Source organism: Oryzias latipes, chromosome 7 (assembly GCF_002234675.1).
Source record: "Oryzias latipes chromosome 7, ASM223467v1".
In the NCBI taxonomy this organism is placed as follows: domain Eukaryota; kingdom Metazoa; phylum Chordata; class Actinopteri; order Beloniformes; family Adrianichthyidae; genus Oryzias; species Oryzias latipes.
The window spans coordinates 28328861-28449881 of NC_019865.2; the positions used below are offsets into that span (position 1 = coordinate 28328861).

Here is a 121021-nt window from a genome sequence, read left to right on the forward strand (position 1 = left end):
CATCTTCCCACTAGGGGCAGTGTCTCCGCTTCATTTCAAAATGGCTGCTTCCTAGAAATCTCAAAAACACTTTTTACTTATTTTTTAAACTTTATATTGAGAATAAATCATCAATTGTTATTACATTTTAATTTTCGACTTGCTTTGTTGAAAGAATGCAAAATGTCTTGATAATGAATTTTAATAATACCGTTACACCATGTTAAAAATGTGAGGATAAATATTTTTACATCTTAATCCTTGTTCTATCTTAGGTGATCCCACCCTTACATTGACGTGTTCTCTCTACCATGACAAAGGTGGATAAAGGTGGAAAGATTTCATGTAATCATGGACACCAGTGAAGATCACAAATCCTTGAAGAAAAAAGGTTCAGAGCACTGTCTAGTGGGTCTAGATCAGTGTTTTTCAACCAGTGTGCCGCGGCACACTAGTGTGCCGTGGGAGATGGTCAAGTGTGCCGTGGAAAATTGCCCTCATTAACTGAAAAATTTAACATTTCCCATCTCCAGGATTTCAGCTCTGTGTTCATCCAAACAGGCCCTGATAAAACACTGAGGAGTTAGGAATATAAAAGATCGTAAAATACTTTTTCTTTGCGTTTATTTTATTTTATTAAAGACATTTTGATAAGAATGACGTACCGCGATTCAGCTGCAACTCCGGCTGTATTTTGGAAAAGTCCCGCCCCTTTAACTGTCTCCACCAATCATTCTTGGGGAGCTTAATCACATGTCATCAGTCTGACCAATCAGAAGTGGTTAAAGTATTCACTTCCTTGTCCCGATTTAGCTCGTAAAGTCGCTCAGTTCTAACAAAAATACCAGCTAAAGCTCGTCTTTATCGGTGTAGCTTTCCACAGAATCCGGTATCAGACCGTGGAACAAGTGAACAAAACAATAAAGCTCAGAGACGCGATCTCCGCCGGCCGTTTAATGCACTACATCTCCCATGATGCATTGGGTTGTGAGAGTGACAGCGCTCAAGGAGATCTGTTGTTAAACGTCTTGAAATCAACGAACACACATCAAACTGTTTTTACATCTTCTAACTTAACTTTTATTGCATCTTTTAGAAAAAAACAGCTGCAGTTTCAAGCTTTTTCTGCAACAATTATCTAAAAAATGCATGTGAGATTGTGGAGGGGCTGTAGATCAATACAGACTATGAGTTTCTCCGTTTTTTGTTTTTTTTTTAATTTTTGGATCCTGGTGTGCCGCGGGATTTTTTTTTAAGGTCAAAGTGTGCCGTGGCTCAGAAAAGGTTGAAAAACACTGGTCTAGATGACCCAACTCCCAATATTAAAGTGCCTAGGATGGCACAAGGGTTAAAGTAACATTGTAAGTAAAAACCTATTAAATCACTCAACCATCTATTTCCTAAAAAAAAATGTTTGCAAAAGATTTTTTTTTGTGGATTTCATCAATGGGTTTAGAAAGACCCATTTAATTCCCCCAAAATGTAATTTTCTGTCAAATCTTTGATTTTGCTAGCTTAGGGTTAATTTATAAAAAATACAATGTGACAAATCCATATCTTACCTTCAAGTAAATGTACCTTCTCATCCTCAGAACAGCTACTCGTAACCAACTGAACTTAAAAATGGACGAAAATATCTCTCCATAAGCGAAGTGTCTGCTCTTACATATACAGAAGGGTACATATTCAAGTAGGGCAAATCTGGACTAGAGTCTGAAGTTTGGGAAGTCACTGAGAAAAAATCTATGTTGTAGAACAAGCCCCCACCTCCCATTCCTGGATTTTACATAAACCAACCAAGTACAAATTGTAGTTACACCAAAGACCACCTGAGGCTGGTGTCAGTGAAAAGTCATTTCCCATTCACTCCGATGCTAATGTCAATTTGACACCAAAAATACATGTATTTACTATTGTAATCTAAGTGACCTAAAAAATAATGATTTCATCATTCAGGTTCATCAAACTGATTTTAATCTGGATACTGTCAGAGTTGAATTTTGGGTTCATATCAGGAAGAATCTCAATAATTTCCTCTCCTGGGTCCATCATTTTAGACCTCATGGCCACCCTGCATCCTGAGCTTCCTGTCACAGCTCTGCAGTCTCTGTGCACAGCTCCTCACAAAACGCCACCAACAAACAGCAGGAAACCATCGTCTTTATGTACTTTTGTTGTTGACTTAGGTTGTAACTCAGTAAAAGTGTGTCAAATGTTTTCAGAGAAAAAGCTTTTTTTTCTGAATGTATCAGCTTGAACCCTCAGAGGAAGCTCGGTCCTGTCATGTTCCATTCTGGTCAAGAAGACAGGAAATGATAATTATTGATAATGACTTGCTCAAAATCGTCCCATGATTCAATGCTGCCATCTACTGGAGGTTGGTTGTACAACAGTCTTTTAAAAGATCATGTTTAAAACCCTTGTGCTATCCTAGGCACTTTAACGTTGGGAGTGGGGTCATCTAGACCCACTAGACAGTGAGCTGAACCATTTTTCTTCAATGATTTGTGATCTTCACTGGTGTCCATGGATTACATGAAATCTTTCCACCTTTATCCACCTTTGTCATGGTAGGGAGAACACGTCAATGGTCATCCTGACCCCATAGGATAGCACAAGGGTTAAGACTTGATTATGATTGTCATATAAATAGAAAAGTCGGAAAAACCCCCAAAATACTTATAATTTGGTGTCTAATTCCAACCAAATGTAAAATTGCAGCAGTTTGGAAATTACCTGCTGCAAAAAAAAAAAAAACACAGGCTGCCGCATGAATAAACCACTGTCACCTCTTCAAAAGAAGATGTGTTCAGCTTAGATACGAGCTGCAGATGACCCGTTCTAAGTGGATCACAGGGTCGCTTAGTTCCTAGAAAAACCACAAAGTAAAGGTGTTGATCTGCAAAATACAAGTAGAGCAAAAAAAAGTTTGAAAATTGCTCTTTTTTTATTTGTTGGAACATCTTGTTTTCAGTGTTCTGTAGAGGCTGACGAGTCCAGTGCAGGCTGTGGCAAGGCTCAGACTGATCCCCACCTGTGAGTTCAATCACAGCAGAAGCATTTGTCATGAGGGCTGCAGAATGATTGCAAGCTAACAGCAAATTAAATGATAGTACATGAATAAAGAACATACTGCATATAGAAGAACGGCCTGAGTAACCGTTTGAAGTTCCTTCTGCTGGTTTTCATCCTGCTTCCACCGGGCCAGAGCGCTTTCATAATCCAAGTTGACGACCCCGACAGGTAAAACCCGGATGCCCCAGTAGATCCTCTTCACTCTGCGGAAGTTGGTATCCTGCACGTCACAGCGATACGTTCCTGAAAATGACCCACTTAGTTAGTTCTCCATCTCGGCTTTTAGTATCTGTTTGTTGCTACAGTGTAAAGGACAAACACCTTTACACACCTGTGAGGCAAAACTATCCACACACAAAGATGTCTTTTATATTTTCAGATAAAACCTTTTTGAATTACTTCTTTTACATTTTTTCTTTAACCTGTCCTGCCCAAGAGCTGAGCGAACGGATGAGAGTCGAAAGTGTCTTGGGTTGGACATATTTTACTTTTACAACATGGTGTTATGAATCTTCTGACACACAGGGTGTATATTTGAATAAACCCCTTTTTGTAATTTAGTCTAAACCTTATTTATATTGATTATATTTTTAACCGTTTTTTGTTGGACCGGACGGAAAAGCAAAGGAGGAAAGAGGACAGAGGGATCTTGGGGGGGGTTATTATTATAGAAAGGGGGGGGGGGGGGTACACAAAGCAACAAGCTGGAAGTTTATAATCATTACTGTCAGATTTCGATTTATCATAAATCTAAAAGGGGCGGGGTCTGTCCACACACTCTCAAATGTTACTAACATACCTGTTGGCTCCAAAAATCTTCACATATAAACATGTCAACATGTACACAATACAACTACAGTTCACACAGTTATGCATTCAGACTTTTTCTAATCCGTTTTGTTTATTTTCTGATACTAAAGGAGGTTTTATTTTGAAAAAACTAACAGATTCTGTTCACCACATCTGTCTGTTTTGACGCATCACGTGACTTTCAGCAGCTGCTCTGACCGCTAAGTTCGTAGCTCAACGCTAAAAAGCGAATGAACCAAACAATAAATTGTATTTGGAAAGTTTCTTTGGGGAGAAAAGAGTCAGTGACGAAAACAAAGAAGAGCCTTTGACTTCAAAGAAAAAACAAGCTGCTGTTTACAGACGAAAGCAGGAATCTTCCTCCAAATACGGATTCATTGAAGCTTTTGTTTTCACATACCACAAGCTGCTCTGCCTAAAATGCAGTGGCTGACTTTGAATGCTTCACACACGCAGTTAATGAAGTTGCCGAAACGGTGGATTCACGTTTATTTTTATGTTTAGAAAATACCAGTTATACAACGGTTGTGCCATTTTGGGTTGCTTTATTTGTCCATCACACCAGTCAGACGAAGTTAGCATCCGATTTTTAGCATCTACTTTAAATCAAAAGGGAAAATCTTTATCACAAAGTTTGAGTTTAAACCAACCACAAGCATTTTACAGAGAATGAAGATCCAATCAAATAAAGTTGCTGATTGGTGTAAACTTGTAAAAAGGACATGTATGAATTTTCAAACAGCAAGGGTGGAGTAGGCGGCCATTGAGCACAGAAAATGTTCCTCAGTATTAAACTAAATAAATAATACACAGCGAATCAGGATTTATGTAAACACAAAATAGGATAAATCTTTTTGCTCTGAAAGATGATCTGAGACTGGGCTGAGTTCTCAGTATTGTAGTGGTTTATATGAAAAAACTTGGTTTTATTTAATTTTTTACAATTCAGAAACAACTTCTACAAGCCAACACCTTAGGTCCATTGAATCTTTGTCATCATTATAACAAAATTAAAAATCGACTAATTCTTTAACTAAATTTCTTGTAGTGCCATTTTAATGCTTTTCAGAAACCGAACGCTTTCAAATATTAAACGCAAACATCTGCCCCATTTGAACTGTTAAAGTGTTGCCTGACATTAGACCTGTCCGTGGGCTGAAAAAGGTTGGAAACCACTACTCTGGATGGTCCAGAGAACAACTGAAAAAATGTCATGTGGTCAGATGAGACCCAAATGCAACTGCATCCAAAGAACACCATATACCCACTGTGAAGCATGAGGGTGGGAACATCATGGTTTGGACCTGTTTTTTCTGCAGATGACAGAACGACTGACCTGTATTAAAAGAAATTTGAGCAAAAACTTTCCTCCATCAGTGAAGCCAAACTTGGCTGGAAGTTCCAGTGTGATAATCATCCTAAACGCGTCCAAATGTAGGACTAGTTACATAAAAAATCATAGAAAGAACTAGTTAAAATATCAGCTACAGTGTCTGCCAACCTGGTGATGAACTTTGACCTCTGTCATTGCCAGCCAGGGTCACTTTACACAGTATTGACATAAACTTTTCCTATTAATCTTATCCTTATTTTCTGCTCCATCATCCAAGTTAATTAATTAAAAACAATTTGATTTCCTGGATTCTTTTTTTACATTTTGTCTCTCACCTTTGAAATGTTTTTAAGGTGAGCATTGCATATCATCCATTTTTTGAGGTGAGACAACTTGGAGACCCTGACTGACAAATACATTTTTGTCCCACAGTGTGTTCTTTTATAACACGGCAGTGCAGAATAATCATCTGCTTTAAACCAGCTCTCAGTCAGTAAACCTCCAAGCCTGTCCTGCAGGAGTGTGTACCTGTGTACCTGCGTTCTCTTCTTTAACAGGGTCCAGAACCATTCGGTCCAGAAGAGGAGCTGTCCAGCGCTCAAAGAGAGAGTCGTCTGAGGTGATAATTCCTCGAGCGTAGCGCCATGACACCCTGAAACAGCAACCAAGATGATGAGCTGAACTTAGCCTCTTATCTGTCAGGCAGCAAGCTCCCTGGACTTACACTGAAGAATAGCTCCACCTACAGGTGTATAGGAGGATTGCTGTTTCCTCAGCTGTGATGTCAGCTCATCGTTACTTCTGTGCTAAACATTCTAAAGGCTGTTTCACATTGCCGCCACGTACAAATTGCACATATTGGATGAAAATTGGTCGTGGAAAAGTGAGAACAGTTGTGGTTTTTATGTGAAGATTTATCACAAATGAACCACGTTGACATTCAGAGCACTGGGCAGAAATCACATCACGTCAGCACCATGGTCAGCACCCGCCCTGGACCCTCGCCATGTTTTGTTTTAATTAAACGGTGAGATTCCCCCCGACCGCACCAGTACAACAGTCAGCTGCTGAGGCCGCAGTTGAGAAAATCCGCGAGAAAGGGACAGCCGCGCTTCCAGATTCACATCCATGCCCCCCTCCCACGACCTGCCTCCTACACAACACCAGACCCTGCCCCACGAGAGACCTGACCCCCTGCCCGGACAGGGGGTACAGGAGACCCCCACTTGGTACGGACTATTGAGAGGTGAAAGATCAAATTGACAGATTGACAGATATTAACCGTGTGTGATTATTCTGCTGTTTATACGCAATTTTTTTGTCATACATCGGTGGTACATGCGTAAAAAGTCCTTTAGACATACGTGCACATATGTGCATGTGCATCTCGCAAGAACCGCACACAACTGAGTAACATTTATGTAATAATTGCGTATAAACTACATAAACTATGCATAAACCAAAAATTTTCAACAGCTCATAATCAAATTAATGTAAAGACCCGCTGGCCGAAACCTTCGACTAACATCTGCGCACATCAACGAATGACAAACGCAAGAAACACTTTTGAATTACACAAATCACACATGTACCACAAAAGACCAAAATTTCATACATGGAAAATGTGCAGATTGTATAGTAAAAAAGTAAACTATACTCTTCATGTTATGGGAAGCAGTTTGAGATGGTTTGGACAATTGAGAGGAGGGACAGCAGCCATGTGGGTAAAATGATGCTTTTTTGTTTTGCTCTTTTAGCCATTTGTCGTGTCGTTACATGGAACAAGCATCAACATTGATTCAGGGAATAAAATAGTTTGAACACTTGCTATGTAATTCACGTTTAAGAATAAAACATTGTGTCTATTTTGAAAGTTTTTTTAATGTAAAAAAACGACTTTTTTCAGTGATGACAAACACTGCTCAAACTGAATCTTAAGAAGTATTTTAAGAAACACTGGCCAATTTTCTGTCTTGAAAGAACCATAATGTTATCAAGAGCAAAATCATTTACCTTTAAGAAAACATGTCTAGAAGTCTTTCTTGATTAGACATTTTTTCTCCCCCCATTGGCAGATTTGTTAGCTTATTTAACATTATTCATATTTTAGGAAGGCATGGCCTATTTCTAGGGGGGGCTGTTTTTGCAGTGAACAAATAATCACCAAACATCTTACCTCCAGGAGAATCTTCCCATGGCCTCCATGACTTCGCCCAGACAGTCAATCTCCACCCTCTGTCCTGTTGTCACAGTCATAGTCTGGAGTCCACACTGCCATAATTCCAAACAGTTGACCTTTCTGACCCGACACTCCTCTGACACCTTGGTTTGACTCGCGTCCTGATGGATGTGGCATGGAACACATGTTTATTTATGTGGATGACGTGACAGATGGATAGAAGCTTTACATGGGTTTTCATCAGACGTGTTGCATTTGCAATCCTTGTGAGTTCACTTCTAAGCATACCTTACATTCTCACCACATCAGACATCCACATTTGAGACAAAGGAGGGCAAAACGGGCAATTTTTCAAATATTTTATGTTTGTGGATCATCAAGCTTACTCCTACCTCAAATCGTTTTTGCACGTATCTTTGGTTAACTAGAAGCCAACAGGTCGTCCCTCCATTTTTGTAAAGGTCAAACAAAATAAATTTCATTGGGGATAATCACAGTTTGATCACATAAAATTAACCCAAAACAAAACATTTAAACAGTAATTTCTGTCAAAAATATCCTGTTTCTACTACTGTAACAAATTGAATTATGCAAACAATAAGGGTTGCTGAAATAGGCAAGGCAAGGCAAGTTTATTTGTATAGCACAATTCGTACACAAAGTAATTCAATAGTGACACAGCTTTTTGATAATTAGTATTAAATTTTGAAATACAAAGATTACTAAATATGACATTTATTCTATTATTAGTACTTTTTTGGACGTTGTTGCAAATTGGTTTGTAATTCCACATTTTGAAGAAAGTACTTTGATTCTGCTGTTAGTGTACGCACATAAAAGCTATATGAAGGTTTGTCTTTACTGGTCTCTTTTGAAAATATTAGCAATCATATTATTCACTCATATTAAGCTGGTGTTTATATCCTTTGTAAAAGAAACGTAATAAAAAATAAACCTGTAAACAGCCTTAACCCTTGTGCTATCCTAGGCATTTTAACGTTGGGAGTTGGGTCATCTAGACCCACTAGACAGTGCGCTGAACCTTTTTTCTTCAATGATTTGTGATCTTCACTGGTGTCCATGGATTACATGAAATCTTTCCACCTTTATCCACCTTTGTCATGGTAGGGAGAACACGTCAATGTAAGGGTGGGGTCATCTAAGATAGCACAAGGGATAATTGATAAAAGACAAACCTAATTCATCAGTTTTTCATGCACTTTTGTGTTGAAGCATCATTATTTTTGTTTTGCTTTTTGTGGCATTTCTATGAAAATGGAGGACAAATATTCAGAAAACTAATCTTAAATTGCATTTCTAAGTATTTCTATAATCAAGTCGCTGGGAATCAAGAGCAGATGAAAAAAACGCTGTTTGAAAAAGATTGTACTTGTGATGTAGAAATTAATTATTTCTACATCGCATAATTTCTACATGCTCTGGTTGTTTTTGAAAGGCTTCCTGTCCTTCCCGTTAAAAAGAAACATAATCCGGATGTTGAAAGTCTCTACCTTAGTTCCGTTCTTCCTCCCCACTTTTTCCTCCAGCGCCGTCTTGCTGTCTTTCAGCAGACACAGGGTTTGGGTCCTGATCCCCAGCCCACAGGTGGTGCTGCAGGGGGAGCTGTCAGTGATGACCTCCAGCACCACTTTCTCGGCCTCGTCCGGGCCGGCGGAAACAGGCGGGTGAAAGAGGAGGAGGAGCAGGCAAAGCTTCATGAGGCTGCACTGCATTCTGATAAGAAACACCTGTATAATCTAACAAACAGAAAAAGAAACAACACTCCTTTACTTTGGCTTGAACTGTGAATGCTGTCAGTTTCTTCAAAAAACAGCTCAAATATAATTTAGTATACTGTAAATGAGGGAGAAAACTACTTTAGGAAGCCTTTTAACTCTGTTGTTTAAATACCTTTAAACAAAGCACTTTCTGAACATCTGTCACCCAAAGAAATGGTTTTGGTTTTGATTGGCTATAAATTCGTTTAAAAGCACAACAGCAAGCATTTTTTCCATCAGTAGAGAAACTTAGATCAGTTGTGGGAGTTTTTTACGGATCAAATTTTAGCAGTAACGCTGAATGACAGAAGATCTTGATGATGCAGCCTGTTAAAAAAAAAGAGAGAGAAGCTCCACAAACTTAACAGAAACGTACTGCAGTCTTGAAGTTTGATTCAATCTTATCAGGGAAATGCATTTTTTAAAATCAGAGATTCTATTCTTTTGTTTTGGATACAAACTCTTTGATGGAAGGGAAATTATTTTTTTATAAAACTAAATTTAAAATTCTTTCATTGTTGCCTAATAATTTGTTGTCATACTTGTAACTCCTGATGCAAAGCTGTAGAGTTGTTAATGGACTGATAAGAATACAGTTTGGTACTTTATGTTTTCATTTAAATGGTGAGTGCACATTCTGAACTCCTCAGCACTAACGGTGCATTTGGAGGACATTGCAATTCATAAAATGACCACTAGATGTCAGCAGAACAACATAATCAAAAACAACATGAAGTTTTAAATTTTAGATGACAAACTGAAGATTTACTCGTTTTCCTGTCTATATTACATTTGAATCAGAAAGTATTCATTGCCAAACCAAGACTGTTTTTAAACAGATGCTAAATGTAAGAAAAACAGTTTAAATTTACCATTTAAATTTGAACATCACTTACCAACTTGCTTCCCAAGGAAAACCAATAAAGGAAGCTAGAGGTACAGATGTCTTTGCTTTAACCCTTGTGCTATCTCAGATGACCCCACCCTTACTTTGACATGTTCTCCCTACCATGACAAAGGTGGATAAAGGTGGAAAGATTTCATGTAATCCATGGACACCAGTGAAGATCACAAATCATTGAAGAAAAAAGGTTCAGAGCACTGTCTAGTGGGTCTAGATGACCCAACTCACAATGTTAAAGTGCCTAGGATAGCAAAAGGGTTACAAGGAAAGGTGTGTGTGTTTGTACATTAGTGCTTGTGTGTGTTTGTTGGTCGGTTTAATTGTGCCCCTTCTATTTTCTGTTACAGAGACTAAAACGGCAAATCCTGGCTGTTTGTGTGTGGTGTCATTTATCCAAAAATCTCTTCTTCAGCTGCTATTACCCGCCAGCTCACTGTTTAGCAAAACCCTCATGTAAAGGAGAAAGCTGCCACCAAGTGGACCCATAGCATCACTGTAAGTTGTTCTTCTGTGTTGTCTGCAGAATAAAATTGCTCCTGTGGTCAGGCTCCCCGACCTCTTCTTCCTGCGGCCTCCGTCCATTGGACAGCAGGTGCATGAGGCTCCTGCTGCCCCTCTGAGCTCCTGCAGCTCAGCGTGAACGTCCTCTGCAGCTTCCAGTCTGCTGTCAGTTTGTCATGGGGGGAGCATGTCAGCTCTCCGCTCACCTTCTGTTCTGTTTATACGCAGAAACAAGTAGCAAGATGGAGACTATATCAAGAAGCCACCCAACGCCTCCATGTTCCTTCTAAAGGATGCGTTCAGCAGCTGAGCAGCAGCTGTTTGGTTGTGTGTCATCGTATGAGCTGACAGTTAGTCATCTCTACACAGTGGAGGTCACTTTTTAACCCTTGTGCTATCTTAGATGACCCCACCCTTGCATTGACGTGTTCTCCCTACCATGACAAAGGTGAATAAAGGTGGAAAGATTACATGTAATCCATGGACACCAGTGAAGATCACAAATCATTGAAGAAAAAAGGTTCAGAGCACTGTCTAGTGGGTCTAGATCACCCAACTCCCAATGTAAAAGTGCCGAGGATAGCACAAGGGTTACAAAGCAACAAGACAATTATTTCCAGCAGACCGAGCAGCAGTGAAAGCTGTAGGAGTTCAGGGAACCCCGGATGGAACAACACACACCACTACAATCACCAGCCCCTTTATCAGGTCCACCTTGCTAGTACCAGGTTGGACTCCTTTTGCCTCCAGAACTGCCTTAATCCTTGATGTCATAGAGTCAACAAGGTACTGGAAACATTCCTCAGAGAGTTTGGTCCATGTTGACATGATAGCATTACACAGTTGCTGCAGATTTGTCGGCTGCAGACCCATGATGCCAATCTTCCGTTCCACCACATCCCAAAGGTTCTCTATTGAATTTAGATCAGCAGAAATAGACTCCGGTTTTGGTGAGTCTGTGTGAATTGAATCGGTTAGTTCAAAAGGGGCCCAAGTCCACAATTTTTCAAATTAGAGATATTATATGTTCTATGGTCTTCAAAGGAAAAGCTATCGGATTATGTGCAAAAAACTCCCAAGTCCATTGTAATGTATTGACTATGCTTGACATTTAAAATGCATTAAGTGCAAAATTCCTGGACTTGGGCCTCTCTTGCATGGGTTTAGCTTTATCCCATAGATGGCAGCACTAGTTATCCAATATGGCAGCGCCCCTGTTTAATTCAAGAAGGGACCATGTCCAGAGACTTTAGTTTGCTAGTCCTCTGAAATGATAAAAGTGAGGGGCTTCATATAGCATTTGTAAGATATGAACTGGTGCTAAATCTGGGTAAAGTATTAATCATTTGGTGTAGCCTCCCTTTAAGCTATGCAATTAAAATCCTTTCCTGGCAAAAGAAGGCTCTTGGACTTGGGCCCCTTTTGCACTAACCGATTCAATTGTAGCCTCAGTTTCCTGTTCTTAGCTGACAGAAGTGACACCCGGTGTGGTTTCCTGCTGCTGCTCCATCTGCCATCAGGTTGGACGTGTTGTGCATTCAGAGATGCTCTTCTGCAGACCTCGGTTGGAACCAGTGGTTCTCTTACTTCCTGTAGTCTTTCTATCAGTCTGACCATTTTCCTCTGACCTCTGGCATCAACAAGGCATTTCCACCCCCAAACTGCTACTCACTGGATATTTTCTCTTTTTTGTAACCTTCTCTGTAAAGCCTAGAGATGGTTGTGGGTGAAAATCCCAGTAGATCACCAATTTTCTGATATCCTCAGACCAGTCCATCTGGCACCAACAACCATGCCACGTTCAAAGTCACTTCAATCACCTTCCTTCTCTGTTCTGATGTTCACTCAAACTGCAGCAGATCGTCTGGACCATGTCTACATGCCTACAATGATACACTGATTTGCTGCCATGTGATTGGCTGATTAGAAATTATATGCAATCAGAGCAGCAGCTTCTCTATTATTCTTCATAAAACTCCCCTTTTCAAAAAACCCTTTTTGCAAACTTCTTATTGGTTTACCTTGAATACATTGACTATAAGAGAACTAGACAGAGTGAAAAAACATGGCTTACTTCCAACTTCAACCAAATTAAGTCAATTTAGTCACCATTTTTTTGTGATATGGATGCTACCATGTTGGAGCCAGACGTCATTTAGCCATGATTGGTCTGAAATCTGTCAGTCAAATGTCTTAATGGTTCGACACATTGCCAGCAGGCACCACATACTTTTATTTAGGCATCTGGTTGGCAAGTTTATTACTTGAATACCTTAAATTACAGAAAAAATGTCACGAAAAAAATTAAGATTAGCAAGAACATGTTAAAAACTTAGAGCGAAAATGGCTGAGCTGAGCTGTTTATTTCTCAATAAAGTTCTATCAGATTTTGGCTTCTTTAAGCCAGCTGGTACTTTCTGTTCAGAACGCGAGGGAGGAGGAGTCACTCAGTCCAGCACTCATGTAAAGTAAATGCCTTTCCTTTTTCCGAAACTTGACTTTTTACGTCACATAAACACATGAACTATTATTTCGTGATCACAGAAGTGTTTTACTTTTGCATAACACTAAAAGTTGATCTGATGTCTTTGTATCAGAGTCTGCATCTGAACTCCTTCAGCAGGTGAAGTGGTTATGTTGTAAAAAAAATAAAAAAAAAGGTTGATTTGTAGCCATGTTGACTCAGGCTCCACCCCTCCATCTAAAGAACAGCTGTGCAAGCCAACCTCCTTAGTGACACTCAGAATATCATTTCACTGACGTTCAAAGAAACTGATTTTCATGTTATTTATTTTGATGTACCTCTGCAGCATGCGGAGGCCATGCACCTGCAGCATCTATCCAAGAGGATAATCTCTGGATTTACACAGAGTTGCAGGTGGAAGGCAGTTGCTAAACCGGGGAGGTTGGAGAAGTCAAGAAAGTTCATACATAATGTCATATCAATGTTGATGCAGCCACTGGGAATTTTTGTCCTCCACCCTCACACTAGGTATGACACTTTTTGGCTATTTTTATGTGATAGAGTTAATTTTCCCCATGGGAAATTAAATGGACAAGTCTTTTAAGACTAGAAATACAGACATAGTTTTACTGCATTCAAAATTTGCAACTTCATTACTTGGTTAAAAGTAAACTTAAAGACCATAGGACCCTGACCTTTTATAAAAGTGTCTGTATTCTATTATAACAATAAAAAGTATTCATTATTCAAATCAAAAGAGATTCAGGGATGACTCCCTTGAATGACAACACCAAATTGACTGCATACTTTTTACAGGGGACGTCATATTTCACTATTTGCTATACTTTCCTGCTGTTTCTCCTCCTCTTTTGTCTTTTTGTTTTTTTTAAGCTCTGTGAAGCTAAAACCTGGTTATTGTGAACCCAAACGGGACAAAAATGACAAGTAGAATGAAAGTGAAGGTGATGTCACACAGCCACTATGTACATTTTGGGCATATTGCACAGATGAAAGAGTGGTCATTCGTGAATTTATGTGGAAAAAGTGAGAAACGTTGTGCTCTTTACATGAAATTTTCTCTGATGTATCACGAATGAACCACATTAAAACCGAACGAATAAACCATGCAAAGAATATGTAAAACAACAGAGAGCATTAACTGTGCGTGCTACACTGTTTATCAGCAATTCTTTAGAGATTTGTGCTACAATTGTGGAATTTAACTTGATATGTGCACAGTATACGTGATATAAAAGTTATACATTCGTGGTACATGAAAAGTAAAAAAAGTCCATTAGGCAGACGTGGAACTGTCGTGGCCACAAATTTGTGTATGCATCTCGCAAAAATTACGCACAATTGCGTAAGATCCACATAATAATTGAGCATAAACTACGTAAAAAACGTGTAAATTGCATAATTCTCAACAGACCAATAATTTAGAGTTCAAAACCTAATTCATGGAAAGACCCGTCGGTTGAAACCCTTGACTGACATCTGTGCACATCGATGAATGACAATCGCAAAAAACACGTATGAATCACATATAACGCATTTTTGCAGTCTTTGCTATAACAAGGCCTGGATTTGAACTCACGACCTTACAGTCTCAGGGGAGACACTCTACCAAAAGGCCACAGGTCCGATTTTGAGCCTGTATTGTAATTTTGTCAGAGTACAAACGTACACATTTTTTGACAACAAGCCTCTCCAGAAAGAACAATGTTCTGTCTTCTTCCTATTCTTCTCCGCAGTCTGAAATTGGCCATTCATCAGAGGACTTTGGGGAACTGAGATCCTCCCATCAGTCAGTTATTGCGCTGCTGCCTTCCTGCCACCAGCCTGTCACTGAACTGCCACAAGGCGACCTCCAAATGTGCCCAGGCTGCCACTACCTGATGTCAAAAAAATCATAAGCTCACCATTTACTTTGAACTTTTTGTTAAAACCTCGCTGGCCGACGCACTGAACTTTAAACTGCGATTGCCACCTTCTGATCACGAAGGCCGTTGCACGGCCACCTGACAATTTTGCTGAAAGACTAGCATTTCGGTCGCCATACTGTGACATTTTGGCATATGTGACCGTAAATTACGGTGGCCCTGAAGTGCAAAGCATTCAACAAATCACTCGATACAAAAACATTTTTAAGATCACAACAACAATTAAAAAAAAAAAAAAAAATTAAAAAGCAGCATTACATTTTAGAAAACAAAACAAAATTTCAGAAACCAAAACTTGAAAAACAAAAATGACAAAAAAAAAACATTTCAGAAAACAAAATTAATTTCCAGGAAAAAAAGAAATATTAAAAAATGAAAACATTTCAGAAAAAAAAAATTCCAGAAAAAAATGAAATATTAAAAATTAAAAAACATTTCAGAAAGGAAAAAAAATTCCAGAAAAAAATGAAATATTAAAAAATGAAAAACATTTCAGAAAAAAAAATGAAATATTAAAAAATGAAAAACATTTCAGAACACAGAATGAATTTCCAGAAAACAAAACGAAATCTTCAAAAATGAAAAACATTTCCAAACCGGAAGAAGCAGGTACTATGGGACAACGCTGATTGGATGATGATTTTTGTCAATCATTTGAACTGAAAAGTATTTTAAATGAAGCGATGACAGATTTTATCGTCCAAACAACAATGTACTATAATAATCCACGTATTTCCCATTTATATATCAAATAAAAAATGCAGCAAACTGTTAGTGAACTTTAAAATTATTTTTTTAACATTTCGCCTGACACACGGTCACCCGGAAGTAGTTTGTGAGCACTTTTACTTTGAACGCTGTGCGCTAATGTCTACGGCTGCGAGGTTCACGCTGTCAATCATCTTTAGGTAAGAATCAATTCTGTGATCTTTTCTTTTGTCAGTCACATGTCTCTAAGGATGTTAATTTTAGGATGTTAAAGTGCTGCTTTGAAAAGATAATTTCTTTTTATCTTGCGCATGCGCAAAAAGAACCCGATGGAGACGAACCGTCTTCACATGATAGCCGTTCCCGTTTTCGGTGACAACATGAGAGAAAAAGCTCCGAGCCAGCCTGATTCTGTGATTTATACAGTAATTACAGTAATTATATGGCATCAGTGTTGCTAAAAATGGACTTTAAGACTGAAATCAGTAAACAAGTTCTTATGGGAAATAATATTTAAGTGCATTGTATATTTTAGAACCATGCATATACACATATACTGAAACTTAAAAATGAACTTTAAAGTTTATAAAATACTTAATTGAATTAACATGTGATATTTCTGCAGGTGAAGTTTCTCAAAGCGAAGTTCCAGAAAGGTTTGTGCTGCAGAAGAACAGATGGCAGCTCTACATGGGAATACAAGAAGACTAAAGTCATTCATATCATTGTGCAGTGTACAGGCAAGTCACCATGATTTATGTGAAATGTAATCAATAAATATTATTTAACCTTAATATCTATTTTTTTTTTTTTAATTGCAGGTCCTTTAAAAAAACGTCTTTAACCTGCTGCATAAGCCTGATTAGTTGTAAATGATGCAGTGGGGAGTGAAAGACGAAGCACAATTCCTGGCTTTAGTGTCGGGCTGATAATCTGGAAATCACATCTGAGGAATCGCATCAAACACTTGTACAACTCCAAACAACTTAATGTTCCTTTAAGCAAAACTCCAGTTTAAAATGTTCATATTAGGCTAGCTTCATTTAGGAGTTTTTCCATGTTTACCATTTTAGGTTTTAAAGCTTTATTAACAAAGTTGATGTTTGATTTTCAAAGCTGTTGTTTAGAAATGTTTCTTTGTCAATGACAAAACTGAATGCTGACGTGAGGATTGTAATAATGGATATGAAAATAAACAAATTTGTTTCATAGCAATGCAGTATATTTATTGAAAACTTAACATGAATACGTTATTCAGTAACAGAAACAAAGAAACAGTTGTGGATTTTCCTTTATGGGCTTCTTCATGCAGTCAATCAAATGTTGCGCTTACATTCAGCATTTACTCAGCGTACCTGTCAGTCACATTTATTAGAGGAAAAAATGCATCTGGGAAAGTCTGTTTGTGCTTAACAACTATATCAAAAAGAGTCATGTCAGGAAAGGTTTGTCCACATTGCTGCTCAGCATCACATCCAGAGGAAGATGCACAGGTAAGGGACGCCAGTTCCTGCTCGTACATGCTTGCAGCTTCCTCTGCACTGGACTCCAGCTCCACTGAAATCCCTGACAGAGATAAATTAATAAATTAAAAATCCCTGACAGAAAAACATCAGCTACCGTTCATCTTTCATTCAGGAAAAAGTTGAGTTCATCAAAATGAGGAGAAAATGGGTTAAACCAGAAATTCATTAGGGAGGGGTCAAAACACCAAACTCAGAATAAAATACATTATTTCAGTCTTATAAAAAATACATTCTAAAACAATTTGGTATTCCTCCTCTGCCTGAAAGACTAAAACGTTTTTTTTTAAAGATTTATTTTACACTACAGACTTTGCCACCTTTAGTTACACACCTGGACGTGTCTGATGATGTGCACATCCAGTCATTTACTGTCATGTTTCTGTGCACTGACACACTCCAAAGTCACAGATCTTAATAGTGTGAATAAGAAGCATTCATAAATGTTATTCTGAGACACAAACTGCTGCAGTTTACCTGACAGCTTTGCTGATTTATGCTGCTGGTACACCTGTCTGAGAATCCTGCCCACGTGACCCCCCCTCTCCAGCTGATGAGGTAACCTGTCATTAACGTATGACTGAAGGATCTTGGATCTGTCTGTAAACACCCACCTAGAAATCACGTTTAACGCTACATTTATTAGATCAAACAAATGTGCCTCCATACCTTATCAGTGGATGGCGGGACTGCATTTCCTGATGTGCGCCGTCTTTAACACCCGTTTCTTCGCAGCTGCTGCTTCAGACAGAATCCTCTCACGACATTTCGAAACATTTGTAAACCTGGTTGGTGTTGATATTTCTGTGTGCGTTCTGTCATCACATCCGCTAAATATTCAAAGATTAACGTTTATGTTAACGTTTTATCGTCCCTTTCATTGTTTACCTGCAGAACGGACGTCATCCACACAAACTACTTCCGGGTGACCGTTCTGCTTCAGACGAAATATTCAAAAAATAATTTAAACCTTCATTATCTGTTTGCTGCATTTTTGATTTAATATGTAAATGGGAAATACGGGAATTATCATGGTACATTGTTGTTTGGACGATAAAATCCGTCATCGCTTCATTTAAAATACTTTTCAGTTCAAATGATTGACAAACATCATCATCCAATCAGCGTTGTCCCATAGTACCTGCTTCTTCCGGTTTGGAAATGTTTTTCATTTTTGAAGATTTCGTTTTGTTTTCTGGAAATTCATTCTGTGTTCTGAAATGTTTTTCATTTTTTAATATTTCATTTTTTTTCTGAAATGTTTTTCATTTTTTAATATTTCATTTTGTTTTTCTGAAATGTTTTCATTTTTTTTATTTCATTTTGTTTTCTGGAAATTAATTTTTTTTCTGAAATGTTTTCATTTTGTAATATTTCTTTTTTTTGTGGAAATTAATTTTGTTTTCTGAAATCTTTTTTTCTTTTTTATGTTTTGGTTTCTGAAATTTTGTTTTGTTTTCTAAAATGTAATACGCTTTTTAAATTGTTGCTGTGATCTTAAAAATGTTTTTGTATCGAGTGATTTGTTGAATGGTTTGCACTTCAGGGCCACCGTAGTAAATTGATGACAGACAATATAAAAAATAGACTCAACCTTGTGTTAGGGGTTGTGGCTTGTTATAAATCAATCACGTTTTTGAGGTGAATTTGTTGGTTACGGTTACCATAGCAACCATGTCAGTGGATGTTTTCATGTGTTGCTGCAATTTGTGTTTCTTCTTTCCGTTTTGTGTACGTGACAATAGACCTTTTAAAGTAAGAAATGCGGGCTGCTCGTGAATTCAGATGTCACACAACCTTTTCTGACATAACAGTGGAACGCTGCCTGAAATTACTTGAAACCTTTGGTCATGAATAATTACAAGAACACAGGTAACTAACCCTGGAGTGAATCAAACCTGATGAAATGTCAGTGTCCTCTTAGCTGCGGTCCTGGCTGGTGATGTGTTTTTTCCCTATCACACACTTCCATCCAAAAAGGTCTAAACTACTCCGGTAGAATATTTATGATACAAGATCATTTGGAAAATCATTATAAACGTGCTTAGACCAGAAGTTATTTTTAAATCCTGAACATTTTTATCTGCTGCAAGAAAAGTGGCCAAGTCACGATAAAACAAACAGGAAAAAACGCAGAGAAGAGAGTCATGTACATGACTCAGCATGCGACTGAAACATGTCCAGCAGTCGATGACAGTGGCCTAGTTTACAAACCTAGTGGACAAACCTCATGGTTTAGTCTGCATGGTTTCTTTGTTTCCGTTTCATTTTTGTGGGGAAAGATTTATTATTAATTATAACCAAATGGAACACATCTTATAAATTGTAACTCATGCTGTCTTCCTATGTGTAATATGTAGGACTACTTACATTCCCTAAAACAAAACAACTGATTGAAAAAAAATAGGGATTAAAAAAGGGATTCAGCAGGTAACGAAAATGGATGGATGGAAATTAACATAAAAGTGTCTGTCACTAGGCTAGAAATGGGTTTATCTTTGCCTTAAAACTTGAATTTTAAAATGAGATTTGATAGGAAATGACTTCCCTGTGACACCAGCCCCCAGTGGTTTGCATTTAATTTGAGATTGGGAAGTGGACGCTTTATTCTACTGCATTCAAAAAGTGTTGTCTGTGTTCTTTTAAAGATCAGAACCAACACGTACGCTGGCATCATAAACCATTGAAAAAGAAACTATTACATCCCCTTTATTCACCTTCTAAACCTGGTTTAAACATCCAAAAGGTAGCTTGACCATGTTCAGATGTCTAAGTGCACCAAGTTCCTCCAATGGAACCCATCCGGGGTTCTGACAACCAAAACCCCGGATGTCAGAGTGACAGACAGAGTGGAGAGACGGAAACTACGGCCATTTGTACTATTTTCAGTTTTTTCAAAAGCTTTGTGTAACCCTTGTGCCATCCTAGGCACTTTAACATTGGGAGTTGGGTCATCTAGACCCACTAGACAGTGCGCTGAACCTTTTTTCTTCAATGATTTGTCAACCTCACTGCTGTCCATGGATTACATGAAATCTTTCCACCTTTATCCACCTTTGTCATGGTAGGGAGAACACGTCAATGCAAGGGTGAGGTCATCTAAGATAGCACAAGGGTTAAAGTCTCTGTTTGAGTTCTGTAAAAGATCCTCATTTTCTTCTTTTATATTGTCTCGTACTCTTGCAGTTAAATGCTGAAATAAAACATTGCATGTTTGCCTCATAAAGCAGATTTCCGGTTTGAACTTTGAGCTGCTGGGAACTTCACGACTAACTTGATCATGATCATGTGACAGAGAGAAGACGAACGATGACAGAGCACCTGCTGAAAATACTGATTGTTGGTGATGGAAATGTTGGAAAATCTTCCTTTGTAAACCGTTACATCAGTGGAAATTTCAACAGAACATACAAGATGACTGTAGGAGGTACGTTCATATCTTCTAGAACTATACATATGTGCTCTTGTTACTTTATACTGGTATTCACAAGAGAGGAAGCTCTACTTCCAGGTCAAATTGTCAGAATAATAAATCCGCTGTGCAATCTACCTTTATTTAAATATATATTTGTATATATATTTGTCTTGTTTAGTCAGAACATATTGTGTGTAGCAGTTTTTTTATTTCCTTGAATAAAATAAAATACTCCAGTTTACCTAAAATATGCGTAGAAAGGTGTGTTTTCTTTGTCCACACTGTAAGACGAGCGCTGTCAGGCTTTTTAAGCTGACTGGCTGGTTTCACCTTGAGTCACTGACTTCTTTTATGACTCAAACACAGCCACCTGTGTGGTTCAGGTTGAGATCAGCGCCCACTGTGGTCAACATGCAGGTTGTGGTCACATGGGTACTGACAGTATTTGTGTAAAGCTGACAGGGAGCAGAGACTACAGACGGCTTTAGGCATGTTTATGCAGTAGCTGTAATCCGTAACAGAGGCTAAACGCTGGTTCATAATCAACTAGAGGCCAGACGTTATGTGTCACACTCACTAAAGGATGGCTGCAGTGGAAGGAAAAAACACTTTTTTCCCTTCATTGTGTTCTCTGTTTGTGTTTTTTCAAACACACTTCTAGTGGATTTTGCTGTTAAACTGCTGCACTGGTCCGATGAAGAAAAAGTCAGGCTGCAACTTTGGGACATAGCAGGTACAAAGTGATTTCCAAACCAACCTTTGCTGTTATTGGTTATGGATGCAACAGTGAACTGTGTGTCCTCCTTTCAGGCCAAGAACGCTTCATATCCATGACCAGAATCTATTATAAAGGTGCAGTGGGCTGCATTGTGATGTTTGACATCAGCAGCTCATCCAGTTTCCTAAGCTGTCGCCTCTGGAAACAGGACCTGGACCACAAGGCCATGCTGCCGAACGGAGACACAATCCCCTGTCTCCTGCTGGCCAACAAGGTCATTCAGTCATAATACTTCATGATACATCAGTATAATGAACAGGCTGCTACACAACCAATACACATGTGACTGCAGCTGATTGCTGATGGGCTTCACATGGAAGGTTTTTAAAATTCTAAATGGCTCCAAAAAAAGGTTCTTGTTTCGTTACGGCAGCTGTATAAGTCAAGACACCCGCCGTCACTCGGTTGACGACAATTGAAAGAGCACAGTCAATGAGACTGAAATAGACCTACTTATCACTGAAAAACAAAAGGGAGTTGGAACAGTGACAAATGGAATAGAGGTCTTGTTTAAAAAACTGGAGAGAAACAATCTGAGATCATGTGTAGAAAAAAAAGTCTAGGCATGTCTGTGCAAAAACAAAAGTGTGTATTTTTATTATTTGAAACAAAGGTTTTTGCAGCAGCAGATGTTTTTGTTTCAGCATGTTATTGTAGTGTTTGTATTTACTGTGTATAATCATATGGAGAATCGAACTGACTGAGTGAGTGTGATGTCACCCATGAACTACTCTCGCCAATCAGGAGTGAGCTTGTTGGAAGGCCACACCCCTACCACTTGAAAGTAAGCTCTGGATATGAGACCACATACTTTTATTGAGGCATCTGATGGCAAGTTTATAACTTGAAAAACTTGCAGTACAGAAGAAAACAAATATTGTGAATTAAAATTAGCATTATCAACAACATGTTAAAAAGGCTAGAGTAAGAATGGTTATTCAAACAAATTGAATGATATTCAGAGTAATAGCTGTTTTTTTCTCTATAGAAGACTGCGGGATTTTTAGCTACTTCCAACCAGCAGGAAATTTCCTGTTTGGAACACAAGGGAAGAGGGGTCACTCAGTCCAGTTCTCATATACAGTCAATGGTGTAAACCTAACCTGACAAACCATGACTGTATTATCAGTTTACCAGAACATGAGCGGATCTGTTTTTCCTTTCACCAAAAAGAAAAAATTGGTCTCATGATTGTTTTTGCCAATCTTGTATTGGCACACTTTAAACACAAGAGCAAACCAAAACAAGAGAAGACACGACAGCTTCTGACAGTGATATCAACTTATTAAACATGAATCGCAAAAGGGTCTTGTTGCAGTGAATGCTGAGAGATTCTCTGTAAGTTACTGTCCTTTGCTGCTACAGTGTGACCTGGCTGAGCGGGCCGTGTCGGCAGACACTATTGATCAGTTTAGCGGAGCTAACGGCTTCTTCACCTGGATGGAGGCTTCTGTCAAAGAGAACAAGAATGTCGGAGAAGCCATGAGGTAAAAAAAGAAGACTCAATGTCAATGTAAAGAAATGATTGCAAACCTTTTAGAGAGTCATGACAAAAAAGTATTTAGTCAGCCACCAATTGTTCAGGTTCTCCCACTTAAAAAGTTGAGAGAGGCCTGTAATTTTCATCATGGGTAAACCTCAGCAATGAGAGACAAAATGAGAAAATAAAATACAGATAAATCACTTTGTCTGATTTTCAAAGAATTTATTTGTTTACTATTGTGGAAAATAAGAATTTGATCACCCACAAACAAGCAAGATCTCTGACTCTCATAGACTTGTAACTTCTTCTGTAAGAAGAACCTCTGTCCTCCACTGGTTACCTGTATTAATGGCTCCTGTTTGAACTGCTTATCTTTATAAAAGACATCTGTCCACAACTTCAAACAGTCACACTCCAAACTCCACTAAAGACCAAAGAGCTGTCTAAGGACACCAGAAACCAAATTGTTGACCTGCACCAGGCTGGGAAGACTGGATCTGCAACAAGTAAGCAGATTGATTTGAAGAAATCACCTGTGAGAGCAATTATAAGGAAATGGAAGACATACAAGACCACTGAAAATCTCCCTCCATCTGGGGCAAGTTCTCACCCCGTGGGGTCAAAATTATCTCAAGAACAGTGAGCAACCCCAGAGTTGCATCCAAAGCACACTATACTATAAGGCATTGGGGGTGGAAACATCATGCTTTGGGGCTGCTTTTCATCAAAGGGACCAGGACAACAGGTTTTTTAGTCAAAACCTCCTTCCATCAGCAAGGGCATTGAAGATGAAATGTGGCTGGGTCTTTTAGCATGACAACGATCCCAAACACACTACTCAGGTAACGGTGGCTTCGTGAAAAGTATTTCAAGGTCCTGGAGTGGCCTAGCCACTCTCCAGATCTCAACCCCATAGAAAACCTTTGGAGGGAGTTAAAAGTCCATGTTGCCCAGCAACAGCCCCAAAGCATGACTCCTCTAGAGGAGATCTGCATGGAAGAATGGGCCAAAATACCAGCAAGTTTGTGAAAACCTTGTGAAGTGAGTCTTCACAAGGTTGGCTGCCATTGCCAACAAATGGTATATAACAAAGTATTGAGTTGAACTTTTTTTTATTGACCAAATTCTTATTTTCCACCATAATTTACAAATTAAATGTTTAATTAAATATTAAATTAAATATTCTTTATAAATCAAAGTGATTTATCTGGATTTTTTTCTCATTTTGTCTCTCATAGATGACATTTACCTATGATGAAAATAACAGACCTCTCTCATCTTTTTAAGTGCTAGAACTTGCACAATTAGTGGTTGACTAAATACTTTTTTGCCGCACTGTCTACGTGAAGTTAATCATTTTAGTATTACCTGCAGGGTCTTCTGCAGCAATCTTATGGAAGGATGAGATAGTAATGCTCTTAATGTGACCTCATCATATGTTAGTGAAGTTAAGATTTTAAGAATTTAGATTTAAACCAAAATTTGCTGCAAATCTATTTTTTTCCCCAGGAGGTTAGTCCAGGAGATTTTATCTGTTCATCTGAAGCCCTCACAGCCTCTGCCTGAAGGAAGCGTCTTCCTGCAGCAGGACTCTGAGTTCAACACCGACACTGGCAGAAGCTGCTGCTGACACAACTTGTTCCACAGCTGGACCCCAACAAACACAGCTAATGAATCCTCATTGTGTTGGAAGCGCTGCTTCAAATAGACTCACTGTTATGAGTCTAATTCTGTCTCATGATCAGAGCTACTTTCTATAGGTCAAGGAAACAAGCTGGTAATCAGAGCACATTCACCTTTTTTGGTTGGTTTCTTTGTATGGTTGATGTTTTATTGGATGAATGCCATAAAGCATTCAATCCATTGTTTTCCTGCTTCTCTTTCCATCTTTATTATAGTTTCCTCTACCATTTTTTGGCACTTAACTCCTACAATTTTTCAGCTATTTTAACCATTCATCTATTAAAATGTTCAGCTCTTTCAGCTTCTTCCAGTTATGACATTTGGTTCTTCAAATCCTTGAACTTTTCAAGATATTCCAGGATTTTTGCCTCCACTGAAATACATGGGGAATTCTTGGTGCAGAAGCTCGCTGGTTCGATACCCAGCGCGGGCATTTTTCACAAAAATCTTTTGTTATCATCTTGCTGTTATATTTATGTCCAACTTTGATCGTTTAGTTTTTTGTTGTCAATTATTACCCTTCAAATTTCATTCAGCAATGCAGCAGCCAACCCTGCATTTACTTCTGGAAATGCAGCTCCATAGTTTTTGTTGCATGAATGTCCCTTACACAGAAAATCCTAATAATGTCTTTAGCTGATGAAGACCAATTAAGAATGAAAAGAGACAATGAGAGCTGAGTGGTTTATTTCAAGTAACTGCTAAAACAAAACGTTCAAGTACAACCTGACAGAAATGCAAAAGAGATTGACACTGTTGGAAGCTAATTAACATAAATGTAAGGGATTTATTCTTTAATAAATGGATTCTCTTTTTCAACTGTTATAACCTGTATGTTTTTTGGTTAATAAAAATTAATAAAAATAATGATACTTATACATGTTATTTACTATGTGCTTTTCTCGGAACTCAAGGTCGCCCAACAGGGATAAAAGCACAGATTTTTTTTTAAATGTAAAAAAAAAAAAATGCAATATTATATCAAGATGTAACATGATTTTAATAATAAAAAGGACAGTCTAGTTAAGTACAAAAACGCAATTTAGAAAAAAAAAAAAAAAAAAAAAAAAATCCTGTAGTGTCTCTCTGTTACGGCCCCAACAGGCAAACCTGTCACAGTCTTAGGAAAATCAAAAAGGGGCCAAAACATATGAACAATGGAACAAAAAAGTTTAGGAACAGTTTATTACGAGGAAGAAGTAACCTGTATTCTGTGAAACAAAAGAAAATAGATAATTACTGTGCTGGTCCCAACAAAAGACAAAACAGAGGGATTGGAGCCTTGGCCAAACATAAAATAAGTCAGGGAGACAACTGACCCAGCCACATTGACCGTCGGAGTCAGCAGCTCCCTGCTAAGGCTGCCTAACAGAATCTAACTATTAAAAATAAATAAACAAGGCCCGCAAATAAGGACTACCAAGGTCCAACCCCAAAACAAAATAACAAAACCCAGCAGTATAAGACTGCTGAGGACCAAGAGGGAATCAAAAGAGAAACAACCAACCAGCACAGCTCCAACACAAAACAACTGCTCCTCAGCCTCCTGCCTGCCCTCTCTGCATGTCTTACCTCACTTAAATACCTGGCAGGTGCTGATCAAGACTATTAGCTTCAGCTGCCAGGTGAGCAGAGTGTTGGAATAATGCAGCAGCAGCAGCACATAACACTCTCTATGAACTGTTTGCTGTTATTTTAATCTTTTACCGGAACTTTTATCACGTTCTTTTCTGAAAGATCCAAAGACAGACAACTGGAGAGAAAAAAATTACTAAGTTAACTATAATGTGACTTTAAAAAACCAAAACAACCAAACTTTACAAGATGCTAAATTAAAAACAAACCAAAGAGCAATAAAAATGTGTAAAGACAGAAATCTGTGTGAATGGCAATGGCTTTGACACACCAGATGATAACTGACTGTGAGAAAGCAGCTGTGACAATTACAAAGAGGAGATGGGGCACACAGGGAAAGAACTCAAAACAGTTTGATAAGAAGCTCGATATGAAAACACAAAAACACATCTAGCAAGAATTTGAAACAAAGCTAAACTAAAGATCCCCTTAAGACGTGAGAGAAATGCTCAAATGTTTGTTTGAGAGGAGCAGGAGTATGAAGACTTATGTTGTTTTAGACGGGTGTTGGTCGTTTCCCATGAAGCTCCAGTTTAAACAGACACCCATGAGTTTGGTTTAAAACAAACTGTGCCAATCTGTATATATTGTATAATTTCTCCAAAATCTTCAGAGCAACATGTAAATATTTGGAAGCATATTTTTTTACCAAATAATTATTCACCAGACTGAAGATTTTGTAACGGACTACACGGTGGTGAAAACTCTCACGCCTCACAGCGAGGGGCTGGAACCAACCCACACTTCCTCGAAAAGACCCATAATGCATCCAGAACAGGAAGCTCTTGGCATCCATGAGCGAAGCTTTACGGTCACCCTAAGTGATGAAAAGTGATGCAGTTGGCTCCAGAAGGCGGCTATGATGGAGTTATAATAGGGTTTACACACAGCTTGTTCACAACCGCGCCTTCCTGAAAGAATGGGGACACCTTGTGTTTGAGTGATTCATTGTGTTGGAGGGAAATCGCACAAAAGCAGCTTCTGTTTCAAACCATAATTACACACATTTTCCCGCCTCCTCTGTGCATCTCCGTGTCTCTCCAGGACCAGACTCCTCCTTCAGCACGCCGCGTCATTCACACACATGCTTCACGCGTGTTGTTGAAGGCCTGCGTGTGTGTGGGCCCACTGAGAGTGCCAGATTGGAAAGTGATGAGTAAGTGCTGCTGTGTGAATCTGCCAGGCTGAGGCACATGGACGGGCATGTGCATGGAACTCGACATTTGTGATGCGCAAAAGTAAAAATAGAGAGTGTAAAAATGAATTTAAAAATATTGCTCATTGAATGGATTTGTTAAACTAAAGTGACATCCAGGTTCCTTTAATCCTTAATTTGCCATTCATTCTTGGTGAAGGGGTGTGCTATGAGAGGAAAGGAACACCAGAAAAAGTCTATTCATAATGTAGTTCTTTGATTTTCTTGACAAAATCATAGGATAGACATCAAAAATGAACAACATGACATGACCCATCGGTTTGTGTTGCGCTCATTTGCAGCCCAAAGGATTTGCCATGGTGGCCACATGGGATGTAAATAAACTTTATCTTTCCCAAAAGATAAAAGGCAAGAGGCACTTCAATCACAGCAAATTTATTGGGACAGACAAATCAACCAGTCAATCAAAAAGTCTCATCCCATTTGTCAGCAGCTTGGGTTGTGATTCTGATGACCTCCTTCAGTCCCAAGGAGGGAGTCAAAGGGTCGCCCCTTGAGTCAATTATGTTAAAGACATGAAAATAAAAGTTTAGAATGAAAAGCAATACAACATCATAATAAAAAGTCAACACTGCGGAATTACAGTGTGCATTTTAACCTAATAATTATAAATTAATTGAAGAAAGGTGCCTCTAATTTTGTCAGGATGCTGTATATTTTTATAGCCTTTATTTTGACAGTCACATCCCGTGTCCAGTACCCCGTGTTCAAGCCTGCTCATCATCTTCAATGATTTGACAGACTCCACAGCCTCACCTGTCTGAGGTTTGCTGGTTTCTGTTACACATCGTTTCCTCTTTTGAGTGACTCTCTCTTTTGACCTTTTGACCCCCCATTCTAATAAAGACTTGATCTGGTGAAGTTTCATTTAGGAGCTCATTTCAGACTGACATCTTGTGGCCAAATCTTGCATGACAGCAAGAAAAAACAACTTAAGAGTCCTTAATACAGTCATCTTTAACAGTTTGTTACAGTATACAATATATTTACCTGGCAGTGCTGTGTAACTGATGCATGAATTTGTTACTTATTTATGTTACTTAAAGAAAAAAGGGTAATCTCGGAAATGGTAGCAACACTACACTTTTAAAAGCCAACAGTGCAGGGAGCACAAGGGGACTGAAATTCATCCTAAACTGCTTCCATCCTAACTCTACGTCTTCACTGCATGTGAACATTTGTTTTAGGTTTTTGGTAAATCATAACATGAAAAGATGTGTTTTATTTTTCTCTTCTGTGTACATTTTAAGATCTTGATCAGACAACTTTTATTGACTTTTTCAAAAGTGGTAAAAGAAAAAAAAAACAGAGGTAGAAATGGTTGCAATATTCAAAGGTTTACCTGAATAAACAGCTTATGGTTTCCTTCACCGATCGGTTCAGTTAATTCAAACCTAAAATGTGATTCTGAGACAGAATTGCTGTCACTTGTCTAAATATTCATACAAAGATCTCTTTGATGAGGTTAAATTTTAAACTTAAATCTGCTGTGATCCACAGTGCAGCCTCACGTTTATATATATTTTAAAGTTTGTGGTGGTCACGGCTCGCTCCAAGCTGGGTAGTATTTGTTGTTGGATTTTGTCAGTGATGCTGGAGACAAGAGCTGTGATTTCTGCCCACTGTGTTCTACCATTCTGGGAAACCCTGAAGGAAATAGCAAAATGTTGGACAGATGACATTTTTGTCAATACATCCATTTGTCAGTATGTAAATGAGACAGATGGAATTCACCCATGCATTCATCCTGTGGTGTTCCATCCTTTCATCTGAGTCATTCAGACCGATCTCAATTGGCCCTACCCCGTCTGTGATTGTGTTCATTGTTTCCTCTTAGGTACAGACACAGAGGTATCTTGTGTAATTTTATTACCAAGTCAAAACAAAAAAGTTTTTTCTTTTTATTCAGTTTCCAGTTTGCGAACACACATTTTACATGTCCCTTGTCCCATGTGCTATTTCTCCATGGGGGGGGGCACAGATGACCCGATTGTATTGCTAAAATGGAATCAAAGTGTATCTCCAGTTTTTCTGCATTTTCCACACTTCCACAGCTAACAGCTCTGGGAGTGAACATGAACATGAAGGCAGGGCCAAGAGTCGGGATAGTTAAATGCATTCTTAAAGTTCTGTAGCTGGGCTGCAAGTATTAAGCTCAACTAAATCCCACCATTAGCCACCGCCTGAGCCAGTGAGCGGCAGTAGCTCAGGCAGTTGAGGAGGTTGTCCGATAATCGGCGGTTCGATCTCCGCTTCCCTCCACTCAACTGTTGTTGTGTCCTTGGACAAGACACTTCACCCTCCCATCCTCCAGTGTGGCTCCACTGGTGTGTGAATGTCCTGGTGATGGTCAGATGGTTGGTGAGGACTGGCAGCCACGCCTCTACCATCACACATAGATAATAAATCAAATCCATTATTATTATTATTATTATTATTATTATTATTATTATTATTATTATTATTATTATGAAGAACCAAGTTTAAATCGAGAGTTACAGATGTTTTTGTTGTTGTGTTCATAAAACACTTTACATGCCTCTGTGTACAAAGATAAACATCAATGCAGTTTTCTTTCACAGTTTTCTTTACTTTCACTGTGGAACAAAGAACTAACTTAAGATTGACCATCTATCACAGCAGCCTAAAGGGCAAAAATAACCTGACAATACCAACCTTAAAAAACAGATTTGTGTTGGCATCCATTTTTATTTTTACCTGTTGATAACACAAATTTTAATCCCTCTGCTACATATTGTCTCTGAATAAACTAAAACTTACAGAAGCAAAAGAACTTCACCTTGATGAGGTGTTTGTAGCTTTTCTTATTTTTTATTCGACTCTGTGCTGCTATGTTTCTGCTCTCTGATGATGCTGCAGACGCAGAATGAAACTTGAAAAAAGTCGTGGCCTTGAGACAAGACGTCAGCAGAGCAGAGGCCCTCAAGGAGTCTCCCAGAGACTCAGCGTGTTTACTGCTTCACACCGATAACCCTCCAGAAGGGCACAAGCAAAGCAGAGCTATTGCAACACAAACTTTTACAATCCAACTTCTTAGTCTGATGTTGATAAGGGGAAAAAAAGATGTTTGGATCCAGATGCTCGACCTTGAAGTGACTAAAACAGAGATAAGGGGGTGGCCTACATCTGGAGCTCTCTGTGGTTACACCAACGCGCTCTGGGTCTCGCTCCTGCAAGTATTTTCATCTCTGATTAAACTCTTTTCAATTTCCTTCATCATTTCATCCCAGCGATAAACCCTGGTTTCATGCGTCACTGTTAGATAATGAGAAGCACGATTTGACGTGAGGGATCACGTTGAATGACACGCTCGCTGACATAAACAAGGCCTGCGTGTGTCAAGATGTCGCAATGATGCAGCTGCAGACCAGGATGCTGAATATAGAAAGATCGCACTAAACATTAAAGACATTCAAAAAAAAAACATAAATATTCAACAAATTTAATATTTTCTATCACAAAATTTGCTGTTAAAAATGTCAGAAAATTAGGTAAAATCAAATTAGTTTGTAAAAAAAATGACACAGCAAAATATAGGCTTAATAAAAAACAAACCAAAAAAAAAACATTATAAACAAATAGTTGCAGACAAAGTTTATGCTCGTTCCATTTATTTTGAGAAAAAAAAAGCAAAACCATCAATTTCACAGATCATAATCAATTATTACAGACTATTTTCTGCGCTTCATTTTTCTTGATCATGTTTGGGATCCACAGTGGCCGGTCTTCTGTTTGATTCTCTGGGTTTGTTCGTAGTATGAGAACTCAGCTTCTGATCCGGATCATTGAGAAAGCTGGCTCCGAGCTGCGGCAGTCATCCTCTCCATTCCTCAGCTTTCAGTTTATTCATGTCTCCTTGTTTTGATCTTACATTTTTGTGCACAAATGCCAGCGCAAACAGAAGCAACACAAAACAAAACACAAACTGTGAATGTTTAGATTTTAGCTCAGTAAATTGTACTGACCTCACAGGCAAAGAAAAACCCAGATCTCAAATAAATTAACTTAAAATAGCCCAAACTTAGGTTAATAAGTCTTCATTGAACAAAAGTCTGCTTAGTTTTTAAAGGAAAAAAAAAAGAAGGCAAATCTTAAAGTGCAAAAAGGGTGAAGTGCACCATCTAATTCCATGATTACACTCCTTGGACAAACTTGTCTCCTCGATTGATATGCATTTTTTCTCTCTCTTGTCTTGTTACTGTTATTTGGTGATTTCTTTTTTTCAGTTTTGCAGGGAGACCTCATTCACACATTTAGAGCTGAAAGCTGCCCAGCTGCTCCACATCTATCTGGGACCACTGAACAGCTCCAGCTGGACCAACGGCACCACAGGGATCACGCAAAGGACTTGAACCAGCAACCCTCCAGCTGGAAGTCAATGACACTAATGACAGACTGCTCCATCCTTTGCATTTGATCTTACTATTGATTTTTGAACAGCCTTGTGTATTTTTTATACTTGTTGGCACTTTAGGAAGATAATAGATCACAGCATTTCTAACATCTATAAGTTACCGAATGGTTAGTTACTGCATTAAAATGAATTCATCTTGGAAACATGATGAACCCTAACATCAGTTGTTGGCCAGTTTTAGGGAGTACATGTGCTGGGTTCTTCATTTTTAACAGTACAACTAATGTGACTATGTAAGAGTTACTTGTTTTTGAGAACTATTTTTTTAATGAAGTAAATTAGTTGATGTTAAAATATCTGCACTTGTATTCCAATGACCTTCCACCCACCCCTTTGTACACATACGTATGTGGGGGCTGTCATGCTACTCAACCACACTTCTCACCCTTTCTTCCACATGGGGCTGCAATAAGCAAGGAATTGAACTCCTTCCTCAGGAACATGATTGCTCTGCCACAGCCACCAAATTCAAACACTAAATGTTTAATAAGCTATATAGTCATTAGTTACTCCTTTGACCAAAATCCTGCCCCCTGTTGTGCATGTCCCTTATACAGATTACTTGCTGTTGTTCTGAAGTAATCCATTTCCCAACAATACTACTGTCTTAGAATTGTAGTACCTTACATGTCTACTGTATTACTTTTAAGATTTATAATACCTGTGAAAGTAGAAAATAATTTAATGTAACAAATGTACCACTAACTATTTGATTTGGGGCAATATGACATAAAAAAAACAACACCAAAGCGTTATTTATTTTTAGCAATGTGAAAGAGCAGGGGGCAAGTTTGCAGGATTAACCCAAAGATTTAATCAGTTTGGTCCATAAAAATAAAAATGCAGGCTGTTTCAGAAACTATTCATTGTTGAATATTATTGACATTCATGGAAAATGCACAATTTTCTGTAATATCATTTAATTATTTAAAAAAAATATAAGCGTCATCATTTACTGTGTGTTGAGTTTTATTAACATGTTTTGATTTGGAAGTATTTTTCTTTAATTTAACTATTTTAAAATTTGATTCACAATAAGTGACTTTTTTAACATGTTTATGACATATTAATAAATGCAGGCTATTCTCATATAATTAGTAGTACAAGTAATTTTACATAATGAATGTCTAGAGGTGCATTTTTTTAGTACAAACTGAAAATTCCAAATTTCAGTCAATGTAGGGAATAACCATTCTGTTTTATGAAACATTATACTATTCATATTTTTTCATTTTAAGTCAAAGTTATCCCTCACATATAAATACTTTTTGTTGTTGTGAGTTTAAAGATGGAAGCGACCCGACGACCATATCTGGAGCTCACGGCAGAAGTGTGAGGGAACTTCCGGATTTTCATGCCTCTTAAACGTGACTGAAGCAAATCATGTGACATCAAGCTGACCAATGGAAATGTCTTGGTGAAAGTGCGTCATTGTTCACGTTCAGTAAGCAAAAGTGTTGCATTGCCGTGCTATAGGAAAATAAAAATTCAATTTATGCATTTTCTTCTGAAATTCTTTAGGTTCAAGTTCAATAAAGCTTTTGTTTTCACAACAACATTTATCATTGTTGTTATGAAGGGGCGGGGGGTCTAAGGGCCCAGTTTTGTTTGGTCTGTTTAGCCATTTCCTATTGAATTCTATGACTTTATGTTCTTTGTGATTTTTGTTTATTACACAGTTACCGGTATGAAGCCCATTGAAACGACTGTTGTTGTAAATACTGAGCTATATAAATGAAATTTATTTGAATAATAATTTTATTTTGAAAGTTGATAGCAACTATACAGGATATTGTACAAACATTTGCTTTGGCATACAGATACGTCGGCGAAACTGTCAATTTACATTATTTACATCCATAAATAGATTTACTGTAATTCTGGAGATGATTATTTTCTTACAATCTCAACAATTGCAATGACATACTTCTGAGCGCTGTTGCATTGGCCGTTTGTCAAATAAACACCCACGGACCGTGAACGCATCACAGCCTAGTTTAAAAGCGAGGAACATGCGCACTGGAACCAACTGTTATGAAACAAAGTAGTGCAGCGCCGTAAAGCTGGTTCAGGGACACAGCACGGATTCTCGGACAGGAGCCGTTGGCACGTAGCCCGCGTGCATCTTTTCCCTGTTCACCGGTACCGGGGGCGAAGAAATGCTTCTTTCTCTGGGCTTGACATAGTCTTCACACCAAAGGGTGCCAGCTCGAGGTAAGAATGGTCCCGTTGGGAGGTTTTTCTGTGCAGTGGAGTGAGTTAAAGTTATAAACAGCGCCACCGCTTACATAAACGGCGCTCCAGTGACCCCGTTTTGGTTTGCGTTCATATTTCTCGCCTCCTTTGAGTTTGTTTAAATTCGGAATCAGATAGAGCTGTGCTGTCCACGCGGGATCCCCGCCGTCCGCGTGAATTATAACACCCCATATTATTCCTTTTTTTTTTTTAGATCGCCTTGATCTCAGGCCCCATTGATTCAGGAGAGACACCGTGACCCAATTTCGTTTTGTCCAAACGTGAAAAAGCAACAACTGAGATTGAAACGGTCTTAAACAATAATGTATTGGTGTAAAATCCCAACATAAGTCCTTGTATGTGGTTCTGCTGTATGGAGGAGGTGTGAGAGGCTTTATGGTTAATTCCTCATAGTACAGGTGGTGTGTTGGATCTGGATGACCTGCTGAAGCTTGAACTACCTGGATCCTTCCTGGATGAGGGTTATTTTCAGAAATATATATATATATATTTGAAAAATACCTTAAGTGTATGGCTTCTGGGGGGTTTGTGCTTAAAATAGGCCTGCACAGACAATAAATCTTAAATTTACGGTTATCGCGATATCAAATCTGTGCAACACGCATATCTCAAAAGTCAGCAAACATTGCAATAACTGGTTGCCTAAAATGTGCAAAAGCAATCTGAAGTATTTAACGAATCAATTTATGCATTTGACCAATCGGATGCACGCCTTCACGTTGTTGACCAATCAGATGGAGCCCTTTTCTGTTAGATGTTCCTTCCTATGCAGACCAGGGTCATTTGGAGTATAATTTCAGGTATGTTGACTCTTATTTAAACTGCTGTAGACATGATATTTTTGGTTGATTTGCTGTTTGTTCATGAATCGCAAAGGTATATCGTCATCACTATTGATGTTATCGCGAGTTTTCCCTTATATCTTGCAGCCCTAGCTTAAAATATAATAAACATGTTTATGTATTTATTTTTTTGTATGTTTGTTTTTGATGTTACATATTGATTCTATGATAACAACAAACCTTCAGACTTTGCTGGTCATTCTTTTATAACACTGCTGTGTTATTACTCATCGATTAGGCACGTTTTAAGTGTGAATCTGGAATCAGTCGACCCATTCAGAGCCTGAAGGCCGTCTGCTGGCAGCAGAAACTTGACCTGCTGCCCTTTTAAAGGTTTGGAGCGGTTCAAACCCCCTTCCTGCCTGTGGCTCAGGTGGTGGAGTGGTTGACTGCTTGTTGGGTTTCCTGTTTGATGGCCTTACGGCGAGCTTTGCAAACCTCAGTAAAGGGGAGGCGTAAAGGCGTTTCTTCTACGAATGAAACTGTGCTTTTGTGCAGCATTTGGGTTTCTAAAGGTTCTTATTTTTCTTCTTTTTTTAGTGCTTATTCTTTACACAAACCCTTCAAATATGACAGTGTTAAGGAAAACAACGCATTTTAAAAACTTCCCAATGAATAAGTTTTTTGGTTGTTTGCTGGTAATTGTGTGGTTTATTTATATTCTTCATATTGAGCAGGAAAACACTGACCCAAGTGTGAAATAACAGCTTGCAGATGAGCAGATGCAGTTTGTTTACTCCTTGAAAAAGGCCACAAACCGACGCGGGAAGCTTCCGTTCCGTCATTGAGGCGATGCATCTGACAGTTTTAGGCTGCGTGCCATCCATCGCTTATCTTGGCGTCTGGACATTCTGTGAACAAAAGTAAGTTTGTGCTTTCTGTTGATCCAAAGCACTCGTGTTTAGCAAAAAAATAAACGTTTTTTTTCATCATATGAGGAAACCGTTGTTCACCATGGAGCTCAGTGAGAATGTAAAGTTATTCCACACTTTCGTCATCCCTGAATGAGGTCTCTCTGCCAAGTGGGCGTCCGGCAGTTTGAGTCTGATTCATTCAGACTCTGTAGACGGAGGGGAAAAAGAGACGCTGCAGGCAAACCAGGAAACGTCAGCTTGGCGTTTGACCGGTTTGAATTTGGTCCTGCGCGTCTGTCGGGTCATTCTGCTGATCATCCCCGTCTGCCCACCCGCCAGATTCTTGATCTGCCGCATTCCCGCTTTGGCTTCCAACATTGAATGAGTTGTGAACTGCAGAAGCGGGCTGGGCTGAGAAACATGAGAATATTTTTGGACGGAAATTCTGATCCACAATCCAAATCCTTTATTTTCATCTCAAGTTTCCATGGAGTTTTTTTTTTTTTTTTAATGCTAAACAACAATAAAACAGACAGAAATAGCACACTACCTTCAGAATTAGGACCTTCATGGCAAAGAGGAGGAAAGAAATCAAATGTACAACAAAACAATGATTTTATATCAAAAAAGAAAAAGGTGTGAACAGATTGTTAAGGAAAGGAAACATGCTCTCCTAAACTCAGGCTGGCTGAAAAAAGTGTCAGAAGGGTCTGTTTTTGAGTCTGTGGCGATAAATTCAACAGCAGTCATCCTCTCCCTTCAGTCTTCTGGCAGTAAAAACAGTGCTGACAAAAGATCTTTTCTCCACATCGTAGTTATCTTTTTACTCCTCTTTTAGCTTCTGTTTTTTGTCTTTTCTGCTGTTTGTAAGAGAAACTGAAACAATGAGGAAACCCATTGACCATAAAGGCACCTTGTTAATACGGTTGATCATCTGTGTCAAAATTAACAGTTGTCAGTCTTGCATGTAAAGTGTTGGTGCTGGTTTGAATGAAATCCCACTCCGATTATCTTTTGTTCCATTTTAAAAGCGTTCCCAGTGGCCTATTAACTGAGATTATGCTGTTTTTCACCAAAATGTTAAAAAGCTGTGTCATTTTCCAGGACATGGTTTTTGCATAGCAGCAGTAATTCTTTAGAAATCTGAGTTGTGGGCGAGACTAATGGCACAGAGCAAGCCCACCTCCACTTCCCGTCGCCCAACTGTTCACCTTCTCTCCTGCTAGCTTACAGCCCCTCACACCCCCAACCTAACACTAGCGGTGCAACACAAATGGTAAGGAGTATTGGAGCTATCCAGCCGTACAGTTTAGATCCAGTTCCAGTTCAGACGAGGAAAACAAAGATCTGCAAGTGGATGCATCAGAATGGAGCGGAGCAGGGAGCTTGTGGTCTGCAAATTGTTGTTTCTATCAATGCCACAACAAGTTTTTCAAGCAGTGTCTGCTCCTGATTCACAACAGTTTGAATGCAGAAATACTCAGCAACACAATTTTATACTTATTGTTTTACGTACATGTCCTCTATCATCAGAAAAATGCAGAATATGGCTGCACGATACGATAAAAACATGCGATCTGTGATTAATATTGTGATAACGAAATATATAAACAAAGAGCAAAATGACCAAAAACATGAGTCCCATTTCATTGCAACAGTTTAAAAATTATTCTCCAAATGACCCTCGTCCACATAGGAGGCGAACATCTAACATAATAGGGCTTCATCTGATTGGTCAAATGCATAAAGGGATTGATTTGATTCGTTAAAGGCTTCAAGTTGCTATAAGATTGTTTTAGTACATTTAAGGTAACCAGTTATTGCAATTTTTGCTGTCTTTTGCAATATGCATATTGCACAGCGGTATATTGTGCAGGCCTAATGCAGGAACATGTTACAAACACAATTTTCCTCACAGTGGGTCTATGAATAGAGAAGTAGGATTGTTCTCTGAATTAAATGTGGTCTTTTCAGTCTAATCTAAAGAAAAGACGGAGTTCAGTCGTTTGATAGTCTTTTATCAAACACTGCACACTTTTTAATGTTAAATCCAGTCAAGACAGAGACTCTGATTATTGCTTTTTGAACCAAAATCTCATTGATCTTTATGTAATCTCTTTGCTACCTTTGACTCTTCGATGTCTTTTGAGCAGCTAATGAAACTATCAGGCACAGATGGCTCCTTTTCAGATGAGAAAGTCAAAGATAAGAGGTCTGGTGTGAGAGCTTCAGTGATTATTGACATTGTTATTTTGTAGTGATTAGATTACTGTAGGCTGCAGGCTTTGGATGTGTCTTAGTCAGAAGAAACTCCACCACGTGCGAGGCCTGGAGAAGAGCTGGCTTCACATCAGCTTTAGGCTGTGATCACACAGCTCTCGTTCAGGCGAGCTCTTCCAGTGAAAAGTCTCCGTTAGAGCGTGAAAATGCGTGGCTTGGGCCTATGCATTCAAAAGTTTCATGTTCACGTGTGGCTACAGAAGCTTTTGCATCCATTTATACTCTTTCCATTGATGTGCACTGTCAGCTAAACCAGGTAGAGCGTTGACCAATCGGGGACTCTGATTTAGCAGTGACGGATGGAGCAGGCGGTGACACTCACCAAAACTTATGTGGTGATCCCTAAAAGATAAACCAAGATGGTTGTCCTGACATGATGGTCATCCATATTCGCCAGAGCAACAAACCGAACGGTTTCCGTTTTTCGTGCCCAATTCGAGAGATTTGCACCGCTTCACCAAACCATTTCCAGCTGTAGGTGGCGGTCATGTAGTCGTATACAGTGGAAAGGAAGCCCCTCCCTGCATCGGTAGCGGTGTGTATGTAGCTCTAGAAGCTCAGCACGGGCTCCCAGTTTAGTTTTTAACCTTTTCTTTAAAATTTTGGTCTTATTTTAAAAGGTACAGCTCATAATGTTTGAGGTTCTTGCAGCCACAGCCGCCCACTTCAACACTTCAACTTCCACACGGCCATCAGTTTTTCTGCTGGGGTCGAGTGAACAGCTTTTACAGCGTGATAACACAGGGGTGTAAGACAAAACAGCCTGGAACTCAACCAGAAACCCAGTATGGCTGTTAATCTACCGCTGCATATTTTTGTAAAACAACACCTATGGACATCAACCTGACCCCCCAACCCCCCCCCAGACTGTTTGCGCAGCTAAACCCAGTTAAAAGCAGATTTTTATGTTTCCACATCATTTTTGGTCATCATTTTTGTTTGTAAATTGTTACAATTATTTTATTTGAAGCACTTTTCTATATATTTAACAAGGAACCCTTACTTTTCACATGTCTAAATAGGAAAGTTTAGTGCTGTAAAGGTTCACATTCATACAGAAACCGTTGTTGTTGATAGTCTGTAGTCGTAGTAGCATGTCATTTTTACCAAAGCCAAAGGGCTTACCGTGTGGTCATTTTCCAACCTGGAAGGTGCAGTAAAAACAACAGAAAAGTGAAGTTGCGGTCAAAGCAGGTGAAATTGTAAAAAAGATGTTTTGCATTTCATTGTAGTCTCTGCTCTGGGCTTAATGTTGAACATGAAACGATCTCAACTTTAGTGACTCAGCCATGTTTTGTTCTGAGGTTTCTTTGGTTTGCATTTGCACTTTTTGAGTTCATTATAAGTAATAGAATCTGCAGAACCTGAGTAAAATCCAGTCAACACCCAGAAAAGCCTTTTTAAAGGGAGCTGGTTTCCTGAGGTCTACATTTGTTTGATTTTTTTCAGTGTTGCTATAATAGAAAATCTTTACTTTTTCTGCTGATTGGATGTGAGATTCACAGCAGATTCTGTCCAAATCTCTCAAACTGCCGACATCAAAGCATGTTGTTCTATTTCAGAGCCCTCCCACACCTATTGGCAGCAGATAGAAGGCGTTCACACTCGCCATCAGTCCTGCTGAGACCTTCATTTCTGTTCAGGGGGCTGATGGTTCCGCAGGGAGGAAAACGTCCAGCAGCACGCTCCCATTTCCAGATTGGCTGGACTGACCCTGTGGATGCTCTTCAATTTTCTCTTTCAGACTAACATGGCCCCAAATTCCATCCACTGGTTCCGGAAAGGTCTCCGTCTCCACGATAACCCGGCTCTGCGGGAGGCGGTGCGCGGGGCGGGCACGGTGCGGTGCGTTTACTTTCTGGACCCGTGGTTCGCAGGCTCCTCTAATGTGGGGGTCAACAGGTGGAGGTAAGAAGACGGCTTCATCCTGTTCTGAACCTTCGTGTTGAGTTTGTTCAGCAGTTATCATCTGTGGAAATGGTTGTAGTTAAATCACATTTTAACTCAAACTTGGTTTTTATTGTTTGCTACTATTAGTACAGAAAGTATTCATATTTATTCAAAATACATTCTTTCTGGTAATTGTTTTAATATTTTTATATATATATATATTATGTTTTTTTTTTTAATTTAAGGGCCAAAAAGTTAAAAATGAGATGCTAATGTTGAGTTCATTTTTGAAAGACCGAACAAACCAATGTGTTTATTAAATGATTGGGATTTAACTTCCCCTACACTAAATACATTTTTCCTCGTATTACGTCTATAAAACCACAGATTTTAAAATTCTTGTAGCATCCACTTATAAAATGCAAAAGTACTTCTTATTAAAAACATACACAACAGAATGTTAAAGTGCAAATCGGTAGTTTTGTCCATGTAACATGTGTGAACAAAACAAGATTACACCAGTTTGATCATAATGCATTTCTCACAATTGTTTTTTCCAAACCTCTTGTTCTGCAAGTTCAGTCTGTTTTCGCATAATTAAAGCTTGAACAACGTCAAATAGTTAGTGATGTACATTTTTTGCACAAAAACATTTTATTTAATGATTGTACAAAAGGAAGGGTTGAAAGGGACGTAAGAGAACAAACACTGATGCAGATCTGCTGCAACCAACTGCAAACATTTTAAACCAGTTTAGTTGGAAAAAAAAAACAATTCAAGTATACGTTCAAGGCTGGTAGCAAACATATTGCAATTTAAAACAAAAAACTATAAATGTCCTATTAAATCTATCCAGTTAAATAACAGAAATACATTTATTGAAGTTAAAACAAAATATTAAAATATAAATCAATATCAATTTTAGTCCATTCAAACTAATGCAGTTTTTTTTCCTCTTTTCAGAAGAAACTTCTGTTCCTTAGTTTATCACGGGAGACGCTCTAAGAATAACCCACGATAGAAGTAGTCGAATTACAGATGCTTTAAGGCTGTAAAACTCACAACACGCTTTTCTCAGACATGAACATTTTCACACTTTTTTTCTGTTAAAAAGGTCAAAGTTCAAACCTTGATATACAAAATAAGTCGAGTCGAGTTATAAGTGAAAACAGAGACCTGCCACTAGGGATGGGCGATACATCCGTGCCCGTATCGGCATCAGCCGACGTTTTGCAGAACTTGAGTTTGTCGGTGTCTGTCCAATTTTACAAAAATCTACTGATATTTTTCTGACTGTTTTATAGATACACTTTCTTTTTTAAATGTATACTAAGTCCTAATAGATTGAAAAGTTTATGTTCCTAGTCATAGTCAGTAATTGACTGTTTTCAGGTAAATGTTATTTTTGATAAGGATCCATGTTGTTCCTAATAGATCCCGCGCAGTGGGGAGCTTAAGGTTCACAGTTATGTTCAAAATTAAATAAATGATCTAAATCTTTACAGATATATTTACATGAAAGTTTCAAAGTGATACTTGTTCCTATGGGATCCTTTGCTATGTGTTTAAAAAGGTCAAGTACAATGTGATTGTCCAGTAAAAGAAAAGTTGTGCATTTCTACTTAATAAACAAAAAGAAAATCTGAACTTTGTGTTACTGTAGACACTTAAATATCAGCATTAGCAAATATCGGCCACAGTTTCAGTGGAAATATCGGGTATCGTATCGGCCGGACAAAGGTTATGTCGGCCCATGGCTACCTGCTACTATCAGAGATTTTTGTAAATTCGTCAAACTGAACTCATTGTGTGTAAAAGACACGACATAGAGGAGATTGATTGTCAAGGTAAGTTTAAAATCCAATCAGGATGCAGAACACAACAGTTTGCTGAATGAAATCCACGAATCGGCGTGACTGGGGATGGTGAACCCCAATGTCAGTCAGGTCACGATGCGTTTCTCAAAGACAAATTTCTGCTTGTTTTAAAGACGATCGTTTTTTTTTTTTCTCTAAAATGATGCAGTTAAAGTAACCCATGTCAAAGAATTAGTCATGTCCCTTTTTATTGTCATGTAAAGTAAGAGGGTTTCACCCCAAAAAAGATTATATTTGCCTTAATAAATGTTTTGAATAATAAAATGTCTAAATCTGTCAGAAAACACTTTTTTTTTAGTTCATATAAAGAAATATAAATCCACAGATGCCATTCATCATATAAAATCTAATATGTAAAAAAAAGAATAAGAAATTAAAACTGAAAAGTTTTTTTAACCAATCCTTAAGAATACAAATCAGAACAAATTAAGTAATGAAAATGTAAAAAAAAAAAAACGAGTAAAAATAAACTTCAATCCCTTCAAAGCCTTGCAGTTTTTTCAATTCAAAAATATTGAAAATAAACTAATATAATTACATGCCAACGTATAATTTATGCAGATTTTTCTTTTTAGCCTTTATTGTCCATGTAAGACATTTAAGATTCGACTTTTTGTGCTAATAAAGGGTTTAAGAGGAGTTCTGTTGCAGTTCTTTAAAGTGCAACCTGATGTCAGCATTGCTCTGTGTTGTAGTCTGTAGTCCGCTGTGTCATTTAAGTTAAACTTTGGTTTTTGCTCAGCTTTAAGGCCCGTACACACCTGGACGAATATTCGCCAGGCGTTATTCGCCAGCGTTTTTCGCCACGTCTTTTGTGTTCACACCCAGGCGATTTTCGCTGACGATGAGCCGAGCGAACATGCAATTTCATTCCCTGACATTAGATGGCGCTTAATGTAAACAGAAATACTCCTGTACACAAGGTGGCGCTGCGCAACTTTACGATTCTTAAAGTCGCTTTTCACTCAGAAGAAGAGAGCAAGTATTTACGCGCTTGTCAGAATCAAACAGAGAAAACATGAATATTTCAAGCACCAGTTGCTCCAACTGGTGCTTGGTTCGGGGATGTTTTAGAATGTCCGTCATTATTTCTTTGCGGCAGTGTAGACGCTACTTGGCGTCTATCTTCTTCGCCGGTATGTGTGCTCAGCAAGGCAGTTTTGTGTTTGAGCGCCCCCAAGTTGTGTTTTACTGTAACTTCAGAAGCTCCAGACACGTGTGCAAAAGCGGCGTTCTCATTGGCCGAATAGATTTCGACGCGACGCGTCGAAAAAAGAAAAAAAACGAACCCGAGGCGTTTTTTTTTTTTTTTTGACGCTTTGGCGTTTTTTCGCGTCGGTGTGCACACTCACATTGGTGCCCTTTGTTTAGTCACGAGGCGTTAAACGTCGGCGAAAATCGCCGGCGAAAATCGTCCCGGTGTGAACAGGCCTTTAAGGTGCCCCGTTTCAAGCCTGCTCTCATAATCCCCTTCATGCAGGGTGGGCTGCAGGTAGATTTAGGGCTCAGTGATGGTGACTGGCTAAACGGACACGGGGTTTAAAAGTAGGTCAACAGGTTTCACCTTTTCAGGAAAAAGCTGGTGGTGTTACAGCAGACCAGAGAAGTTCAAGAGGCTTCACGTGAGTCTAAAAAGTGTTGCTCTGGAGAGCAGTTTGCACTGCACGGGGGAGGCAGGGGATCAAAAGCGCACTGACCCGATCACATCCAGCAGATCGGCCACTAAAAATAAAAATCTGGCAGGCAGTGAGGCCGGAAATGCACCTCATTGGTGCACGTCAGTTAGCTAACCCCTATGATGAACTAACAAGATGCATGGGTCACTTATGAATCAAATGCTAAAAGGGAAGGGAGGAAGGCAGCTGTTGGAGCACATGGTGAGCTCAGGGATCAAACATGGCGCCATCGAAACGGGAACTCCAGCAACAGGTCTCACTTTCTGCCCCAGAATCTTTCCAAAGGCTTGTAGCTCGCCCAGCTACAAGTTTTTCTCTATGTCACATGTAAGCTTTTTCTTTTTTTTCCCCCTGGTCCCCACACGATCAGGATCACAGTGAACCAAAGGGAGTAAATGATGTAGAGGCTGTGGGTTCAAGCAAGTTGTCCCACACCTTAGCAACCTCGCTGAGGGAAGTGCAGTCACTGCTGCGTTCAGGGACCAATTGGCGGTTTAAAGACGCAATCCAACTCCTGAAGCTAAGAGGGGCTTCAGCTCTCATTTTTCTAGTATTTGGTTTAATTCAGTTGTGGATTCAAACCAGCAATCTCCCAGTGTCAGATCATTAAGCTGCTTGGCTGGTTTTACTAGTAATGGTGGAAAAAAACTGCTCAAGTTATGGAAAAGCTAAAAAATGTTTCTCACGTGGAAAGAGGTTAAAGCAGAGGACTAGTAATGTTTTTAGTGCTTTTCTCCTCATCACGATGAGAGCTTGTTTCAGTGAACAACAACCCCCCCCCCCCCCCACGCACACTTTTCCACTTCACTCTTTGTTCTGCTTCTGAGAGTCAGTATCTAAGAGCCTAGTGAAGATGTTTAAGCACCTTTCATTCATTCAGACCAAACCCTTAAAAGAGCTCCAGGACTTTTCTATTTATCATCTGATTGTGTCCAGAGTTGTTTTTGTATTGCAGGTTAGGAATATAACATCCCCTTCATCTCTGTACCTTTTCTTACCAAGCTCTCTGTGTTTGAAACTCGGGTAGAGGTCAGTGGTAAATAAAGCCATGTTGGAGAACCAGATGCTGACATTTGAGACACCTCCCCAAGATGGGGGCGCTGCTCATTCTCTAATCTCCGATAATCCCAAACTATCACCTCCTGTGAATGCTCAGCAGATGGGCTGTTGGTTTGGTGTCATATCTTTGAATGTTTTGATGCAAAAAGACTGATAATCAATAAAGTTTGCACATTTATCTTTTTTTTTTGTTATTATTAAGGCAGAAACGCAAAGGCAATCTCCAAGCAAAGTAGGTTAGTGTGTCAGCCCGTGAACGTTACGTGTTTGTGGCCCACTTGTGGCTGGTTACTCAACGGATGCCTGCTCCCTCAAGACACTGGAGCTGCAGGCCAAGACGAGTGCATTCATGACAGACACGTGTGCTTGTAAACAAAAGCAGGCTGTCATCACACGTGAAAATGGACAAGTTGTGAGGAGGGTGGAAAATTTCTCCATCAGCTGTGCTAACTCTGACACAGCTGTGAGGTCTCCGCACTGAGCGGTGAGGCTGCTGGACTTATTAACCACATTTGTGCTAAAGAAAAATGAACCTCAAGGAGCATTGCACACTTCATTTTTACAATTTATAAAAATCGTCCATTTGAGACCTCTTAATCCCCAGTTCATGGAAGAAGACAAAACCAAAGGTTATTTGATTCCAGTAGATTTGATCAAACACCTGCCTTTTTGTTTGACACTTGTTAGTGTCACAGGGCTTCCTTTGTGCTGGAAAAAACCTGACCCAAACAGATTTACCAAATGCTTCTTAATGGGGCCAGTTCAGTTATGTGATTTGTTGTTGTTCTTTAGAATCAATCTGCTGTTGGGTCTCAGTGTGACTGGTCTGACACAGATGCTGCTTACGAAAGTTTCTGTCTGTAACATCAGAAACGGACCGTGATAGTGATACAGATGACACAATATCCATGGCCGACTTTTGGAATAACTTGAAGAAATATAACAAAAACATCAGTTTTTGGTCTCTTTGCCACAATAATGACTCATAGAAAATCCAGACCTTCAGTTTTGTGTTCTCAACATTTAAGAAGTGATGGTCAAAAATCAACTGTACTTTAATTTTACTCTTTACTTTTTCACTTGTATGTTCTCCCACTTCAGTTTAAAGCTGACAAAAAAAATAGATCTATTGCAAAATTACATTTCCAGCATTGTGGATTAAAACCAAGAATTCTTCAGTGTAACCTAGTAGTCACTTTGGGTTCGTGTACACCAGGACATCTTTACTAAATAATGCTGAAGCACTGTTACATTGTTGCCTTAGGATGCTAGGTCAGAGGATCTGTGACCAGAGCTACAATTTATTAGCTTAATTAACGTAGCTTTATTAACGTAGTCTATTTAATTGCATACATGTATAATAAGTCTAGACTAAAAGTAAGGCAGTATACTTTAGGTTTACACTAGGGCTGCACGATATGAGGAAAACACGCGATATGCGATATTAGTGATCTATATTGCGATGGTGATATAACTTGCGATAAATGAACAAATAGCATAAACAACAAAAGCATTTTCATTTCACTGCAAAAGTTTAATTTAAATAAGAGTCAAAATACTTTCAATTATTCTCCAAATGACCCTCGTCTAATCAGGAGGGCAACGTCTTGTTGGCCATCCGATTGGTCAACATCGTGAAGGGCTCCATTTGGTTGGTCAAATGCATAAATGGATTTATTCAATTCATTAAATAGTTCAAGTTGCCATAAGATTGTTTTAGCACATTTAAGGTTTACCATTTGTTGCGATTTTCGCTGACTTTTGTGACATGGATATTGCACAGCTTGAGATCGCGATAACGATAAATTTGCGATTAATTGTGCAGGCCTAGTTTACACTTCATATATTATCTGTATACAGTGGGGCAAAAAAGTATTTAGTCAGCCACCAAGTTCTCCCACTTTAAAAAAAAAAGATGAAAGAGGCCTGTAATTTTCATCACAGGTATACCTCAAAGACTTGTAACTTCTTCTGTAAGAGGATCCTCTGTCCTCCACTTGTTTACGTGTATTAATGGCTCCTGTTTGAACTGGTTATCTCTATAAAAGACATCTGTCCACAACCTCAAACAGTCACACTCCAAACTCCACTATGGCAAAGACCAAAGAGCTGTCTTAGGACACCAGAAACCAAATTGTTGACCTGCACCAGGCTGGGAAGACTGAATCTGCAATAGGTAAGCAGCTTGGTGTGAAGAAATCAACTGTGGGAGCAATTATTAGGAAATAGAAGACACACAAGACCACTGAAAATCTCCCTCCATCTGGGGCTCCCTGCAAGATCTCACCCCGTGGGGTCAGAATGATCACAAAAATCCCAGAACCACACGAGGACCTAGTGAATGACCTGCAGAGAGCTGGGACCAAACTAACAAAGGCTACCATTGGTAACACACTACACCACCAGGGACTCAAACCCTGCAGTGCCAGACATGTTCTCCTGCTAAAGCCAGTACATGTGCAGGCCCGTCTAAAGTTTGCTAGAGAATATTTGGATGATCCAAAAGAGGATTGGAAAAATGTCCTGTGGTCAGATGAAACCAAAGCAGAACTTTTTATTAAGAATTCTACTCGTCGTGTTTGGAGGAGAACGAATGCTGAGTTAAATCCAAAAAAGCGCCATACCTACTGTAAAGCATGGGGGTGGAAACATCATGCTTTGAAGCTGTTTTTCAGCAAAGGGACGACTGATCCATGTAAAGGAAAGAATAATTGGGGCCATGTATCTTCATATTCTGAGTCAAAACCTCCTTCCATCAGCAAGGGCATTGAAGATGAAATGTGGCTGGGTCTTTCAGCATGACAACAATCCCAAACACACTACTCAGGTAACGGAGGAGTGGCTTCATGAGAAGCATTTCAAGGTCCTGGAGTGGCCTAGCCAGTCTCCAGATCTCGACCCCATAGAAAACCTTTGGAGGGAGTTGAAAGTCTGTGTTGCCCAGCAACAGCCCCAAAGCATGACTCCTCTAGAGGAGATATGCATGGAGGAATGGGCCAAAAATACCAGCAACAGTTTGTGAAAACATTGGGAAGACTTACACAAAATATTTCACTGCTGCCATGGCCAACAAATGGTATATAACAAAGTATTTAGTTGAACTTTTGTTATTGACCAAATTCTTATTTTCCACCATAATTTACAAATATATTCTTTAAAAATCAGACAAAGTGATTTATCTGGATTTTTTTTTTCTCATTTTGTCTCCCATAGTTCAAGTCTACCTATGATGCAAATTATAGATCTTTCTCTTCTTTTTAAGTGGGAGAACTTGTTCAATTGGTGGTTGACTCAATACTTTTTTGCCCTACTGTATTGTAAACTCAAAGGGCCTATACCACGCTTTTCTTATGACTTTCAGAGTAAACAACATCCATATATATGATAATATATTATCTTTGGCATACTAAAGGAAAAAATAAATTCTGAAAATAAGAGTTATTTTTTTTTAATCCTTCTTCTACTCTGAAGTAAAACGAGTCGCCTTTCGCTACTTGTGGGTACCCCCCATGACATCATCCTAGAGTCAACCTCGGCAGCGTTTCTGCATTTCTCCCATGAAAACAACATCCAAACTTTTAAGATGTATGTGAATGCAAGGATGACTGTGCATTCTGGATAACTGCCATTGGTAACCTCAGCGTTTCTTCAATCACAGACAGAACGGTATTGGCTCACAGGTTCATTTTGCTGTGAAATTCTATCACAAAATGCAGACAACGCCACCAGATAAACATTTGAGGATTTATCGAAATGATGAGAACATTGTATTATGTTCAAATTAGTACTGGCTGTGAACGTTTCTTTTCTCTTTTGAAGAATCAACCCCCGCATCAAAAATCTTCTTTGCTTTTATTCGGATCATTTTTTCTGGATACATGTGCAGCTTTCTGGCTTTGCTCAATGCTCCATGTTCTAACCAGTTTTCTAATTCGTCTTTCTGCAGTATCTTTTCAGTATATTAACCATCTGCTTGCGGCATTTTCTGCAACGTCTAGGATCCATCCCTAAATGTTGTACAGATTCCTCACCAGAAAGGTCCTTGGCGTATGCCACCGCGGAAAGTTTCAACTCAAAATCGAATGAGCGTTTCTTGGCCATCGCTACACTGGATGACAACACAAATGCCACAGACACCCAGTATCTGCACGAGTGTGCACGACCCAGAGGGCGACTTTTGAGTTACACTTGACAGGTGACCCTGCCTCACCTTTTCATTCATCATTCATTTTCTATGCCGCTTTATCCCTTTCGGGGTCACGGGGCTGCCGGAGCCTATCCTGGCTACTTGTGGGCGAAGGCAGGGGGGACACCCTGAACAAGTCGCCAGTTTGTTGCAGGGTAGAATGTCCTCACTCACACACCCATTCACTCCCGCACTCACACCTATGGTCAATTTTGAGTTGCCAATTAACCTATGAAGCATGTTTTTGGATGGTGGGAGGAAGCCGGAGACCCCGGAGAGAACCCACGCATGCACGGGGAGAACATGCAAACTCCACACAGAAAGGTCCCCCATTGATGTTGTGTTTTTCATGTCCCCCAGCCGGGACTTGAACCGGGGGCCTTCTTGCTGTGAGGCAAGAGCGCTAACCACTGCGCCACCGTGCAGCCCCTGCCTCACCTGTCGAGTGTTAATTAATTAATTGCTATTATGCCCCATTGATAGAGGCGTGTTCTTTTTCCCGTGTGCTTGGACTTATCTCTGACCCGCTTTCATATGTACTCAAATTCCCCTCGTAGGTACTCTGGTTTACTCATTCTGATGTAGACATTGAGTGGGAGTCAAAACGTTGATCTTGTCAGAAAACGGTTTTATGCATCAACAGCAGACAGTGTGCCCCTTGTTCAGAGTGTAAACTTGTGATTTTAAATCCAGGTTTTAGTTCCAGAGGTGACCCTGATAAGTCTGTACCCGCTTAACAAGAAAACCAACGGAAACTTTTAAAGCAGTACATTATTGGGTTTCTCTTTTTTTGTATATGGTTAAAGATCTCCTCATTCACAGCCAAATGCAGTTACGTCACTGTGCCGCCTGCGCTCATAGAAACACAAAGTGTGTAAATTTGTGTGCGCATGTGTGTGTGTGTGTGTGTGTTTCATGCAGGAATGAGGTTACTAGGCTAAGAGATTGTGTTATGGTGATGTAGAAGCTGAGTGAGTCCGCTATAATAGATGTAGGCCGGAACAGTTATATAAGGACTTCCCTGTGACCAGGACACAAACACACACAAATACGTTATAAATACACATAAATATGGCATGCAGCCAAGAAACAGAGGAAGAAGTGTGTATCTGTGTGTTTAGTACGCAAACACTGGTGCGCTGATATGCGGAAGTTTGGTCTAAAGCACACAAGCTTCACCAAAAACACTCCTTTATGGATTAAACAAACACATACATGCACGTGCAAGCACACAAACAGGCCGCCTCGTGCAAAAACATTAGACTTCAGCACAGTAAGATGCACATGTGGAAATGCATTCATGTCAATGGCAGATCAGCTGAATGCACGTGTAATCTCACGTGTAGAAGCTGACCCCAAGCTACACAGTGACTTGAGAAAAACAGATAAAAAGAAGAGACAAAACATTTGTTTACTTAACATCAGGCTACACAGAAATGGGCTAGATTGTTGAAACTTAACCACTCTCACCTTAGACTATACAACAATTATCACACGCTAAAAAAATTTTTTTAATTACTGTTTACATTCTTCAGCTTGTCTTATTTTTTTTCGTTTTTCATTCATTCATTCATTCATTCATTCATCTTCTTCCGTTTTGTCCCTTTCGGGGTCACGGGGCTGCTGGAGCCTAACCTGGCCACTGGTGGGCTAAGGCAGGGAAGACCCTGAACAGGTCACCAGTCTGTTGCAGGGCCACATTTCACACATCCATTCACTCTCACACCTATGGACAATTTAGAGTTGCCAATTGACCTATGAAGCATGTTTTTGGACGGTGGGAAGAAGCTGGAAACCCCGGAGAAAACATGCAAACTCTACACAGGAAGGTCCCCCATTGGTGTTCTGTTTCAAGTCCCCCAGCCAGGACTTGAACCAGGGGCCTTTTTGCTGTGAGGCAAGAGCGCTAACCACTGTGCCACCATGCAGTATTTTTAGTTTTTGTTTAAAAAAAATGATATACCCTAATTTATTTATCTTTTCTCTTTTAAATCCTACCCTAAAATCTCCTCATAACTTTAGGTTTTTCAGTTCCAGGCAGATGAAACTTTCCAAAGTGATTTTATTACAAGTAACTTTAATTAGAAAAAAATATCACAGTCATGGTTTCTCTTGAAGTGCTGAATAACTTTGAAAACCTGATTCAGTTTGGCCACAAACCATCTGTTCTGTCGGCACACAGCCAACAGACAGCACCTGTGCCTAAAAAGCAAATGTTTCAACCAAGGACTTGAGGAGGATGGTTATTTCAGAAAACAGGGTTGGTCATCTCAGTTGAATCTGAAACACAAAATAAAACTGTAAAAATGCCCGATTTGATGTCAGGTTTTGGGTTATTTTTAGTTAGAAAACATCTGAACGTATTGGAATATAAATAAATATAATTAATTACTTTTAGGGAAAGGTAAATTTGTTGAAGATCTGTGGCTGAATAAGGAGCACATGGGAACAGGCAGAGTATAAAAGTGCATCAGGAACTTGTCCTTCAGCGTCCTCTGCTCTGCATGTCTGCAGGCGGATTGGGAGCAAGTGCAGCTTTGTCTGCGAGAGAGGCCACTCTGGTTGAATGATCGGGGCTTAGACAGGGGGGGAACAGAAGTTAGCTGCAGGCTGCGGACTGTGCTCAGCGCCTAAACTGTCTGCCTGAATGCCCATGATTAGGACAACGGGTCAGACACTGTAGTCTAGACAGATGTTAGGCAGTTTTACCTGCTGCAGGGGAATAATACATGTTAATTACCTAAACAAGTGGCCTCTAAACCCAGGGGCAAATGATTTATTGCCCTTTTAAAGAGTTTACTCTTCCTCTCCTATCCATCGATCTTCTGAACCCGCTTTAAGGTTCACAGGGTCGCTGAAGCCTAGCTACTGTTGGGCAAAAGTGGGTACAGGTCGGCAGACAGTTGCAGGGCCTCACACTCACACATTTAAGTGAAGAAATTCAATGAAGCACAAGTTTACGTGTTGTTTGTGTGGTTTATTTGTACTTGTGAAAATTTTACATAAAGAACCACAAGGTTTCTCACTTTTTCCACGCACATTCTTCTATTACCTACTTTCATCGTGCATGATACGCAAAATGGTGACATGACCTTAAAGTGAAAGGACACCGACAGGTTGTGTAGCTCTCCATTTGGTGGTTAGTTAATAAACTCACATGGCTCCACTTAGATTCATTTTCATAGCAGCTTTGTAAATGGGGTATACTTATATACTTATATAGCGCTTTTCTACCTACAAGGACAAAGCACTTTACAGTCACAGACCCATTCACCCAGTCACACCCACATTCTAACACAGGTGCCTGCCTACCACCAGAGTTAAGGTGGGGTTCAGTGTCTTGCCCAAGGACACTTCGGCATGCAAGGCGGGAGTCGAATCTTATGATCATGGGTTGACCGCCCTACCGCTGCACCACGGTCGCCCGCTTTAAGGAGGAATGGAAAGTTTCCTCCTTGTTTCTCCCAGAAAATCAGCTCCCACGTGTTCCTTGTTCAGAGGCGGTTCTAGACAGAGGCTGGAAAAAGGTTGTTTTCTGGAAGAGCTCGTGCACTACTGCAGTGATCAGTCGTGCACTACTGCAGTGATCATTCGTGCACTACTGCAGTGATCATTCGTGCACTACTGCAGTGATCATTCGTGCACTACTGCAGTGATCATTCGTGCACTACTGCAGTGATCAGTCGTGCACTACTGCAGTGATCATTCGTGCACTACTGCAGTGATCATTCGTGCACTACTGCAGTGATCATTCGTGCACTACTGCAGTGATCATTCGTGCACTACTGCAGTGATCATTCGTGCACTACTGCAGTGATCAGTCGTGCACTACTGCAGTGATCATTCGTGCACTACTGCAGTGATCATTCGTGCACTACTGCAGTGATCATTCGTGCACTACTGCAGTGATCATTCGTGCACTACTGCAGTGATCATTCGTGCACTACTGCAGTGATCATTCGTGCACTACTGCAGTGATCATTCGTGCACTACTGCAGTGATCAGTCGTGCACTACTGCAGTGATCAGTCGTGCACTACTGCAGTGATCATTCGTGCACTACTGCAGTGATCATTCGTGCACTACTGCAGTGATCATTCGTGCACTACTGCAGTGATCATTCGTGCACTACTGCAGTGATCATTCGTGCACTACTGCAGTGATCATTCGTGCACTACTGCAGTGATCATTCGTGCACTACTGCAGTGATCATTCGTGCACTACTGCAGTGATCAGTCGTGCACTACTGCAGTGATCAGTCGTGCACTACTGCAGTGATCAGTCGTGCACTACTGCAGTGATCATTCGTGCACTACTGCAGTGATCAGTCGTGCACTACTGCAGTGATCAGTCGTGCACTACTGCAGTGATCAGTCGTGCACTACTGCAGTGATCAGTCGTGCACTACTGCAGTGATCAGTCGTGCACTACTGCAGTGATCAGTCGTGCACTACTGCAGTGATCAGTCGTGCACTACTGCAGTGATCATTCGTGCACTACTGCAGTGATCAGTCGTGCACTACTGCAGTGATCAGTCGTGCACTACTGCAGTGATCATTCGTGCACTACTGCAGTGATCATTCGTGCACTACTGCAGTGATCAGTAAAATAAAATGAATTGAAGTCATAGGCTGTTGCTCCCTCACTTCGGTTTTTGTCCCACTCATGGCAAAGAGGAAGCGAATGGTTTTGACATACAGTCTAGGGGTTGAGGATTACCATGGTGATCTGATCATGATATGCATTGTTGAAGCTCTTCTGGAAAAACAATTTGCTGTTGACCTTTGACTGAGTTTGACCTGATGGATGACACCGCTGTAATCAACTCTTCTACGATAAGAGCTGAGTTTGCAATATTGATTTTTACTTTTCCTTAAACTAATCTCTACTAACAAGATTTTATATTGATTCATGAAATCAATACATTGTTTTTCTAATACCAATTTGAAGACATAAAACACTATTATTGTAAAAAATTTAAGCAATTTCTAGTGCAAGTTCCACCTTTTTCTTTTTTTCAAAGTTCGGGTCACTAATTTTTTTTTTTTTGTGATCAAGAAAAAACTATTTGAATACTTGTTTATAATTAAAATACACTTTGAGGACATTAACGCTCTAAAGCGTCAGTCATGGTTTTTTTTTAATATTTAGTTTAATACAAAAAGATTGTAAATCATTAGAAAATAGCAGACCAAAGAGGTTTTGAAACAGACAAAGCTTTTCTTATTTTGTTGATATGATTTCTTTTGTAACGCCTACAGAGAGCTAAACCTGGATTTCAATAATAATGGAAACATTTTGTGCATTATAAATTATGAAATATATAGTCGACACAAAAAAAAGGACTGAAAAACTATAAAGAATTTCAGTTTCTGCTTTAAAAGCTGTGGTACATTTCACAATTACATTTGAGTGGGCCTGTAGTTTTAAGGCCAGACCAGAAAAATAGTAACAATTAGGGGGTGGAGTCGGCATGTATGAGGGTCAGAGCCTGTGAAGCCTTCGAGGGTGTGATTGGAAGCTTGGAAATCTGCGTCACAAACAACTTTCACACCTAAGAAATACTGCCTGTCTTTAAATTTCAGACAGAAAGTTTTATTTCATGAATTACACGTGTGATTTGGATTTAGAATCTTAAATTGATGGAGCTGAATCTGTTGCAGAAAGCTTGTCGGAAAAGATTTTCAGAGCAATCAGTCAAAAAACAATCACTTTTTCAATAAAAGAAAACGCTCCAATCTGCCGGCATTCCTGACCGTGCAGCACCGGTTCACGTGTGTCCTTCCCCTCGTCGCTCTTTTTCTTCAGGTTTCTCCTTCAGTGTCTGGAGGATCTGGACGCCAATCTTCGCAAGCTCAACTCTCGCCTTTTTGTCATCAGGGGCCAACCAGCCAACGTGTTTCCACGGCTGTTCAAGGTAACACGTGCAGTTCTGCTTCTTAACGTACAAGGATTCTTTTGTGTGCACAAAGTCATTGATCCAAAAAGCACAGCCTATAGAGATGACCTCACAAATGCAGCAAACTTTCATAACAGCCAGATAAATGTTATAGAACCAAATCAATTATCAAAACAAAGCACCGGCTGTCAGAAATGAAAAAGAGGAAAATAGTTTCAAAATGCCAAATCATGATGAAGGTCTTTGTGTTTTTCATTTAGACGCTAACAAAAGCAGACAATGAACAGGTGCTGGGAAAATCAGCACAGATGAGACAAAGGTCTGAGAAGGGAAGTGGGAGTTCTCAGGAGAACACAGAACTGCAGCTGAAACACAAAGTCCAGGCGAGACAACATCAGGATAAAACGGACCACAAAAAACGCAAAATGAGCTGCTTCAATACGAGATGACACTGAAAAAGAAGCAGTAAACTCAGTTTGACAAATACAGACTACATCATTTATCAAACATTAACCCTGGTTTTTGCCTCATTTAATGTAAAAATAAAAAAATTGTATTTAACCCTTGTGCTATCCTAGGCACTTTACCATTGGGAGTTGGGTCATCTAGACCCACTAGACAGTGCTGTGAACCTTTTTTCTTCAATGATTTGTGATCTTCACTGGTGTCCATGGATTACGTGAAATCTATCCACCTTTGTCATGATAGGGAGAACACGTCAAAGTAAGGGTGGGGTCATCTAAGATAGCACAAGGGTTAAAAGTTAGTTTTACTCATTTTATTAATACGCTTCAGAATGTCAAAAGTTCCTCAGAGAATGGTTTGGTGATATTTCCCAATCTAAACACTTCTCAAATACTATAAAAAAGGAACTGTACCTTTTCATCTCTAGATGGAAATCTGTAAATGATAAACGGAGCCGTTTTCAAATCCAAAACTTCAGAAACTTTTCTAACCAAATCCACCTTGTCTCCCAGGAGTGGAAGATCTCACGGCTGACCTTCGAGTACGATTCCGAGCCGTTTGGGAAGGAGCGAGATGCTGCCATCAAGAAGCTAGCTATGGAAGCTGGGGTGGAGGTCATCGTGAAGATATCTCACACCCTTTATGACCTGGACAAGTAAGTCCACATGTCAAGATAGCTGAGAGAAATCCAGGAAGTAACCAGTGACCTTTCTGGAGGCAAATGTCTTGGATGTTGTAACTATGGTAGGGGTTTAGGGGATGGTGGGGATGAGGGATTTCTGTTTAGAATATCTCCATCGGTCTTTAAAGCGTGATGTTTGTTCCTGCAGGATCATTGAGCTGAATGGCGGTCAGCCTCCTCTCACCTACAAGCGTTTCCAGACCCTCATCAGCCGCCTGGACCCCCCCGAGATGCCTGTGGAGACGCTGTCGGACACACTAATGGGTTGCTGCGTGACCCCCGTCTCTGAGGACCATGGGGAAAAATATGGGGTCCCCTCACTGGAGGAGCTCGGTAAGAAAAAGAACAAACTTTTAATCAGAGAGGAGGAACCCAGGGCTAACTTTCTTTATTTATTAAAAGCCTTACGTGACAACAAATCATGGAGAGAACCTTTTATCACAGACCTAAGATCATATTGGACATGGAGTCCAATTTCTAAACTTAGATGACAAAAAAGATCTACAGATGATTCAGAAATTAACTTTATTTGGCGACAATAGATATATCTTCCTATTTGTAAAATTTGTGTGCTTTTTTTCTCCTTATTGTTAATCTTTAAATATACATTAAAAAAACCAAACAAGCAAACCCATAAGTCATCATGGTGACAACAGCTTAACAGAAAAATATCAGAAATGGATTCTGTGGTCCACTTGGTTTCTGGTAAAATACACATTAATTTATTTTTTAAGAAAAAATGGGTCTGGGTTCTTGGTCTTTAGGAATGTTGCAGCGTTTTTTCTTCTTGGAGGCGGTACTTTGTTGGGTAGCATCAGTGGAAGAGTTTGAAGCAAACATCTCAGGGTTTGTTGGTGAGGAAATATTTTCAGGACCTTTTCTTTTTACTCCATGAAGTTGAAGAGTGTGAAACAACATTATGACTCCTCCAGGAATAGCATCCATAACAATTCCAAATTCCTTAGGAGTGACCGGAAGGATTCACTGCAAGACGTTAACCTTCCTTCTGAGTTGAACAGTCGTCTGACATAATGTTCTATTATTATTAAACTAGTTTGTAAAGAATATGGATTTTCTTTTGCATGTGATGTTACAGTTATTCCATATGCGGAAAAGAAACCAAACCCTGGAGCATTTGCTTATATAGTTGTATAATTTAATGGTAAATTTTTAAATGTGTACTTAAACCTTTTATTTTAAAGAGAATGAATGTCACCACCCCTTAAGTATATTAACATCCTTGTTTGAGTTGAGATCTGGGGAACTTTTCTTTTTTTAGTCTTTTGTCACTCGCAGCAGCAGTTTTCTTTAACTGTTTTGTAGACTTGGACAGAAACAGACGCATAAGAACATTGAGAACAAGACTGATCTTTAAGAGAGCAGTTGTTTGCAGCTTTTGTCGGCTCTCTAATTTCTCAGATCAGGTCTACTTTTAACGCTGGATAATCCTGTCCCATAAGTAAATAAAAAACAGGTAAAAGAAATTTGCTTTAATTATTTTATGACATCATTTTAGGTGTCTCCCATGAGAATGAATTGACAAAAAAAAACTATTTCTAATTGATTGTGTTTGTTTCTTCTGGAGGTTTAGCTTCTCTGATTAGGTTAAGTTCTTACAGCTTCTCTCCAGATGTCTGTTTCCATTCACAGACTTCCACAGTTCATTCATACGGTTACAGGCTTAAACCCACCTGCCTCTGGCACGTGTGAAGCATGTTCATTAAGCTGGGAGGTATTTAAAGATCAGAGGTAACTCCGCCCCCGCATTACAGTATTTGGACGGCGTTGGACTACACTGGTTTCATCGGATGATTCGTCTAAAAAACAAAGGTTTTGCACGTAAACTCTGCTGCGGTTCAATGACCATGTGGAGGCAGGCAGACTAACCCAAAGCAGGAGAGCATGAGGCTTTTTGGAGAAAAACATTACATCCTGTGACGTCCCGGTCATTGTTTGTTTTAAACAATACTGCCCCCTATGGAGCACAAGTTGTAAGTGCTTCACGTTACCTATTTGTTTGTGTTTCAAGTCCTGAGATTGTAATATAAAAGCAAAAGATTTCTGTGAATGTTTTTGGTGATCCTGTTAATTCCAAATGACACTCTGGATTTTTCTGGTCTTCCAAAGGATCTCATTTTATCAGAGGTAAAAATGAAATGACCTCAGATTAAAATTACACAGTCTGGAAAGGAGGTCTTTCTTATTAGACTGCATCAATTACAGCTGCAATCAGATAAGATGAATAGAAATGTGTCTATAGTTGGAGAAGTCATGAATCCTAAATTTAACAGCAGTGAAGGAAAACGCAGTTTTTCACCACATGACATTCGTCTAATTAAAAAAAGCTCTTGACCTTTGAGATAAAGCCCGGTGATGAATAACACAGCTCACATAGATGCTTTTTGTTTTAACTTTGTTTTAACTTAAACATTAAATTAAAGGCATACAGTGACTCTGTGTCAAGTTGGTGTGAAATGATTTGACCTGAGTTTTTGCAGTTTAAATAAAATCTAGTATTCAGACTGCTGCTTTTTTAGTTGGACCTGGCAACCTGTTTCTGTCAAACAGATGGGCTGTGGTCTGTCTCTGATACGCTGGTTTACACACACACACACACACACACACACGTGTCATGATAAGTTATTCAATGTCTAATCAATTTGTCCTAAATCAAGTTCAATCCACACGTCTGTTCGATTTTATTGATTTTTACTTTAAAATAAAATGGATTCTTTTTTATTCACGGCATATTTTCTCAAAGCAAAATGTAGCAAAATGTAAATGTATTTGAACATAAAAAGTAACAAAAATGAGAGAGCTGCTAACATTTTTCAAGGCTGCAGAAAATCTGTGTCTCAATTGCTGTAGGCAAAGGTGTTGAACATCACATTTTGGGATGTATTACTTCAGTCATTTATTCTGCTCAACTGTCTAGAGTCCTGCGACTATGTTTGTTCAAAGAGGTTAACGAATCATAGCAGATGGGACCAACCAGCTATTGTATTATTTAGAGATACTGTAAGTAGCACAACGATTTGAAAAAGGCCTGCACGTTTTCACGTTTACATATGAGACATAGAATCCGTCTGGTTCTTTTCTTACTGATCCCTTTAGCAACACAAAAGCCTTCATGGTTCCAGGAATAGAACCTCATTTTAGTCTAAACTATCAGAGGGACATTTCTTTATCAGGAACATCTGACTGTTAGAGTGTAAAACAAGGGGGTAAACAGAGGTGATCTGATTCGGCTGAGGCAGCCCCCCCCAATACCTCACTCCCGTTTTTTTATGTGGAATTGGCGCTCTGACCTCTGGCAGCTGCAGCTGAGGACGCCGACCTCAAATATCTCCCTCACACATGCAACTTCCGTAGAAAGCCAGTGATCCCTCTAAGCCTTCTACTCTTAAGATGCCAATGCAGACGACTGCTGTGAACTTCAGGCTGAGCTTCTTATCCGTCCACATGTTCAGTTTCCGTTCAGAAATCCAGACAGCAGCGCCCCCTACAGCCACAGAGGGGAATCTGAGTCTTCATTCAGATAAACTGACCCATCCCATTATATATATCCCAGTATGAAGATGATGATGAAGGTGAATGTTTTCAGGCTTCGACACAGAGGGTCTGCCGTCAGCCGTGTGGCCAGGAGGAGAGACTGAGGCTCTGACCAGGATAGAGCGCCATCTGGAGAGGAAGGTGAGCACTACGCCTTCTGTTTGGAAGTTTCCAAAGAACAGTCTGCAAACTTTCAAAGAACTAATGAAAGATTCCAACTCTATGAAATTCATTTGAATCTATTTTTGGAGCAAATGTCACAATGTCAACTCTTGGGTTGCACGCAAAGTTCTTACTACAGGACATCCAGATCAGGTTTTTTTTTTTTTTTATCCTTTGTTTTATTTGCGGATAATCTCCAGAACTATCAGAGGAAAGTCTTCATCTCAACAAATGACAACAGATTACTGTAGCACAGGAAAACGAGTGGAAACATGGAAATTGCAGCATGTTCAACATTTAACAGTATCTTTAGAGTTGTAAATGTTGTAGAGAAAGGTTCTGGAGCTTCTGCAGATGAGGGCAACAATCAAACCCTGCAAACAAAGCCTGCTGGCCCTAAACATTTGACTCTTACTTGTCGTTGTACATCAGCATTCTAGATTTACAGTTACCTTACGTGCAGCAGAGGTTTAAATCAGAAATCTACTATTTGCTTGTTTCTCTTTTCTGCATCACTCTCATTTTACAAACACCCCTCTGGATATGGAGGGAAAAAGAAAATCTGCTTCCACTTTTAGAGAAATAGGAGTAGCATCAACACACTAGAGCGGAGAGTGTTTAAAGAACGCATTTAAACAATGCAATGTTATATAGGTATATATAGGTAAGATTTAAATTTAAAATAAAAAATCCAGTAAGCAAAGGGGATAAAGTAAATGTTATAGAAAATGACAGCATCATGTGTTTGTTTCCTTGTGCTGCTCCTCCTCACAGTGTTTCTGTCTTGTTTCCCTCTCAGGCATGGGTGGCTAATTTTGAGCGCCCGAGAATGAACGCCAACTCTCTGCTGGCCAGCCCCACGGGCCTCAGCCCTTACCTGCGCTTCGGCTGCCTCTCCTGTCGCCTTTTCTACTTCAAGCTCACTGACCTCTACCGCAAGGTGAGCTCGTCCGCAACGCCACTGCGTAGCATCAAGTATTAGTCATGGTCCACTTCAGCGTTTCAGACCTATAAATTGAGTTTTAGGTTTACTTTAGGTCTGTGAATCGGATTGTTCAACATGAACCAATACTGACTATGAATCGGATCGGTAACCGCAAATTATGATATGAATTTAATCGTTGTTAAAAGAGTAAAGTTTTAATGATTATTTAATTTCATGTGTTTTTTTTGGGGTCATTTTTTTAATCATTTATATCTTCAAAGTACGAAAATGTTTGTTAAAAAAATCTTTTTTTGTCTTCTAAACAAATAGCCTTAAGCCCTAATCTGGTTTCATTTAATTAAGTGTAAATATTTGCTAACATCACCTCAGAAATGCTTCAGTTTAAACGCGTTTAAAAGAGAAGTAATGTTTTCCATGTCTTGATTTCAATTCAAATCAAGTAGCTCGGTTGGTAAGGTGAGAGGCTACCACGCAGGAATCCAGGGTTTGATTCCCAGAGGGGGATAAATAATGGTAACTGGGTCAATTATCATATCAATGGCGAGCAATTAACATCACTCAGTGAGGGCCCTTAGGCAAGACCCTTAACGCTACTGCCTCCTGAGCGTGGCTAGGCTGCAGCTCACTGCTCCCCCAGGGGAAGGGTCAAATGCAGAGAAGGATTTCCCCATTGTGGGATAAATGAAGTATTAATTATTGGTAAGCTTCTGCATATCCGCAACATTATTTCTGGTGAATGTTTCTTTTTCATATTTGAACATTTGACCTGTTTCTAAAGGAACTGTTTCACATATGAGTGATTTTTCAGTCAGCTTGACCGAAATTCTTGAGCCTGTTTATCGTCTGCAGCCGCTCACTTTTTTGGAAGCCAGACGTTTTTGTTCCAAAGGGACTCAGAAGAAGAAGCTCGTCTGGATGTTACTTTGATTTCAGTCAAATATGAAGCTCAAAGCTGGAAAATTCAAAAACCTCACTCAAATAAACTCATTTAGATGGGATATTGGAAAACAATTAAAATTGGTAAAAGTAGTTTTTTTTTAATTTTGTGGGTTTTTTTGCAGCACTGAACTGGCCTTTAACTCATTCACTTCAATCATCTTCAAGTAGGAGAACAATCAGTAGAAACTTGCTCACTGTTAGACTTTTTTGTGTTATTCTTCATGTTTTACACTTCACTTTCAGTCTCCAAACAGGAAACTTCACGTGTTGGTAGAAAACTGAAAGCTGCTATTTTCCTTAAATTTTTGGAAACCTATCAGGTGTTAAACATCATTTTGTTTATGTCCTTCTGCTGTTTGATGCAAGTAAACATTTCTAGCTGTTTAGACCAAATTCCTTTTTCTGAACACTTCCTGCCACTGTTTTCCTAAAAGTTCTTTCTGTTGTTTTGCTCTCAGGTAAAAAAGAACAGCTCTCCTCCACTCTCCCTGTACGGCCAGTTACTGTGGCGGGAGTTCTTCTACACCGCAGCGACCAACAATCCACGCTTCGACAAGATGGAAGGAAACCCCATCTGTGTTCGCATCCCTTGGGACAAAAACCCTGAGGCGCTCGCCAAGTGGGCGGAGGCTAGGACGGGCTTCCCCTGGATAGACGCCATCATGAGTCAGCTGAGACAGGAGGGCTGGATCCATCATCTCGCCAGACACGCCGTGGCCTGCTTCCTCACCAGAGGGGACCTGTGGATCAGCTGGGAGGAAGGAATGAAGGTCAGGATGCAGCATGAGGCTAGACTTTAGTTTGATTCAAAGATGAAAGCTCAACAAAGAACAGGAAGTTGTGGACTAAACTGTTGTAAAACATTTATTTTCACATATACATTGTTTATATTTGAATTTCCATTTGAAACTGTACAGACACAGCATGATGACAAATTCTGGCACGGTCTTTTTGCTGCAAGCATTTAGTTTTTTTTGTTTGTTTTTGTAAAGAGTGTGCAGATCAGGCTGGGGCGATGGAAAATAGGCTTCTGTTTTTCTTTACAAGCTTAGATTAAAGGAGGGGAACAATAGTGTTTTACCTATTAACTGTTGAAATAAGATGTTTAGTTTCAAATCCCCTTTTTTATGACTTTATCGTCTAATCAGAAGAATGATAATGATTGGAGCAGATCTGAAAGTGGGATGAGGTGAGAGCAGCAGAAAAGTCACACAACACCAACAAACCTGACACAAATGTCATCTAACCCGTGGAGTTAGGCCAAAACCGCTTATGGTCGCGGATGGTTTTAATATGAAACGGATGGATGATATTAAAACCATGACAGTTAGCTAATAATGGTCAGAAGTAAATGTCAGAAAACTGATGCAGCGTTTTTATATGTGAGTTGAGCCTTTGAACCAGAGAACCTTAACCCTTTAATACCAGAGATGTTGCTGGCGACACTTAAAGAACACGGTCTCTTTGACATACCCTAACTCTGACCGTTTACGCGATCAACGGGAATCCATTGATCCTGACGTGGCTATTTATACCGGCTTTGCACCTACAGACAACACATTACCAAGGTAAAGTGTTGCATGTCAGCGCAAAGTTGCTTTTCTTTGCTTCAGAATCTGCAGTATATACGTTAATTGCGTAAACTGTTGAAGAGTTAACACGGGAGCTAAAACTGCAGTGTTAAAGACCCCCTCCAATGAAAAGGGTGTTTTTTTTCATGCTCTTATTGCATTGTATAAAGAAAAGTATGTTCAAAATTGCATTTCTTAGTATTTCTTTATTATTGTGATTCAGTAGCACATGAACAAATGCCGTTTAAAAAAGAGCATGTTTGTCATGTAGAAAACACGCTGGGCGGGCCGGACTCCCTGCTCTGCTCTATTCTGATGCACAAATAGATCCATGAACGTCTTTGCTTCCCATCTCTGAGCTTCCAGCTCTAGATCTAAACTGTAGAGCTGGATAGCTCCAATATTGCTAACCATTTTTGTTGCACTGATAATGTCAGATTGGGGCTTGACGGTCTGTAAGCCGGCGGGGGAGAGCGTGTAAGCGTGCAAGCCCGCCCTTAATTCAAAGGCAAAATTCTACTGAACTACTGCTGCTCTGAAGAAACTATGTCCTAGTAGACTACACCTTTTTTTGGGGCTAAAAACAGCATAATTGTAACAAAAAGACCATTGGTAACACTTTAAAAATAGATGAAAAGATGATCGGATTGGGACTTTAAAGGGTAAACTGGAAGCTGAAAAACCTTCTGAAACAAGTTCTCATCCACGCTCTGCTCTTGCAGGTATTTGAAGAGTTACTTCTGGATGCAGACTGGAGCGTGAACGCAGGCAGCTGGATGTGGCTTTCCTGCAGTTCATTTTTCCAGCAGTTTTTCCATTGCTACTGCCCCGTGGGCTTCGGCCGGCGCACCGACCCCAACGGGGACTTCATCAGGTGGGTGCTTCTCCTGGCATCGCCCATTGGCGACCACCTCCAAGCCTGGACGGCGCCCTTCTTCCCTCTGTCGCTCTGTACCACACACATTTAGAAACAGACCGGAGGTATAGGCAAAGCAGAATTTTAAGGACTCTCAAAGCATGGTTTTTAGAGGTAAGCTTTAAGTAAAAAAAAACATCTTTATCCAAAATATAAACCATGGATTCTGTTTTCATGAAGGTACTGTAGGCACACTTTGAGTGCCGCACATTTATTGCACAGTTATGAACATCCCTCCTTCACTCAGAGGTCCACATCATTCACAAAAGGCCTATATGAGTCTTCATGTTTAATCTAGCAGCTGAAAAGAGAGAGAGATGGAGGGAAGAAAGGGCACCTCCAGATTTCTTGGTAAGTGGATGAAAAAAAAAAGCATCCAACAACTTCTCCCTTCATTTTTTTTAATGTTTTTCTTTTTTGTTGCCATCTGTTGCTTACCACTTCCGTACTTTAGTTTTTGGAATCAGGTCTTCCGTTTGCATTAACTTTAATGTTCGCCTTGTTCTTCTTTGCATTTCTTTTTTAAAGTTCTTTGTGAATGTTTGTGAGTACACACGCATCTTTAAGTGTGTAATTGTTTTGACGAATGACCTTTACTGCAGACGTGCAGATGAAATCATTTTCTGAATGTGGCTTTGTCTTTGTGTTTTGGCTCATCTGTTTCTTTGGGGGGGTTGGGGGAAAAGTTCACCTATCCCTCTCCCCTTTGTGGATTGTAGCTGATTGCTTTTAAGGTGATTGGCTGTTCTCACGCCACTCCCACCCAGGTGCAGCCCGGGCTTCCGGCCGGGGCTGCACCTGGGTGGCAGTCGGGCATCGAGTTGAGAAATCGGTGGCCGTTTGTTCCTTATTTATCTGTGCAACCCTGAGGGACGGGACTTGCTCGCGCCCCAGCAGCACCCTCTGGGAAGGTTTGTGACTCGGTAGTGTCTCATTTCGTCAAAAGGGATTCTGACCGCTTGGTAGGGAAATGCAAACGCCTCGCCTGCATTGGTTGGGTAGAGCGCTATGAAGCATTCCCCAGAGGGTAGTGAGGAGAGGCGTTGGACCAGCTGTAGCTCTGCCATCGCAGTGTTGCACGGTTGGCGCTGGTACTCGTTACCTGTGCTGTGCCACGCGAGCCGGTCCATTGTCCAGGCGCTGGGCAAAGCCCCTCATCCGGCCCTTTGTGAAATGTTCAGTGGTGCTCTGCTGAAGTAAATGCAGCCCTGTTGGTTCAGGTGGACCTGGAGCAGTGGGTGGCTAAAATACCTCTACACTCACACAAGCACACACTCCAATAGCAGGAAGAACATCCAACAAAAATACCAGGAAGATGTTTCTCCTAAAAAATTACATCTTAGGAGCAGAAAAGTTTAGTAAACTCTTACAGAAGGCATTAAAGGATGTCAAAGGTTGATATTTGCTAAAGCTAGGTAAATACTGCATGTTGCACTAGCTGCAAAGGTTTAAGAGCCAAAAAGTTTCAAAATATGCTGAAAAAGTTACATTAACTCCTGGCATTTAGTTAAAAAAAATCCTCAGCGCTAGTTTTGTGAATAGAGTAAAGTATGATGCAAAATAAAGCAACATAATAAGGCCATTTCGTCTGTTAATACTTGGAATATTAAATGAAAAATCCTAAATTAGTAACAGCAAGTATATTACATTAAAGAATGCTAAATGATGTCATAAACAATTATAAAATTGTGATGCAAAAAATGAGGATTCTTCCAGAAAAAGCCAAATTTACTCAGGGATCCCAACATTTGAAGGATGATTTTTAGCTAATATACCCTAAAAATGTGATTCAAAAAATAGAAATAAAAAGTGTTACAGTAAATGCAGAAATGTAGGCAAACAGAATAAAGTGTAAAACTGCTCACAGGTGCACAATTACAAAATAAAGGCAGTTGGATGAATGTAGGTGATCAGACACTGCTGGGCTACCTGGCCTCTACATTCATAATAACTCATCACATAAAAAACAGTGTCTAACCAGATCTGCACCACTTGGATGTCTCCACCACCCCCATCCTCCCCACTAAGCCACCTGCTGTCTTCTGGAGGACCGCTTCACACTGGCAGGTCGCGGAACTTCCTGGAAAAAGGGTTGTGGTCCTTTTTGGTGAAATGAGGGGGCTCCCTAGTGGGCCAGCCCAGAGTGTGGCGCTGTGGCTGTGGGATAGGACAGTCAGCAGGGGGGGCTTTGGGCCCGCTGACCACTTAAAAGTTAACCACCACAGTCTGGGGGACAGGGGGAGCAGGCATGAGCTCTTTTCTCAGTCCACCGCTGTCTGATCGTGGGGGATGGAGGGAGGGTGGGGGTGCCTGGAGCTGCGGGGTATAATGGACGACTTCTGCCATTGCCAAAAACATCATGTCAGCAGTTTGCCAGCTTCACTTTTGTATGGAGACGATCTCGGAACAAGCTCAGATTTCATATTACCTGCAGTGGTTGGATGGGGGGAGTCTGTTTCCGATTGGCTGCTGCTGCGGCGGGCCAGGTGGAAATCAGAAGCCCTGAGAGTAGCCAGAGCAGGATTTGAAAATGAAATAACCCAGCGTTGTCAACGGCAGAACTTCTCCACCGTACACCTGGCCCGGCCGGGGTGGTGTGGGGCGGGTGGGGTGGGATCAACACACTCTGCTTTCTAACCGCGTGTTACAGTAGACGTCTCCTAGCATCATGGGCCCAATCGGGAGCGCGGCCTCTCTAGTAGCGACCGGAGAGCCGTCCGTCATGCGTGTGCGTGTCGGCCCACGCGGCCGCACCCCACCCTTTTCTCGGTGCCTCTCAGCGCCGCACTGAGCCGCTTCCCACAGTTCCACTCGCCCCCCTCCTCTGTCCTGTCTGTTTCCCCTCCTCGGACTAGGTAAGCTGGGACCAAGTGCAGTAGGTAGGTGGCCTCTCTTTGTCACACGGAGCAAATCCACGGCAGCCCAGGGACACGCTACTGTGAGACTTCTCTACCTTGATGCACTCAGCGTTTCATTGGCTTTTCTTGGAGGATCAGGGTTTTTGGTCTGCAGTGCGGCTCTGTCACACCTGCCCTAGAGTAAATGGTGTTTGGGACCACAGCCTCTTGTTTTTTGAATTGTCTGCTGTGCACTGCGATGGTAACTTACTTCAGTGCCAGGTTTTTCCAATAGTCCACCAAATGGCCCAATTTCAAAGGAGCCTCTTGTACTCATACTCTCATGTACTGTTGCCATACTGTGCAGTGTTGTGGTTTTTTTGTATCCCTCATTTGTAGCACCTACTTTTACCTCTAAGCATGACTTGGTCATAAACAGCATGCTTGTAACCGACTACACACACGTGCTGCTAAACTTCACAATTCTGTTTTTTTATAAAGATGCAGTCATCCCTTTCAGAGACTGGAAAACACACTCATTTGAAAGTGATATTTACATCGCAAAATACGACCTTAACCTCTAAGTCAAATGTCAAAACACAGATGCAGCTATTAAGAAAACATATTTTTTAAATGGTTGCAATAAGGTGTTTCAGATTTCGAACGTCTGCAAAGCTCAGGTTTTTCTGACAGTTGACAAAAGCAAGCGCATCTAATGTTTTCCTCTGCTTTCAGACGATACTTACCTATCCTCCGAGGTTTCCCTGCCAAATTCATCTACGACCCATGGAACGCCCCGGAGTCCGTGCAGGCGGCGGCCAAGTGCATAATCGGCGTCCATTACCCAAAGCCCATGGTGCACCATGCTGAGGCCAGTCGACTCAACATCGAGAGGATGAAGCAGATCTACCAGCAGCTCAGCCGATACAGGGGACTTGGTAAGAGATGAACCTGTGATGCTGTTTGAAATATTGGTTCTCAACCTTTTTCAGGCCATGGACCAGTTTAATGTCAGACAGTGTTTTTATGGACCGGTCTGCACAAGGCTGAAGTGGGCTTCAGATTGATTTATTTTTCCTCCTCCAGTTTCTTTTTCTATTTCTACTTTTAAAGAACAAACTTCATCTTCATCCTCTGTAAAATATCTGCAGCTGCTTTAACCTTTATTCAAACACTAGATTTTGTGTAGGAAGCATGGAAATGGTAAATCCATAACTGTCAAAGTGGAAGCTGAAAAATCAGACGCCAACTTCAGCTTTGTCTGACTTTGAAGATGCAAGCAGATAAAAAAGAAAATACAACTATATATTCTAAATCTAATAATACATTTGAATCCACAGTTTGAATTACTTTATTAGCAGCATCTTTATAACATTAGACAGTGGGTTGCTGAATGGTGTGCGTTATTATTATGGTCTGTGGGAACAACTGTTGCAATAAATAAAGATGTAGTGTAAAATCTTACGAATTTCTCCGACGTTTAACGCCTCGTGACTAAACAAAGGGCACCAATGAGAGTGTGCACACCGACGCGAAAAAACGCCACGCGCCAAAGCGTCAAAAAAAAAAACGCCTCGGGTTCGTTTTTTTTTTTCGACGCATCGCGTCGAAATCTATTCGACCAATGAGAACGCCGCTTTTGCACACGTGTCTGGAGCTTCTGAAGTTACAGTAAAACACAACTTGGGGGCGCTCAAACACAAAACTGCCTTGCTGAGCACACATACCGGCGAAGAAGATAGACGCCAAGTAGTGTCTACACTGCCGCAAAGAAATAATGACGGACATTCTAAAATATCCCCGAACCAAGCACCAGTTGGAGCAACTGGTGCTTGAAATATTCATGTTTTCTTTGTATGATTCTGACAAGCGCGTAAATACTTGCTCTCTTCTTCTGAAGGAAAAGCGACTTTAAGAATCGTAAAGTTGCGCAGCGCCACCTTGTGTACAGGAGTATTTCTGTTTTACATTAAGCGCCATCTAATGTCAGGGAATGAAATTGCATGTTCGCTCGGCTCATCGTCAGCGAAAATCGCCTGGGTGTGAACACAAAAGACGTGGCGAAAAACGCTGGCGAATAACGCCTGGCGAATATTCGTCCCGGTGTGTAAGGGCGTTTAGTGATTTTTGTTTGTTAAATGCAGATTTTTATTTTCTTTGAAGTCAGAGGCTCTTTTGCTAAAAGAAACTTTCCAAATATGTTTGCTTTTTGTTAACTTATAAATAAAACTAAGAAAATGTAGGTCATGATATTTTTCTCTGCGGCCCGGTACCAACTGTCCCACAGACTGGTACTGGAGGTTAGGGACCACTTTAGGTTAGGGCTTTATATGATCTTGGTCAGTCGTAGTGCAACAATGGAGCAACACCAATTTAGTGATTTTCACTGTCATTTAAGTTTTGCTGTAATATAATAGTTGCGTATAGCAAATTTACAAATGTTGATAAAAATTAAAGCATTTTGGCTTTTCAGGACTTTTGGCGTCAGTCCCTTCCACCAATGGGAACGGGAATGGAGGAATGATGAGCTACTCCCCAGGAGAGCAGCAGCCAGGGACCAACAACATCAACAACAACAATAACTCACATTGTAAGTCACGTTTTAGTCCTGCAGAAGCCATTTTCCTCTTCAATATACAATTTTTCTGTTCCCATTCTGATACCTGCATGGCCGGTTGTTCTGTTTTCAGTGCCTGGAGTGTCAGGAAGCTCGGTTGCAACAGGTAATGGCAACGGAAGCATCCTCCTCAACTCTGACAGTGAAGAAGGCACTGGACCCAATAGTCTCGGTCAACAGCAACGACTGCAGCAAAGCCAGCTGCAGCATGGTAAACCATTACATAACATGGATTTCCTTTCACATATCTAAAATTAGAGTGTCTTTATTTATTTATTTATTTATTTATTTATCCTTTATTTAACCAGGAAAGTCCCATTGAGATTAAAAACCTCTTTTCCAAGGGAGTCCTGGCCAAGAGGCAGCACATTCCAATACAAAAAATACATAAAAACAAACATTATTAAAACCACATACATCATAAAAAGCAGTTGCACATTATTGTTTCAGTCTCTGATGCTTTGAGCTGGTTCTTAAAAACATTTAAAGATACCATGCAGTTCAGTTAGTTTCCAGTCTTTCTGCAGCATGTTCCAAGCAAAAGGGGCAATGTGGACAAAGGCTTTTTTCCCCAGCTCTGTGGAACAGAGCAAATGGAACAGAAAGCAACATCTGGTCTTTAGATCTTATTGAGTAAGATTCCACACTTCTTGTGATTAAAGAACAAATGTAGGGAGGCAGCAATCCAAGCAAGGTCTTGTAAATAAAAGTGTACCAATGTCCCTGCCTCCTAGTGGCCAGAGAAAGGCATTGTACTATTGATTACAAGTCACAATGATGCGTCATGGATCTACAGTTGGTAATGAACCTCAGGGAAGCATGATACATGGTGTCAACCTTTTTGAAACATGCAGATAAGTCATTCATATACAGAATATCACCATAATCCAGCACAGATAAAAAGTTGCAGCGACAAGACGCTTTTTTACTTCAAAAGAAAAACACTTGTTACGGAAGAAAAAGCCAAGTTCAAGTTTGAGTTTTTTTTGTTTTTTTTTTAGTTTTTCTATGTGAGGTTTAAAGGTGAGGGAGTCATCAATCCAGACGCCAAGGTACTTGTACTCATGAACCAACTCTATGACATTTCCATCCAAGGTGGACACCAATGGAATTGTTTCAGGGACCTTCTTTAAGTTTGAAAACAACATTAGTTTTGTCTTGTCAGCATTGAGAACCAATTTTAACCGAATAAGTGAGGGCTGTACTGCAACAAAAGCTTTCTGCAGGGTTTCAATGGCCTGAGCAAGAGATGATCCATAACAGTAAATGACTGTGTCATCAGCATAAAAAATGTAGATTAGCATCAGAGACATTTTCACCCAAGTCATTAATGTACAAAATAGATAGAAGGGGGCCCAGAACTGAACCCTGTGGCACCCCCCTGTGGACAGTAACAAATATAGAGCAGACACCTTCATGTTTAATGCATTGGGCCCTGTTATTCAGGTCATTTGAGAACCACGCAACTGATGATCCAAGGCTGAGTAATCTGCTTTTTTAAACAGCATGGTCAACTGTGGCAAAAGCTTTTGACAAATCTATAAAAAGGGATGCGCAGTACAGTTTTTTATCAAGTGCCACAATAATGTCATTTATCACCTTAATAGTAGCGGTGTTGGTACTGTGCTTTTTTCTAAAACCCGATTGAAATATAGAAATAATATTATTAGAGTAAAGGAACTCTTTCAACTGGTCACAGGCTAAAGATTCCAGAATTTTGGATAAAACACATACATTTGATATAGGCCTGTAGTTAGTCAGCACGGATGGACCACCTCCTTTTAATAAAGACAAAACAAAAGCTGATCTCCAAACTGATGGAATTTCTTTAGTTTTGATTGAAAGATTAAAAAGAATTGTAAGTGGTTCTGCAATAAAATCTGCTGCCAGTTTAAAAAAGTGAGGCTCCATTAAGTCTGGCCCAGGAGGTTTTCTGTGATCCAATGCCCTTAAAACTTCATGCACTTCATGCACAGTAAAAGGTACAAAGTTGAATCCCCTATGTTATTGTCAATGTTTATTGTCACCGTCCACATGAAACCAGAGATTAGAGTCATCACCAAACCAGTGTAAAATTAAATTAAAACAAAAAACTTGACGATATCCAAGTGGAGGCTTACACGTTTGCAAGCTTTAGCTTAAATCTTCGGAAATATGTACATTTCATGAGTTGCGGTACATTTCGTCTTCAATGCTTAACACAATACAGCTATGCCCACAGTATTTTGAAAACAGTAATAAGTAAAAATGTATATTGCAAAGAAAAAAATTACATTATTTTACTAAAAAGGTAAACTAAGCCCAAAAAAATAGCATATAGCCATAAGGGGGCCCGGGTCGGGGTCTCCCTGTGCTTGTCCCTAGCCTATTGTCCTCGGAGAGAAGCAATCTGTTTCTGTCTGAAGGCAGCTATAGTGTCTCCCAGAGGTCAACAGGTCAAACAGATTAGAGTCACTGGTGGACAGGCTTTGATCATGTATTTGGCTCTGCTGAGGCAGGAGGTACAAACGTCATGAATGAATCGAGTAATGCTACCATCAGTGACTCTGCCCCTCCCACATTGTCAAAATGAACTATTTTTAAGGTAAATAGACGTTACTCCATCAAGTACTAATAATAAGTTTATCTTAATCTACATTTCAGTTTATCTTCATAAGTCATTTTAACCAAAAGTGATGTTGTAAATCAATAAGCTCTGTTCACATGCTGTGGGTTATGTTGAGATCTGGGCCACTCGCCGTTTTTAACTGGTGGGGAACATGAAATGACGCCACCTGCACAGTTGTGTCTAACATAAAATGGGTTTTCAAACAAAAACCTCTTTACCTGATGCAGATTTTTTGCTCCTATAATCAGCTCCTAAGTTTGGTTTTTGTCTCACACTTTTATCAGCTGCCTTCACTTCCTTTCATATATTTTTTTTCCAGCACTGATTCAAAAGAAGTTCAAAGCCTTAAAGCGAGTCTATTTTCCCTGAATTTATCCTCTACCAGAGCTGTTCATGCGATTATCTCACACGTTTATGGAAACACTTTGATTCCAGGTTACATTTTCTGCTGAAATAAAAACATTTACCTCATAAAGGTTTACAGTTGAAGTTTTTCTTATTACCATGATGATGATGATGTTGATGATGTTGATGATGTGCATCACGTGTGTGCTGCAGGATACCACTCAGTGCCAGACACCAGCCAGACCATCACCAGCAGCCGACTCTACCATGAGTTTGCTGTGCCTCAGCTCCCGGGTGAGGAGAGAACCTGAATGCAGTGTAACATACGTTTACTCCGTCACCTCTAGGGGGCAGCACTGTTACAGCTAAGCTGGTGGATATTTTTATATTAGTGGAAGTAACCCGGAACAAAGGATTTCCCAATCAGGCTTTTTTGGACCCGATCCGATTCTGAGTCATTTGATCTTGAGTATCTGCCAAAACCGAATCCCAAAGCGATACTTGTGTAACACGTTTAAAAAATGAACTTGTTTAAAAAAAAACTGTTTTTTTTTTATTTCATTAACATTCTTTTATCATTAACCCTAAAGAAAAAATAGTGCATCTATCAACTAGAAAACATTTCTTAACTATTAACTAGTTATCTAGATGATAATTAGTCATGTGAGAAAGTTTAGTGACTTGCTTTTTTTCAGAACTATTGAATATTTTAGCCAAATGTGATTCATATATTCATTTAAAATTCTTAAAAATGATTAATGACTTTGTTATAAAGATTGTGATTATGATCATTCATGACTAGAAAAACCTGATCTTTTTCCTGTTGTAATGCCTTTGTAGGTCATTGTTTGCATTAAGACAACACAATAGAGACACCTGTTGTCAGATTAAAACATTTTTAAAAGAGTTTTTGACCCAGGAAGTCTGAATCTGGGAACATCTCTCTAACTCAGTGCTTCTCAATTATTTTTTGCCAGGCCCCCCCTAGGAAAAGAAAATGTTTCGCGCCCCCCCTGACCCCCCCCCCCCCCCACCACCCCCCCCCCCCCCCCCCCACACACACACACACAGACACACTCGCGCGGTGACAATACATCAGGTCAGTATCTATAAAATTTGTATACCTAAAATTGTATCTTTTAACACTAACAAAAGAAAAAAGCAAAATAAATCCACTTTCAACAAATATTAACTTTATTTAGCCACAGAAACCCTGTTCTAGTCTAAAACAGAAAAGAAGCTGAAAGTACCTGAAATAAAAAAAATCTGTCATTCCTTATTTAAACTAGAAACATTTTGACCAACTGAACCATTTGATGCTGAAAAAAATAATTCAATCAATAAATAATATTAAATCTAAATTGATCTGAAACATTAACACAGCAGCACCAATATATTTAACGTTTTTAGTCTGAAGAAATAGGTAAAAACGTGCTGATTTTTTTTTTCTAAATGACGGATTGTTTATTTCTGATCTCATAAAAGTGCAGCTGTTTTCCTGCATTACCTGCGGTCTTTATGTCTGTCTGACACTAACTAAACCACAGGCAGACAAAGAAAACATGGATGGAAAATAAAGACACGTCATCAAAATGTCTACAATAGTTCATAAAGAATGACATTGTTAGCATGAGCTTAGGAATCTAAGGGCAGCGGTGATCTTGGGCAACAGGCAGCGGTAGCAGTGGTCCGCGTGCCCCGATTCCCCTGGCAGACAGGGCCCACACCACCCCTCCCCTTTCGTTCTCACTCGCGCAGCCGCGGACAGACAGAACAGACAATAGGAACCGAATAGTGGACCAGATTATTTTCCAAGCACTGAGCCGCTGTCACCGCTGCCCCCACGTTAAATTTGCGCACCGGACAAACCTGTGCCTAAAACCGCCACCACCGCGCGCCCCCCCTGGCATCGCTTCGTGCCCCCCCCTGGGGGCGCGCCCCACTATTTGAGAAGCACTGCTCTAACTTGACTGAACTCTTTTTGTTAGCTTCCTGCTGGAACTAGTCCCGTGTTGTGATCTGTTCATGATATGTACATTTCTACTGGAGTATTTATCCTTAACAGTAAGATTTAAATATAAGGCACTGGTCATGATAAAAACAAATCAAATGTCCGATACTGATCGACAGACAACATCCAAACTCGAGTCATTCACCACGTGATTGGAGCAGGACATCCTTACCCAGAACTTGAACGTTTTTTTTTTTTTTTTTTTGTTATTTGCTTTTACTGTGAAGCTTTTATGATGGATGTTTTTATTGCCATCTAAACCTGTAGGAGCATTCCTGCACACCAGGGGGGGAATCACAGGAAAGCGGGAGCGCGAGTCGGAATGTGAAGGATCGGGAGAAGAAGACCCGTCGTCCTGCTCTGTGCATAAGATGCAGAGGCAGAGTGCAGAGGTCAGCTTCACCTTATCAGACTTTAAAGTTCAAGGGCTTTCTTTTACAGCTCATTACACACACACAGGTATAAACAAGCATTTCAACATATTTTGTCTACTAAAAACATGTATTTGGATAAAGATTCAGCTGAAGTATGTGTGGATTAACTGACAGAGAAATCTTCTGTCAGCCTGACTGGACTGTATGATCTTCTATGCTTCAAATTAATCATCTCCTTCAGGATGCGACACCCGGCTAGATTCTAGAAACAATGAAATTCATGCACGACTTTTCCGAATGCAGACTGCGACGCATTGAATCCCCGATGGGTGAGTCATCATGAAACCAGAGGAAAGGTCAGCGGCCAAAGCCGTTGTCGTCTGTCCAATGAGCAGCACTCCCCTCCCAAAACATCATCACAGAGTTTACAGCGCGGATGGAAAGGTCAACTGCAGCTGTTTACAGAGACGAGCACACAAAGCACATGCAAAACGAGGCTTCTGCTCAGCGCTGGGAACCACGAGGGTCACTCAGCTGAAACCACAGCGCTGTTCACTGACAGCTGTCTGAGACGCCTCTGCAAAAAGCAAGCCGCCCCTGACCAGGGGGTGTGAACAAATAACAGTGATACCTCAGCCTCCGAGCATGGAGATAAACATTAAAGAAGAAATACACAAGAAAACAAATCAACAATTCCTCTACATTTTGAAAAGATATATTCAAATGGAAAGGAAATTTATGGATTTGTTATCTGCTTTTTATGCCTTCCACTGTCTTTACACGGTCATTTTTCTAAGTGGAATAGAGTGAAAAGTAAAAACTTCCGAATTAAATTCTCTTTCATCATCTACCATAGAATGGTGATTACGTAATGAATGTTTAAGTAGAAATTTCGTTTTGCATATATATCCACTTAATTAGAAAAACGCTCCTGCATCTGCATTTTTCACACTATAGGACTATTATGAGGCGCACCGTCAGTTAATGCTCCATTTTTGAGCTTTTCTCACAAAGAAGGTCCACTGAACTATGAGGCGCATTAGCCTTTTCACAATACCTGTAACCCCTAACCTTGTTAGTAACACAACGGAATCGACTGGTAACCGCTAAAACAAACGTTACCGTGACTACGCCATCTCCCAACCATGTTAGCAACATGTAAAAAAAAAAAAAACACACAATCCAACACTGCTACACATCAGTGTATTCACAATAACACCCAACCTTGTTTACAACTCATATAAAAAGCAGACTGACATTTATACAGAGCGCCGTGTGCCTCTCAAAATGGTTTTGACACAACCAGAATCCATAGATAAGGTGCTCACCATTCTGAGATGCGCCGTCACAAAATATGTTACAGAAGGGAAAAGGTCTGCGTTTTTGGAGGAGATATTCAATCGCCTAAATAGTTATTTTTTTATTTATTTAGTATTAAGACAATGACCTGTTTGTGTGGGAAGCTACCAAATGGTTACCCGGCGATCCAAACTGCCCCCAGGAGCTTTTGTTGAAGCAGATGGAGAAGGTGTTGATCCTTGGTTGTTGACATTGGATGGAGGACAGAGGCAGCTGGACAAGAGTGGCCCTTATAAGGCCTCTGGTTGAAAACCATTTCCACACCAGCATTTTGGAAACATTTTACTACAAATACCAAAAATGACCGTTTGATTAGTTACACTACATTATGTTTTGCTTCATGTTTTTTTGTCTGAACATTATACTTGAATGTTGATGCAGCCTTTTGGTCCAGCTCTTGAAACCTCTGTCTGTTTTGCGTGTCTTGCAGACTACCTAACTGTGAGGTGGACTCCACATTCGATTCTACATCTGGCCACAAAAAGGAAAGCCCAAAGTCGCCCCCTCGTGCCCCGAACGTTGGCGGCAGCTCCAGACACGACCGACTGGCCCTCAAACCCGGCAGAACTCTGACCACTGCAGGCTCCTCTGAGCTTTAAACAAAAAGGGGAAAATGCGAATTTTGGCTTTTATAACACAGTCTCTAACAGGTCTATATTTGAAAAAAAAATTCAAAAGGTAGTTTTTAGAGGCACACGTATGTGCGTCATAACATTAAAAGAAAATAGATTTGTTACAAAGGCTATTATAAAATGAAAAAAGCATCATTTTTGTCTTAAAACTGCTGCCACCAGCCAGTATAAACTATATGGACACTAAAGAGCAGCTATAAATGTAAGTAGAAGAATGTTTTTGCTTTATCTGCTGCAAACATCCAGCTCTTTGAAGCAATAAACCACAACAACTAAATCAGGGTTTCTAGATTTTTCACATTTCTGAGAACCCAAACTTGTATTACAGGAGAATCGGTCCAAAACGGCCGTTTTTGTTTCTGTTTAGGAAAATGAATTCGCTGAGCTGAGAGAAGCACCTGGAACGCCTGACAAACAGCCTGTCGTCGTTTCCATGAACAAACTGCACATTTCTATCGCCATGCGGGTTGTTGTGAATGAACTTGACAGATCAGTTTCTTCGATCCGTTAGTGTGTGATGTCGTTTTCAATCCGGTTGGGTTAAAAAAAACTATAATAAAATCAATTCCAACTTTTTTTTTATCAATATAATCTGTTTTTCTTTAGGATTTCTCTGTAGCTTAATTGACACCACATGTTTGACATGTTTTATAACGACATATGAATAAGAAAAGAAGATATTATGTGGAAATGAATCAGAACTGGTAAATGGATGCAGGGCAGTGATACCCACTCAGCACAAGTTTAGACTGTTGGGCAAAGGAAGGGTTCTCCCTGAACGGGTCATCAGTCTATTGCAGGGCCCGATTTGCACAACAGAAAAACTCTCTTCAACTGGAAGGCTCCATAACTAAATCAGCTTCCATTCTTGGTCACATTTACGGCGTGTAACCAGGGTTTAGCTGAACAAACCGCCACCGCTCACTCAGGCTGTAAAAGGATCTCTGCCTTTCTCAGAACGACATAGGAGTTTGTGTTTGGCCTGTTTTTGTTTCCTTCTGTCCATGACGTCCATCATCAACCGCTCAGAGTTTAGTGTTTATCTTTCCTGCTGACCGTTGATTTTGGATCTGCAAAAAAAGATGACAAATAAACAACGGTAAGCTGAAAACAACTATTTTATTTGATAATAATTAGACAGCACGGTTTAAAAGTGAAGTGCAGTCTTCTACCATTAAAGTGACTTTCAGAATAAAATGCTTGTAAGTGTAATAAACGCAGACAGAAACAAAGATGTAGGATTAAAAAATGAGGAAAAACAGTTCAGAACTGCTAGCAGATCCTTTATTTTTTAGTTAACTTTTTTCCCTTTTTGTGTTATGTTTTATTTATTGTGTTTGTTAATTGATTTATTTCAATCACTTTCATGAATCCAGTTGATTTCTTTATCTTTTTCCTTGTGTTGAGGCTGAAGTGCATTCAACGCCACTACTATTTGCAGAAACACACCTCACTTTTGCTGGACGGCTTCTAAATTTGTGTTGGACACAACTAAACCAACTGAGCTGTGGTGGTGCCAGGTTCACGGCTCATTAAAAGGAGGGAAAACCCCAGAGGATCTCCGTGGAGTCTCCTCCACGCTCTAAAGCTTGTTAGTTTGGTTTGTAATACTTTATATCCCCCTTAAAAAAATGTAAATAAAAAGACAAACATGAACGAAAACAGCAAATGAAGTTAAGTCAGCCATTTATTGATATTCATGTCAAAAAAATCTTAGAAAAACACAAATGAAAGAAGTAAAACTTCTACCTCTAAACATTAATATGTAATTATTTATACTCTTAAATAAGACGTATATTGGCTTCTTTTAAAGCCCTGTTTAGTTGCTATGGCAAGAATATAAATATGTACCTTAGAGACAAAATGTTAGATCAATCATAGGCAGAAAGCTCAAAGCTGTGGGTCATTCAGCTGGAGTTTTACTAAGATAATACAAAGTCATCGAGCCTGATTCACGTCTGTTTGTGAGTCACTCACAAAAAACAGACAGGTTGCATTTGTTTTTGTTGTTTTTTTTTCTTCTCTCCTTCGTCATTCGCATTTTCTCCTTTCTGTTTCTCCCACATTTGCTCCCTGTAAACTAAAGAAAAGAGGAAGAACTTTTTGTTGTTTTTTTCTTGACGTGCGACCTGCTAGGACAACCAAACGGAGCGTGGCGCGGCATGGCACTGCACGGTGTGGGGCAGTACGTGCGATCTACAAGGCCAGGGACCCCAGGCAACTTGTTACAAACACACTTTTCTAAGATTTCTTATAAAAACCAAAAACTTGAAAACAAATGGGTTAAAAAACAAATCGGATCCATGAGTTGAGTTGAAAAAATAAGAGCGTTTCAATGAGCCTAATTCTGTCGTTGCAGCAGAATCGACATTCCTCAGAGTTGAGATGAACGTTTTGATTCATCCGCTGGACAAAGACTGGAGCTGGATCTGTGAATCAGACAGCTGTCAAAGATTCAGAGAAGCTAAATGTCCATGAAAGATGAAGGCATTGGAAAGATGAAAAGGGTGTCATGTTGAGGTCATGTACACCCTACACTATTATCTTTAATTTTGCTGAGTGAAAATGAACCAGAGAATGTATGACTCCCCCTCCCATGTAGGATACTCTCCCTGATGTCCATGCCCCCCCCCCCCCTTAACAACTGCATCCAACTTTAAGTTCTCAGTGTCTCTTAACAAAAAGCTTTTTTTTAAATCAGGAGGTTCTCTTTAGCAGAACTCCAGGCGTTTAATATGAAAGAGCTGCAGGAAGTGCAGCAGAAAAATAAACATGATCAGTTTTAAATCTGAAATGCTGTTATTCTGTAGTTGTTCATAGCACCAAGATGACTGTGATGGTTGGACAGGCGAGAGCAGATACAGTCTTGGACTGCCTTTTAACCCCCACCCTCCCTCCTATCCACCCACCACCAAAGCTTCACATCCGTCTGTCACGACAAACACCAGAATCCTCGGTTCTCTTCTTTGCTGGTAAACTCTGGTTTGGGTGAAGCCTCAGCGACATTTGTCTGTACAGTCCTGCATTTATCTTTGACCGCACCGCCTGCAGCCTCACAGCTGATGCAGAGGGTGGGGGGCGAACATAAACGGGAGGAATTTTTCAAAAAAGAAACAAATGTTTTACAGTTTGTGTATTATAAATCTGTATGTTCTAAAGAGAATTTCAACCTAACTAGTTTTTTTGGAGCTTTTATCACTAAAATGACAAATTCAATCCTTTTTTTTTGTTTTGTTTCCCTTCTGTGACATGAGGGTGAAGACCCTCACTCTGTCATGTCTGTATTATGATGCTGTCTGTTCTTGTGTTGTGAATGGCTTTTTCTGTGCTTGACCACCTTCATCAAAAGAAAAATAAAACTTTTAATGCTTTACTCCTGTCGTCACTCGTGTGTGTGTGTGTGTGTGTGTGTGTGTGTGTGTGTGTGTGTGTGTGTGTGTGTGTGTGTGTGTGGTGTGTGTGTGTGTGTGTGTGTGTGTGTGTGTGTGTGTGTGTGTGTGTGTGTGTGTGTGTGTGTGTGTGTGTGTGTGGTGTGTGTGTGTGTGTGTGTGTGTGTGTGTGTGTGTGTGTGTGTGTGTGTGTGTGTGTGTGTGTGTGTGTGTGTGTGTGGTGTGTGTGTGTGTGTGTGTGTGTGTGTGTGTGTGTGTGTGTGTGTGTGTGTGTGTGTGTGTTGGCACAACAGAGCATTTGTTAGAATTTAGGGTGGGGGGCTTATTTAATAGTCACATAAAGGCACCCACCTCAGCTGAGTCAAACCTCTTCCACGCTTAAACCCTTACCCCTTATCTCTCCTTGTTTTGGTTCCTTTTTTTAATTCCAAAATGAAACTGGAGAGGCTGTTTTCTTTGAAGACAGTTGTCACACAGGGCAGATCAAATATCCAGCGAAAAACAGGAACACTAAAGCAGGAAATCAACTGTGAGACCCAATTTTACTGAGTTTTATTCTTTGTGTGGGAAATGCTGTCAGAATAGTGCTGATTCTGGAAGCTGTTAGATAAACTTCCAGGCAATGTTCTTTTATCTGTAGAGCTGTAATCTGGTGGAGGGAGGTTCTCTGTTGTTGAGGAAAATACAAATTAGTGTGATTACGGAGTTATCCGTTGCTTAACCCTTGTGCTATCCTAGGCACGTTAACGTTGGGAGTTGGGTCATCTAGACCCACTAGACAGTGCTCTGAACCTTTTGTCTTCAATGATTTGTGATCTTCACTGGTGTCCATGGATTACAGAAATCTTTCCACCTTTATCCACCTTTGTCATGGTAGGAAGAACACGTCAATGTAAGGGTGGAGTCATCTAAGATAGGACAAGGGTTAAATGGCAGAATTGTTACCAGGAGCTGATTTTATAATATGTTTTTAATACTTGTTATTAAAAAGTATATTTTTGGGAAGAGCAGTGTGCTATTATCACAAAATAGGTTTCAAAAACCTGTAGGAAAGGTTACCTTCAAATTTTTTACATTTATGACGGCTTATTCAACGATTTGAGCAGTTACCGTTGAAAAATACAGTTTGAATTACATGTAAAGGATGAAGATGTGTCTATTGTGGCCACTTTGACAACGACCACTTTGAATAGTTAGTGTTTAACCCTTGTGCTATCTTAAATGACCCCACCCTTCCATTGACGTGTTCTCCCTACCATGACAAAGGTGGATAAAGGTGGAAAGATTACATGTAATCCATGGACACCAGTGAAGATCACAAATCATTGAAGAAAAAAGGTTCAGAGCACTGTCTAGTGGGTCTAGATTCAATTCAATTTTATTTGTATAGCCCAAAATCACAACAACAGTCATCTCGATGGGATTCGAAGTAAAACACACAATAGGAAAATACGAAAATGAACTAACAAACTGACTAAGCTAAACTGGCATCCCTGCCCTTAGACCCCCCTTCGCGGTAAGGAAAAACTCCTTAAAAAAACGGATTCCGGAAATGAAGGAGGCATCCTCCCCCAGGACGGACAGGCGATTTACCAGAACTCTTAGAGAAGAATTAACTTATCTAAATCTACAACTCTATATATAAAAGTCCAGCAGACGAGCTTCATCCAGCCGTGGTTGTGGGGACAGTCAAAGGCGCGAGTCGAGCCGGAGACAGGAACCACAGCCAGGTGTAGGAGCAGGAGCAGAGACGAGGTAAACGGTCAGGCACAGAGCAGAGACGAGCCAGAGATGAGCCAGAGGCAGGATCCACAGCCAGGTGTAGGAGCGGGAGCAAAGGCGAGGTAAACGGTCAGGTACAGGAGCACGGATGAGCCAACTGGAGTCTGGAAGCACTCCCACTCCCCAGGAGGGGAGAGGGAAAGAGGGACAATACATGAATCGCACTGCACCAAACAGAGGCATGGAGAACTAAATGATAAATTATGATCAAGAATAGAGGAGAGGAAGGGTAGAAGTAAAAACAGGAAAGAGGACAGAACCCCAGTGCACCATAGTTACCCCAGCTTCAACTTCTAGCAGCCTTTTAAAAGAAATAGTTATTAAGTTTAATTTAAACAAACTAACATTAAGTTAAATAATCTCTGAATACTAACTAGTCTGACAATAAGCCTGTCCAAAGAGGAATGTTTTCAGTCTAGCTTTGAATGTAGAAACTGAGTCGGCCTCTCTTACATGAGCTGGGAGTTTATTCCATAAGACAGGGGCTTGGTGGCTAAACGCTCTACCTCCAACCGTACTTTTACTAATTCTAGGAACCACAAGCAGTCCTGCATTTTTCGAGCGAAGTGTTCTCATCGGATGGTAAGGGACTATGAGGTCCTTAATATAGGACGGGGCCAGTCCATGTAAGGCCTTATAGGTTAACAGGAGGATCTTGAACTTGATTCTGGAATCAACTGGGAGCCAATGGAGCGAAACTAACACAGGAGTGATGTGATCTCTTCTGCTGGTTCCAGCTAACAATCTAGCTGCTGCGTTCTGAACAAGCTGGAGACTTCTTAAGGAACTCTTAGGACACGCTGCTAACAAGGAGTTACAGTAATCCAGCCTCGACGTAACAAATGCATGGATGAGTTTTTCAGCATCACTCTTAGAAAGTATATTTCTGATCTTAGCAATATTCCGCAGGTGAAAAAATGCAGTTCTACACGCCTGAGATATGTGAGCCTTAAATGATAAATCCTGGTCAAGTAAAACCCCAAGGTTTCTAACTGTGGAATTAGGGGCTATACTTATGCCATCCAGGGAGACTATCTGAGCAGACAGAGTATCTCTGAGGTTTTTAGGACCAAGTATAATGACCTCAGTTTTTTCTGGGTTCAAGAGGAGTTAATTAATTGTCATCCAGGTCTTCATGTCACTGATGCAGGCGTTCAGTTTCTCTATCTGGTCATTCTGGTCAGGCTTCATGGATAAATACAACTGCGTATCGGCGGCATAACAATGAAAATTAATGCTGTGTTTCCTGATTATGTTTCCTAGGGGTAACATATAAAGCGTAAACAGGATCGGTCCCAAGACTGAGCCCTGTGGGACTCCATAGTTGACTCGAGTGCACTGAGAGGAATGGCCATTTACATTAACGAACTGATACCTATCGGACAGATAGGATTTAAACCACTGGAGAGCAGATCCTCTGATCCCTATGTCCTGCTCTAGTCTATGGAGTAAAATAGATGACCCCACTCCCAATGTTAAAGTACCTAGGATAACACAAGGGTTAAATATTCTGGTAGTAATTGTCCAAATTATGGAAGCGATTGTGTACCATAAATGAAAACAAAAGTCAAAACCAGAAAATGATTTTTCATTTTCAAAATGAAGCTGCATTTTTTGACTCAAAATTAAAATGAAAAATCAATCCACCACAAGGCTTTTTCATTTCCTTCCTCAACACAGCTTTTTCTGTCACTTAATCAAAATGATCATAAAAATGGTATTTGACATTTCATTTAAAGAATGTTCTATGCTAAATGTGTTGCATAATTCATTTAGAAATGTCTAATTTGACAATTAAAATGGATTAACAGAAATGCTTTTTAATTTTCAAAATGTAGCTGCATCAAATGACTCAAAATTAAAATGAAAAAGAAATATTTCAAAATGCTTTTTCATTTTATACTGGAAACCGCTTATTCTGTGTCATAATTAAAACGAAATTGCAAAGAAGGGATTGCATTTGCGTTTTCACACCCACCCTGGGAGATTTGTCTTAATATTCATTTAGAAAAAGCATTTTCAGCGAGGAGGCGGGGCGATGACGTCACTGCTTTTTCCGTGTGTCCGGCTGCTGAAGTTGGCTTGCGATTCACAGCTTCTGATTCACGAGGGCACTAAAGGAACATTCTGCTGCATTTTTCTCATTAAGATCCAGGAATCCAGGGTTGAGCAGTCAGGTCCAGCGGTTTTTGAACAGGACCCGGTTTTGCGTAATCTTAATGTGAAAAATGCAGCAGAATGTTCCTTTAGCTCCCTCGTGAATCAGAAGCTGTGAATCGTAAGCCAACTTTAGCGTCGTCTAACCGCACGGATTTAAAAACATATGATCGAGCAGAGCAGGCCTTTAAATATAATCATAACTGTAATGAAAGCACATTATGAAGATAGTCTCCTGCAGCTTCGCGCTGAGTGAGTGTTTTTGGTCCAACCAGCAACATTTAGCATGGAGAAATCTGCTCTCTGTTGATGGGGCTCCAGCTGTCATCAAACAGCAAATTCAGCGCGAAGCTCCAAATAAATGTGTAAATATGTGGGAATTACATCAGTCTTTATTTTTGTTCTGGACATCACTGGAAACACAAATTCATATGATGGTTTCTCAGATCGCAGCAGCATTTCCGCCTTCAGCGATCGTCGGGAGCTTCGCGCTCCGCTGTGCGAAGGCAGCTGGCGGTCCGCAGAAAAAAGCTTGTCCGCGGTGCGTCAGGAGGAGAACCGCAGAAGGCGGACATGCTGTTATGTAGTCCTGAGAAGCTGTGGAAACTCATCAGAAGTTCACAACCAACTCAAAGCCGTCTTCTCTGCCGCTAACACAGTCTCCTCCTGGATGTCTGTGTGTGTCTGTCAGCGGCCGGACACACGGAGAAAGCAGTGACGTCATCGCCCCAACTCCCCTCTGCTAATGCTTTTCCTAAATGAATATTGCTACAAGTTTCCCAGGGTGGATTTGAAAATGCAAATGCAATCCCCTCTTTGCATTTTCCTTTTAATTATGACACAGAATGAGCGGTTTTAAGTATAAAATGAAAAAGCATTTTGAAATATTGCTTTTTCATTTTAATTTTGAGTCATTTGATGCAGTTACCTTTTAAAAATGAAAAAGCATTTCCGTTAATCCATTTTAATAGTCAAATTAGACATTTCTAAATGAATTATGCTACACATTTACCAGAGAACTTTTTGAAAATGAAATGTCAAATACCATTTTCTTTATCATTTTAATTAAAGGAAAAAACGTTTTTGGTAGATTGCTTTTTCATTTTAATTTTGAGTCAAAAAATGCAGTTTCATTTTGAAAATGAAAAACCATTTATGGTTTTGACTTTTCTTTTTATTTATGCTACACAATCGCTTCCATACTAAATGTCCAGTGTCAGTGAATGCACCAAGCCTGAAGCTCCCGACCTCATCATTCTGATTGGTCCTTTATCAAGCCCCACCCCCATGCGCCAGAAAGGGACCAAAAGTAAAAAATCTGTTCAATTTTATTTATATTACAACACAATTGTCTCAACAGGCTTCACTAATTGGAAAAAAAACATTAAATCAGTTATAAAATGCAATAGTTGATTGCTAAATCATAAGTAAACAGAAAAATTAAACGGGGCATCCCTCCCCTGGCTTACCCTCCTTTTCGGAGAGGAAAAACTCCGGGGGGAAAAAGAAGAAGGAAGCCACAGAGATGTCCACATGAAGTAGGGATTCACTCCCAGGATGGAGAGGCGATGTACCAGAACTCTTAGAGAAGAATGGGCTTATCCAAGTCCACAATTACAATGATTAACTTCAAGCAGCCTACTAACAACTAATTGTTATTTTCATTAAATTTCATTCAAACATGTTAACAGTAAGGTACATGCTCTTGGTACTTATGCCAATAAGCCATGTATGAAGATTCTGATTTAAAACAGGAAAAAAAAAGTTGAAACTGAGGAAAAGATCTGTACCACAGAGTACTCGGGCCACTTAAAAAACTAATAAATGGAGATTTTAAGTTGTACATTTACTATTTCTTTCTCGTGCATTTATGAGATTTAAAGTCCCACACTTAAGAGATTAAAATCAAAGTGAACATACAGATTGTCAGAAGTCAGAGCTCTGTCTCCCCTCTGGTCACCAGCGGTAACCAACTCCAGAGTTCCAACCACTACATCCAGCAACCCCAGCACACACTTCCTGGATGCCACACACCTGATGGCATAAATTATGTGGTATTATTAAAACACATGTAAAAAGAGGCGTTTTGACTGCTAAAACTGTTATTTATGCAGCTTTTCCTGGTGATTTATGATCCTTTTTGCTTGCCATAGTCTCAAATCAGACAAACATGCTGCTGGACTTGGACTTTGGTGAGCTTAGTGGAAAAATCCATGGATAAACAAATCCTTTGTGATAATCTGATGTACACATGTGGCAGGTTGTCCTTGTTAGGAGACAAACAAAATAAGATTTCCATCACTCACTGGTGGTACAGTGGAATAATGCTGGGCTTGCAATATTTTTCCATGGAATCACTTGGATTCAAATCTCAAATACATTACTATGTTTTAAAAAAAAGAAACTGCAACCACGCCCCTTTTACGCCAGTCTTGGGACAACACAGGACAGCATAAATTACGTGCTACTTTAAAAACGCACATAAAAAGCGTTAACTGTTTTCTTTATGCAACTTTTATTGGCAATTTATGATCCTTTTTGCTTGCCATAGTCTCAGATCAGACAACATGCTGCTGGTTTTGGTATTAGGTGAGCTTTAGAACCAGACGATGATTGTCAGAACACCTTGTGCTATCCTAGGCACTTCTCTCATCTAGACCCACTAAACCAGGGATCGGCAACCATTTTTACTCAAAGAGCCATTTAGGACCACCCCTAATGAAAAAGAAAGCACCCGGAGCCACAACCCGTTTTGACATCATTATATCTATTATGCATGTAGATATTATATCAAGGGTGCTCATTACGTCGATCGCGATCGACCGGTCGATCTTCAAGGACATGAGTGTAGATCGCGGTCCAGAAAAGAAAAGAAAAATTACTTCTTAAAAATCCACCAGCCAATCAAAATCCTCACTGAGAAGTACGGGACTTGATTGACATGTAGATTGGCCAATCGGATATCCTCTGAAACATACATCACTGCACATGCGTGTTTAAATTCACTGAGCGCAAACTCTCTGTCATCAGAAAGTTGTTTTCTGCCCCGCGGCGCGTCAAGTTCCCGACAGAAGATCACTCCGGACAACCGGAGTGTTTATTGAAGCCGCCCCGCGTGCCTCTCCCTGCTATCAGCTCTGCAGTTCTCATCCAATAAATACAAGCTCATTAAGGAAGCTGTTTTTTACGTGGCATGCGCTTCGTTCGGAGCCAGCAGCCTTTTAAATGCCATGAAAAATGAACAAACTAAAGTAAAATTTAATTTTTTAAAATACTGGTTGTTTCCCAGAGTCACAGGGAGCCACAACAGAAGGATGAAAGAGCCACATGTGGCTCCAGAGCCATGGGTTGCCGACCCCTGCACTAGACAGTGCTCTGAACCTTTTTTCTTCAATGATTTGTGATCTTCACTGGTTTCCATGGATTACATGAAATCTTTCCACCTTTATCCACCTTTGTCATGGTAGGGAGAACACGTCAATGTAAGGGTGGGGTCATCTAAGATAGCACAAGGGATAAATGGCAGAATTGTTACCGGGAGCTGATTTTATAATATGTTTTTAATACTTGTTATTAAAAAGTATAAGATAGCACAAGGGTTAATTCTGGCTCCAACCAAATACAGTCAATTGAGTTGCCATTTTTTTGCAATACAGCGTGAACTCATCAGTTTTCTGTGCAGTTTTTTCTGATGCCATCAATCTGCCAGTTTCAAAATACTAAAACTGTGTGGTGTAAAAAGAAATTCAAAGGAAAGAAAAGTGAGAGTCAGAAAAATCAGACAGAGCTATAACTGAGTAAACATGTTTATCTTGTCTGTGTTTTATAATCATGTTGACCTTCAGTAAGGGATTCCATGCAAAGCAGTAGTCTGTGGTCAAAGCAGAGCTGCAGTAAACAGGAGTCAGGGAACAGCAGGAATATGACGGAGTGGCTGCAGGGTTTCCTCTGTGTGGGCGTTACTGTGGGTTTCCCTCACCTGAGTTCAGAGGAATCTCTCTGTGATGGAAAACCAAATGAGACGAAACATTGATGATGCCTGTTTGAAACACTGCTATTCTGCTTCTTTCTCACCTGAAACTGAATCATTTGCATTTTTATAAACAAACATTTCATAGAAACTCAATCAACTGCAATTTGAAGAAATCTGTAATTAAAAATTTATTGTTTACATTCTTTCCTGAGATTTTTTGATCTGTTCCAATATATTCAGTATGAAATCAGTAACACTTTTTTACAGTTCAGTTCAATTATAGTCTATAAAGGTCTTTCTGCATCAGACAGAACAGAAATGTGTCACTTTTTTCTTTTTATTTAGACATTAAATTCAGTCAAATACAACATACTTTACAACAACTGTGTCTCTGTAGTTGATTATATTTGTGTTAATAAAGATTCTTCACATTCAAATCTCCATGGCCGGCATTGAATTAAACTTTTAACATTATTGGAATAAAAAACCCAGCTGCAGTAATAATTCTAGTCATGAACTCTTTCAAAGACAGTCATAAGTTTAACTGCAGGAAAACAGTTCTGTCAGAAATATTCTTAGAGAAAAGACGTAACGTCAATAAAAGTGTGATGTTCTCAGTCTGAACATCTTCCAGTGCAGGATTTTCTTCAACCCAACTTTCCAAATGTTGAAATGAAATGTCATGTAAAACATGTTACAGAGTTAACTTATGTCATTGACATGGTAAATAATGGTTACAGCACATTTACTGTAAAAGAAAAAGTCCTTCACTCAAAGTGAAGTTAGTGCTGCTGCTGCTGCCTCACACATGTGCAGCCAACAGCCACATCCATGACACATCTGCAGCATCCTATAGTTGAATTTTGAATGACAGAAATCTGAATGTAAATTGGCTTGGAGATCATGTTCTCCAGGGTGCATTTGCCACACACAGCCTGTGGGATAACTCTTGGTCTTCTGTCGTCCACAGCTTCACTGAAATGAAAAAAGAAAAGAGGATTTAGAAAATGTTTTTATGAGTTTAGACATTTCTACTACAACATTCTTCCAGATTCATGATTTGACTCTAATGCTTTGAGTTCCTGGAGTCGTTGACATTTGCTTGTTGTTCTTACCTTTTATCAAAAGTCCATGGTGCAACAGAGGTATTGCCCAGGTCCGACACTGGTTTAAAATGCATATAATGACATTTTTGGGTGTGAGTGCAATGATCAGGGCAGGGGTGGATGGGGGAACTGTGTGCAGCCCCCATCAGTCCCAGGAAGAGCTAAAGAAGAAAGAAACAAAAAAAAACCATGTTTGTTTGCCTTCATGAGACATGCAGTCCAACCTCAAAACTGCTACGCTGTCATGTGTTGAGTGTTAACATTGATCCTAAACCATAGCAGTCACTGTGTACTCACCAATAGGTCCGTGCAGTGCATGCTGGGTTCTGGAGGAGCAACAAATGTCCTGAGAGCTGGTTGGAGTAGAGCAGTGTTTCCTCTGTAATCTTTGGTGAATCCGTCCTTTGCCACAGATCCTGTCTGACTGACTCCAGACTCACCTGTGCTCTTTTATCTCTGCAGAGTTGGGATCATTTGGGAGATTTTGCATAGCTGGAAAGTGGTAGAGGCGTAACAGGTATTTGTTGACTGCAACTCAGCTTACTTTGCATGTTAAACAGTTACTCTGTCCCATTTTTGGCTGCATTTTTGTTGACAGGATGCATGTGTGATGTGTGTCACATTTCAGCTTTGACAGGATGAACTCTCTGCTCATCACTTTTCTCCACTTATTATCATTAAAAATGGAAAGAAACATCAAATAAACACCGAGGAGAATCCTGCACAACATCTAAAACTGCACAAGAAAGACCTTTATAGACTATAATTGAACTGAACTGTAAAAAAGTGTTACTGATTTCATTCTACTGAATATATTGGAACAGAGCAAAAAATCTCAGGAAAGAATGTAAACAATAAATTTTTAATTACAGATTTCTTCAAATTGCAGTTGATTGAGTTTCTATGAAATGTTTGTTTATAAAAATGCAAATGATTCAGTTTCAGGTGAGAAAGAAGCAGAATAGCAGTGTTTCAAACAGGCATCATCAATGTTTCGTCTCATTTGGTTTTCCATCACAGAGAGATTCCTCTGAACTCAGGTGAGGGAAACCCACAGTAACGCCCACACAGGGGAAACCCTGCAGCCACTCCGTCATATTCCTGCTGTTCCCTGACTCCTGTTTACTGCAGCTCTGCTTTGACCACAGACTACTGCTTTGCATGGAATCCCTTACTGAAGGTCAACATGATTATAAAACACAGACAAGATAAACATGTTTACTCAGTTACAGCTCTGTCTGATTTTTCTGACTCTCACTTTTCTTTCCTTTGAATTTCTTTTTACACCACACAGTTTTAGTATTTTGAAACTGGCAGATTGATGGCATCAGAAAAAAACTGCACAGAAAACTGATGAGTTCACGCTGTATTGCAAAAAAAATGGCAACTCAATTGACTGTATTTGGTTGGAGCCAGAATTAACCCTTGTGCTATCTTATACTTTTTAATAACGAGTATGTATTGCAAAAAAAGGCAACTCATTTTGGCCGTGATGGTTTGATAACCTGCTGCTGCTGCTGTGATCCTGCAGGGAGAGTCTGACGACTCCATCCTGAGGCTGGCTAAGAATGACACCATTGTTGCAAAGTAAGAAGCCTGAAGGTTCACGTTCTAGTAGATGTTTATGCCTATTTTCTGTTAACTTCATGTTTGTCTTGTTTTACAGGAACATCTAAGGTCAACTCTGGAGCCACGGCAAATTTGTAAAATAAAAATGGAGAAAAAAAAAACCTTGTTTCTTATTTTGCTGTGTTGTCAGAATATCCTGGACACTGATCTGCATTTTTCAATTAGGAACCTTTTTTTGTAGGAAAAACAATCCAGATGTTCTACATTTTTAGACATATCAGGTGTTTTTCTAGACTGGGCCTTTGTGTCTGTTCTCTAAAAATCGTTCTGGTTAATCAATGCCACAGACCGTCTTTATGGGATTCCAACATTTGCAGTAAATAATCCATCATTTTCCATGGGCACTGCGTCAAAAGGATGTCCCACTGAAGATGAAGCTCTTCCTTTGCTGAATTGAGACAAACTCAGTGCAGTTTAATCAAATGTTCACATTTTCTAACAATTGAACCCACATTAGAATGAGAACTTTACATGAAAACACAGAGTCTGCAGATCTGAGGCTGAGAGGAAGGGAGTTCCAGAGGGATGGAGCCACTGCTGCAAAGGCACTGTCACCTTTAGTTTTTATTTTTATTAATTTTTTTATTCTTTTATTTTTTTTTTTATTAAACTTGTTCTGTTCAACAACTGAACAAATAGATTAGAGCTGAAGGCCTTTTGTGTTGGACAGGTTTTACTATCACAAAAAGAGGTTATATATCTTCGAGAAACCAGAGTGTAAATTTGTAAAAAACCTTTTTTGTCTTTTTATTATTTTTTATTTATTTGTCACATTTGGTGTGTGTGGCGAGGGAGAATTGAAGAATATGAGGGGTGTGGGGGGTGGAAGAGAGTAAAAGGAAGAGAAGTGAGAAAGTGGGGGATACAAGCGCTGATTTGAATGAGTTAATATTTTAAACTGTGTAACAATTATACCAGATCTGCTGAGACGACAAATATTACATCAAAGGTGAAATTCTGAGACGAAGATGAGCGGAAAACATCTGTCCATCAATACACTGTGGGTTGGGAGGAGGGATGAACCAGACAGGGAGCAGTGTGGCAGTGTGCACGTGCATGTGGGGGTGGAGATACATGCACGCTGCCAAAGTCAACCATTTGTTCATAAGGGGAACCAGATCCCTTACCCCGACCAGCCAGACCAGGAGGGGGAAGGGGGCCCAGGCCGGGAGCACCCCCCGGCAACGGGACGCACACAGCCCGGCGGGGGGGAGGGGGGACCGCCCACCCACCCAGCCAGGCACAGAGCGCCGGGAAGCATAGGCGAACCCGGCGTCGGGGCCCCCAGGCCCGGGACAGGCACACTTAGCCGTACCAGGTGGCAGCCATGGGGGCCACCAGGCGTCGGACACTGGGTGCCAGACACCGGGCGCCAGACATCGAGACGCGGGCCAAGGACGAAGCCAGGGCCCAGAGGACCCATGAGCAAACCACCACCCAGCCGGTGCCCCATCTCCGCAGGCCAGCTCCGGCAACAGTGTGCCACCTTTAACATGCGTGGACCCAGACACATGTTGAAGTCCATGAGACTGCTGAAACCTCTGGCAAAGAGGTCAGAGTCGTCATTAATGTGCATGTTAAAATCACCAACTATGATCAGGTTAGACAGCCTCATAGTGGAGGATAAAAAGTCGCTGAACTCCTTTAAAAAGAGGCTGTTTGGTGCAGGTGGACAGTAGACAACACCACAGTACAGAGGGTACTTGTCCCCGAATTCATATGAAAGTCTGAATAACTTTGCTAACACTAATTCAAATTACAGTGGGGGTCAAAAGAGACCAAAAGTAAAAAATCAACTCAATTTTATGTATGTCTCAACAGGCTTCACTAATTGTAGAAAACATGAAATCAGTTATAAAATACAGGAAAAACTACTAAAAATAACATATTCCAGGGAAAAAAGAGGCCTCAGGGGTGTCCACATGAAGGAGGGATTCTCTACCAGGACAGACAGGCGATGAACCAGAACTCTTGGAGAAGAATTAGCTTATCTAACTTTACAGCTACATGTTTGAATATTGTAGCAGATGGGCGTCATCTAGATGAGTTGGGGGACGGCTGGGGGGCCAGGTGAGCTAGAGGCAGGGTCCAGTAAAAATCTGAGTTTTGAAACTTAAAAACTTTTAAAGTAGTAAAGAACGTAAATGACGTCGTCTTGTGTTGTCCCAATATGGGCATAAAAAGCGTTGTCTCATCGCGTACAAGCCGTGCGCTCCAAAACGCCCTTCTAGCACATTCAAAACGCCGTAATGGTTGAATGAATTGGCTACGGTGAGAACCTAGTGTTTAAAACCTCTGCACCTTGTGTTGTTTCTCATGAGGGATTGTGAGTTTGACTCCAGGGCAAACACACGAGTATCTTTGTTTGATATCTTTTTCTTTTGCTGGCTTTTAGCAACAGTATTATTTTGATTGTAGCTTCTTGTTGTTGATCCTCATTATCTTCTTATTTGTTTTTACAGTTATCTATTACATTAATAAATTATTCAAAATTTCCAAGCAGACTTTCTTTGTGATATATTAATATTTTACAAATATATTGTAATATATTAATATGTAATATATTACAAATTATTAATATATGTATATATTTAGATCGATATTTTGTAAGACATAACCTTAACACTTGATTCCTGTTTAAAAACTGAAAAATCCAAAATGGATGTACAAATCCTTTGTGATAATTTGATGTACACATGAGGCAGGTTGTCCTTGTTAGGAGACAAACATAAGTTTTCTATAAATCGCTGGTGGTACAGTGGAATAATGCTGGGCTTGCAATGTTTTTCCATGGAATCACTTGGATTTGTCATGTCTCGTCAAGCTTCCTGTTGTCCTGTGTGGGGTTTCCTGTTTTATTTTGAAAGTCTAACCTACCTCTCGTTCCAGACCTTCCCCTTCCTGCCTTGTCTGTTCCCCACACCTGAGTCTGCCTCATCATCCCTGATCATTCCCACCTGTGCTTCCCCTCCTCATGTATTTATAGCCTGTGTTTCCCTTTGTCCTGTGCCTGTTTGTCATGTGCTTTCACCTGCCAAAGCTAGCTCTTCTCTTGTGTCCAAGAATTAAAACCTTCTTAAGCTTTGCATCTAAGTCCAGTCCTGTGTTCTGCCTTGTCAGGATTCAAATCACAAATACATTACTATGTTTTATCTTTTAGTAAGATATGAACCCACGCGGACCCTGAGATCCTCTGGCACTGGTCTGTTAACCGTTCCGTTTCTAAAAACTAAAGCCTATGGAGAGGCTGCATTTCAGCACTATGGTCCCCGTTTATGGAACAGTCTGCCAGAGGACCTGAGAGCCGCATAGAGCATTAATGCTTTTAAGAAAAGGCTCAAGACCCATCTGTTTAACCTGGCTTTTAGCTATTTTTTTACTACTTTTATTTATTTATTCAGTTATTTATATGTATTTTTATTTATTTATTTATTTATCCATTTTATCTTGTTTTATGAACTTGAACCTGATTTTTAACGCGTTAGTTTAATTAACCTTATTTAAATGTTTTATTGTTTTTATCAATATGTTTACTTTTTGATTCTCATTTTTATTTATTTTTATTTCCGGTGCTTCCTCAGTTGGATCCTCTCCCTCTGGGTCGGCTGCTGTTCAGCCACTGCAGCTCTGGGTGGGGACCTGCATCACCACTTAGCTGTGGTGGAGCGGTCCCCGCCTGTGATGCTGCATTTGGCTGTCTATGCGGCTGTTCACGGAGGGGGAGGTTCCAAATATCAGCGTTTCCAGCATCTTGTTTTTGTGCTCAGCCTATTTTTCATTGTATTCTCCCATCAGTTAGGGGGTGGGAGATGTGAAAGGATTGGGGGGCTAGGTACGTGGATGGGGGCCCTATTTATTGATTTATTTTTATTTATTTATTTATTTAATAGTCAATGCTTGTTTTTATATTTTGGTGTGTCTTAATGTAAAGCACTTTGTGTTATATTTTTATATGAAAAGTGCTTTATAAATAAAGTTTGATTTGATTTGATTAAAAAAAACTGCAACCACGCCCCTTTTACGCCCGTCTTGGGACAACACAGAACAGCATAAATTACTACTATAAAAACGCACATAAAAAGCTAAAACTGTGTTCCTCTATGCGCTTTTATTGGCGATTTATGATCCTATTTTTTTGCCATAGTCTCAAATCAGACAACATGCTGCTGGACTTGGAATTAGTTGAGCTTTAGAACCAGACGTTGATTGTAAGAACACCATCTTCAATATCTGCTGTGCCACACTGAACTGATTTATTTTTGGTTGTTTGTTGCCTCATTCAGTGATCACTGACTGTGGCTGTTTTCTGAGAGTGACCCCAGTTTTTGAGGGTGCATGTGGGTCGACAGAAGGTGAATCAGGATACATCAGGATGCTCTTTATTGACTACAGTTCTGCATTCAACACGGTTGTTCCCCACAAACTCGCCCGCAAACTGTTCTCCCTTGGAATACACCCCATCATCTGTGACTGGCTCCTGGACTTTTTGACTGGCAGGCCTCAGTCTGTCAGAATAGGGAACAGGACTTCAGCCAGCATCATCACGAACATTGGCACACCACAGGGCTGTGTTCTCAGCCCCATCCTCTACACCCTGTTCACCCACGACTGTGTGGCCTCTCACAAGGACAACATCATCCTGAAGTTCGCTGATGACACCGCTGTCATAGGACGCATCACTGGCAGGGACGAAGCAGCCTACAGGAGGGAGGTGGCCAGTCTGGTGACATGGTGTGAGGACAACAACCTCAGCCTCAACACAGACAAGACAAAGGAGATGATAGTGGACATGAGGAAGGAGAGGAGGAACCCTCATCAGCCGCTTCTTATCCAAGGTCTGGAAGTGGAGAGGGTGAGCAGCTTCAGATATCTGGGGGTCCACCTCAGCCAGGACCTCACCTGGGCACTAAACATATCACAGCTGGTGAAGAAAGCTCATCAGCGGCTGTACTTTCAGAGGAGGCTGAGGAAGTTCGGCATGTCCCCAAAGATCCTTAGTAACTTCTACAGCTGCATGGTTGAGTCCATTCTGACCAGCTGCATCACAGTGTGGTATGGCAGCTCTACCGCCATGGACCGCAAACGCCTGCATTGAGTGGTGAAGACTGCGTCCAAGATCACCAGGACTCGTCTACCCTCGCTGCAGAGCATATACAAACGCAGGGTCTGCAGGAGAGCAGCCTCCATTGTCAAGGACCCCACCCACCCGCAACGAGGACTGTTCACTCTCCTCCCCTCAGGACGGCGGTACAGGAATGTGAAGTGTAGGACCACCAGACTCAAAAACTCTTTCTGTCCCTCTGCCATCAGACTCCTTAACAGCTGACAGGAGTCTGAAACAACGAACTGCACCTTTCACATCCCCACTATCCGCTACTGTTATTGTCACTTTTGCACTTTAGTATTGCCACCCGACATCTTGTGTTTTGTGTGTATGTTGTGTGTGAATTTTTTTTTTTTCTTCAGTTTCCTCTCCTTTTGGCATTCGGAGCAGGCAGCGAAGAAAGAATCTCATTGTACAGGGAAACCCGTTTCTTTACTGTGCATATGATAATAAACCTCTTTGAATCTTGAATCCTTCTCCTGAAGGTCATGAAGTAAAAAGAAAATGTTTGAGTTCATAAAGAGTCTTCCTACACTGCTTTTAAAATAAGAACTGATGAACTGGGTTGCAGACATTGACTGTATTTGAGATATGAACTAAGTAACTGTCACGTCTCCAATAGAAAATGGCTAAATTCTGGCTCCAACCAAATACAGTCAATTGAGTTGCTTTTTTTTGCAATACAGCGTGAACTCATCAGTTTTCTGTGCAGTTTTTTCTGATGCCATCATTCTGCCAGTTTCAAAATACTAAAACTGTGTGGTGTAAAAAGAAATTCAAAGGAAAGAAAAGTGAGAGTCAGAAAAATCAGACAGAGCTGTAACTGAGTAAATATGTTTATCTTGTCTGTGTTTTATAATCATGTTGACCTTCAGTAAGGGATTCCATGCAAAGCAGTAGTCTGTGGTCAAAGCAGAGCTGCAGTAAACAGGAGTCAGGGAACAGCAGGAATATGACGGAGTGGCTGCAGGGTTTCCCCTGTGTGGGCGTTACTGTGGGTTTCCCTCACCTGAGTTCAGAGGAATCTCTCTGTGATGGAAAACCAAATGAGACGAAACATTGATGATGCCTGTTTGAAACACTGCTATTCTGCTTCTTTCTCACCTGAAACTGAATCATTTGCATTTTTATAAGCAAACATTTCATAGAAACTCAATTACCGTATTTTCCGGACTATAAGTCGCTGCGGAGTATAAGTCGCACCAGCCCAAAATGCATTATAAAGTAGAAAAAAACAGATAAGTCGCACTGGACTATAAACCGCATTTTGATTGGAAATTTATTTGACAAAATCTGAGACCAAGATATAATAACTTGCACAAACTCATATGACACAATCATAGCAGACTGTTTATCTCATAATTTCACAGTAATTCTTTCTCATATTTATTTATTTATTCCTTTCATGAAACATCATTGGCCAACTAATACTCTGTTTTCATCCTGTATTTGTAAAAACAGTTGTCATTTTTATTGCATTTCTGAATCTATGAAATCATTGGAAAATAGAATATTATTTTGTTAGCCTTCAAGATCTTACTGTAAAAAAAGAATTGCTGATTCTCTGAGTCACTTAACATACTCTTAACACTCAACATACCTCATACATCAAATTGACCCAGGAACATCATCTCTGTTCCTCACAAATGAACATAACAGGAGGGTTAACAATGTATTTATTTCAATTTAGTTCTAATATAAGTCGCTGCGGAGTATAAGTCGTACCCCTTGCCAAACTATGAAAAAAAGGGGCGTGTTATAGTCCGGAAAATATGGTTAATTGATTTTATAGCTTCTTTTATATCAGACATGGTTGTGTTTTTGCACATACTTGAGTCTGACATCTCTGAGGAAGATGGAAGACATCCGTCCTCATCAGAGTCGTCTCTAAAGACGGACGTCTTCCATCCAAACATGTCAGGTATATGCAAAAACACAACACACAAAGCACACACAAAGTCTGTTATAAAAGAACAGTTTAGTATAAAAGTTTAGTATTTACATTTTTTCCCTGAGATTTTTGGATCTGTTTCAATTTATCCAGTATAATGAATCAGTAATACCTTTTGTACAGTTGAGTTCAATTATAGTCCAAAAAGGTCTTTCTTGTGCAGTTTATCTGATGGTTCTTTCCATTTTTAATTTTAATAAGTCGAGGAAAAGTAAAAGAAAAAAGGTAAGGAAAGTGATGACTAGAGAGTTCATCCTGTCAAAGCTGAAATGTGACACACATCACACATGCATCCTGTCAACAAAAATGCAGCCAAAAATGGGACAGAGTAACTGTTTAACATGCAAAGTAAGCTGAGTTGCAGTCAACAAATACCTGTTACGCCTCTACCACTTTCCAGCTATGCAAAATCTCCCAAATGATCCCAACTCTGCAGAGATAAAAGAGCACAGGTGAGTCTGGAGTCAGTCAGACAGGATCTGTGGCAGAGGACGGATTCACCAAAGATTACAGTGGAAACACTGCTCTACTCCAACCAGCTCTCAGGACATTTGTTGCTCCTCCAGAACCCAGCATGCACTGCACGGGCCTATTGGTGAGTACACAGTGACTGCTATGGTTTAGGATCAATGTTAACACTCAACACATGACAGCGTAGCAGTTTTAAGGTTGGACTCCATGTCTCATGAAGGCAAACAAACATGGTTTTTTTTTGTTTCTTTCTTCTTTAGCTCTTCCTGGGACTGATGGGGGCTGCACACAGTTCCCCCATCCACCCCTGCCCTGATCATTGCACTCACACCCAAAAATGTCATTATATGCATTTTAAACCAGTGTCGGACCTGGGCAATACCTCTGTTGCACCATGGACTTTTGATAAAAGGTAAGAACAACAAGCAAATGTCAACGACTCCAGGAACTCAAAGCATTAGAGTCAAATCATGAATCTGGAAGAATGTTGTAGTAGAAATGTCTAAACTCATAAAAACATTTTCTAAATCCTCTTTTCTTTTTTCATTTCAGTGAAGCTGTGGACGGCAGAAGACCAAGAGTTATCCCACAGGCTGTGTGTGGCAAATGCACCCTGGAGAACATGATCTCCAAGCCAATTTACATTCAGATTTCTGTCATTCAAAATTCAACTATAGGATGCTGCAGATGTGTCATGGATGTGGCTGTTGGCTGCACATGTGTGAGGCAGCAGCAGCAGCACTAACTTCACTTTGAGTGAAGGACTTTTTCTTTTACAGTAAATGTGCTGTAACCATTATTTACCATGTCAATGACATAAGTTAACTCTGTAACATGTTTTACATGACATTTCATTTCAACATTTGAAAAGTTGGGTTGAAGAAAATCCTGCACTGGAAGATGTTCAGACTGAGAACATCACACTTTTATTGACGTTACGTCTTTTCTCTAAGAATATTTCTGACAGAACTGTTTTCCTGCAGTTAAACTTATGACTGTCTTTGAAAGAGTTCATGACTAGAATTATTACTGCAGCTGCTCTTTTTGTTCCAATAATGTTAAAAGTTTAATTCAATGCCGGCCATGGAGATTTGAATGTGAAGATTCTTTATTAACACAAATATAATCAACTACAGAGACACAGTTGTTGTAAAGTATGTTGTATTTGACTGAATTTAATGTCTAAATAAAAAGAAAAAAGTGACACATTTCTGTTCTGTCTGATGCTTTTGGTGAAACTTAACCTTGTCTGCATTTGTACTTTTGTATAAATCATTTTACAATCTGATAAATAATGTTCACTGCTGGCTTTAAAAAATATCCATCCATCCATCCATCCGTCCATCCATCCTCAGGGCTGCATGGTCCCGTTACTGCTCTCTCCTCACAGCTAAAAGGCCCTGGTTTAAAAAATGTGACTATATATATTCTCTAGGAAAGATTTTTCAAAAAATATATTGTAGCGACCCGGGGGTTAGCGCTGCCTTCAGCCCCAAAGGCTCATGGGAAGTGGGGAGCTTAAGGGTGAATTTGGGTTGTACGGTGTGCTGGAATAAACAGGCTTGTTGTTTAAATGCTAATATTGCCTCTCTCTATGTTTCTTCCCACCTGAGACTGTCCGGGGTTGTGCGGTGTATGGGGCACGGTCAGCTCTCCAATGAAGCCACCTACATAGCAGTCTTGCTTTTGCTTCCCCACTAAACTGACGATCCGGCCAGATCGTTACAATATAATAAGACGTTTAATCTTCATGAAACATATTTATGGATAATTGAGTTTCAAAAACACATTAGCTTTTACATAATTTAATAATTTATTTATTTCAGGGCTTTATTTTATTGCGTTTAACATTTTGTCCTTTTCATACTTAACCGCCTCATAAATGTAAGTTGATATGTAAGCATAAGGTAATATCTTCTGGTTTAACCAGTTCCTCTTCAGTGAGTTATTACTCACAATGTTGCTTGTTACTTTATATTAGTCGTATGATCATCATCGTGTTGTGATTAGCTCTACTCACTGTTTTAACCTGTTTTTTATATCTTCTTCCATTTTATGTTAAAGCACCTTGTGATCGACTTATGTATGATGAAAGGTAATAAACAAATAAAGTGGTTGGTTGATGGCATCTGGAACAGGCGACAAGGAAAGCTGCAACAGCTAAATACTGTAAGTAAGTCCTGAGAAGCCAGCTCAATGGCAACAAGAAGACCCGGGCAATAAACATACTGCCAGTTCTCAGATACCCTGCAGGAATAATAGGATGTCCAAAGGAAGAGATACAGACCACAGATGTTAAGACACGACAGCTCCTCACTGTACATGGACTGTAGCTACGTGGCTTTGGAAATGGCCCAGCGTTGCAAACCCTGTAGTGACGAGTTTATAAAAAGAATAAACGCTGAACGTATCTGACATTGTTTGTCCAGAGCAAACAGAAACTTTGGTATTTGGTAGAGACTTTGAGAACCCATGCCCTAGGAACCCCAAATCTATGGCAAAGTTTACTCTCCTACTCCTGGTCATTTATTAGATGACCTTTCATCTCAAATCTTGTCTTTAATTTGTGATCGTACCAACAGACATGAAACTAGCACACACTGTACTCATAAGAACATGTCAGTGCAAGGGTGGGGTCATCTAAGGTAACACAAGGGTTAAGGTTCTCATTCTAATGTGGGTTGAATTGTTAGAAAATGTGAACATTTGATTAAACTGCACTGAGTTTGTCTCAACTCAGCAAAGGAAGAGCTTCATCTTCAGTGGGACATCCTTTTGACGCAGTGCCCATGGAAACTGATGGATTATTTACTGCAAATGTTGGAATCCCATGAAGACGGTCTGTGGCATTGATTAACCAGAACGATTTTTAGAGAACAGACACAAAGGCCCAGTCTAGAAAAACACCTGATATGTCTACAAATGTGGAACATCTGGATTGTTTTTCCTACAAAAAAAGGTTCCTCATTGAAAAATGCAGATCAGTGTCCAGGATACTCTGACAACACAGCAAAATGAGAAACAAGGTTTTTTTTTTCTCCATTTTTATTTTACAAATTTGCCGTGGCTCCAGAGTTGACCTTAGATGTTCCTGTAAAACAAGACAAACATGAAGTTAACAGCAAATAGGCATAAACATCTACTAGAACGTGAACCTTCAGGCTTCTTACTTTGCAACAATGGTGTCATTCTTTGCCAGCCTCAGGATGGAGTCGTCAGACTCTCCCTGCAGGATCACAGCAGCAGCAGCAGGTTATCAAACCATCACGGCCCAGAGTTCAACAGCTGGACAGATCTGCCCCGTCTGGGAGGCCTAAAGACGGCCGAACTGCCAGCAGCTGCAGCCTTTTGCTTTTTGAAGTACATATATAGAAAAGGTCCTGCATTCTGTGACAAAACTTTTCACTGAAGAGTCAAAGGGTACTTCTAATAGGCTCAGAAACCGGCTTTATCTGCAGCGACTCTCCATGTGGAAAAAATGTCTGTTTAGCCGAAGAAGTTTGGAATTTTCTTTCATGTCTTCAGCCATTTTCCCCTTAATCCCTTCCTGTCTGCTGATTGGTTCTCATGTAATTGACCCTTGACCACAGCTGCTGGCTACACATTAGCACTTATTCCTACATTAAGTTTGCCACCATTTCTGCTCTGTCTGAACCTTAAAACTCAATGACTCCTCTATCATGAAGACTCGAGCGTTATGGAATTATTGACACTTACCATTCTGCGGATAGCGCCACAGATGGCGTAGGTCTTAAACTGACCGTTGAAGCGACCAGTCACTTTGTCGACCTGGAAAATAAAGACAAAACGGGTGAAATGGCAGCTGCACACGGCACTAAACCCCCTGCAGGCCTTCACTACTAAAGTTGACGGTTGGTCTTAATCTACTCAGTGGCTTCTACTAGAAGAAAAGCACATTTGTCTTTTTTTTCTTTAGGGGTTTAAACGTCACACTCCTTTCACAGGTGAGTTTAACACACAAACAAAAACATTTTGAAACAAACTAACAGACTCAGTTTTTTATCTGATAGTCAGGCTTCCTAAAGGTTTCTTCGAGTTATATTAAAGACTTGCAGAACAATTACTTGTCAGTGACATGATAGATTACAATTACTAGCCTATAGAAACCCTCATTACTTCATTTCTCACAGTAATGCAATGAAACCATAGTTGACTCATCAAACTAATGTGTGTAAACAGTCGGCTCTGATACGGTCTCTTGGTTAAATGAAACAGAACAGATACTAATAAAAACAGTTACTGATGCATGAGCTCTAATGCAGAATCAGAAGATGTAGTGAGATGATGGGAGCAGAAATATACATGTGGACGAATATGTAGGTCATTCAACACCTGCAGATATTTGGATTCTTTCCAATTTGTTGAAGATAAAGGCAAAAATATTTCACTTAAGTAGCGTGTTTTGTGCTGGAGATGAACTGCTTTCCACTGCCGTAGTGTCAATGAGCAACCTGTCTACACACCATGTAGGCTACTATATTATTTGTACATTCTGCTATATTTTTCATGTTCAAAACAGTTGAAACAGCATATCTCTGCATGTGCTATAAGTGAAACCTAACAGCTCTGCGTCTGTATAGGATGCACTTTGGTCCCCTATGAGCCTCACCACTGTTATCTTCCTATAAGGATGATCATTAGCGACACCCTAATGACCAAAATGTTGTCAGAAAGTAGAGTGGAGTGAAGAGCTTTTCAGGAAAATGGACAGTTTTTTTTTTCTTTCTTTCACGAAGCTGAATGCAAAACCCAAATGCTTTGTATGTCATCAACTGGTCGCAGTGCTCAAAGAATATAACATTCAGCACCACTAAGAGACTCACCATAAAGAAAAGTTTCTGGACTGCTTCAGTGTCAGATGTCAAATATTCAGTGTGTATAAAATTGAACAGACCAACTTTTTTTTTATTGAATTTAATTTTATTCGAGATCCAACATAGTAGCCTAATCAATTGTCACAAGTGATCAATTATTTAGCAAGCAGGCAGGAGGTCTAGACGCCCACCAGAAGGTCAAATGGGTTCAACACTGGCGTAAGCACATCGAGGTGGACATACCTGTCCTTCCTTTTTCCTGTTTCAAGTCTCAATATTCACACATTTTCTAAGAAATTTCACAACCTACAGACAAAGATCTGTAAATATCTTTGTACACGGCACCAGTGGCATTTCTCTACACGCCTCAGATCTGCATTTAGACATGAGGTCAATCTAGGAGTCAGTTGTAGACTTGAGGATCTACCAGTTAAGCATTTATTTGACTGGCTACATTTTTCAATGGTTTTAAACAGAAGATAATCAGGTTATTAAATTAAATGATGCCATGTTGAATGGCAACAAATATGTCAAAAGATAATTCAAATATAAGGGAAAATCCTCTTATTGGCATTTTCTTTTTTCCCTAATCAGTCTTTGCTCTCGTGTTCTGTATTTTCTACCACTAACAGATTGTTTCTGTTTTTCTCTTTCACTCAGCAAATGAATGAATGAATGAAGCTACAGAGAAAACTAACAACTGCATTTAGCAGCATACCTCAGCAATGTTGATCTGAATGGAGGCGTGGTCCTTGGCTCCAATGATTCTGTTGCTGGCAGAGCTGAAACCAAACATTTCATTTGTCATTAAAGAAGCATTTTTCAGCGTATGGGGCAAATTAACCCCAAAATGTTAAACAGCTTGCTCAAAACGTGTTTATTAGAAGATAAAAAGTCCACTGTCTGTTGGGTTTTAACTGAAAGAAAGAAGCTAGTAACAGGAAGTGCTAGAACATGTAAACCGTTGGTAAATGCAGAGCAACATGGTGCATTCTGAGGTCTTCATTTGACTTTAAAGGTGTATTCAGGGAAAACCGTTTGGTCCGGATCGAGCCCAGAACCTTGTGTTTGGTCTTTATTCAGACTACAGTCAAGTAGCTTTTCCTAATTCAAACCAAAGCTTGTAAATAAAACCACATGACTCAAAATCTCCTCACTCACAATTACAGAGGCGGAGCAAAGCAGCTAGAGACAGAAATGGTGGAAATTTGCAGTCATCTTAGGGTAGTCCATTCCAACTTTATATTTAACTCAATCAACGTCAGGTTCAACACCTTTTTTGGTCTGGTGTGGTCACGCTGCAGGGCGGTTACTGACAAGAAGACGTCTAAGAAGGTTCACTGATAAATGTTTATGACTTCTAGATTGTGGTGAAACGGTGAAAAGCAATGTGTGTCACGTTAAAAGTTTTGATGAGTCTGAATTCATCCAACCACATTTCAATGAGTTGCTGGTGTTATTGTATCATTTTAAGGGAATTATGTTAAGAAACTACAGGGCAGCTTTAAGGATGACGTCACAGCCGTGCGTGTCACGTAACGAGACACAAAAGTTTTCTGCCGTGTTAAAATAAACCTAACAAGTTAATATTTGGATTTTTTCCGGTTAGGCATCTGCTTATGAGTAGTTTATCCACCGGACGTTTCTTCCAAACCAGCTATCAGATGTGCATGAGGCTGCAGTGTTACTCTGTCTTTGAATAAACATAGCTTGATCGGTAGGTAGCATAAAGTCAAGCACATCTAGCGGTAACATAATAGATACATTTTTCTTTGACCTGCTTCTCAAAATGTTATAATCTGTGCAGTTTAATGTCAGCTTTTTAAGTTAGGTTAGTTGACGTCTAATTTTGATACCAGGTGATTTTTGAGCAGGGAATGCTGGAACATGAGGTCATGTGACCCGTTTTGAGAAAGCTGATTGGCTGCAGTCTATGTCCACAAACATACAGAAGCACATCTAGCTAGATTAAATACTTTTAGACTGTGGCCTTCTTAATAAAATAACTGTTTTATTATTGTTTATTTAAACAATTCAATTGTGACTATTTACAAATATTTCATAGTATTTTAGCCTTTAGTTTAATATTTTTTCACTTTGTAGACTTTATTTTCAGACTCTTTATATTGCTACCTTGTAACAAATAGGATGTCTGCTTTAAAAGGGCGTTTTAAAAAACAAAAATAAAGCCAAATCATTTTATAAACATGTCACGCTAAAAATGCCAGTGTTTATTCTTCCTCAGAGCACCTGTTGCAGGGCTCCAGACTGCGACCATTTGAGACTGTGCGACTGAATTTTACATCCATTCGCACATGTGCGACCAGTAAATTTGCCTCCCCCACCCTCCGTATTTTTTATACATTAAACGAGGAAGGGGCACGTCAATGATCAATGAAATGATCAATGAGACGCGAGCGCACACGCAGGCAGGCACACACACTCGCGCACATACTCATGAAACGCGAGCACACATTCGCGTGATGCCTAGGGGGCGGGGCCTAGAGATATTCGCGCGCGTAAACATCTGTGGGAAGGAAACAGAGACAAATACAATCTCAACCTGATATGTGCGTCTGAGCTATGGGTAAGCGAACTATTGATTCGTTCTTCCGACCTGCGGCTAGTGTACCAGGGCCAGAGTGTACAGCAGGGGTTTCAAACTCGCAGCCCCCAAGATGATATTTTGCGGCCCCCGCCTTAATATGAAAGTTCAATTTTAATTCGGCCCGCCAGTTTGCATGAATGACACTTTTTCATCGTCATGCGCGGAGCTGACCAACCAATCACAGTGGGGTAAATGACTGTTGGGGGGCGTGACAATGAGAGGGTTTGAAAGCAGGACACCTGACCGCCCCCTCCCTCCCAGACGGAGGGAGGGGGCGAAGGAGTTCCTTACTTTCCTTTAGAACATATTTTTTCGCTTGTAATTTTCTAAATCCATGCAGTCCGTGCTGAACTTTTCTCTGGGTCGCACAGACCCGGAGGAAGGTTTAGGGTTTTGGTTAAGCGCGCGGCGGCGTGTCACCCCCAACCACAAACTGTTTATGCACGGCTGTCACGGCAGCACACCGCTCCCGCGGGGGTCGGGTCAGTTGAGGAGAATAAATGTCCCACACCTACATGCGTGACAGCTAACGGGGCTTGAACTTTAAATATGTGTGAGTGACAAGATTTAGTTCTAGACACTGAAAACCCGTGGGGAAAATGCATCGATAGACGTGTAGATGATCCCGCGCCGCGCCTGGAGCGTTGGGGAGACCAGGCGGGGGGTCCTCTCCCCCTCAGTATGATCTGTGTTATTATATATTTTATACTTATTTGAAATTTTTGTAATGTATGTAGCCTTATTTTAATCAATTGGTATTTTCAATTATTTTGATTGATTACTGAACTACAAAAAACCATCAGGACACAAATAATGCATTGTTTTGTAGTCTGTAGGGCAGCTTTCAGTCAGTGCAGTACTAAATTTCCAGCTGCGTTCGCTCAGGTTGGGGCCTTGCTCCCACCCCTTTCTCCTGATATTTTTGTGACGATTGACAGGAGATGTTGGAGCAAAAACAAAAATATACGTCTCACACCAGGTGATCTGCACAGCGTTGAGTCCCCCTGGGTGATCTCAAACACGCTTTTGGTGTCACCAACATACATTTCCATCCGTTTTCTTTACTTATTTGTACTGTCATGACAGCGATGCTTTTGTCAGTCTACCTTGTTGTTGCATCTTCAAATAGAAGATGCAACAACATCTTCAGAATCTTCATCTACATCTTTCTTCAGAATAAAATGTGACACTGAATTTGGAACAGCACATTGTAATTTCGGCATTTATTATTAAAGTATTTATTAGTAATACAGTGGAAATTAGTAGATCTGGTTAGCATGTTGATTTACGGTATGCGCCCCTAAATTTTCTGGTTGTGCCCCTAAAATTTTCAGTTGGGGGCCACAGTGCTCCTAGTGAAAAAAGTTAGTCTGGAGCCCTGTGTTGCTTTAAATTGAAAAGTACCATTTACTTGATTATAATCCTAATTAATTATAATTTGATAAATAGTAAATAAAAATTGATTTGTAGTCCTTTTGACTAGATTTGCAATGATGCCTCCCTTTTTGGATTGAACAAGTAATGAGAACGTTATAACGCTAAAAAAAACTCATTTGATTCACTTTATTGATTAGCTGTTTATTCAAGAAAAAAACACACAAAAAGCACATGTGAACACTTTAAATGCTACAACTTTTTTTTATCCTATCTGGATGATCCTCCCATTGGAAATTTTTATTTAGCCCTTACCAGTGACAGTGCAGGGCAATCCAATTAATTGTTTAGTCACGTATTGTGCTAAGGTTGTGAGCGTTACGTGACTTTTACGTGAATATTTGATTAGTAACCTGAAAAGCCAAAAGCCTGCACGTCCTTCTCCATATTAAAACTTAGAACTGTTCCCATAACGGGATCGTTAACGTCACGTGATGTTTATGTTAACAGTAAAATTCCTTCATCCAATTAAATATAACTAAACACTCACCATTTTCGCGGGACGTACAGGTCCACAAATTCTCCAGCGTCGTTCTGCATGTTTTAGCTCGAAGTGGTCGCCTTCAAATCTGATAGAAATAGATCAATAAGCAAATCCATCAGAGACCCGGTTCAGCTTTTAGCACGGGCGAACCTGTCCCAGGCTAACATTTAAATTTACGTTTTACAAAAGGGATGCCAAAATAAAGAAATTAAAAAGACATTTCTTTATCCAGAGGAAAATCGTTAGCATTAACTACTACTAGTAGCACGCGGACAGAACGACCGCGTGCGCTCGTTCTCTCTTAATTGTAGACCACAAGGAGCAAATAAAGACTTAATAGACCCAGGTATGACTACAGGGTTACATTAGCTATGTATCGTAGAATTAAAACAAACAAATGCAAACATATAGAATAACTTCGATTCGTTTTAAAAAAAAGAGCTGAACAGATACGCACCGCTCGCGACAAATGGCCGACAGGAAAGGAAGAACGACCCGGAAACGGAAATCAAGAGAAAACACGAAGGAGGCTTCGTCGCCCCCTGCTGGAGACACAATGATAGTCACTGATAACGCCACAAGGAGGCAAATACATGTGCACTTAAGTTCAGACTGGATTCACTTGAAGGCCTTTTTGGATGACTTAGAATAAAGCCATGTTTGGAAAAATAAAAAAATAAAAACAACACTTTTCTTCTATTTATTTATTCATTTATTTACTTTCGTTAATGAAGAGACAAACTTCAGGTTTAGCATCTTTGTGGCAGTTGTACGAGGTGTTTGTGAAATTACAGTTAGAACTGGCATAGAAAAATCTAAACAACAAAAACCAAATTAAGTAAAAGAATAAACAATAACACAAAAATACGAAATTTAATACTATAAGATAAAAATAGAATAAAAGAAGGGGGATACATGAGCATTATAATGATCATTAACTAAGGGGTTATCAAAAAGCTGTGAATTACATATGATACTTTAGAGTTTCATATTGTTTGTCAGAAACATGCATCTTTGCATTAGTAGCGAAGACAAGCATGAGGGTTTTGATCCAGAGGAACTGCTGAAATGTATGCAAAACCTATTTTAACATTGAAGTCTCTAGTTTAGACTTCATGATTTTGCCGTGTTTAATAGAATGTTTCCCTCATGACCACACAGCTCTGCTGAGGTTTTTTTTTAGAATAACATTTCATGCAACAAGTTGTATAGTCATCTATAAGTATACTTAGCCTATACTAACTAGGCAGAATATCTGAAGTTTACTTTTTATCTACATTCTATATTTTGTAAACTTAAAATGTTCCAATTTAGTCTGAAAAATCTTTTTTTTGCCTTTGTTTTTTCTGTCAAAAACTTCCCCCAAACTTTTAACACTCAGTAAATAACTAAACCCTTGCTTTTTATGAAGACCCATCATAGATATTCTTATTTGTCTTCGTGTCAGACTGTTTTTTGCAATAATGTTGCAAATAAACATGTTTACATATAAAACGTTTCTCACCAAACTGGAACTACAATAGACTGACATGTTGTTCATCTACCCTCCAGCAGAGGGCGTCCTGACATAAACAACGTTTCATTATCAGGGGCCATTTGCAGCCCATTACGCTGTTTAATCTGGGAATAAATTATACTAATGTGTTCGTTCTTCACCTTTTGGCATTATATTGATCATCCTTAATAATGTTCTATCTTTCCTGTCATTCTGGTGTCTCCACATAGATGGTGCACTACAAATGTAGCACACATGAACCACGTTAATTTAAAACCACAGAAGTATGAATAAACCACACAAAGAACAAGTAAATCATGGAAGCCTTTCTTTAGCATAATTTAAAATAAAGTCAATACCAGAAATGCTTTTTCCTTTTTAAAATGAAGCTGCATTCGTCGACTCAAAAATGAAACATCTATCCGCCAATCTTTTTCTTTTTCAACGCTGCTCATTCTATCACCTAATTAAAAAGACAAAGAAAATGCTATTTGACATTTGTGTAGCAAAATTCAATTAGAAATATCTAATTTGATCATTAAAATTGTTTAAGAGAAATGCTTTTTCATTTTCTTCTTCAACAGCTTTCTTCTGTGATATGATTAAAGCGATAATGCAAAGGGGGTATTGCATTTTCGTTTTCACATCCACCATGCAAAACGTGTTACATACTTTAATTCCAGTCAGCATTTCCAGGAGGGAGGAGGCGCGATGACGTCCGTGCTCACGCGGTGTGGCCTGCAGCTCCACGTGGGCGAACCATGTCTCTGAGCATAGCAGCTGGACTCGTAGCTTTGTGTTTGTGGACAGCGGAAGGTGCTTTGTTACGCTGTGCGCTCCAGAGGAGGAGGCTTCGGACCGCAGTTCATCCGGCTCTGCGTGAGCAACATTCTGGAGAACCGTGTCTCCTGGAGGAACTGTGTCTCTGAGCAGAGAAGCGGTTTTGGGACGGTGTGTGAGCTGGCAGAGGCAAGGCCACATCGGGCAGTGATGAGAAACCGTGTAAACAATCATGTGAATTTGTGTTACCAGTCATGTCCAGACAAAATAAAGACTGATGTTATTCCCACATATTAAAGTTCGGTAAAGTTAGAAAGATCTTCACAGATTCGGAGTTCTGTCCTCAATAACTCTTCTGATAAACGTTCAAATGTGACAGCAATTATCTCAATCATTTTGTATTAACACAGAGAGGGAACTGCAAATGGATTTCAAAAGAAAAAATATCTTTTTTTTGCCTTTTAATGTAAATTGTGAAAATTGTTCTCTTCCAGCTGTGAATGCAGACACGACAGCGAGGTGTCTGCCAAGGGACCGTCATCAAAGTGCAGGTTAATCCCTCAAAAATGAATACATGTCTACTTTTATATGAGCTGGTAATGAAGACGAGTCAGCATATTCATGCCGCAATCAATATTTTGTGAGAAATTACATGTTTATTTTATCGTGTATATTTTCAAAAGATTTTATTCGAGATATGAATCATAATAAAGGTGCTCAATAGCTCTGAAGATACTGAAGCTACTGTCACCAAACCTTTTGTACTGACTAATCATAACCTTTTTGTCCGACTACAGCAAAGGTTTTGTCAGAAAATTACTTTGTTTTTTCTAAGAATGAATCTCTTTAGCACTTTTACCTGTCAGATATCTAAAAAAAGGAAGCGGGTCCAATTTGGAAAAATGTATTAAATCTTTAGATAAGCTTATTGTGAAAAGACAAGCTTCATAGCTTAATGACTATTTTCAAGTTATGTCACAAATGGTAAAGTTTGGTCATTTTTCAGTGAATTTTTAATGTCTTGTTTTGGATCGTTGCGTTTTTACTTTGTTTTTGTTTTTTCTCCGGCTGCTTCTGCTACGTTCTTCTCATGTTCATGATGTTTCTCGCTCCGAACAAAGAACATAGAACACTCTGAGGATCACTGCAGCTCTACTTTATTCATGACTTCACATAACAAAACCAAACAGACACAAAACTGCTGTGTATGAACATGTACAGGTAATAAAAGCAAAAAAACTCAATGACAGTAACAGGTTATAACTTTCCTTTCTATGGGCTGGGTGAATACTCGATTCTGATTGGCTGCTGGGTGTGCATTAAAAAGTGAAAATCCACAGTGATAATGCACGCCTAAAAAAGAAGTTCCGGTCACATAGCTTAAATGTTCTATATCACTGCGCCGGCTTCTTTAAAACAAACTTTAGCTTCATCATCTGGACAAAAACAAGCGGTAAAAAACTGATGCTTTACTTATTAACACATCATGACAATCAGCATATTTACCGCTTTCCTATGCCACTGCAGTCGAGATCGGTGCCGGCTCCAACAACAAATAGTCCTAAGAAATCTAAACCAAACAAATAACAAGAGTAAAGTACAAAAAACTGGTTGAATATTTACTTCTTTTATAAAATGACCATGGTAGTAGCAGGTTAATGGCCTTCCAAGTGTGCACTATCAGACATTAACACACTCGCGGAAGGATTCCACGATGTGTTAATTCCTTGTAATGCATACTTTGTTGGCCATTAACCCTTACTTATTGAAGCTTCGGCCGTAATCCTGTCCTGTACAAAGAAACTGAATGTTTTGATTAACCATATTCACAATCGTCTACAAATGATTTTTCTAAACATGACTGAGATTTAAGGTTTGTCTGTTTTTCTCAGTTCCTCCTCATCCTCGTGGAAGATCACTCTGTCTGAACGCTTTCCCCAGCTCAGTTCTACCTCTGCAGCCACGCCCTGCTCCTCCAGCCTCTGTTTGAGCTGAAACACAACAACTTTTTAAAACCCTGGGCCTATCTTCAACGCAACTGGACATTCTTCATGATGAAGACGTTAGGACTCACCTGCCTCCGGATGTCTTCTTGCACCGTCGGGTCATTTATGTCCAAGAGGGAGCTTACCCTCAACTTCAGAGCCACTTTCTTTATACTGAGCTTACGCTCTGTGAAAGCAGAAAACACACAGGTTTATTTACTTAATAGAGCGTCTTTATCATTTCAGATTTTAATTCACTATTGATGCAAAAACACGTTCAGTATTTTGTCATAAAGAGCGGAAAAAGCTCTAAAAAAATGGATCTGGACTTAATTTGAAGATGTCTCACTGATTCTCCTGGAGATCCACTCAATTCTTTTGCTATAAGACTGCGATCAAAAGTTTTGGTAAAAAAACAAATTTAAAAAGTTTTCAATCTGTAAACTTTATGCACTTCAAACAAATTGCAAATCTTGTGCCGCAGCATTTGTGTGACTGCTGCTGATTGTGTCACAGGGTTTTAAGAGGGAGGCCAGTAAATACTGAGCGTGAAAGCCACAACCCAAAACATTAATGTGTAAACCCGATCCTGCACTTTTCCCTGATTACATCCTAACCACTGCACTGTCTGGTCCCACCAAACACAGAACATATTTGGATCAAGCTCATCCTTTGCATCCTTTAAGCAAAGCCTCGTTCAGCACAGATCCACCAACAGGTTTTGGTGTTAATGGGTCATCATTGTTTTTCTTCACCTGTTTGTGAACACTTTTTGTGACTTAAATCTGAATCCACAGGTTTGATTGTGCAGTACGCGGTTCCCGACACAGAAGATCAAACAGATATTATGACCTGATTCTGTCCTCAACTACCCACCCTTAGTTTTCACAAATTTCCTGTTCCGTCAGTCATCAGCTGGAACAGTTTTCAAAGGTTTTTTTGTGTGTGTCTACCCTAAACTTCAGGAACGGGCTCAGATGTTGCGCTTCAACTTCAGAGCATAACTTTGAGAATCCCCCCACACACAAACTGACAGAGCTCTGAAGAAATGCAGTTTTAGACAAATCTTCTTAAGACACAAGATATATCTTGTGTTTTCAAGGGCAAAAGTTTTTTTTTTTTTTTAAATAACAGGAACCCCACTCAAGCCTTAGTCACATGCAGTCGTGCGGGGGTTGACCAGTACAGGGAATGCAGGTTTATGGGTTTTCCGGGAGAGATGATGTCTTGCAGTTCCTTCCAGGCTCGTACGACTACCTCAAGGGACGTCATAAAATGGACATTACCATTTTTGTGTGTGTGGTAAGTCTATTGTGAAGTATCTGTAAGGCTAATGTAAGTAGATTCACTTATGACGTACAGGTGATGCCGTCATATGGGGCCCTTATGCCACACTCTAGTTGTTAGTAAGGCTTGAGTACTGACCCCTTATTGATTATGTGCAGGTGATACAAAAGTGCCTATAGGACGCCCACACAAACTCCACCCTGATTGCCAAATGTCCTAACTACTAACAGTCAGACAGCATGCAAGGAGCCTGCAAGTAGCGCTCACTTAACATGTGAACAGCACTAAGAGGCCCCTCATGAAGTCTGCAGGATTTTGGGGGCAGGGTTGTCAAAAAGTTCTAAGAAATCCACACGACTCGTCTCACCTACTTCACTCTTACTCACTCTTGCATGTTGTATAAGTGTTCACTATGACCTATCACCTGCATCATGGGGCTCGCCGCAGCTCACCGACAACCATGATAGTTCACGCGGGCCATCTCCGTGCCCCGTGCAGGTTTGCCCATTGCTCGCCCACATCCACCCGTAAGGGCTGTTGTGACTAAACCTTTCGGCACCTTTTGGATGGAAGTCGTGAGAATAAGATGGATTTTGCACCATTTCTTGTTTTTCAGTTGTTGACTTTCAGAGATGGAGGTGTGTTCACATAAAGGTTTCATGTAAAGTGCTGTCGGCGTACTTGTACTAACATATTTTCTGACGTATTTGAAACTTAATACCAGAAACCTTTTCAGACTTTGGACCCATTTGCATGAGCAGCCCCAATCTCTATCGTGTCCTTTATCATAATGATGAATGTCAGAAGCCTTTTGAATCGTGACTTACTGTAGCATATGAAAGCAAACTTGTGGCTGCAACTTATATCAACCCATGTTCCAGATCCACTTGAGTATCCTGCTCCACAGTTCTCTGTCGGCCCATTGGGTTCAGACCTCGACCAATACTTAAATGACAAGCTGCTTCCATCAGACCACTTCCAGGAGTCTCTGAAAAGGCCAATCCAGACGTTTCTTCTGTTAGGTATCAGCTTGGTTATCTCCTCATTGTCTTTCATGTTTCGGACACTGGCCAGGTCGCTGTAATGTTCTCTGCAGTAGATCTGGGCCTCAGACCAAGTCATGGATTTGTCGATGTAGACAAAAGCCGCACTCAACCCTGAAAAGAGTAACAAACATGGCTTATCGCTGATAGTCAGCAGCAACTATAAAGCTATATTTTGCTGAAACTACAGTAAATGTCCTATTTAAAAAAAAAAGAAGTTCAGACATTAAAGGCAGAATTTAGTTTTTAAGATGGTTTTGGATAAAGGAGCAGTTACCTCTGACATCGAAGCAGACGGCGTCCAAAGATTGATCGCAGGATACGTCATCCCATCCTCCCCTAGCAGACATCATTGTGCAGCAATCTGAAAGTCCTGAGTTATCTGGTTGCCCGGACAACCAGTTACTGAAATTGGCCTCCCCTTCACCATAGAACTTCGAGTCTGACATTGACCACCTCCAGCTCGTCACATCATTGTACAATCCAAGCCAGAAAAACTGCAAAGAGGAATTTGTCTCTTATCAGATCCCAAATAGTGTATTGATCATTTGTCGCTCTTTAAGAAAAATCCACAAACTAGTCCTTTATAAGACCGAAGGAGCCCTTTCCCAATAAAATCTACTGTTAAATGCTAGTTTCATAAGGACATAGGGTTTAAAAAAAAAAATGAAATGATAAACCAAATTGAATCAAAATAAGCGGTTTCAGACAACTAATAAGCTAAATGTACACACTAAGCATACTTCATACTAAAAGTTGGTTCAACAGGGAGTTTATAGATGGTTAAATGAAAAAGAAATTTATTTGAAACTTTATTTACTTGTGGTTTGTAACCCTTGTGCTATCTTAGATGACCCCCCCCTTACATTGACGTGTTCTCCCTACCATGACAAAGGTGGATAAAGGTGGAAAGATTTCATGTAATCCATGGACACCAGTGAAGATCACAAATCATTGAAGAAAAAAGGTTCAGCGCACTGTCTAGTGGGTCTAAATGACCCAACTCCCAATGTTAAAGTGCCTAGGATAGCACAAGGGTTAAACATACAGCAGCACTGTTTTTTTTCCTGTAGAAATAATGCTTTGCTTTATCAATAATAGCAAAACTTGAAATCTTAAAATTTCTTCAAAAAGGCCTAAAGGAGGGAAAATGAGGTCAAATAAATGTACCTGTCCAATTTCTTGAGAACTTAACGTCGATAACTCCTTTTGAGTCATCATTATGTTGAGTTCCTGGACGTCCTCCACAGTGGCCAGGTCAGTGAATTTCTCTCTGCAGTAACTCTGAGCAGTGGTCCAATCCTGACGCTCAGAGATGAAGTGGTACTCACGTTCAGCCAAGATGCAAACTGCACCCATAGCTGCAGAAACACAGGAACAAGGTGACGGAACATCCTACTGTTGTGTGTCTGTTGTGTAAAATAACATCAGGGGTAGATTTTTTACAGTTTCACAGTCACGACAGTACAGAACCCTGGACACGTCAGCATTTTGTGAACACAAACGTCCACTTTGTGTTTGCTTAATGCTATTTTGCGCACAAATTAGTATTAACAGAAAATGTTTACTTGTGACAACAAAATGGTAATTCATGGTCACGAAATGCTAAGAAACGGCTGATTTGAGGGCAAAAAACGTTAATTTAAGGGAACAATTTATTATTACTATTATCTTTAATGTCATGTCCAGCGCTCTGCGTTCTAGGACTCATGCAGAAAAGCGAAATGCAGAAGATGCTGCTCCAATTTCTTTAGTGAAGCACAATAAAATGTTTACTTAGTGGTTTTAGTTTTGGGCAAATTTACCTCCAAACAACAACACAGAGCTTTACTAGCCCATTCATAAACTCCTCTGTATACAATTGTTTGGGTCAGACGTCTTAAAAGAAATAGGATTTAAAATACATTGTTAAACTAAAAAACGTTGGCTTTAAAAACAACAGATAGGAAGATGAGGGCTGTAAAGTAATACAGGAGGAAGGAATAGCAAGTAAGTAAAACTGAAATGACTGTAGCGACGTTTGTGGCAGCCCAAAACAAACTGACAAAAGATACAAGTGTGTGATTTGAAGTATTAGATTAAAAGATTTTTTTTACCTCTACTGCTAGAGACTTTTTTGATATATGAACCTTAAATTACTTCATATTATTGGTTTCTTTAAGAATTTAGTAAAACAGAACTTTGTGACCTTTGACCACTAAGCCTGGAACTGGTTGTTCACTCTCTGAACCCTTTTTCTCCCAAACAAATGGCTATGGTGACGTTGTGCTTTGCTTATGATCCCAACTACTACAAAACCTGGAAATAGTTTGAATAAAAACTGTAGTTTCTTGAGTGATGAAAAATACTTCAGTTTTATTTCCACAACACTAAAAGTGACTCTTCTTTATTTTATCACTTTAGTGTTTAATTTAAATAAAACATGGAACGACTTCATGTAAAGAAAATCCGAGCAGTGATTTGGTTTATTAATTTTGGTGAACCTGTTTTACGTCATAACCGAAACAATTCATATAATCATATGAAATTCACATATTTATAAACATCTTATCTCTGACGAAATTGTAAGATGGCACATTTAAATTTGGAAAGATTACAAACTGTCAGAAGCAGTGAGTTTGTTTTTGTTCTGTTTCATGGATTTAATTTGTTTAAATGTCAAATGGATTTTAGACATAGAGAAATAGAAAGGGAAAAAAAATATGTCAGTGTGCTTATGGAAATAAAGCAAAAGTAATATCTTTAAAAACAAAAGATTTTTTTTATTTTTTTTGTCTTTTAGTAGTTTCTTTGGACATTTCTACACCAATGAAGACATCAAATGCGTCAAAAATGAATCTACTATTTACCTTCTGCTCTTCTCCTTAAGAGAACTCTGACTTGATAAAAAGCTTTGATCATAAAGGCTAGAATGAGGTCATATTCCTGATGACACTCAGAATAAGACTTTACTCTGAATCTTCTGAGATTTATGACCTTCAGCTGAGTGTTTTCTACATAAAACTGTCTCTGTCTTCAGTTTTTAGCTCAATGAGATTCTTCTAAAGCAGGTGATCTGCACAGGAATCAGTTGTTTCATGGCTCTACTTATAAGGTCATTAATAATACTTGAAAAAGGGTCAAATTTGACTTAAAAAATACTTTCAAATACTCTGTAAGAACTAGCAGTAGTAAGTAGAAGAGAGTTTCTAAAAAAGTCTGACCTGAAGCAGCAGTGAAGAACAGAAGAATCTTCTCCATCTTTGCACCTCCTCCTCGGCCTTCAGTCTGCGACTGCAGATATTCGGCTGCGCACGGGACTCTTATGCATCATCTGCATGCAAAAACTCAGAGGAAATCATTTGCACTGCTGGCTGTCATCCTGCTGTATTGGCAAGTCAAAGCAATTCAAATCCTGTTTATTTACATCATCAAGGTCACAAATCTCTTGTTTATTTGTTTATGTCATTTTACCACGAGAGCAAACGTGTGTGTGTGGAGAAATGTAACTGAAAGGGAACCAACTTTTCACAAGATTATGCTTTATCTACAACAAAGATTTGTTTCCCCCAAACTCTGGACTGGCTGAGGTGACGGTTGCTATGGCAATGCTTCGGTGATGTCACCACCGGTGGTGGCCTAAGCAGTTTGGGGGCCCCCAGCAGTGGTTGTTTTAAATCGTTCTCCAGGGTAGAAAATCCGTCCAAAAACTACTTCAGTGGTTCACTTTTAGATGGAATCAGTGTCCAGGATCCAAATGTTTTATAGGCTTTTAAAAACTGATATTACTTTTGAATGTTAAACAAATATATTTCATATATATATTATTTTTAATCGGAAGGAAATATTGAATTTCCTGATTTGTTACCCACACACTTTCTAATGGGAGCAAATGGCAGTTTTTTTAACAAAAAACAAAAGAACAAACAAAAAAAAAGAGTTTCGCTACTGGCTAACTTGCTGTTGCTGTTGATGGAATAGTCCATTGCTCTTGAGCAGGGGTGTCAAACTCATTTTGGTTCGGGGGCCACATTCTGATCTCAAGTGGGCCGGACCAGTAGCGTAAAGGCAAAATAACAGATTTATTCTTGTTTTATTTCCCAATTGGAAAACATGCCTCAACCAACATGGTAGCCTAATCATTTCTTATTACACGTTGACTCACAGAGGCCAATGGATCTTAAATAAAATTAATTTCAATTTAAAAAATATTGGTTTATTCAATTTTATACAGACTGAATATTTTAAATCTGACACTGAAGCAATCCTGATAATTAATTCAAAAGGGGCTACAGAAAAAAATGAAACTTCTTCCTAAAATGTAAACGTCCAAACGATGACAAAATTACACTAAATTAAACTTGCAAACATTTGTGAACATAAGAGTTTGGAGTTAACCTCCTTTTTCTCCTGAAACTTCACCCGTCCATAGATATCAGGATTCAAATCCTGTGCAGAAAAACATTTACTGTCATTCAAGTGTGCAAAACACAATGAAATGTCCATTATTATTCATTATTATAAGAATCTTTTCCTGGTTTCTGCCTGAATTTTGTGGCAACACCTGCCTTCTTCCTGACCTTTGATGGAGCGCCATCAGTGACCAAAATTACTTCATGTGACCAGTTCACTTCACCATCGTCCAGCACAGTAACTAGAGAGCTGCCTATGTCATCAGTTGTTGTGTCCATCAATTCAAGAAACTCCACTGTGACGTCTCTTCATCACCTCTAATAAACGTGCACAGCTGTACATATCTGTGATGTTGGTGCTTTCATCAATAGTGACTGAAAATACAATAAATGACTACATTCCTTCATATGGCTGCCCATGTTTGCTCAGAGATGTTGGATCTGATCGTAATTCTTGACAGACTCATGTTTAAGGCTGCTTTTTGGGGGACAAGACTTCTGCAGCCGTCAGCATTTTTCAATAAGTTCACCATCAGAAAATGGTTTGGATGTTTGCACCAACTTGTTTGCAATAAGGTAGCTAGGTGTTACTGCTCCATCACTGACGTCACGGCTGCAGTAAATCCAGATGGTTATTTATCGGTCCAGCTAATAGTTGCTAAATCTTTTTTTTCTTAACTGCAAATGGTGAAACTTTTCTTTGTGGAGAGTCTCATAGTGGTGCTGAATGTTATGTTCTCGGAGAACCTGTTGATGACATACCAAGCATGCAGGTTTGCATTCAGCTCCATGAACAAATAAAACGCTTTCAGTTTTCCTGGAAAGCTCAGGACTTCACTTCAAACTTTTTCTTCTTTTTGACAACATTTTGGTCATTAGGGTGTCACTACTGATCATCCTTCAGTGGTGAGGCTCACAGGGAACCAAACTACTGCCTACCCAGACACAGAGCTGCTAGGTTTCATTTTTGGCACATGCAGAGTTATGTTGTTTCACCTGTTAAGCTTTTCCTTTGCTCCCCCTAGTGGCGGAATTGCGCATTTCGGTTATTTCTTTAAAAAATCATAACTCGCCACAGGAATGGACTAGAAACATGCTTTCTTTTTTAAACATCCTTGTGATTTTTACTCTTCATGTGTGGGCTGGACTAAAACCACCTGGCGGGCCGGACACGGCCGTATGTTTGACACCCCATTATATAGACTCTATATAATGCAAAATCAATATTTTGAGCTTTAAGTGTGTTATGATGTTTAGATTTTGTCTGTTTTAGTTGGAGAAACACAGACATGCTGCCGAGGTCTGCTCTAGGTTGATGTCATGAAATGGGCGGTACCCACAAGGAGAGAAAAGCGATGCTGTAAAGATTGAGCCGTTGTGGGTACCGGATGTTCTCGGGTTGCCGGATGTTCTCGGGGTCCTTCGACCAATGATGACGTCACACTATTTGATTGGCTGTAAGTTGCCACGACCAATGAGTTAACGTCGCTAAGTTTAAAAAAAAAAAACTTTATTGACAATTGCGGTATCATACATTAGCATTGACATTAACGTTAACAACGAACAATAACAATGTAATGAATATTGCCTCGAAGATCAGTCACCATTGCAAAACATAACATATTAACATAGAAAATAAAGAATAGAGGGGAAAAAAAGAAACAATGAACATAACACACAAATAAGACGTATAAAACATAAGTAAAATAAAATAAAGGAACTTAAAAAAATCTAAATAGTCTAAAACTAGTTAAGTTAGGGGTACTCGTGAAGTTTGTATTTCTGAACAAAACTAAGCAATTTCAAGCCATATTTTTCTTTTTCATATAATGAAGTGATTGAAAGTAAAAACAGAGCTCTGTTTACCAAACATTTTTAAGTGGCAGGACTTCTTGTTATCACAAGAAAACACGTTTTTTTCTCATGATAACGAGACAGTAGATGTCGTTATGACGATAAAAATTAAATTTGTTATCTTGTGATACCACAGTATAGAATATACTGGGCGCTACCCAGCGTTGTTTTAGTGCTGTTGTGTTGCTACTAACTGTTATGCTCTGGTTTAAGATTGGGAAACAGTAGGAGAGATGAATGTGAGAATCAATGAGTGGAAGCGTCAACAGTTGTTACTGCTGTAACTGGCCTGATTGTGGCCTACAGCAACCGTTTGATTCTGAATTAAAATGTCAGTAAATGAAAAGGCCGTCTCCAACTCTCAATTCGTCCAACCACATGTTAGAATACATTTGTCATGAATCCAGAACTGATTGATTTATAACTGATTACTTAATCATGGTCTAACTCAGGCGGAGTCTGTGCTGATGTTGTTGGTCATAAAGAACATCCAGTGTGGTTCAGTGTGGTTGTGCTCAATTCCCTCAGTGATCAGATGAGGAGGTCAGGGCTTCTACATGGTTACAGAACAATGCATGATGGGTGCA

At 39.9% G+C, this 121021-nt stretch overlaps 4 protein-coding genes and 1 long non-coding RNA gene across 8 annotated transcripts; 3 read left to right on the forward strand and 2 right to left on the reverse strand.

Annotated features, from left to right (window-relative positions):
* Nucleotides 1-2903: 2903 nt before the first annotated feature.
* tmem81 (transmembrane protein 81) lies at nt 2904-9602 on the reverse strand. Of its 3 annotated transcripts, none has more exons than XM_020701600.2 (6): nt 9531-9602; nt 8888-9133; nt 7374-7537; nt 5734-5849; nt 3113-3297; nt 2904-3013 (listed from the first exon to the last, which is right to left on the reverse strand). In XM_020701600.2, the coding sequence occupies exons 1-6, from the start codon at nt 9570-9572 to the stop codon at nt 2927-2929; spliced, it is 840 nt and encodes a 279-aa protein (XP_020557259.1). In that variant the 5' UTR covers nt 9573-9602; the 3' UTR covers nt 2904-2926. The 3 variants fall into 3 exon arrangements, with proteins under 3 accessions (XP_020557259.1, XP_020557261.1, XP_020557260.1); XM_020701602.1 differs by having other exon boundaries at nt 9521-9562; XM_020701601.1 differs by lacking the exon at nt 9531-9602 and adding an exon at nt 9288-9514.
* Nucleotides 9603-20388: 10786 nt separating this feature from the next.
* Nucleotides 20389-24870, forward strand: LOC101167273 (ras-related protein Rab-7L1). Its single transcript, XM_004086316.4, has 5 exons — nt 20389-20624; nt 21274-21345; nt 21423-21604; nt 22756-22877; nt 24383-24870. The coding sequence occupies exons 1-5, from the start codon at nt 20507-20509 to the stop codon at nt 24501-24503; spliced, it is 615 nt and encodes a 204-aa protein (XP_004086364.1). The 5' UTR covers nt 20389-20506; the 3' UTR covers nt 24504-24870.
* An 8995-nt stretch (nt 24871-33865) lies between these two features.
* On the forward strand, nt 33866-80049 carry LOC101164536 (cryptochrome-1). 2 transcript variants are annotated; one of them, XM_023956986.1, is made up of 15 exons: nt 33866-34056; nt 39819-39982; nt 54570-54678; nt 55638-55780; nt 55956-56140; nt 59412-59500; nt 60321-60461; nt 61865-62176; nt 63700-63851; nt 67466-67668; nt 69204-69320; nt 69421-69558; nt 72514-72594; nt 74579-74703; nt 76475-80049. In XM_023956986.1, the coding sequence occupies exons 2-15, from the start codon at nt 39825-39827 to the stop codon at nt 76481-76483; spliced, it is 1962 nt and encodes a 653-aa protein (XP_023812754.1). In that variant the 5' UTR covers nt 33866-34056; nt 39819-39824; the 3' UTR covers nt 76484-80049. The 2 variants fall into 2 exon arrangements, with proteins under 2 accessions (XP_023812754.1, XP_023812755.1); XM_023956987.1 differs by having other exon boundaries at nt 33866-34051; nt 39815-39982.
* A 10528-nt stretch (nt 80050-90577) lies between these two features.
* On the forward strand, nt 90578-90813 carry LOC111947627. The gene is made up of 2 exons (XR_002873486.1): nt 90578-90670; nt 90750-90813. It is a non-coding gene; the product is annotated as an uncharacterized LOC111947627 (long non-coding RNA).
* A 10452-nt stretch (nt 90814-101265) lies between these two features.
* Nucleotides 101266-108163, reverse strand: rps21 (ribosomal protein S21). The gene is made up of 6 exons (XM_004086307.4): nt 108057-108163; nt 107606-107684; nt 103792-103855; nt 101956-102027; nt 101409-101464; nt 101266-101329 (listed from the first exon to the last, which is right to left on the reverse strand). Exons 2-6 carry the CDS (start codon nt 107653-107655, stop codon nt 101320-101322), a joined length of 252 nt encoding a protein of 83 aa, XP_004086355.1. The 5' UTR covers nt 107656-107684; nt 108057-108163; the 3' UTR covers nt 101266-101319.
* Nucleotides 108164-121021: the final 12858 nt, after the last annotated feature.

Excerpts from the sequence above, each read along its gene's own strand:
- LOC101167273 (XM_004086316.4), top strand. The coding sequence starts at position 20,507 with ATGACAGAGCACCTGCTGAAAATACTGATTGTTGGTGATGGAAATGTT. Across the intron at positions 21,605-22,755 it reads GTCTCCTGCTGGCCAACAAG|TGTGACCTGGCTGAGCGGGC; the intron begins GTCATTCAGTCA and ends TTGCTGCTACAG. Across the intron at positions 22,878-24,382 it reads AATGTCGGAGAAGCCATGAG|GAGGTTAGTCCAGGAGATTT; the intron begins GTAAAAAAAGAA and ends TTTTTTCCCCAG.
- tmem81 (XM_020701600.2), bottom strand. The coding sequence starts at position 9,572 with ATGCATTTCCCTGATAAGATTGAATCAAACTTCAAGACTGCA. Across the intron at positions 7,538-8,887 it reads GGAGGAAGAACGGAACTAAG|GACGCGAGTCAAACCAAGGT; the intron begins GTAGAGACTTTC and ends CACATCCATCAG. Across the intron at positions 3,298-5,733 it reads TGTTAAAGAAGAGAACGCAG|GAACGTATCGCTGTGACGTG; the intron begins GTACACAGGTAC and ends GGTCATTTTCAG.
- LOC101164536 (XM_023956986.1), top strand. The coding sequence starts at position 39,825 with ATGGCCCCAAATTCCATCCACTGGTTCCGGAAAGGTCTCCGTCTCCAC. Across the intron at positions 63,852-67,465 it reads CCCAACGGGGACTTCATCAG|ACGATACTTACCTATCCTCC; the intron begins GTGGGTGCTTCT and ends CTCTGCTTTCAG. Across the intron at positions 69,559-72,513 it reads GCAAAGCCAGCTGCAGCATG|GATACCACTCAGTGCCAGAC; the intron begins GTAAACCATTAC and ends TGTGTGCTGCAG.
- rps21 (XM_004086307.4), bottom strand. The coding sequence starts at position 107,655 with ATGCAGAACGACGCTGGAGAATTTGTGGACCTGTACGTCCCGCGAAAA. Across the intron at positions 103,856-107,605 it reads CTGTACGTCCCGCGAAAATG|CTCTGCCAGCAACAGAATCA; the intron begins GTGAGTGTTTAG and ends GTTTGGTTTCAG. Across the intron at positions 101,465-101,955 it reads GTGGCGCTATCCGCAGAATG|GGAGAGTCTGACGACTCCAT; the intron begins GTAAGTGTCAAT and ends GTGATCCTGCAG.